The 144,179-nt window shown below is 40.6% G+C and overlaps 2 protein-coding genes across 3 annotated transcripts; both read left to right on the top strand.

Annotated features, from left to right (window-relative positions):
- The first annotated feature begins 34,281 nt into the window (after positions 1-34,281).
- MUC2 (mucin 2, oligomeric mucus/gel-forming) lies at positions 34,282-91,070 on the top strand. Its single transcript, XM_063398212.1, has 58 exons — positions 34,282-34,387; positions 35,926-36,190; positions 38,657-38,771; positions 38,910-39,000; positions 39,380-39,489; positions 39,711-39,927; positions 40,364-40,489; positions 41,140-41,257; positions 41,585-41,723; positions 42,238-42,348; positions 43,348-43,417; positions 43,769-43,906; positions 44,443-44,607; positions 45,177-45,271; positions 46,169-46,295; positions 46,940-47,195; positions 48,086-48,138; positions 48,410-48,519; positions 48,953-49,104; positions 49,545-49,683; positions 50,238-50,348; positions 50,643-50,822; positions 51,770-52,009; positions 53,254-53,410; positions 54,785-54,913; positions 56,703-56,853; positions 57,559-57,602; positions 58,176-58,379; positions 58,734-58,763; positions 59,121-59,555; positions 60,147-60,317; positions 60,837-61,196; positions 62,348-62,945; positions 67,930-68,105; positions 69,257-69,883; positions 70,536-70,739; positions 71,689-71,826; positions 73,286-73,471; positions 74,542-74,718; positions 75,786-75,941; positions 77,053-78,533; positions 79,703-79,877; positions 80,431-80,678; positions 81,832-82,015; positions 82,136-82,340; positions 82,978-83,156; positions 83,794-83,863; positions 84,171-84,271; positions 84,431-84,462; positions 84,636-84,810; positions 85,430-85,534; positions 86,129-86,169; positions 86,799-86,921; positions 87,366-87,464; positions 88,213-88,341; positions 89,022-89,061; positions 89,323-89,452; positions 90,565-91,070. Exons 1-58 carry the CDS (start codon positions 34,318-34,320, stop codon positions 90,818-90,820), a joined length of 10,914 nt encoding a protein of 3,637 aa, XP_063254282.1. The 5' UTR covers positions 34,282-34,317; the 3' UTR covers positions 90,821-91,070.
- Positions 91,071-99,587: 8,517 nt separating this feature from the next.
- On the top strand, positions 99,588-143,208 carry LOC134551086 (mucin-5B). Of its 2 annotated transcripts, none has more exons than XM_063398210.1 (47): positions 99,588-99,751; positions 101,381-101,636; positions 103,043-103,157; positions 104,474-104,561; positions 105,445-105,578; positions 105,996-106,221; positions 107,027-107,152; positions 107,868-107,985; positions 109,175-109,313; positions 109,895-109,996; positions 110,211-110,280; positions 110,520-110,657; positions 111,232-111,396; positions 112,240-112,334; positions 113,851-113,977; positions 116,947-117,199; positions 118,222-118,274; positions 118,659-118,759; positions 119,061-119,212; positions 120,941-121,079; positions 121,792-121,902; positions 122,336-122,515; positions 122,908-123,144; positions 124,014-124,170; positions 124,385-124,513; positions 126,426-126,510; positions 126,713-126,750; positions 127,792-127,947; positions 129,112-129,204; positions 129,836-130,077; positions 130,594-130,771; positions 131,062-131,312; positions 131,735-131,918; positions 132,435-132,627; positions 133,286-133,464; positions 134,831-134,900; positions 135,054-135,175; positions 135,553-135,584; positions 136,031-136,208; positions 136,785-136,889; positions 137,524-137,564; positions 138,108-138,230; positions 139,132-139,227; positions 140,459-140,587; positions 141,474-141,513; positions 142,186-142,309; positions 142,843-143,208. In XM_063398210.1, exons 1-47 carry the CDS (start codon positions 99,670-99,672, stop codon positions 143,015-143,017), a joined length of 6,327 nt encoding a protein of 2,108 aa, XP_063254280.1. In that variant the 5' UTR covers positions 99,588-99,669; the 3' UTR covers positions 143,018-143,208. The 2 variants fall into 2 exon arrangements, with proteins under 2 accessions (XP_063254280.1, XP_063254279.1); XM_063398209.1 differs by having other exon boundaries at positions 133,286-133,473.
- Positions 143,209-144,179: the final 971 nt, after the last annotated feature.

Raw genomic sequence — 144,179 nt, 5'->3', positions numbered from 1 at the left:
TTCTAGGCCATAAGCAGGAAATTAAACAAAAGGATTTTTTAAAAAAAACTTTTAAAACAATATTTAGGAGAAAACATGCCTGTTTGTTTTTTAATTTTTCTTGACTATTGTTTCAAATCTAAGAGAGTCAACGGGGACTTTGGTGTCTCTGAAAACCAGGATTCTGAGTAGGTCAATAATCTCCAGAACAATAATTTTTATATCAAGAAATCCAGTAAAATTTAAAATGTTTACTCTTAACTGATTTTCCAGGACTTTAACTACGTAATCAACAGATAGAGTATGTTTACATATTGGTAGCAGCCAGTGAGTCACTATTTAGTATTTACATTCAGCGATGATGTTGATACCAGATTGTGATATCTCTGCAAGTTCCATATGGGCTTTTTTTTGCACTGTTGGTCTAACACACAAGTACTTACAAGTACTTGTACTTACGGTATCTAAAGGGTATTTCTATGGATTTTGTTTGAAGGACAAAATTGAACTATCTGAAGCGAAGCATATGTGGCGAAAATGGTTGCATGACATCTTTTGGCAGTATTTCTTTGTGGCAAATGCTGAAATTATTGGAGACTTTTTCAGAGCAAAGGGCTGCCTGTCTGAAATAAGAACTTGTGGCGAGTTGACCTTGGATGGATGTCAGGTGCTCTATCACTCCCCTCCTCAGCTGGACAGGGTAGAGAATATATAGCTAAAGGCTTGTGGGTTGAGATAAGGGTGAGGAGAGATCAATCACCAGTTGCTGTCACAGGCAAAACAGACTTGAGTTGGATCTGTTACTGAAGATTTACCCACTGGTAAATCAGTGCTGGCTACTCCTGATTGAACTTCCTTGTCCTTCATGTCCCTTAAAATGTATTCCAGGATTGGGTGCTCCATCACCTTCCCAGGTATTGAGGTGAGGCTGACCAGCCTCTACTTTCCTGTGACCTTCCCTTAGAGGAAGTATCAGGATCTCACCTTGTCTATCAATTGTTCCAAATAATTTGAACCAAATTTTTGCAAAGAAATCCTGCTAGCTGTCAGTTTGATACTGGAAAATCCTAAAAACCTTTCTGCGGCTTAGCAGACTATTTTGCTTTGTTAAGTATTGCTTAAAATACCAGCATCTCCAAAATCCAAAAAATTTCTGGTATTATTTGGAGTTGCTCTGAATTGTTTGCATGCCTCCTGTCAATTATCTCTGTATTCTCCAGTAAGTATAACAAAAGCAGTTCCTTAAATAGAATCACTACACTTAGTTAGTAACCATTAGTTATTCAAAGAGCCAAAGCTAATTGCTTTGTATTCTAGTGATCTTTCCTTCCTGCTGTCTGAGGACACGACTTCTGGCCAAGATCCCAGCAATCCTCCCCCAGATGTCTCCTCTCCTCATTGCTTTCCTGTGCCAGGGCCTCCCTTAGTGCTGGACCATGCTCTCTGCTACTGCCTGCTGTGTAATCTCCAGGCAGAAAGACTGGAATCATGGGGAGGTGATGAGGAGAAATGTTGGTGTCTCTGGCCCAAGGAAGAGAGAATCTTTCAAGGCACTCTGAAATGGTAAACAGCATTCTGTAGAAGGTTCAGACCTAAAGGTCTCCTACAGACCCTAGGTGGATTCTATTACCGAAATCATGGGATGCAGAGGCTGTTTCTCTTTTAAGGTGAGCTTTTCCTGCAAGGCCTAAAATGCAATTACTAATTTGCAAGATCTGGTTTCTCTGCCTTTCCCTGAGTTGCAGAGCAAGGTGACTTCTGCATTAGGGTAGGGAGCTGTCGTTCAATCTCTACTATTCCCCACTTCCATTATTAATGCCTACTACTGTTGGAACTGGTGCTTTATACTTTCTAAAAAGGGTGTGGTAAACAGTGTTCTGCCAGGCAGGAAGAAAATTATTTATGCCAATGCAAAGATGAGGATAACTGTGAGAGATAGTGATAGCATTGGAATGTGATCTGCCTTTACTGACTGTTTGGCTGGCAAGGGCTTATAGCCAGACCTGTCTCTCAGGGTACCCTTAGCAGCCATTCACCAGCACAAACTGACACATCCTTTGTACCAGAAAATTAGATGTGGGTTTATGGTTGTTTATTCACCTTCAGAATCTGTCAGTCTGACAGTGACTGCTTTATCAATGCCAAAGATAAACCTTCCTCAAGAAGCAATGTTGTCTGAGTGCTCTGCCGCTGTCACCTCCTCCGTGTGGCTGTGTAGGCCTTTGTGCAGGCTGAGCGGGTACCACAGAACTGCAGCCATTTCTCCTGAGGAAAACTTTGTGCCCCTAGAAGGTAACATCTTCCTCTGTAGAGGAAGTAACAACTTTGAGGCAGTGCTGGCCAGGTTGAGCTTTGGTGCCTTTGATTATAAGGAGGATGGCAGCCATTCTGAACAACATTTAGGAATGTTTATCATGTTTCTTTGGGGGTAGTTTATAACAAAAGATTGGCATCATGAGAGCAGTACACAATTTATAAACGCCTACAGTATATGAGGGCAAGGGGGAAAGGAACTGATTTGGTGTGCACTGCCCTGTCTGAAAAGCATCTCCATTGAGGAGTATGTAATACTGTGCACTTGTTTCCCCTCTGTGAAAGGAAACTCCTAAAACTGCAGGTATAGGAAGTCTGATTTGACGAACAAGGAGATAATTTAGAAAGAATATCCTTGCATTAAGCATAGCAAGTACATAAAATATAAAAGGGCAAGATGTATTTTTACTCTTCTGGTCTATTTGCTACTAGATAAATAGGTATTGAAATGGTACTAGTGACTCTTCAGATTCACTTTAGCTTGTGTGTTTGGGGGTCTCCATTTCTGCTTGAGAGGCTTGGACAGGTCTCTCCCTTCCCAAGCAGCCTATGAGAGGGATATCTCTCCATGGCATGATATTTCATATGAAAATGCTACCTGCAGAAAATCAAACTGGAAATTGTGGATGATCTCCCTAATACCTAATCATAGAAATCTATTTGAGCAGGAGTAAAAAGATTTGGTAAATGGTGTAATAGCATATAATAGATAAGTGGTGTAACAGCAAAATTGACTCTTGCCTGTCCATGGACAAAAGTCTCTGGGCTTCCCTCAGTGCGTGACCGGAAATCCGCTATATCATACAGAGAATCCGTGTGCCTTGGCAGTTCTGCAGTTTAAACTTGATTGCCCACCCAGAACTCCCTATTGTAATCCTCAAGGAGACTTGGCTGCTTCTGCATGCACTCCACTGTCCCTTAATTGATTAATATTGCTTCATTTATAAAGTTCCACCAGCAAGAGGTGACATTTGTATGGTTGCATTTGGATGGTGTTTGATATATTGCTGAGTACAGAATGGCTGTCAGATTTGACAGCACAGTAACAGCACTGCCCATATTTTATATGCAATTGTGCAAAGTGGTTTGGGCATTTCTGAGTTTGAAAGCCAAAAAATTCTTCTTTGATCTGCACAGAAATTAATTATTTAGAAAAAAAGGTTCATAGGTTTTCGCTTTTGGCTTTACATAGAACAGGAAAAAATTGGACCTGACATACACAGGCAAACTCTACTGCTCGATAAGAATCATTCCCTGGATTTACACAGGTGCCACACACTAACATTCATCTGTTTGTAAACATACATCTATTAATATTGATATATATATTTGTTGCTTTAAGAACTGCACAAACATGACTGGTACAGTCCTGATAAGTAGTAAGCAAGAGGTTTTGTGTGTGGTATTGGCAGGAGAAGGTGTGTCTAGTGATAGGTGCTTGGATTTTTCTGAATGCCTGTTTATACATGAGCAAAGAGGATATTTGTAGAAATCTCTGCGCAAAATAATTGAGTTTGCCTAATGTAATTTAAAAGTATCTATCGTTAATCATGTGGAAAAGGAAATAAATAGCTGTGAGGGAGAGGAAATAAATTCTCTTTTATTTTTGCTTTATTTTTAAGAAAAGCAAATACAGAATTTCAGTGAAAGACTTTATTTTCCTTTTTTTTTTTTTAAAGATGTTTTGATCTTTAGTGTGATCTTTAATTATGATTTTACCAAAAGCCTTCAAATTATCCTCATGTTTCTTTATCTGGCATTTTTAAAACAAAGCTTAGGAGCAATGAATCAAGGCCTGGTTTACATCCAAATTCAAGTCACTATCTCTTTGCTATTGGACTTTTGGACCCAGACACAACTTCCAAAGGAGGATGCAGCTTCCAAAGTGTGAGGCAGCCTGGAGTGGCTGGGCTGGGCCTGGAGCACTTGGTGCTCTCGTCTGCCCAGAGCTGTGAAATCACTGGTGAGCTGTGCCTCCAAGAGACACAGCCGTGGGAGGAGGTCTCCAGGCTGTGAGGAATCTGAAATGATGAGGAAGCCATCAAATGGCAATTCTCTGAGAGCCCAGCCAAAACACTGCCAGGGCAAGGGCGACCTGAGAGGTATCAGGCATGGCTGAAGGACAGGGGGGCATGATGAAGTCTTTGGGGATGGAGGTGATGTTCAGCTTGGTTCTGTCACTGAAGGAAGGGTCCAAGGATCCCTCAGGTAGTTTCCTGTTCTGTGCACTCAGCATTCCTGGGCAATGCACTCCCCAGTGTCTGAAGGCCTGGACACTGGGGAATGCAGTGTGGGGAAAAGCACAATTAACAGTCCTAGTCACAGAGCTGTCACCTCACGGGGGTCATGAAGGCGGGGTGGGATATAGGTCACACCGTTGGAGCACACCGGAGGAGGGACTCACCAAGGCAAAATCCAGCTGCTGATGCACACAATCATCTTTTACAAATCCAATACCTTCTTGAACTGAATATAATCCAGTGTGATTTCCCACTGCTGTAAAAAGAGAACTAAGGTTATAGCAAAGCTGAGAAAATCGCGGTCATAAAGGAGGAAGTAGCAAGTTTAAGAAGCAAAGGATCCAAATTTGCCAAAGGTATTGGTAAGAGAATGACCTTACTTAAAAAACTTATTCCTCTGTTGACATACTGGATATTTCTATTTTTGAAATGTTTAGCAAGCATCTTTAAAATCCTGTAGTGAATGAGACAAGTAATTGTAAAAAGTAATGAGAACTCTTCCAACCACACTGAAAAAAACTCAGTAAATAACAAGCCAAAATTATATGCCACCACAAATACAAGATGCTGAGGTTAGAATGCCAATAAACAATAAGACAAATACTTCAGAATGTAAGTATAGATTGTGCACTTTGATATTTAGTAATGCTAAAAATATACACAGGATTGGGATGCCTATTTCCCTACCAAACTCTGCTTTAATTTAAAATAAATATCTTTATATTTTTTAATCATAAAAACAATAGTGTTATATTTATTGAGGGTCTGCCTGTTCATAAATTAAAGGGTTTAATACATGACTGCATGAAGTATGTCAGCTAGAAATACTGCTTGGGTTTGTTTTTTTTAAAATATGCTAGTAGTCACATGGGTAAGTAATTTCTATTTGACATTTCAAGAGCTTAAGAACAGCACTGGGTATCTGGAGCTGATAGTGAGACAGGGTTTCAACCTCTTCTGTGTTTGTGTATGTTGCTTTAACAGATAGTAAACATTCAGTAATCTTGGAATGCAATGTGATAAGATTCCTTAATTTTCCCTCACCAACCAGGCCATCTAGCCCTCACAATCTGATTTAATGTAGAGAAAAAATAAAAGGGAAAATAAAAGAACTGGATTTGTTTTTATAGTGACAAAGTTTTATGGATAAACTCTTGCTGTGTGTAGAGTTTGAGTGAGCATACTTAATGTGGGACACTTTTGTGGAAAAAGGGAATGGGCTCTCCCCTGCCAAGCAGTGCAGCAGAACAACAAATAACCTGCTCTTTTATCAGGGCTGGGAATGCAGGAGAAGGCATTCACAGCAAGGAACTCCCAAACTCACGTTATTGAGCAGTCTTACTGCACCTAGAAGACAGATCACAGATGGGTGTTAACACTTTTCCCAGTCTGTTGCATGAGCATGGAATAAATGGGGGATGTTTAGTTTGATTCAACCAAGATACTCTGCATTTTTAACACATTTTGTAAAGGTAGTTTACAGCATCTGGAAAATGTAGACTGTAGATTTCTGTCAGTAAGAACTATGCTACTGCCTATTGACTAGAAACCATTTTGATGCTAACTTCAGCTCAGCTAAACAAGATTTTAACTCCAAATAATAGAAATAAGAATATTCTGTCATGCCTATCTGTTGCTTCATAAGGTCAGTAATCCACATCATGTCTTGTTTTCTGTGTGATAGAAATTTAGGAATAATGAAAAGAATGCAGGAACAGCCAGAAAAGAGAATTTTCTCCAGTCGCTATAACTACCCCAATAGATGAGAAGAATGGCTATTCATAGTGTCGAGCAATACCAGGCAATCTGTTCTGGGGCATGGAATAACTCTGTTGTTTTTTTTTACTGATGGGAACATTTGTCATTTGCAATTGCCAGACTGTACATATGTTGGCATTAGATAAATTCTCAGTATGCTTCTTGAATATTTTCTGCCTACCAAATGATTTGTGGCTGAAAACAAATCTGAGGAACTCCTGTCTTCTCTAATAAGCTATCAGACAGTTCTGTTCCCTCCTCAGTCTGTGGGAGTACAAACCCATGTCTCTTATGGTTCACCAGGGTGCACTGATCACCATTAAACTGCCTCCTAGTCTGTGCAGAAATGCTCCTTTTTACAGTCTTATCGGTGCTGTGACACAGTGCAGCAAGATTCATGGAAGGGAAATAAAGCAAATGAGAAGGATCACGGCCCTCTAGCTTCTGGGATAGGGCATTCATCTGGGAGGTTGAAATATATCTGTTATATATTTCTGCAAAAACTCTATCTCAGTTATTTTATGTTATGCTGTCACTTAAACCCAGGAGTAATTCTGGAATTACCTGTATTACACTGTCACCATCATTATGATTTCACGCATACTTGGGTGCACTTTAAAAAGGATTTAATTGTCTGTCCTAGTGGACTTAGCATAGCACCAAACTAGGGAGGTTCATTAGCAGGGTTCAAGGGAGGTTCATGGCTGTAATGCTGTGTTCATTACAGAGCTTTGCCAAAACAGAAGACTAAATGCTTACAGATCTCAATGCTAAAATCCTGAAGCCAATTGCTTGAAAGATGTGTTTACACCCATTTTTGCTCTACAATGAACTAACCTAAATGGAGGCAGTGTTTACTTCTATGTGCATTTTCCCCCCAAATCTGAACCTCAGGAAACTGAAATGTCAGGTTACATTTTAAGAAATGGCTTGTGTAATCAAGTAAGTGCAGTTTTGTGTCATGGCAGATTTTTCTGGCTGACAAAAAGAAAGGGAAAACTGATTCCAGATACTTGTGTATAATGCATCATCTTGTTCTGTGTTTCTTAAATAGTCCTGGTATCTGTGATTTCCACCTGTTACATGCCAGGGAAAGCAGCACATGCAAAAGTGTGGTGGAAAATTGTGTTGTTTTCTTTCCATCTTCATTCAAGATCAGCTGTGTGGCTGCCTTCTGCACTGACTCTCTGAGCCAGTTTTGTGTGCTCACATTGCTTCTAATTTTCTCATGGGTATTAATTATAACTTCATTGGCTGGAAGTAGTGTTCCTGCCCTTTTGGAATTGTCATTGTGTTGCTGTCATGATTCCAGAGAGCAAACACTGTGCTTGCTTCCCTCTGGGAGTAGCAGTTCTTTCCTGTTTTGGAGCAAAGTCAGTCTCACCTTTAACCACTCTGGTAGCATCACAAGATTTTCACAACCAGGATTATTAGCTTTTAAAGTTTGATGGCTCCCTTTTTTTATTTGCCTCTCCAAGGAAACAGTTATTCTGTATTTCTGCCTGCTGTGACAGGTAGAAGGAGAAATTTAAAGTCTTCCAGTCGTCATGATCCTTCCATAAATCTAGGGCAAAAATGCACTGGATTGCCTAAAATACTGCAGTTTAAAGAAAACAAATTAGCTCATGAATTCTCAGTGAAGACCAGGGAGGTGTCTCATGACACTGAATATGAAGGCTAAATCATTATATGGGGAAGTGTCTGCAAAGACTAATTTTGGATCAGTAATAGGCCATATTTGAACCCTCTCTGTTACTAGTAGTTTCAGAGAACTCTGCACACACCAGCTTTCCCTCCTGGTAGTGCCCATGAGTAACTTCGTGAGAGAGGCTGGTCGCTGGGGTTGCAACAGGCTCCCGGCAGTTCTGTCTGTGCTGTAAGGACTGCGAACAATGCCAGGGGAGAGAATTGGTTAATAAGTTACAGTGCCCTCAGGTTGGTTTATTGTGAGTGACCTGGATCATGGTGCGTGCTTTACAATGCATGAAGTAGTTCTCAGTGTCTTGTTCAGAGTGCCCACTTTGAAGTGTGGTAGAATATATGCAGTGAAAAGCCAATGGGAAACCAGCAGCTCACATAGAAGAGCACATTAATGCAGAAAAGTAAATAGCAAACTTTCAGAGGTCACAGACTGGTCTATTGCCTTTTTTTTTTTTTTTTTTCCTGTATTCTGGAATTTGGACAGCACAGTTGGCTGACAGAGGGTCTAATTAGAGGTCACACAGGGCATGAGACTGGCAACTGTCACCCTCCTGTGGGAACAAGTTTGGGTCTGTATTCTTTGGGCTTGCCTAGGAATAAAGGGAGCAAACATGATAATGAAGAGAGACTGGTATTAGTGTTTGCAGACTTTGTGTCCTTTCCCCCCTTTCTTTGGTCAATGAATTCCTACATTTCCTGTGCAATATCTTTATTTTTTCAGCCCCACTGTAGGTTGCCAGTGAATTTTGAGAAAATACTACTGCTTGATGTTTATTCAAATAGCTTCATCTTTGAAACACAGTATAAAGGCCGTCTGCTGCTTGCAAATTCTCACAAGGCTGGGGCGACAAATGGTGTTAGTTTTGCTGCAGCAGAAAATGGAGAAGTGACTCATCCATGATTGCAAAGTTTTTTGGCATTACTGCTAGAGAGAGGGAGCTCTGTACTAAACTGTCTCTGGAAATGGTTCCTAGCAAAGGAATTTCCCTTTTCTTCAGAAAAATGGAGGTATTCGATCAGAGTCGCTTAGAATAACCTTTTCAAACTCCTCCTCTTCTGACTAGTCAGCTTTATCCCCAGACATAGCCAAACCTCTGCTGTGACAGAGACCTCTGTCTATGGTGATGCTTTTGCTATTTGTCTTCTTCCAGTCAGCCTTTTTATCCATCTTCCTTCGCTCCATGTGCTCACTTTCTTCATATCTATTGACAGAAATGTCCAAAGCAAAGTAGGTAGTGCCAGCACTGAGTCCTGAAGTGCATGAGGTGACACTGCTGTGTTCTTGGAGACTGGGTGCCAAGCTGAGAAGGACAACTTCCTTCTTAGTTTTACAGTGTAGAAATAAGATCATAGTTTTAGCAATTCAGGGCATTTGCCAACATCAGCTGATCTTTGAAAATTATGTTCCCAGGCAATGCAATATAAAACAGATCAGCATAAAATAACAGATAAATTGTAGGATTTGCTGTATAAATTACAATACTGTATAAATCACTGTGTTTTACCTGCCCTTTCCATCATTCAGCTACCGCAGCTTCAATTTATCCTGCCATCTAGGATGGAATATGTACTTTGGCAATGGCGTGGGGGGGAGAAGTGAGAGCGCCATGGAGAAGTCGTGACTGAAAAGCTGCGTGTGGAGCGGTCCCTGGCGCAGCGCGGCTGGAAGCGGCTGCTGCAGCAGAGCCGCTGCCGCAGTGAGTCAGGAGCCGAGCACAGCCCGTCCCGCTGAATCACCGTGGCCACGGGCTACGCCTGCAGATCGCTGCGCTCAGCGCCGCCGCTGAGGGACTTCCAGTTCCTGTTCAGCAGAACTGGAAGCCCCAGCTCCCGTCCCCACCTGCACAGCGGGTCCTCTCCGTTCGCCGGGAGAAACCAGGGTTGGCTGCGGGAGGGCTCGGACTGGGAGCCTGGGAGGTCTCTGCAGCCGGGAGTCCGAGGAGCTGCAGATCTCCCCTTCTGGTGTGAGGAGACAGATGGAACTGATTGCTCAAGCACCTTTGGCTTGGGATGATCTTTAAACATCACAAATAACACGTCTTCTCTCTGAGTAGTAAACTCGTGTCCCAGTATAATGGGAAGAAAAAAAAATAGCCTGATAGGGTTCCATCTTCTGGGGTGTTATGTTCTTCAGTCAGGCTAATTCTCTGCATATGACTGCACATTTCATGTTATTGCAAGAACTGTTTTGTATTGTTGCTTAAATAGCTTCTACACTTCATACTAGGTCTAACTGCACTTCAGTGGTGGATAAATAATAACTTTAGAAGGCAAGAATTATTCCTGATAGTTATCCTGATATGCCAAAGTGAAAGTAGCGATTGTAGTACTATTGGACAAATTCCAGATATATGGATAAAAGTATGTAAATGGGTTTTGTTGAACACCTCTGCAGCAATATGTGTGCATATACATATACATGCACACTTTTAAAGGAAACAAAAAGGTAGTTAAGAATCTAATCTTAAAAAAAGTATGATTTCCCTGGTATTAGCCTCATTTATTGGCCTCACCCAATGTTGAGACATAGTAAACAAAAAGCTTCATTGCAGCTGTGTGCATCCAGCTGTGGAATCACAGCACTTCAGCTGCAACGCATGAATGTGACTTTTTCTGTATTGTACAGTTGGGAAATTATTTCAGTGCTGAAAAACAGAGCTCTCTGTTAGTTTGTATCAGATCAAATCAGATCCAATACAAGCATTATTACAAAATACTTTTCTGAAGAGTGTGACATAAAATCATAGTTCTCCCACATCCTTATTGCTGGCTTACTAGTTTGCCTTTATTCTGACTTTCTGAGAATTTTTAAGGCCGAGACCTTAGCACCTCTTCACCAAGTATTTGAACAATTTCAGAACAGTGTTGATAATCAGTCATTTTAGGATGGCTTTGAATATTTTTACAGGCTTGGTTCCAGTATTTTTTCTCGTCAGTCTATGACAGAGAAAAATTAAACATAAGGTAGTAAAAGGGGTGTTAATCTCCACTGGATTCTGTACTTGGAAATGGAGGAGACTAAGAAGTAGAAATGTGTGTTTGGTATTTAAACAATGCTGTGGAACAGCTCTTGGGCAATATTGTGAGGCTACACCCCTAGCAAGACATCAGTTGTTCCCAGTGTTTGGCTTGGTAAAGCTGTGTTGTCGTTACTGAGATGTATGATAAAGCATTGAAACTCTAAGGATATCAGGAAAAAATGTCAGCTGATGGTCTGTAGATGTGGGAGTTGCTGAAAATAAATAAAGCAGTTGAGGCACTGGATTTTAAAATCTAGATGCAAAATCTGTGGAAATAGGAGCAGGAAAAAAAGGGGCCTTTATTTTTTTTCAGTGGATGCTAACTCGCAGATAATTTGTTTCCCCCTAACAACTGGTTACAAGGATAATAGTATATTTTTTACTCTTTCTCTGTCATTATGGGGAATCTGTTCCAGTGCCTAACTACCCTCTGGGTGATAATGTCCATCCAATCTGAGTATCCCTTCACACAGTTTCATATCATTATGTATTATCTGGGGTTGTAGGTATGTTTAATAGGATTATTCGTTAATTTTTGCATCAATTGCCATTTGTTTGCGGAAATGGAAGAATTGTTTACAAGTATTGTGATTCAGGGCTTGACTCCGTTTGCACAGGGGAATTTAAAGAAAAAAGTATTCAAAGTACTTTCTGTATGCAAAAGCATTATGAATAATTTTTCAGTGTCTATCAATATATAGGGCATCTGAATTAGATGCAGATCTCTTTCTGTACATTCTCTCTATGAATCTTTTTCACAGACATCAGCTTCCAGATCTGTAGTGTGCCATTACAGAGGGTTTCAGTATTTTCTCTCTCTTTTTCTCAGCTGCCTGGTGTGGTCAGAGGGTTACTTCTATCTGCCGCTGTCCACTGGAACATAAACATGGCACCCTAGGCAAAGCATTCTATTTTTATGCGAAAATAAAAGAGCTAAAATATCTACACAGTGGCCACAGCTTTTGTTGATGACACAGATCTTTTCCCTTGATCCCTTTCCCTAATGAGAAGTCATGTTGCCATCTGCTGGCAGAGGACGAGGACAGGCTGCTTCTGGTGCTTTCTTGACAGCTGATGTGTTCCCTTGATGAGTTACAAATCCTTTCTTCCCCCCGTGTTTGATTCATCGATCTTGGCCATATCTTTACCACACCGAGGCAATTATTTCTGTGTGAGATCCATGAGTTATTTATGAAGGTTTGAATCAGAAAACCATCTACATAGAAAGTTTTCTTTCAAGTATCCATTTGCCTTGTCTTAATAAAGGAGTTTAATAAAACATTAATGATGTGATCCTCATTATGATTTAATAAATCGGTAAAACAGTGTTAATGCAGTTTTTTTCCTATGAAACAGGGAATAAATTTATGCCTTTGCTGTAAACCAGGAGGTCCTTCTCGTTGCACCTTCATAATAAAAACTATTTTCAGGTTCTCTAATCTCAGTCAGAGGTCCCAACAGTAAGCCCAACGGGAAGAGGCAGCTGGTCCCTCAGACCCTGCTCATCTTTCTTTTAATGCCTAGTTCATGAATGAATGTTGTCAAATACTGTCTAGGAGTGTTGGGACTATGTTGCTGCTTTGCAAGGATGGAGGTACCAGAACAAGATACTGATTCAGTGCCAGTTGACACATTCTTCTGTGCTCTTGAAATGTGTGCTCCTTAGATACCCCTGACCTGGGGCATTGTCTAGAAAGATACAGAAAAAACCACTAATGGCTCTCTGACACTTTCAATGGTCTGATGCCATATCTGGCAGATTATTCCTAGGACTTCTCTAAGTTTAGCTTGGAAGAGCAATTCATATTCTCAGTTTGAGGGAAATTTGTGAACAAGTGAGACTGGCTTCACTTGTTCACAAGACTCAGTTTTTAAATCTTTTCTCTCAAGCCACTATCCCTTTGTAAAGTAACTTTAATTCATTTCTTGGATCAGTTTTATAACCCCATTTTGCTTGTTTCCTCAGATATTCAGTGTTAACTCAGTGCAACTCCTGGAAATGCAGGAAAAGTAAAAAAAAAAAAACAAACAAACAAAAAAAAAACAAAAAACAAAAAAAAACAAAAAACACAAAAAAAAAAACCACAAAAAAAAAAACCACAAAAAAAAAACACAAAAAAAACCCAACAACAACAACAACAAAAAAACAAAACAAAAAAAACACCCACAAAAAACAAACAAACAAACCCCAAAAAACCCACACCAAACAAAACAACCCCTCCCCAACAAAAACACACATAACCCCCCAACCCAACAACTCCAAACCAAAACAACAACAAAAAAGGCAAAAACCCCAACCAGTCCTCAAACCTCCGCCTCCAACTGTGAATGCACCAGAGAACTGTTTCATCTGAGAACATCTGAAATTCTGTTCACAGATGACTAGCAGATGCTGAGAAACATTAAAAGGAAAATGTATAATACCTGTATTCAAAATAAAAGGATAAATTAGATCAAACAGCCTTTTCTCCTTATCTGAAACACATTTTGCTTTAATACAGTGCTATTTGGCTTTGTTGCTTTTTGTCTTCTGAACACAAAATAGTGATACTCTTCTTCCTCTTTTCTTGCGACTGTTGATCCTGAGGAGACAGATGGAGAAAATTTTCTGGTTTGACCTTGCTTAATTTTGCAGACTTCATGTATGTTGCAGGATGCTGATGGTTAAAAGCCCAGGACTTTTGAAGGCTGTGGGAATGCTTTTTCATGAGTAACCACAGAGGGGCTCTGAAGGGTGTGTGATATTACACTGTTCTCTCAGAAAGAGAGAACGTATCAGTATTTCTGATGTTGATCATCTTCACCAACTGCTCGATGAAAGAAGGCGCATTTTGGTTGGAAATGGAATATTTTAAATTTCTTCCCTGCACAAACAAATGCTGTGTCTGATGCCCGGACATCAGTTAAGTGTTGGATATCAAATGCTGTGCCCTTGAGGAAGCTGTAGCTTTTCATTAATGTACAAATCTCATCCATACAATAAGATGGTGAATGTAAATAGCACAGGTGTCCAGAGAGAAATCATTCTGACTTCCAGGGTTTTGTCAATTAAAGGCCAAATTGTAGTATGTTCTACTTAAGTTCAAGGAAGGATGAGGACGGAAACTTGGCAAGAATTTGCAAAGAACTCTCACTAGTTTAGGCCTGTTATAAATGCATATTATAAAGTTGGCTTTTTGCAAATATTAAAATAAATGCTATATGTATAACGTGGGAAGGTTTTCTTTTATTTTGTTTTATTTTCTGATATCAACAGGGCTTAGAAATGGTGATGTGATGAATGTATATATTTTAGGATGTAGTATAATATTAAATAGAAACAATGTGATACAAGATGCTTTTAGTAACCAAACCAGAAGAATAAGGAAAGATAATCAAGAAATTCCTCACATTCCTGAAATATCTGGATGAAGATAACAAGGACAGACCCCCAAGGTTCCAACGTAAGAATTTATTGATCCTGTTATCAGCAGAATGGGACATGAGACGACCAAAAGGCGCCACCAAGAACTTTATCTACAAGGAGTAATAAAATGTTAATTTGGTGAAATAGGGCAGGTTGAGGGGGGCAAAACCAAGAGAATATCCAAACTCAAGAGGAGTGTTTGAATAATGCATTAGGGTCTTTTTGAATATGTAACAAACTGGTATATTTAAAGGAGTCTTTTTCTGAGTTAAGGCATATTCTTGGCTGAATGCCAAGTCGCTCAGCCATATTTTGCTTTTCTGTCTTGTAATTGTCTTTTTATGAAACTTTTTAAATTTTACCAAGAAAGTGGACCTCATTTTTCACAGGTCTGTACTGATGGCAGTGTGGACAGATCTCGAGAGATGTCAGATCGCAGCTGTTGTGTGACATTGTTTGAACTGAAAGCTTTCCTCCTTCTTGTCTCCCAGGGAAGCAACCGACTGGTGTTGCTGCACATGACAGAGCATATCTGATGTGCTTCTAATGAACAGACTGGTTTTTAGGCAGGTGTATATTGCAGAGAAAGTATTTGTCAAACCTCCTGCAGAAGAAAAGAAGATTAATGCAGAAAACGAAAGCTAATCCTCTCTGCCCCACATGGTTGAAACTGGATCAGAATTTCCATTGCTTCTTCATATGCTCAGTTTTGTAACAGCAGGAGGGGAAAGAGGAAGAGGAGATTCTTTGGATGTAATCGAGGGACAAAGCTGTCTCCCTCCATTTCATCCATAGGCCCTGCAGGAAGGTGGATGGTCTTGGAGGGTGGAGGACCAGAATAGGAGCATGCATTGAAGCAGGAAGCTAAAGAATATATAGTTAATTTGGGGGGATGAAGGAGTGGGGTAAAGTGAGCAGAAAAGTAAGGAACTGGGAGTTGAGAGGGAAGGGACTGGGAGGTGAGAGAGAGGGGACTAACAGGAACTTGGATGCCCTGAATTCTAGGGTAGACTTTTTTGTAACCTAGGCGCTTCCTTTAAGCTGATTTTATTTGCTCTGTTATTAAATTACAAATCCCCTTATTTCTCTGTGTTTTGGAGAGTCTTTTGTTCTGTCATGTCAAGTTTGAGTACTTGGGACTTGAGCAAATTAAAGACAGACTAAAAGAGATATTAAAATCCCTATCCATGAACGTTCTGTGATTTGGGTTTTCAGTACATCAACTGACAATACCCTGTACCTCTGTGAAGTGACACTGCAAATGGAATCCTTGCATACTGCAAGGATATACATATGTACATACTGGCATCTATGCCAATACTCCTATTTTCTGCTGCAGCCTGAGAAGGTTTAAACAAAAGCCTGAGAGCATCTTCACTACCAAAATTGTGGAAATATAGTGGTGGAAATCCCTCCATTCCTGCTGAGGCTGAATAATGGTGAGACAGTCAGCAAGTTAACCAGAGGGAGCTCTAATAGGAAATAGGGATTCCAGTTAGCTTAAAAGTGAGAAACCGTGACCACAAGGTTGATATTGTTTATTGCATTTAATGCCTTCTGATTATTGTGACTGTGAACCCATCAACATTGTGATTGATTAAAACTGATCTGAAATAACTTTCTGAGTTTCTGTGCAAATAACTTGCAATGCATTTCTTAAAAATATTAAATCTCTGTTTACCATTAAATTTTCAAATGGTCAACTGTCTTTCACCAGAGTGGGACTTCAACAGAGCCACAGCTGTGGAACAGTTAATTTTATTTTACTCTGTCCCTTTTTCGTGGATATTTAATTACATTGCATGCAAACACTCAGGATTTGAATTCTGTGTTATGCTATCTCAAGCCAAGTTCTACTGAAGAATGATTTGAAATGGACACAAACTATTCTGATTTTTTTTAAAGTGGTGAAACAAAATGGTAGAATTACTGTATGGCTTGTCAAGAAAATCTGTTGTTACCCAAAAAAGTTACTACCCCAAATGCCAAATCCTCTTTTTGTATAAAATGCTAGAAGTTTCAAAATATGCTGTATTTTTGTTATGGAGATTTCTACCACAGCTCCTCACATGGCCTTAGATTTCCAGTTTTCTTCTCTTGCTATGTTCATCCTGAATTTTCTATGGAATTTCTCAGCTGTCAGTCTTGGCCACAAGAGCTAAACTAACCAAAACACAGCAGTCACTCCAAATTTGGGTAAGTTGGTTTGTTCTAAAAAGGTAAGATTTTTGCTCAGTTATTTGTAATGTACAAAGTACTTTTTTACACAGTGGTGATAGTTGCCATAAATAAACAAATTCCCATTTATAATGAAAATGTTACCCCTGTGTGAATGCCATTGACTTTAACATTGAATTAAAAAATCTTTTGAGTTGAAGAACATAATTGAAGGAGAGGTTATTCAGTGCTTAGCACAACAGGTTCATATGTGGGTGGACTCTTCTATGCTACTGCTACAGAATGGGAGACCTGGACCTTTGAATGTCCTTTGAAGGAAAATAAATATACTTAGGAATTAAAGTGAGATAAATTTAAGTTCATTACACTATTGAACCAAACAATACTGTTTGGGCTTCTTTTTTTTTTCCCCTTCATGTTTAAAAATTCTGCTTGTAGCCCCACAGTCAATCCAGAAACTTTAATAGTCACTTCATTTTGGTGTGATGATTGTAGCAAAATATCCTGTGCAACAGAATAAGTGGCATTTTACCTACAGTCAGAGTCAAAATTCATTGATCTGCTCTGCTGCATACAAACCCGACAAATTACCGTGTGTGAGCACTGTCTTTAAGTTACATGAAGAGGCTTCTTTTCTTAGGAGATGGTTAGTAGAATCATATAGTCATGGAGTTTTAAGAAGAGCATTTCTTTAAAAACCGGAACTTCCTTTCCTTGAACCAGGAACTTGCCATAAGTCAAGTCACAAACGTAAAGATGGGTGCAAACTCCACACATAGGCACTCTCATGATTGTTATTTTTTTATCAGCTGTGGCAAGCAGCTGTTGTTAATTCTTCAGCTCCTCCTGGAACGTGTATTGTTTGTTCCTTTTGGAAACTGGGCGGAGATTAAATAATGAATGTCTTTACTAGGTGTTTATCTTGGGCCAGGCAGCTCTTTAATGACTGCTGTTCTTTCTCTGTTGTAAAAAGAGTTTTCATTTTCAGAATCTCAGGATTACAGCATCTGCAGCATCTGGAGAATTTAAAACTACTTCAGAATATTCCACCTCTCTTCACTGTTGTTCCCAAAAGCTAGTCTGAGTTTTCAGTACCAAAGTGATCCAATTTTAGAGATGCTTTCCTGCACAGATCCAGTAAATGAAAAATAAGCGTGTCCAGTATACTGAAAATATGTATCTGTGTTGTGATGAATAAAATATCATTCGCTTGAGCTGCATGCTCAAGCAGCTTATTATAATGCAGTTCCAAAAGGCAGAACTCCTTTGTTTAGGCTAGAGTTACAGTGTTTGGTGAGATAGTTTTACAAGCAGCAGGCTGTATTTGTGAGATTAAAAAAACACTCAGTGAACAGAGCTGGTCATTTTCTAGTTCTCGCTGTTCTGAAAATAAGCATGTGCACCGAAACATGGTGTGGCATATGCATTTTCTGTTTGAAAAATTACTTAGTATTTAAGGAGTAGAATAAACGTTGATGCTTGGGGCTATAAAGCATTTAATATGACCACATAGTTGATGCTGTCAGTGCCTGTTTGTGCTGCAACACTCTATCTCATCTCAGCTTTGCTGATGCAGAATGAAAAACATTTTTTTAAGAAAAAAAATATAAATTATTGATGCATTTGATTATGATTTGAGTCAGATGAATCCCTGCTTATATACACTAGAAAAAACAAAGTACTTTCATATGCATACTGCTAAAGCTGTAGTGATTTAACCTCAGTACCATTTATCTCAGTCGATTTTCAATTTCTGGCCAAGATATAGAAAAGATCTAAATACCATTAAAAATTAAGAAAATTAATGGTCTAAACGGTATAGTACTATGCAAATCATGACACCTCTTTCAGTCTCATGCTTTTGCTTCTTATGTGTTTATATTTTAGTCTCTATCCCTTCTCAGTGTTTTACCCTTTTTCCAAGCATTCTTGCTTTTGTCTGATCACTCAGAAAGCTGCAGTTATTTGTGAAGGTTTCTTTCAAATTGGGTGTGTGATGAATTAACTGTGACTTTAAGATGGCATGTAAGAGGAAAAGACTAAGCTGTAATGACATGCTCTTATTTATTATCTCTTAAACTTTGCCCCCACTCAATTATTGCTTTAAAAATTGAGATCCGAACAAAGTGCTAGAAGGCACTTGGTATTAATGGTACCAAAAGGGTAAGTCTGTGTGTCATATATGTTTGGGGTTTTTTTTCTGATAATAGTAATTATCCTGTTGTAGTTCATTCATTATCATATTTCTTCTTCCCTTTGATGGGGACTATTAGATTGTCCCTGATAATCTGCTGCAGTGCAGGTGTTAACAATATATGTTATTTGCTACTGTCAAAATGTGTGTGTTTATTACACCCTAAAGATGACCATGCATTTAAGAAATGCATAACTATTCATTGTATCACCATGAGTAACTCATGAATAAGGAAAAAATTAGATGTGTAGATTTTTACCAAGGGAAATTTAACACTTTATATAGCCAAAACATATAGATGTCAAGAAATGGAATACAAATTTTCTCTGGAGTTCAAAAATAAGAGAAGGTGACTATGCAGTGGAAGTGCCTGCAAATGCCATCATTGAGTAACTCATACCTAGATTTAAGAAAATAAAACATATACTTCAGAAAGCAACAATGTTTGAAAAAAGCAGCGATGATAAAAAGAACTGTGTGCTTTACAGCACACATAAATTACAAAATAGCTTTCAATCACATTTGTCTGTATTCTTTGATGGGAAATACCAATATGTGCTTAATTGATCAAATATAGGTTTATAGTCAGTCTTTCTTAATGTGGCTTTTATTTGTCAGAGAGTCTTTTTCTTCCTAACTGTTTGAAGTAACTCTTATGTAAGAAGGATCTAGCACCAGTGTCTATAAAATGATTGTGTACATAAGCAGTCTAGTTTGTAAAAAAGATGCATTTCAATAAAGTAGGTAAATAGAGGTGAGAGGACAAGTCTTGTCTAAGATATGAACCCTGTAAAAGAAGGCCACCAAGTACCTGTATCTTACATAACATCTCACTACAAAGGTGGAAGAGACAGGAATAAGCAGTCAAGCCTTCAGAGAGAGAGGATTAGTGTTTGAATTGTGGAGCTAACTGGGGCTTTTATTTGCCAAGTCCAATCCTGGAAGAAAGTGCTGAATATTGATGTATTTTTTGCTTTCTACAAAATACATTGGTTTTCTTTAAATATGAAGGAAAAATTCAGATAATTTTTTTTTGTCTGCACTGAGCAGTGTGTACAACTGAGCAGAAATCACTGTGCTAACAGAAATCACTGTAGTAGCTATAGACTCAAAATGCCATCCTACTTTAGGGAAGATGTTGGTTACATGTTAAGAGGAGGTCAGTGCACTTTTGATTATTCATGCAACATAGGAAAAGTTGGAAGTGGAGGAAGTAGTCAGGAAAAGAAGAGAAAGAAGACATGGCTATGAGAACAGAGTATGTGTCTGCTTAGCAGTATCCATGCACAACAGTTAAATGTCCTAAAGAACTGGTTCTTTATTTTCTCACTTTTTGTGGGATTGCATTTTATGGAAATGGTTTGCTCTAGCTCACCCCTGGAAAAGTGTAAATTTAAACTACAACAACTTTTATTTTTTTCAAAGATCCTGAAATGGAGTCTTGAAAACACACACCTGGGAAGAAAAACCACCCCCACCCCCAAAATGCAAAAACCTTTTAAGGTAATTTGAAAAAAGTGATTTGCTGACTAGACATTCTTTCTGGAAAGTATTCCCCTTGTCTGTGAGTTCTCAAGCCTGTCAGACAACTGTGGGACTGGACTGCAGTCACCCGATAGCAGCCTTCCAGTGGGTAAAGGGACCTTGGAAGAAGACTGGAGTGGGACTTTTCACAAGGGCTTGTAGTGATAGAAGAAGGGGGAATTGCCTTAAGCTGAAGGAGGGTAGATTTAAATTAGATAACAGACAAGAATTTTTTACTGTGGGGATAGTGTTGCCAAGACACATTGTGGACTTCCCATCCCTGGAGGTGTTCAAGGCCAGGCTGGATGGGGCTCTAAATAACCTTGTCTAGTAAAAGGTATTCCTGCCATGGCAGGGGTCTTAGAAGTATATGGTCTTTGAACTCCCTTCCAACCCACCCATTCTGTGAGTCCATGATTTGCCCGAGCACGTGTTTGTGTTCAGCACCATGGCCAGGGCAAAAGGTAGGGGATATGTAACAAGACAACAGGAATGTATAAATAATTGTAATAATAAGTAACCTTTCCCTGGATATATTGCTGGTTGTATATTCAGCAGATGATCAGTACCATATGATTAGCGAGATTTACCAGGCATAAAACTGCTTGATTTCCTCCTTCTCCTGATAGTCAGTCATTAACTGTATGTTTGTTTCTCCTGTAAGTCAGAGCTGACACTAAGTAAGGTAAATCGCACCATATTTATAAACTCTTAATCAGAAGTGAAAGACAATAATGCCCAAAAGGAACTATGGCTGTGTCCCCTTCAATAGTGCCTTACTTAGCTTCCTCTTGAGCGCCTCAAGTAAGGGGTTTAAGTGTTTATGCTAGGAAGCATATGCCAAGTATGAGAAAAACACAGTAAGCACAAGAAACTCAAAACTGAATCTGAAGATGAGGTTTAGCTTTAGGTAGTGAATAAATAATATTTAGGATGTGCACAATTATGCTTCTCTTTCTGCCTCTGCGTCAATTATAAAAATGATCTTCATAACTCAGGCCCTTCCCCACCCTACCCAGTCATTTAGTTATCGGAGGCATATCCCCTGCAAGAAAACATTTGTGATAAAACTATATGTGGAATCTTTTGAAAAAAGAGAGAGATTCTTATTTACAAAACTTCTAAATTAGTTAATTTTATTGTCTTCATTCCTTCTCTTCTGAATTTCACTCAGCTGCCCTTTCACACCCACATTTTGCAAGCATTGAGCTTGGGTTGCCAAGTTTTACCAGGTTTGTCTAGGATTGTTGGTGTGCAAAGTAGAGAACAAGAGACATTGCTGTCAATATCCATTGCATTTATTATTTTTTCTTGATTGATGATGACAAACTACTTTGTACAGATCTATATACCCTTTTGTAGTCTCTGGCTATTAAGACATGATCATTTGCCTCAGAATATGGCTTATTTCAGCTTTCTGAAATCTTAGATCTGTTTACTGCTTATTGTCTGTTTTCCCCTACTTAAGTTATATGTCTTTAGTCTGTTTTCTTGGTGAACTAATGGAAAAGGAAAGGAATATGTGACATGGTGCTACTTGTTTCCATCCTAATCTCAGGACGTAGGTCTTCCACTGTAAAGTCATCTGTGCTGTGGTCTTAGCAGAGTGCAGGCCTTTTTTTTTCTGGATGCAAACAACACAATTCCACTTTATCCTTGGTAACAGTGTCTTGGAAACAGTGTTCTTAATCATAATTTTGGGCTGTTATTTTGATCCCGTTCTTGCACTTCTTCCAGTGCTTACACACATACAGATTCTTTTTCATATACATTCGCATTCCTACCACCATCATCTAGTTCTGGGTCTAGTTCTGAAAATCATTGCTCTTTGATGGTGTAACCCACACTCAGTGGCAGTTCATATATAACATACTTAGCAGTGGAAAAAGTAGTGTAGGGAAATACAGACAGCCACAGTCACCCATAGTGTTCATAGCTATTGGTATTCAATCGATGAGAGACATCTAAAGACCTCCAAGGTCCTTATGAGTGGTTAACAGAACTAGAACTTTACAGGTGAGCATTCTGACCTTTTATAGTAAGAAAATATGCTTCTTGGAGTGGAATGACCAGAATAAGAATTTTGTGGTTTTGTTTTTTTTTTTTTTAAATGTGATCCCTTCATGAATGCAATAAAGATTATTACAGTGTTACTTTGTGCTTTGTCCTCTGTGCCTGTAACCATACCACTGTATGAACATTTTGAATGTCATTGGTCACTTAGATGGTATTATTTGGTACTTGTCACACTGGTTTCAAGATAGTTTTCCTGACAGCTGATAAATATCATTGTGCCCTTTATGTGTCTATAGGAAGGAAGACAGTCTACAAGAAGGAAGGATGGGAAGATGATGTGGACAGAGTGGAATTCTTTTAAATTCACACTTTATACAGGTAGTCATTGAATTTTATCTACTGTTTTTTATCCTCTCAGCATTGTAGGCTAGTTCTGCAGTTGTCTTTCAGTTTAGTTTTGGCTCTCCTGGATATTCCTGGATCCTAACAAATAGTGTAGCTTCACAGTTCACTGCTCTTAAACCTTGAAAGAGCTCATCAGTTACTTCTATCTGTTGTGACAGCTGATTTTCATACAGCTTGTTTTAATACCTAGAAGATTTGATGATCCAGGAGGTGACTACCCATGGGAGCTTGCCTTCCAACTATGGTTGAAGTGTAGCAGTTTTGTACTTGAGCTTGTTTAGAATATTTAAGGAGTGCCATCCAATCCTGGAAGTTTGTTTACTCTTCAGTTTATCAATTTATTCTAAAATCTCCTTTTTCTTTATTTTGCACTAATATGTTATTTTTTTCTCTGTTACTGTTATGCTTGGCCATGCTGGTTTGTTCTCATTCCTAGTCCCTTTAGGCCTGTTTTGGTTTGTACTATTCACCTATTTGAGCCTTTAATATGGTGCCTGTAAACAGCTGCGGGCTCACTCCTTATTTTGATTGATTGATTCATGGACATTTCCCATTTTTAAAGTTAAATATTAATCTGCTATTAATGGCTTTATTACTCCCACAGGTGTTGAATTATAAACGTTAAAGCATTATTAAAGCATCTCATATCTCCATTCCTAGATATAGCAGACAAATCTCCACAAAAACACATTGCAGACCCAGCTCTGTGCTTCATACTCAGATTTTCAACATTGTAGTTCTCGTAGTCTCTGCCTTATTGAAAATCTTTTTCTTAGCTAATGTCCACGGACAAGAAAAACAAAACAAAACAATCGCCCCAAACAATCCCAACCCCTAGAAATTAAAGAAAAATAAGTTGTCACGGCTATAAATGTATTGGTGTAGAATTTGAGACTCTACCCAGCAAGAAAATCAACTTCAAAAAAAATGTTGATAATGTGGCTAAAATTTCCTCCTTGACCCTGCTGTTTCAGTAGCTGAAGAATTTATGTGCCACAAGGATAAGCCTTTAACTTGTAACAGAAAGCTGTGTCAACTTCCTGAAGTTGGTGTGTAACATATGAATAGAGGTGCTGGGCCTGTAGGTGCTCTAAGGTCTAATTATCCTTTCTAACATTGTGTGTCTGTGAGGTATTACAGAGGAGGCTGTAAACTCAGTCATGAAGCTGGGGAGTTATAGAGAGATCAGGCTCTGTCTCACAGAACTATGTTTGTGACTAGCAATGCTCATGATCTTGTGAATCTTTTCATTAGGTTTTTCACAGACTCAGGATAAAGGTTCCCAGGAAATTCTGCTGGTTTGGGCTGGGATAGACTGAAGTTTCTTCTTAGCAGCTGGTATGGGGCTGTGTTTAGGATCTGTGCTGAACACAGGTGATAACACAGGGATGTTTTAGTTATCCCTGAGCAGGGGTTACACTGAGTCCAGGTCTTTTCTTCTCCTCACCTCATCAGCATGGAGGCTGGGGTGTCCAAGGAGTTGTGAGGGCAGATAGCCAGGATAGCTGATCCCAGCTGATCAAAGGGACATTCCAGACTATGACTTCATGCTCAGCAATGTAAAGGGGGAGAAGAAGAAAGGGAGGGACACATTTAAAATGAGGGCATTTTGTCTTGCCAGGTAACTATTGCAGGTAATGTAGTCCTGCTTTTGTGTTGGTTCATGGCATTTTAAGGTACTGAATTTTTTTTCATTTTATATTTTTTAAATAGCTTTTGGTTTTTTACTCTTTTGCAAATTTTACTCATGGTATTTAGTAATTTTTGTATTGACACAGCTCCCGACAGGAAGTAGTTTTTGTGAGATGCATTTGATTACTGCATGGGGTAATAATAAATGAGAGTGTGTATGGTGGCAATGAAAGATACAAAGTGTTTTTTTGTTTTTGTTTTTTTTAATCCAAATGACAGTATTTAGGCAATTCTTGTTCTGACATACAAGTCTTGGATTGAATGCAAATATCCGGCACGGATTGTGTAGAGAGTTAGAAACTGAAGTCTTCTATTCTTTTCATTTAACTATGTATTCTTGTCACTATTTTGCTCTCTTCCAGCTAATCAAACCAGAAAGCTTTTTCCTAAGTCTCATGTACACTGTGCATGTACTCTCACCTAACTCATGCTCATGACTCAGTAGCATACACTAATCTTCTGTTCACATCAGACTCCTTTTATATTTTTTACATTTACTTTGTGAAATGGGAGTTGCCAGGTTGTATGGGAGTTTCTCAGTAATCACACAAAGAGGATACACCTCCTTAGTCAATTAGAGAATTTATTATGAGGGTAAATGCCTTAAGTTAAGCATCAATCACTTCCAAGTTCATCCAGGTGCGCTTTGTTTGCTGGCCTACTTTAATATTATTTATATAGTTGGAGTCAAGATAACATACAGGATTGTATAAATACTGTTTAGTTTCATAAACCCAAATTCTTTTAGTTCAAAATTACTGAATTATTGCCCGCACCTTTCATGAAAATGTCATCTAGTCATCCCAATATAGGATGAGGGGAATTGCTCTTTTCAAGTGCACTTTCCTCTCAGTTAAAAATTATTCCTTTTGTGTTTGCAGTTTATCTTGGCTCAGTTCCACATACTAGCTTACATGAGAGAGACCTAAAAAGTCCAGGGTCATGACATGAACATGGCATTTTCAACCAAAGAGGCATATTTTTCTAGGACAGCTACAATGTAGCTCCTATTAAAACTCAGATAATCCATGCTTTGTAACCTGTTTTTCCATACATATTCTGCGTGTTTGACATAGGTTTGTGCATAATAAATACTGTCATTTATGTAAGTAGTAGCAGAATAAAATCTAGGATAACATAAGTAAATCCAGGAATTTTTGCTTTGATTTGGATTACTCAGTCTGAAACATCCCTGTGATAACAAAGCAAAACAAAAAAATACCAAATTTAGGGAATGAAATTAAAGAGTTGAACAGGCTTTTCTTTGACATAGCAATATCACCATTAATTTCTTGAAAAGAAAGGGATAAGTCCACTCCCAAATGCATGTAACATTGACAGAAAACAATTTTTCAGGTGAAGCCTAGAATTATGATTTACATTTTATTTTATTATAGTACTCCTATTTAAGAGCTCATGTACATCTCAGTCTTTCAATTTCTGTAATATCCTAAGCCATGTTGAGCACTTCATAATAAATCTTAATTAAAGTCTGACCATTGTTTAATAATTTTTGTTGTTTTAAGCACCTTTTCTGAATGATGGGTGATTTACAGAAGAATTTGATTTACTTGTCACAGTGCTTGGATTCAATACTTTCAGAGTAAATTGCATTGGTAGTTTTCTGACAATCATGTTCAGTCTGGCCTAAAATACCAGAAAAAGATCTTTTATTAATAATATGGCCCTCTGAGATGGGGAAGAGATATTTCTGTAATAATTTATGTACATGTGTGTGGTACAGGGTAAGATTTTGGCAGCAGGGGAGCTGCAGGAGGGCCTCTGTAGGAGGAGACTTGGACAGCCCTGTGCCAGACACAGACAATTCCAGCTGGATCCAGACCAAGCACAGCACACAGCTGAGCCCTTCAACCACACAGGTGGCTTGGAAATACATTTATGTGTCTGGAAGTATATTTAAGAAAGGCTGGAAATACATTTAAGAAAGGTTAAAATGCTGTGTAGCAATTAGAGAGGAGGGAGAAGTGTTCTGTTGGGAGGGAGTGAGAGAGCTGCTGGCTGAGGGTTTGCAGTCAGCCACGCTGAACTCACCACAACCAGAAAAATGAAGATTCTTTGTGTCTAATTACAGATTTGCCAGACTACAGCAACACTTAATGCAACATTGGTGAAGCACTGTTCTAAACTGGAAACTTTACTCTAGTCTCTGTCTTGGGAAAGTATAGATAAGATATCATTTATCTCATGGACTTTCTTTAGATTTAACATTTTTATTAAGCTATTTGCTTTCAGCAAACATCTCTTACAGAGTTTTTATGAAATACTTTTCCTCTATAATGTTTCTAACCTACGTAAGCATTGCCAGACAAATAACTGTTCCTCAGACTGGGCAGAGAAAGGGGATTGTACTCTGTTATCCATGTTCTTCATGCTCATTCACATCAGCAATATTCTCTTGTGTTAAATTCAGCTAAGTTTTACTTTGCAGGTCAAGATAGGAATTCAGCTTTATGTTTTTATAATATTTTTCTTTCCTTAATCTGAGAAACCTCTTTAAAGGTAGATAGCCTTAAAAATTTTGGGCTTATATCCATACCAAAGTTTCTATTCCCATGAGCTATATCAAATGTTTGAATTAAATGTGATCATGTCTCTCCTCCCTTTTCTCATCTGTAATTCCCTCTAATTTCTGCATCGTAGAGTCATGCTCATTCCTGCTTACCTGGCCTTTGGAAAAGTTAAAAAAGGAAAGTACTCTGCAAAACTGAAGTGTTTCAAAATTAGGAGAGAGCCTTAGAGCCCAGGGATTCAGGTATTAAAACAGAGTTATCAGTCATAAGGGACCTACATCAAACATCAGGTCCAACTGCATTCTCAGAGGAAATGATAGAATCATGGAATGGTTTGAGTAGGAAGGGACGTTAGAGATCATTTGCTTACAACCCCCTTACCATGGGCAGGGACAACTCCCACTAGACCAGCTTGCTCAAAGGTTGCCATTTAACCTGGCTTTGAACATGTACAGAGCTGGGGCATCTATAGCTTATTGGGGCAACCTGCCCCAGTTTCTCACCCAGTTTCTTACACCCCTTGAAGTAATGAATTCCTTTTTAATATCTAATCTAAATCTACCCTCCAGCTTAAAGTCGTTTTTCCTATCACTTTTTCCTATCACTACATGCCCTTGTAAAAAGTCACTCTCCAGCTTTCTTGTAGGTCCCTTTTCAGTATTGGAAGGTGCTTTAAGCTCTCTCCAGAGTCTTCTCCCAGCTGCTTTTTTTTTTTTTTTTTTTTTTTTTTTTTTTTTTTTTTCTTTTAAAGATTTTCTTTTTGCCTGGTGCAGGCATCTCCTTGTTCAGAATGCTGGATGTGTTATACCTATTGGGACAGGAGTTTCGTGGAGGTGCATATATCAAAAAACTGTGAGATATTCTGATTCTCTGGGTAACAGTTCTTTTGAACATTAATTTGAAGTTATAATCAGATTTTTTATTCCAAACACTTCTTATCCAGCCCTTACAATATTTGAATGTAGGTAGACCCAGTAGATGTATTGGACTGAATGGATGGACTGTCAGTTTTACAGTGGCATTTTACAGTGCAGATAATTGACTTCTGAGAACTGACATTTGAAAAAGCAGCAACTGAAAAGGAGGAGGATGAAGGAATGCTCAAAAGTATTTTTTAGTTTTGCTTTCCTTTTCTCCCCTTTCAAAAGACACCTTGAGAGTAATCTGATTCAATTTTTGAAAGTGCATCGAAAATAAACAAATAGTGCAAAATATCACGGAAATGTGTAAAAGAAAATTTTTCTCAGGTTGTCTAATTCATCAGCTCACAAAATGTTCTTCTATATACATTGTTATATTCACAATGTTGCTCTGATAAAATGCTGTATTGACAATATTGTCTTTTTGATGACTCAAATGTTAGTTATAAAGTAATGTGGTTAGGAAATGTGCTTGGCAGCTGGAAGCCTTGGATACGAGTCAGATGTATTCATGTTTGACGCAGTTATTCCTTGTCCTACAATACGGAAGGCACTATTAACTACGTAACTGCTGACTTATATAACAGAAAAAAAGTTAAACTTTACCATAACTGTGGCAAGTTTGCTATTCTTTTGCAAGCACAGCAGGATTGTAGTATTTGGTGGGAAGAAGAGGAAGACTAAAGATTCTTAGCAATTCGTAGTTCAAATGAACTCAACTTTTCATAATGTCCTGTGGAACCATCATCATAACTTTACCAAAACTCAGAATATTGTTTATCTCTGCTATTTGATATTAAATCTTAAACTTATGAAAATCTGTCCCTTCAGTAGAACTGTTGACTATGGGCCATAAACTAAGGTATTCCATTAAGAGTTGGGGAAATATGGGAAAAGTTTAGTCTAGCAGCCAAGTGACTAGGCTGGCCATGCGGAAAAATAGAAGAATATACGGTGTTGAGAAGTAATATTTGAAGTGTCTTTCATAAATTCCTGTTTTGACAACTGAAAAATAACTCATAGCAAATGTTGACATGGAGGCACTGTTGATATGCTGGTGCAAAAAGGAAAGAGAGACCGAAGGGTTTGGTCTCCGATTTTTTGTGACAGTAAATCTGATTTTCTGTACAGAAGTATTAAGTAAATGCAAATTTACTTCAGTTCCGCCTTCAGTGTCAATAGGAATTTTGAGACAAGGAGGTGGTAGAAAGTATTAGTAGAGGAAATCTGCAATTAAAACAAGTACACTCACTTCATTTCTTGTTCAAATTCTCTAATGTCTCTAAACCTGAGCTCCATTGAGAGAGCACAGGTTTAGGTACTCACATTTTTTCTGGAATATTTTCAAGCATCTAAGGGAATTGTATTTTCAGAAAAAATCCTCTCCAGGGGACAGAGGGAAAAAAACCCCCACATTTTGCCAATATTTTTTCCCCTGCTTTTTCCACAGACAAAATATTTAGAAAATCCCACCTCCTGGGGTAAAAGTATTGGAGTATGGTATGTGTATTACCAGGGTAAGGTGTGTGAAGTGTAATTCCCTTGATGCCTTTTCCATTCCATCTCTTCTTGGCTCAGTCCATTTCTTTGTAGTAAGTCCCACAGATGCTTGAGCAAAAGAGAGCTGCTCTAATATTATTTTAAATTGTCAAATATTTTGTTTCTGTGCATTGATGTAGAAGCTGCTGTGCAGAGGCTTTTTGCAGACTAAATTTTTCTAGAAGCTAAATGTTGATAGGAAAGCTTACTAATTGAAGGTATTTCCTACATCCCTTCCTAATCCTCAGTAATTGTGTGTCACATTTATCCTCACTTGTAGCTAACTGGAAGAGAAGGAAATGTTTTGCAGCTTTAATCTCAGAGGATGAGCTTCTGACTTCCAAAGAAGAGAGTACTATGAGTGGAAAATGGATGCTATTCTTAAAATTTCTATGCCAACCACTTAAGGAAGGGCATGTGAGAACATTACACTGCAGCAAGCATCAGCAGATACCTTACAATATTGTATTTGTTGGAATGAAAAGTAATGCCCCTAGCCCATAACCCAAAGGCTGCCCAAGGTTACAGTGATGAAATTGATTCTGTATCAGTTTTACATCCATCTAAATGTTGGCTCCTTTTGTGTTGATAATTTTGGATTAATCTGTTGACAATGTGCATGTCAAAATGAAATTCACCCCCATTACTTCTGTCATTGCTTTAACACTTTCATGCACTCTTCAACCTTCTGCTGCTTGTCTCTGTTGCTTGTTAAGTTTTTGTCAAGATGTGCTATAGAAGGTTTAAATGCCTCAGTCAAGGAAATACAGTGATTGTGTATGATACATCTCTGAATTCATAACTTGACTAGATTTTACCAGATCCATTTTAGAATGTCTGCCAAGGGAGTTCCAGCAACTCAGTTCAGACAATCTCTGTGCTTGAAACAAAAGGAGTGATGTGTATATTGTGCAGTTCTATGGTCATGTGTAAGGCTGTGTGTGCTCTGGTGAAATTCTGTCAGGTAGAAGAGTAGCAGAATAAAATCCTATGGCCACTTCTGCAGAACGACATTACTGATAGAACATTGCTGCTTGGTTTGGCAGCCTGTGATCAGCAAGTCAGGACTACAAAAGCAGATATGGAAAAGACCTCAGTCACCAAGTGTAATTGTACCTTTTGAGGTATTTGTGCTGTGGTCACCCTGTGATTGCTGTGGCAAGACTGCAATTAGATTTCCTCTTGGTATGTTAACTAATAGAAGCAGACCCCACATTCTTGAAAAACTGTTTATTCTTCCTAAAACAATAACCCCAGTCAAGTCTCAGCTGAATTTTATCTTAAAGTTATACAAATTATAATATAGGCCCTTTTCTTCTGCAGTGTGATTCAGAATGAAGATAATCTTCCATGTTCATTCTCTTTTTAACAGCAAGTATATTGCCAAATAAATTTACCCTGTAACTAAATGAACATTAAAGGTTAGCTATGCTGATGGAACGATTGGAAATAGTCCCATAAAAGTTTAAGGGCAGGGAAACAATGCATTGACATAGCTATGACTCAAACCACATCTTTTATCTCCGCTTCTGCATCTGCTGCCATAACAAACACACTTGCCATGCAACCAACTTTTCTTTTTTTGTGCTTTGGATTTTAGCAGTGATTTTTGTAGCGCTGGTGTTGGGGGTCCTAGGTCAGAAATAGAGTGAAAGCTTGTGTGAAGTTTTATTGCTATTGATGGGCTTGAGGAACTTTTAAAAAACCATCTCTGTTAATACTCAGCTGTGGAACCTAAATATGAAAGTCCTGCTTCTCGTCACTAGTTCTGCTGCCGCTTGCTCAGTGACAACATACAGAATTATAAGTAATATCTTTGGTAATAAAAGCACCTGAGCACCTGACATTGGAAAGAGAAAAGTCAACTTCTGATTAAGATGAGTAGAGGCAGGAATGGCACCAAGTTCCACAGAGTGGTCAACTCAGGTATAGATAACTTATGTAAGCTTAGGGCAAAGATGATAAAGTGGAATTAATTTTGTTGCAAAATGACTGGTTACTTCAGGTTGTCAAACAATTCATGGTAAATAAATTAATGCATACATACAGATGTTATTTGCACATTACCAGTAAGGTTCTTCCGGGTTAAAATATGTAGTGCAAAAACCTTTAAGGTAGCTGAGCAAGAAATAAACCAGGCTATGATGTCTACCTCCAAGACTGATTATTTCTGAAAGACATATAAAACAGACGGTAGACAGGATCATTACCCTTCTGTCAATAAGGAAACAGAGACAGTATAGTTTAGGACAACTTCTAATGCTAGCAAAAGTAAAAATCCCTAGGACTTCTGGAGATAAGGATCTATATTTGTTTCTCTTCAGATCATCACAGCTCAAGTGTGAATTCTGTGAATTCTCTTACATTCTGTGAATGTAAGAGTGGTCTCAGTGCTTAAAGACATGTTGATGTCCCATATTCTCCAGTTTGGGATGTCACAGCAAGCCATATATATGTCAGAAGAAGGGACAATGGGAAGTTGTTGGTCGCTCTGAGAAGCAAAGACTGCAGAAGGAAAATCATCCTAGGTAACTTCGTAGCTCAAGAAGGAATCATACTCCCTGTACTGCAGGACAGAGCTGGAGCAGAGTAAATCAGTCTCTAAAATTTAGAGGTGCTTAGCTAAAAAAAGCTCTTCTCCTACACAGAATATATTAAAATTATAAAAATACCAGCATATTGAACTGAGGGGTGGTGCAACTGTAGCTGAAGGATGATTGCCTTTCTCAGTCCCAAGAAATGAATGAGACTGGTTCCCTCAAGATCTAGAAGTTTTGTGTCAAAGAAACTTGAAAGGAAAATATGGAAGTTTCCAACTTTCCCCTGTCAGCATACACATCCAATATAATCTAAAAAGGGATCAGATTTGCTGTGTACATGGAGTTGCAGTTTGCCAAGACTGTATAGGAATTAAGTCATAGAAACCTTTTTTCTTCTGAGGTAATAGTTCTAGCTAAGAGACCACCTAGAAAAACACAGGGAGGAAACGAAAACCTCAAAATACAGCACTTTGGCAATCTCCTGAGTATTTTTAGAAAACACTTCCGCTAAGAGTTTTGGTAGCGTAAAACATGATTGGCGTAAATGCCAAGCTGGGACATGTCTCTGAGGTATCACAAGAAGTTAAGTCTGGTAAAGTAACCACTGAGGAAAGATCTTTGTAGACTGTGTGTTTTCTTTGTTTTCTATGAATGGTTGGTTCTAACAGAGTTATTACTGGGTTTTTATTTTTCAATAAGGAAAATAAAGTTGTATTCTTCCAGTGATAGATTCATAGGGAGAAAAGGGCTGCTACTTAATTTCAATCAGAATTATTGAGTGATACACTATGTAAGGGTAAGAGAAGTGCAAATTTGTATTCTCAAATAGAGAAAGGAGAAAAATCTAAAACCTTTTGAGATGTTTGAGGAAAAACAGGAAGATGTTCAGATAGAGTCTAGGCTATAGTTGAGATAAAATTATTAAATAAAATAGCAGCTAAAGAATATGCTTTTATCATAAGAGGATGTTTCTAGTTGACTAGAGCAGTCAAAAGGGCTAAGTAAAAAGCTTCCTTGATGTTTTGAAAAATATAGAAGTTCTACTTGTAATATGATGAATGAAAATAAGAAACACTTTAAAGGATCAAGAGGATTACAGATTTCTGGTCACTGCATTGAAATGCATTGAAAATTTTTTGATGAGGAAATGTAGAGACTGGCCTGGGAGCTTTAGGAAGTAAATCCTGTTAGTGCTATGAAGCAGATATGTTACAAGATGTCTTGAAGGAAGTTTGCTTTACCTCAAGGAACTTGAGGGAGGAAGGAAGGAAGGAATTGTGCTTTGTCTTCTGAAGAGAGATGCAGAAAGACCTTCTCAAAGGAACTTTTCAGCACAAAATAATGTGCCTGTGGAAATCTTGTATTTCTGAAGCAGCATTCTGAGCTGGTTCCTGATTCTGTTTTCTGCTTTCTTTCTTCGTCTCTCAAGGACCCTCCCATCGTTCTCTGCACAAAAGAAAGCTGACCCTATAGCTTTTGTAGGACCTGATAGCAGACTGTACATTTATTATTTATGTAGAAAGTAAGCCAGAACGAGCAAGAATGTTTAGGGGGATTGAAGACAGTAATGTTTTCCCATTTTCCCTTCTTTTTTTACTTTTTCTCTAAAGCTTAATATTATGTGAAAATCTCTACAACTTTGATGGACATTCTTGCACCAAGGTTTGAAAAAGCACCTCTTTTACTGTAAAATCCTTGAACTTACACTGTGTTACCCAGTCTCAAATATTTTTTTGGATAAAATATGCTGTAGGGACAGTATTTTGGTTTAGATGTTTCCAGGGGCTTTAAAAATTAAAGAAATCCAATAATTGCATGCAAAACAATTTTACAACACATGATGTGCCATTTTATTTGTAAGGGCTACTGTTAATTACAAAGAGCTTCATAAGCATCACTAATTTTTACAGAAATCATTCTATATGATGATGAAAAATGAAAAATTCTTTGATTTTGAAGCCTTTATTTTGAGGTCTCACCTTAAAATTTCTTCAAGAGATTTCTTTGTTCAGCCACCCCAAAATTCATTATTTGTTATGGGAGTTGCAAAAGGTTAAATTTGCCGTGAGTATTTGAAGGATTTAAAAGCATAGCATCCTGTAGATGAAACAGAGCAATAAAAAATTACATGATTACTGAATCAATATTATACCATTTCCTGTATGCTGAATTCCTTCATTTATGGTGAAAAAATGATTGTCTGTTTACTTCTTATCTTCTGCAAATATCACACCTGTTTTTTCAGCCCTCCTCTTGTCTCCTTGCTTTGAATCTCCTCCCCTGTGATGGAATCAATTGCCTCAGTGGGTATTATAAAAAGCCAAGTATCCAGTGGAGTTCCCATTCACCACCTTAGCCACCATGGGGCTAAGAGCAGCCAGCCTCTTCCTCCTCTGGCTGGCTCTTTCCTCTGCTAATGAAATAAAAAAAGGTAAGCTTTAGAGATGCTGTGGCGTTTTAGGATGCCTTAAATTGTTTAAGCTTTCAAATACTGAGGCTGCATTGTGTGCAGTATTGATAGATACTGCTTTGGAGAGACTAGTGCCTATATCTACTGATGTATGGATTTCTATGGATTTCTAGTTTGATGTGCTTGGAAAATACTTTCAATATTGCTTTTTTTTCCATGCATCGTGTCTTTACTAAGTATGGCAACGACTTAGCAGAAAGGAACTGTAGAACTTTGAGAGCTTCACTATTGAAGCAATGAAGGAAGTGGATGACTGTGTCTTCTGTTACTTTGGAACAACATAAATTTTTCTTCACAGATGAATGTAATAACATTGGGAAAAGCTAATTTTGTCATTTAGGACACTTTTAACCCTTTTGCAAAAGCTCTAACTTACTGTATTTGCTATCAAATTTGAAGCAAATACAAATTGGAATGGAGGTCCAAATTGGAGTGGAGCACTCATACTGAAAACTGCTTTTTAGAGGAATAGATGATTAATTACATCCAGTGATCAGGTTTGGGCTGTTGAGCTTGGTCTGCTATGCCTTGAATTCAGCGATGGGAGGAAAGCTTTACCTTGCATTTGGTCTTCCAGCTGTGAGCTCTAGGAGGTTCTCTGTGCAGCTTTCTGGGGAGGAAAGTGTTCCAGCTTGTCTGGATGTATCTGGTATGATTGATACCATCAAAATACAGTAACCTAGAGGTTTTCTTAGCAGTTTTCTCACATTAAATGCTGCAAGAAAGTCTTGTGAAGATTAGAGATATGTCAAGATTGCCAAGGATGCTCAGCTGTTATGTTTCGACCCTAATCTACAGTATCTGGAGATTTATCAGATATTGTGTTAATTTGTATTATTTGTTGGTATAGATGGCAGGTCATCTTCATGTTTTGCTATTGCAAAGACTTCTTTTATTCCCTCCTACCATGCCTATTTTCTGACCTATCTTCTGAAATATTTTTGGCTTGCAGTAGTCGAAATCACTACTGCTTTTAGGAAAATAAACAGTTCCCTGAAATCTCCTGTTGTGCACAAGCCCTTTCATAACCTTTAAACTATTTGCTTTCCAGAGTAGGTAGTACTTTCTTGGTTTTCTACTTGTTTTGTTTCTAGTACCTGTTGCACCAGGGAAGAAGATTGTTCTTGGAAAAATTTAATATTGATAAAAACAATACTGTGATTCAGAATAAAACCATATGCTTGGCACAGAAGCCAAGCTAGTGGTCAGTGTTAAATTTTCTCACCTCATGCAGGTTAGTTCCATCACCTTAGTGAGGATTATACGGTATACCCTGGTCTCTGAATTGTTTATTAATATCTTATTCTCCTTTAGAGATTTTCATATATTCTGCTGACCTGGCAGATACTTGGCCAGGCTTGAAATCTATGGAATCTGTGGAATCACTGTGCACATAATTGCAAGTAGCTCCTACTGCAAAATGGAACACTTACATTTTTTCTCACTAGAGCGTTTCTTGCACTTCTTTTCATCTCTATTTCTTTTTCATGACTTAACAGGAAGGACGAGAAGCCATGGCCACTATGTCTGCAGCACTTGGGGAAACAACCATTTCAAAACTTTTGATGGAGACGTCTACCAATTCCCTGGCCTTTGCGAGTATAATTTTGTTTCTGACTGCCGAGAGGCTTACAAGGAATTCTCTGTCCACATCCAGCGTACTCTCAACAGCAATGGCCATCCTGAGATCCAGTATATTCTGATGAAAATCAAGGATATAATGGTCTACCTCAAACCAAACCTGGTTGTGGTGGATGGGCGGATGTAAGTTCCTTTACTATAATGGTATTTGGAGAAACGTGCTGGGAAGATGAAAGCAGGATTGAACTGATTCTTTACACAACTGTCTGTGTACCATTACAGAAACTGCTGCAAAGCATTTCCACACAGACAGACTAACAAACAAACAAACAAGCCTTTTGAAATTCAGCATTCAAATTGCTTGGGGGAGGGGTTTTAGTATTAATTATCATTTCTCCTCTGGCACAAAGGACTATTTAAATGCAAGTCAGGAATATGTTTGAGTGAATTGTTCTTCCAGTTTTGCAGAAAACAGTGCAAGAGCCAGATCTTTCACTGTCCTAAAATGACATAGCTTAATTTGTTTAATGGCATTATCTTGAGTTTGCCTTAGCAGATGGTCTAGCAAATCCTTGAAAAGAAAATGCATTTCTCTGGGGTCTTTTCCTCTTATTTTCTGACAGAAGAGAGGTAGTTTTTTCTGATCTTCATAAATAATTCTTTAAGATCTGATGGCTATTCCTCAAGGAAGTTTAACAGATACAACACAGGTCAAAATTTACACTAATTTATCTGTGGCGATATGTACTTTTTCAGACTCAGCAGTGTTCTTTTTCTTCTCCTATAACATGATTACACAACAAACTCGTCTGACACCATTGCTGATGCTAAGTAGTCTCTTAACCCAGTCTTTCCTATCATTAGCTTATCCTTGTAGTGTGTGCATTTATACTCTGAAGCAAGTGAAGCAACTCATGAGTTAATTAGTATGTTTTAGCATAATTGAAAAAAAAAGAGAACTTTTTAATTGTCATTGCAGACCTTGGTTTTGCCCAGAATTCAGCTTTTGCTCTAAAGTTTGGAAGCCACTGCAATGAAAATATGTTCAAAGTTTGAAAGTAGCATTCAGTTTTCCAAAGATCATACTAGAATGCATAACAAAATGACAAAAAGTTATAAAAAATGCATTCTTACCTCAAATTGAACAAGCTCTTTATTGTGTACTCAAATCTTAAAAAGAAATCCATGAAGAACAAGTTAGAAGTCCTTTTAAAACTGTTTCTCTTAAACTGAGCCATTTTTGTCTTAGATAGACTTTATTGTCATAAAACAACAGATCCCTGCCAAACAGGTTTTTGCTCTTGGAGAATTTGGGGTTTTTTTGTAGAACTTAATTTTCCATATTGATCCTGAAATGATAAATGATCAATTGTCATGTAAAATAGCATTTTTCAGTGCTGAAGTGAAAACTGTAAAGTAGGAAAGTGTATGGATTAGCCTTCAGGTACCTGATCCACTGATTGAATGTCCTGCTATTAGAAAAAAGATAAATATTTCGTGCTGTGATAGCTAAAAGCTGAAAAGATGTCCAACATTTTATGCTCCCCTTCAAGAAACAAAATCTCTCAAGACTTCATTGTTTATTGATGAATAATGCAGTCAAAAGCAGAAATAATGATCTCTGAGTTTGCACCTAGATTTGTAAGCCATTTGGGCATGTTAAGAAATGCTTGAAGTAGGTAGCTGTAAAAAAGTCCAGTGACAGAAAATCAGGAGATAAAGCTCTAGTTAAAATGTGTGCATACACATGCATGAATCCTAATGGATAGCAATTACATTAATAAATCTGTAGAAAATTAACCAGTTATTTTGACTGGATTTCAGTTTACATTACTTCTGTTTGAACAGACTCGAGGCCTCTAGAGGACTAGATTTTATAAGATGAGACTGTCTGCCACAATCCTTTTATTGCTGAATGAAATTCAGCAGTTCAATTTACTTGTAAGACAGACACAAATTGTTATCACGCACAAATGTCTATGCTCAGCCCTCTGCAAAATGTCTTCTGTCACCATTAACAAGCTCAGTCCTGTCCACTTAAAACTAAATAACTAACCACTGAAAAAACTACTGAATTCCTCTTAGCATGCTTCTTTCTTTGCAAAATTTTGTTGAATTACAAAAGTTCCTGTAACTGCCTGTGCATTCTGAACTCTCTCTTAAGGAGGCAGTTCCTTGCAATGGAACATTAATTCTCTCTGAAATGGCTATGAGATGTTTTGGTAAAGAAACACTGTAAATTATGTTGTAGCTCCTTTAAATGATGTAAATTATTAGAGCATGTTTGAATATCCTCTGTTAATACCACAATGATGGATTAATTTGAAGACATCTGACATTTTGGCTTTTTCTTTGATTAATTTGAAGACACCTGACATTTTGGAAATTTTTAAGTTAAAGACCCCAAAGTGTTGGGTAGGCTTTTCCTCTGAAATTGCTTTGCCTTTTACATGAGGTTTTGCAATGAGTTATTGTCCCAAGTGTCAGAGAGAGAAGACGTTATGCCTCATTAAAACAAATCATCCTGTGCAGTTAGGATGAGGGAGTCAGACTAGTTTCTGTATTCCTTGGGGTATTTGGCTTATTACAGACATTCATGTCGGCCCTTATGTTTCCTAGCTAACGCAAAGTCTGTGATTTTCTTCCTAGTGTGAAGACACCTTATTACTCCTCTGGTGTCCTCATTGAGAGCAATGAAATTTACACCAAGATTTATGCCAAATTAGGCATGGTTCTGATGTGGAACCAGCAGGATGCCCTGATGGTATGTATGATCAAAATATTTTTAGGTGGTATTTCCTGGGTTTCCTGGGATATTTCTCTATCTCAGTAGGGAAAAAAAAAGGGAAAAAAGGAAGAAAAAAAAATTCTTTTATGTTTTTCCTTTTTCTTTGTTATTTAGGTGGAGCTGGACAACAAATTTAATAACCATACCTGTGGTCTCTGTGGGGATTACAATGGAATCCAAATTTACAATGAGTTCATCAACGGAGGTGCGTCATCCCACCATACTGACAGTTGTCACCGAAGATAGGCTGACAAGCCCTGTGCATGAAACATCACAGGAGAGCAAATTTCACTTGAGAGGTTTCTGTGATTGCCCCAGACCAAACATTAAGTTCCAGTGCTGCATTCCTGGTCTAAGTTTATTCTATTCCAGATTAATCTTTTTGTTCTTTACTAGTCTTCTTTTCCTGTTTCCCCTTCACATTTTTAAGCACAGTTAGACATCATTCAGAGGAGGTACCTGTGTCTAACAGGGATATTCGATACCACAGTAACTGTTTCCCTTGATCCGTAGAGTTCCATGAATCAGGTGCTCCTTGTTGTCAATTTTTGGGGCTCAGCAAATTCTCTATTTTTTTCTCATAGATGCAAGCTACAACTCAATTACATATGGGAATATGCAGAAGATCAGCAAACCCAATTCCAAATGTGAAGATCCAGATGAAACTCAGGCTCTTCCAAGCTGTAATGAGCATGTAAGTATTTCTTGTGGTGAACTTCATTTACATGAGCACATGGAAACATCCTCTATCTACAGGGAGTTAGTTGCAAGGAGCTGGAAGGATTGTCCCTTCCAAGATAAATGGTTACTTTTTCCTAGCTGGGCAAAAGACAACAGTATTTTTTGCAAGATAAGAAATGTCCAGAAGCTCAGATGCTTGCAAATCTCTTAAACATTATTCCTCTTCCTCCTCAGCGTGACGAGTGTCAGAAGCTGCTGACTTCTCCTGCATTTGCTGATTGTCGGCTACGTCTGAATTTGGAGATGTACATCCAAGCCTGCATGCAGGACAAGTGTGCCTGTAATGGGAAGGAGGACTCCTTCTGCCTCTGCAGCACCATCTCCGAGTACTCCCGCCAGTGTTCGCACGCCGGCGGCCACCCAGGGGAATGGAGGACACAGAACTTTTGCCGTAAGCAGCTACACAGATTTTACAAAGATCCAAATGCTTCATGCCTGTAGCACCATGAAATTTAAATTCATTACTTCTTTACAAAACTGGTGGCATGTATTGCAAATTTCATACCGGTACTGCTAAAATTTATGTTCTCCCTGTTTTCTTCCTCTATTACTTTTGCTATTAAGAAACATTTTCCAGCAAATTCTGTTCCCATTTTAAAAACCTGAGATTTGATGTTGCAGGAGATGGCAATAATTTGATCTGTTTGAAACCAAAAGAAGTAAATGTAAAAAACCAGGGAAAGCAGTACAGAATTAGATGAAAGTGGTTTGCCACGTGGAGTCTGGCTTGAGACACCACTGACTTTAAGGGAGTAGGGTGTATGATCTGTGGTTTCTCAGGAATGAAGGACTTAACACTCAAATAACTCCTGGTGTCATTCTTTCAGACAAGAGCTGTCCAGCTACCATGGTTTACAGAGAAAGCAGCTCACCCTGCATGGATACTTGCTCACACTTGGAGATCAGCAGCCTTTGTGAGGAGCACTACATGGATGGCTGTTTCTGCCCTGAAGGCAAGTGTTATTCTAGCTGTTACATCTGGGACAAAGGAAGTCATACTAAAATACTACATGGAGTCAAATTCTATCTTAGAAACAAATAGTGCTACTCATTATTTTCCCCCCTAGAGGAACATAACTATAAAATTTTCCAAGGAGATAATAATTGATTAATGAATCCATTGTTTTATAACTCAAACGTATTAACACAGTGACAGGTAATAAACTTGCTTTTTAATTCAACAAGTGGGTTTTGATACTATATAGTAAATCATGCTTTTTAGGTTAAATAGTTCTGAAACAATGGACATCATTTGCCCAGAGAGTGGCAGTGAGAGACAGTGAGTCAAATTGCTGTCAACCTTAGAAGATCACAGTGATAGTCTTCACAATCAAAAACACTAAAAATCTAAACATGTGACTTTCTGAGATTGTTCTTATATGCTTGCAATAACCTTTTTATCTGTGTATAGTTATATAAATGAACACACTTGGGTTTTCAAAGCTGAATAAAAATGCTTTCCATCTGTCTTATATTACAAAAAATAGAGACAGTATTCTTCACCGTTTAGATCAAGTTAGCCTGTGTGGCAAATTATAGTTTTTCCTCTGTGGAAATTGTTTATTTGAAAAAGAGCTGGAATAGTTAATGTTGTGTTTTATAGGAACTGTGTATGATGATATCAGTGAGAAAGGCTGCATCCCTGTTAGCCAGTGCCACTGCAAACTCGGTGGAAAGTCGTATGCACCTGGAGAAAGCATTTCCAAAGAATGTGAAGAATGGTAAGGATTCTGGTTGTTGTACACCTTTCTGTGAATGATTGTAAATGGGTCTGCATTTTTCAAATTTCCACTTGGAGACATCTCATACGAGATGTCCTGAAAGCACTCTGAATTTAATATTTATGTTGCATGTCTATAGACAAAACTTCTGAAAAGTTTTCTTGATTCTATGGCATATGTCAGAGGGAAAATCTCAATGAAACAGTCAAGGATACATTTAAAAACACCTGGGGATAGCTTGCTGGTTGCCAGATACACAGATACTTTCAGTGCTCTCAGCTCCTGCAGTAACTACAAGCATTTTGTGTATCATTTGTCTGTTTATAGCACCTGTAATTCAGGCAGATGGACCTGCAAAGATTTACCCTGTCCAGGCACATGCTCAGTGGAGGGAGGTTCCCATATTACCACCTTTGATGGGAAGAAATACACCTTCCATGGAGACTGCTACTATGTTTTGGCCAAGGTACTGTGGGGCTGTTCTCTTTTAGAGTAAAACTGTCTGCGGGCTGATGTGTATCAGCTGGGAGTTACTGTTCTGTTCCACTTCCATAGGTAGAGGGAAGCAGAAATGCTGAAAGTTGTACTAGAAAATTCGGGATTTATCAGTAATAGCCTAAGGGGAAGCTGGGGATTTATTGCAATGGGTGATTAACTCAGTGAGATAAAAGACTGCCTATGCTGTCATTATCCAGTGGAGTCCTTTGTATTTAAGAAATCAAAAGGTCTCAGGATTAGAAGTTCTTGGCCACTTGTGTAATAGCTATTTCTAAGTCTGAGTGTCAAAGTCAGGTAGGGAAAAGAGGTAGGCAGCGGTTTCATTCATCCCTAAAATTCTGGTGTCCATTATTCTAGAGGATGAGGAAAATCTTTTTGAGCTAGGAAAGTTATTGCAACTGATGAATTTAGTCTTTGTTGGGGAAATAATCTCATGAGATTTTTAATTTGACTAATGGACATTTCTTTCCCTGTGATTGTAGGGTACTGCAAATGAGAGTTATGCTCTCCTGGCACAGCTGGCTCCCTGTGGCTCCACAGACAAACAGACCTGCTTGAAGGCTGTTGTGCTATTGGTGGATAACAAAAAGAATGTAAGTACTGTTCTGTGGGTTCTGCTAGATATGCTGAAAATTAGCATATTTCCCTTAATGTGGGTGAATACTTTTTTCTTCTGGAGTCATTATTGTGGATAGATAAGGAACCTTAGATAGGCTGACAAACAGCTCAGGTTTCTGCCTCAAGAATTCAAAATGGACCTAAACTGAAGAATAGATGAGATTCAAAACAACTGACATTTCCCCCTCTTATTTCCTCTGCTCTGTGCAATATGACTATTCTCACAGGATTCCAGGTGTCTGGAAGCAAGAGTAGCATTCTTCTCCCTCTCATAGATTTTTCCTTGATTCAGATATAATTTTATAGATGTAATTGAGTCTTTTTCAGAATAAATCCTGTCTTTGAATGGTGATACAATCCAGCCTTCTCAAATATTCACTTTAGTATTCTCTGTGTTTATGAGAATATATAGGCTATCTCTGTACATAATTTACATACATATACACATGATTTTCCTCACATATTTATGGACTTCCATGTCCTTGCCAGCATGACTAGAACATAAGAAAACCAAATCAAAACCCAATAATTTTATGTTTCTGTATGTATAGAGTAGCTTTTTTGAGGAAGTTTAATATAATGCTTTCTTCCCATGTCAGAATCATATTAACCATCACACAGAAGCTGTAGCACATCCTTTAATAAGGAATGGAACTTGTGACAGATCTTGAAGACCTAATATTTTCTTCCACTTACTGAAACCAAAGTGCCCAATATAAATGAGTTTTGAATTGCATTGTTGCTATGAATTCTTGTAGGCAGAGGTAGGAGAAACACTGAATAGCAAGACAAAATCTTACAGGTACCCTATAGGGCTGCTGCCAATTCAATTTTCAGACAGATTTTTCCTTTCAAAAATTTGGAGTTCTAGACAGAGCCTAAACGTGTAAAATGTCCTTCCTGTTAGTTTTCTTTGTATTAGTTAGTTTTCCTCAGTCCCTGGAACCTCACTGATTCCATTTGCTGTTACACAGGTGGTGGTTCTCAGATCAGACGGCAGCGTGCTCCTGAATGAGATGACAGTGAATGTGCCTCATGTGTCAGGTAAGGGACACAGCCTTGCATGTCAAGTGTCACACACCTGACTTCTCATGTATTTTTATAGAGGCAAAAGTGGAAGAGAGGTATTTAGCACTTTCCAAACCTGGCTGTATGGTGTGGGCATGCCCATTTGGTTCTGATCCCAGACACCAGTCTTTGTATGTAATCAACTTGTTAAGTTTGTGAGGACCAGCATCATATCCCATTGGCTGGTGATTTTTAAAGGAAAGAAAATATTAATTTGATCCTGATCTCAGAGATTTCATGCTGGGTGGTACATGAGAAGCTAATAAGTGTTTCTTTTGCAGCCTGTGTGTGTCTGTTTACTACAACAGTTTATGTTTTGTTTTTCAGCCAGCTTCTCAGTATTCAAGCCATCTTCCAACTACATTGTTGTTCAAACTTCTTTTGGGCTTCAGATGCAGGTCCAGATGTTTCACGTCATGCAGCTGTTTGTGACTGTGGATCAGTCACTTAAAGGAAAACTTCAAGGCAAGTGTCTATGCTAATGGGAAGCAAAGCCATGCTGTTTCACAGATGAATAGTCATGTATTTTTTATATGAGCGATAACTCATGCTACTTGTTGATTCAAGGGGAGAAAATGGAAGGAAAATAAGCTCAAGCACACTAGAAATGTATTTTTATTTTTTGATATTGACATGACCCATCACTCTGGTGCCAGTACACAGGTGTTTCTTAGAATATTCCTTACTTTTGTATTCAGTTTAATTTTTAACTATCCACAAAACCAGGGTTTTAGTGTATTTTGTGGTTTCAATATCATCAGAAAGCATAAAAAATATGGGCTAGGGTTGTAATCTCTAGAAGCACAGATACCTTCATGATTACTATTCTTCAAGATGTTGAAAATTTAAAATATGGCTTCCAAAACTTCAGAATTTATAGTATGCATTAAATTGATGTGGAATAATCAGCTGTTTCTAATGTTTGAGATCAGCTGTCCCTTTCCTTTGACCTTTCAGTATAAGTAATGCTTATGTGAAATTTTTACCTTGTTCTCAAATAGGTCTTTGTGGAAACTTCAACGGAATGGAAGGAGATGACTTTAGAACAACCAGTGGGCTGATTGAGGCTACGGGATCTGCCTTTGCTAACACGTGGAAAGCTCAGTCCACCTGCACAGACCAGGCAGAAAAGCTGGAAGACCCCTGCAGTCTCAGCATTGAAAGCGGTAAGCACATTGATAAGTCAGATGTTGGCTTCTGCCAGGATGAGCAGTGGCTGCTGAGTGTTACTGCAGCAGGTGTGTAAGAGTTGTAGTGGGGCATTGAAGATTTTTTACAGGACTGCAAAATTAATTATTAATAGCTGTAAGTACATATACATACTGCATCAAACTGAAGTGAAAATTTAAGGGGTGATTGTACAAGAATCCTTAGGTGGAGGAATGGGAAAAACAGTCATTAATTTGTATTACCTGCAAAGACAGCTTGTATCTCCTAATATTAGCTATCCTTATGTTTAACTTAGCTTTATGGTTCCCCAAATGGAAAGAGCTGTCACAATGCCATGTGTACAAGTTGAAAAGTACGGTGCAATTTTTGATTTTAAGATTGCATGTCTCTGAATGGAGGACTAGAAATATGTGTATGGTGATTGCATGTAGTTTCTCCCCTCCCCAAAATACACACAGTTCTCTGATTTGTATTGCTGCACTGCAATTGTGTGTCAGCATAACTAGACATGGCACAAGGAAGATAAGGAAATGTGATGAATTTCTCTATTTTCTTTTTTTTGCAGCAAATTACGCTGAGCATTGGTGTTCTTTGCTGAGAAACCCAAAGGGTCCTTTTGCAAGATGTCACCTAGCTGTTGACCCTTCAGAATACTATAAGGTATTGTAATTTTGCACTCTTTCATTTCTTTCATTTCTAACCATTATTTCAGATGGTTAACTGCTGACATTTATCATTGTTTGAACATGTGAAACATCAGTGAGTAGCTTGTCCGTAGGAGATGCTGATTCAAGCAGCACAGCACCCAAAGTATCTCATATGATGAGATCCTTATGGGCTGCTGCTGAATATAAATGTACATTTTTTTCTTTTGCTTTCTTATGTTTTGTGTTTCGTGTACATTTTTATTGGCTTGGATATTTGTTCTGAAAAAAATATTCAAGAGTTGCAGATGTGGACAGTTCAAGCCTACCCTTAAACATTAATTTCTATAAAGTTGGGGGGAAATTCCAACCATATATTGGTTAGAATGTAACACCAAGTAATTTTCATGCCAGAATCTCCATGAATTCTTTTCCCCTGTGTTCATCTCGGTTGAGCAGTAAGTGAGGCTTATCTGAGGAAAAGAAATTCCAAAATCACAGCTTATGCTTGGAAGTCAGTATGAGCTCAAATGTTGTAAAGGTCTTTATAGACCTGGTTAATATTTTGCCTTTATTATTATAGTTTTTATGGATCTCTGCATTTCTAATTAGTAACTGAGAACGAATGGTATCAATGTCCTTTGAAAAAGATGTTCTTAGGAGGATGTCTACTTTTTAAAGGTTCAAGAGGCTTGGCTTAGGTTAGAGTAAGCATCCAAATGTTTTCATTGTGTACAAAATAAAGCAGCACTTCAACTCTCTGGTCTTTGTCCATTCCTTCCATTGTTCTCTGGTCATGGGAATTAATAAAACAACATCAGGAAAAGCAGATAGTACAATTTGTAACAATCAAGTTGCAATTGCCCATTGATTTCATGGGGACTTGTTGACCCTTTTGTTCTTTTTTTTTCAGAAATGTAAATATGACACTTGCCTCTGTGAAGACAATGAAGAATGTTTGTGTGCTGCCCTGTCCTCTTACTCAAGAGCCTGTGCTTTCAAAGGGATCATACTGGGAGGCTGGAGAAAGACTGTCTGCAGTAAGTAGTGGAACAGTAATCTCTACGGAAATAATTAACTGTGACAAATAATCACACTCTCTCTGAATTTAGTTGTCAGTGATCTCACTGTTAGGGACTTGGAATATCTTAGAAATGTCTAATTGACCTAAAAGAGACAATGCTGATAATGTTTACTAATTCATGTTATATTCTTCAGATGTCATTTGAAATTTTTATACTTAAAAGTAGAGCAATATTTTTAACTTTCTGTCTCCAGTCTAACTAATATTATTCCATTTACTAATGGAATCCCTGCCATCAGGGCTTTTACCATGCTTTTATTTATCAATGTCTTTGTTTCTGATCATGCTTGCTTTTCATCAACAGTTCAGTATGCTTGAGACTAGGAGTTTATTGTATTGTGCTCTCTATCTGATTATCAGTATGTGAAACAAATAGGGGTATGAAAGCAGAAATGATTAGTAGCAGTTAAAAATAAGTCTTCAGCTGGTAAAGTTAGGTTAGTGTTTCTTGTGACTTCTGATATTTTTGTACTTTGATAAGATCCAAGTGAATGTTTTTATCACTATATTTGGCACAGCCAAAGAAACCAAAATGAAAATGTCAAGGCTCAGTTGTCCATCCTGCATCCCTTATTTATCAGTTTGTTTTTTCCCATCCAGGCAGTGAAGCGTCTTCTTGCCCAGGAAATCAAGTCTTCCTTTACAATCTTACAATGTGCCAGCAAACCTGCCGTTCCTTTGCTGATGGGGAAAAGTATTGCTTGCAAGACTTTGCTCCCGTGGATGGCTGTGGCTGCCCACCCAATACATACTTGGATAACCAGGATAACTGTGTGCCCATCTCGCAGTGCCCCTGTTATTACAAGGGATCATACCTGGAACCTGGGCAATATTTCACAAAAGATGGAGAACGCTGGTATGTTTTATTTTGGCTTCTTGTTTGTGGGGAAAGCCCTTTAAAAATTGCTTATCAGGTGTGAGGTGCTTAGGTTTTTTGGTACTTTAATGAGTATTTGTAATGCATTTCACAACATCATGCTGAGCAAAGCATTATCCTGTTGCAATGCAATTTATCAATAATTGAGAAGTGCAGCTTGCTTTGGAGGTGTGAGTAGTGGCCTTCACAGATAAATGTTATTCAGAAGATGCAGTGTTAATGAGGCTTTGTGAATCAGAGGGATCAAAGGAACATAAAGGATGTGTTGTTTGCTTTTCTAGCAGACACAAACTGCTTGTGTTTTCCACTGGAGGAAGGTCCCCTTGATATGTATTTACTGTAGCATAGGCATTTGAAAACAACATTCTTGGTTCTGTTCTATTTTGCTATGATCTCTGGCAATGGTTTGCTGCCTGAGTCATCAGTGCAAACTGTGAAATGCATTATCTCATCAAGCAGAAGAAGCATATAGGTCAACAAATTTGCAGTGTATAAACTGAATGGGCATGAAAATACACTGTGTATCCAAATGGAGGCTTTGATTTAAATTACCATTATTATCTTTGTCATTATTATCTAATTCCTGAGTTGTCATAAAACATAGTATTAAAGATTAGTAGAGTAGCTGTCATTCCTTAAAACATAACCTTTCTGTGCATTATGTCTACAATCTTGCTACACTTTTTCTCCAACAAAAAAATTAATGAGTGTGATTCAATAGAACTGACCTTGAAATTTCAGTAGAAATTATACAGGACATCTTTAATAAATAGTCTCAAATTTATATAAACAAATCCTTAGACTTAAATTGAAGCTATCGAGCTTGCTTTCTTTTTTTTTTTTAATTTCCACTTACTTCACTTTTCCAGTGTCTGCCGAAATGCAAAGATCCAGTGCACTTCAGTGAAAATAAGAATGAGAAGTAAGTGACATTCTATAAACTAAACAAGAATAAAATCTGTAACCAACCTCCCAATTCAAACCTACTTCCCTTTTGAATTTTCCATTTACTTGTTTTGTGTAGTTTTTTCTCTTTATGTTAAACAATAACACATTTTCACTTTGTTCTCTCTTCACTGAACCTATTTTTTTCATAAGGATAGACTGAGATTTCTGTCTCAGAAACTACCACCTTTCACTCACATTTCCTTTGCCTTTTCTTGATTCATCTAAACCAACAATGTACCTTTCAGGTGAAAAAGAATGTTCTTCTAACAAGACATACTTTGACTGCAATGCATCCTCGAAGTGGACTTCACAAACACCTCTGCAACTTAGCTGTCATACTCCTCAAACTGATCATGTATGTATTCAACTTTTCTTTTTGTCTTGCTTTCTTTATTCTATATTCTTTACATGACATGGTGCTTGCTACACAGCAAATACAGTTGTAACTAACAGTTTATTCTCTTTGGTTTAATCTACCCTTTTTTTCCCCCCATGATATGAACCTGTTGCCATTTTCACGATGATTCCACTTACGGTTTCCCTCTCCTCTTTCTTTTTTACTGTGTCTTCAGTAGAGTTGTAATTTCCAAGTGAAAAAGAATTTGGGTTCTTAGACAATCAAAAAAGAAAAGAAAAACATTAGAAACCTAGAAAAAAAGAACATTATAAAACTAATCAATATTAGACTGTGTGGTTGTAAATGCAGTTTTTAAAGAGTGCTTGTGAAGAAGTGGAATTAAGATGCAGTGCTTTGTCATTAGGTAACCATTTCTCTTTACATTCCTTAGTTCCAGACAGAGTGTGTCTCCGGCTGTGTGTGTCCTGAAGGTCTATTTGATGATGGCAGAGGGGGCTGTGTTGAACAAAAAGATTGCCCATGCATTCATAACAATGAGTTATATTCTTCTGGAGACAAGATAAAAGTGGACTGCAACACCTGGTGGGTTTGAAGTGAATTCTCTCTTCTAGAATATATACTATGCAGTGTATTCATAGTCATGTCTAGGCGTATGTACTACAGTAGCTGCAAAAGCTGGAAGTGTCATCCTTAATTTTCAAGCATACTTATTGCTATCTCAGAAAAATACAGGTTCTGCTGAAAGTATGGGGGTAGTAGTTACCTCTGTTTTCAGTAGGCATCTCTTTTTGGGAAAACTCACTCATTTTTTAAAAATAAATGCTTTCAGATGTAAAGATTGTAGCTCAATACAGTAAAAATCATGTTATAGGCTTAAAAACAGGCTAAACAACTGAAGTTGAAGCTTAGATATTTTGCATACTATCACATTATATCAGGCAGCGGCTTGGTTTGTTCTGCAGTTTCTCAAACGGCACACTCTTGGTAAGATCTGAAAATTCAACTTCTCTGTTCTCTTCTAGCACCTGCCAGAAAGGGGTTTGGAAATGCACTGATGATGTGTGCTATGGGACTTGTATGATCTATGGAAGTGGCCATTATAACACCTTTGATGGGAAATTCTATGACTTTGATGGGAGCTGTGAATATGTGGCTACTCAGGTAATGCTCATCAAGAAGGCTGAAAAGGAATTTGATTGCTGTGAAAATCTACTTTCCTCTTTGGTTTTGACATTTCTTATTGCCTGCCATCATTGTTCCCAAGCTTTCACACATTCTGCCAGGATAAATTGTGTGTTTTCAGTGCAGGCAAGCTGTGTGAATGTGGCTTTTTTTTTTTTTTTCCAGATACAGATATAATAAATTACATGTAACAGAACTGTGTTACAGTGAGAGCTAACTATCATTTGTGAAATATATCCAAATTTAAAGCTTAGAAACTTGAAACTTATATTTAAAGATATATTCCTCACTTTGTTTTATTGTCCCACTCTTTTTCCCGGGCTTAGACTATGTTTACTGTTCATATGTATGCATAGAAGCATGCATATATGGCTGTGCATCTGTAAAAAAAGTGTGTGTAGGATCTCACATTTGAAGGAACAGTAACTATTTATATATTGTGAAGATTTAAATTATTGCAATTATTATGAGATTGAACTACAATGAAATAGTCAACCTGATTTTCTCATATTCTTTTTTTTCTTTTTCAATAGGACTTCTGTGGTGACAAAAATTCCAGCGGCTCATTCAGTATCATCACGGAGAACGTCCCTTGTGGAACTACAGGAGTCACCTGCTCAAAGGCCATCAAAATGTTCCTAGGGGTGAGTGATGATAGTCAGTAACCAGGTGTTACCAAAAATGTAGTGCTCCAAAGTCATGCCTCTAAAAGCACCTGTAACAAGCATTAGAGGCCCTATCAAATTATTCTGTAAAGGTGTAGGTTCTCAGGTATTGAAAACTCTCTCAAACACAAGTGCTACCCCACTCCCTGCCATCTTGGAACTCATCCCAGAGTTTGAGTTATTGGTTTCAGAATGAGTTCCATTGTTACAAGCGTCTAATATTTTAACTCATCATAGAACTTGGTGCTACAATACTTCTCTTTTATCTTTCAGAAAACCGAACTGAAATTGGAGAACAAGGGGTCCAAAGAAATTCAGCGAGATGTTGGTGATGATGTGCAGTATTGGAACAGGACAGTCGGCCTGTACCTGGTTATTGAGGCTAGCAATGGTGTGATGCTGATCTGGGACAAGCAGACCACTGTTTTCATCAAGCTGAGCCCTGCTTACAAAGTTAGTGCCTGTCTGTCTTTTTCTGAAGTGGTATTGTGAATAGACAAGGAATAATAAGTGTTCTTTTCTTCTGACTCCATGTCTGATTCCTATATCCTCTGTGCACTGATGATTAGCTTGCATTATTAGCATCACAGCTTGCAGAAGTGCTTCTGGGGTTTCTTACAGTCTGTCACAATGCATTGCACAGAATGCATATGATGCCATTCCAATAGAGATAACCATTTCAGGCAATATTCTTGACTTTGTGAGTGTTGACAGCCAATCATTCAGAATAATTTAGGGGATGTGGACTGACTGCACATGTGCTTGGAATCCTACATGCAATCTCAGCCCTGTGTTAAAACCAAACTCCCTATGCAATGTACGGCCATGGTTCTGGTTCCTGAAATTCAGCATGTGACATACCTTTTCTTGAGGGGACTGGTGGGCCTAAAATAACACCACCAAAAATTCACCATTGAGAGCAGATTGATACATTTTATTTCAAGAAAAATGGGTGCCTGTCATTTCTTTTCCATGAATTAAGAAAAGGTGCTCATTGTCTTAGAAACTGTTAACAGAAACAGCTTTGAGCAGAAATTAATTATCTCAGGCTTATATTAATAGATGAGTTAGGATAAATTGAGAAGAATGGAGGATAAATAATTCTCAGCTGTAAGAGGCTTGGGCACCTTTTAATGTTTTAAGTTGGATATGGAGACAGAGATATAGAAATACTCTAGATATATTGATTTCAAGGACAGTAGACATGGCAGCTGAATAATTTGCTAAGGACAGACAAATAAAGATGTATTTTCTGTACAAATGATTTGACAGTAAAGATGAAAGTCATCCTTTACACAGACAGTCATTTGTCGTTTTTCATGTCAGTGTTTTGCTATTACTTTACCAGAGCCTGTTTCTCACTTCCATGATATATTTAAAAACTCAAATTTCTTTTCCAGGGCAAAGTGTGTGGTCTGTGTGGCAACTTTGATGACAAGGCAAACAATGACTTTACAACAAGGAGTGGACTGCAGGAGACTAATCCTCTGATTTTTGGAAATTCCTGGAAACAATCTCCCATGTGCCCAGATGTCTTACAAGAGATCAAGCCCTGTGATCTGAAACCACACCGGAAGTCCTGGGCAGAGAAAGAATGCAGCATCATCCAGAGCGAAGTCTTCAAAATTTGTCACTCCAAGGTTTGTAGAAGACAGTAGGTGATGGGACAGCACAGTGCATTTCTGATAATGCTGAACCAAAAAGATCATCAGAAATGAATGAAGAGATCGTTAAATAGAGTGCTCTTCAACTGAGTCTTCAGTACAGCTACAGGTGTCAGCACATTTCACTTGGCCTTAGTCAAAGTAGTATCTGTGGCAATGGGACTGTATCAGAGGTGGTGGCAGCCCCAGCTGTACAAACCCATATTGATTATCACAGTTGCACTGCTACTGTTCTGCAAGTTAGCTTCAGAAATGTATCCTGAACAGGTCTGTGTTTGCTGCAGTTGTACCATCTCTTGTTGAGAGACATTCTGTATTACAAGTGCTGAAGGACCTTACAATCATCAGACCCATCTCCTGATGGAAATTCATACTAAACATGAAAGGTGGCTGTTGAAGAGGCTATTACTTCTTGTAGTATTCAATCCACAAAAGGATTTTCTTAGACACCCCTGACGTCACATAGTTTAGACTGATAGCTGCTGGTAGTGTGCCTCCAAATTGCCACAGCAAACACTGTGACAGCCCACACCTTCCAGAGTACAGTGCCCAAAGATCACTCCTTTTTTTCTCATCTCTTTGCTGAGGTATGGTAATATGAACAACAGTTTGTTCTTAACTCACAGTGGAAAAGTCACAAACAATTATTAATTTAATTAATTATATATTTCCACACACACTAATTTACTATATGTTTCTACATTTTACTTCAGCAGAAAAAATCCAGTCTAAGTTTCTCCTCTTGCAGTCTCAAACAAACAAACAAAAAAAAATTCCCAGCTTTTTTTGATGTGACATTGGATAAATTCCAGGAACTGACAGGCACAAAATTATATGCTTCATATTTGCTGTGAATGCAGCCTTTCTGACATTGTTCACCATTTGGTTGGCAAAGCTTGCTGGAAGATAAGGCTTCACTGGCATCAAGTTAATGTGGTTTTGGGAGCACTAAAAATGGAACTCTATTAGAAAATGTGAGCACTGCCAAGGACCCTGTTTCTTCAGTCATAGCAACTTATGAAGGAGCTATATTATTTTAAGTCTATTATTCTCTAAAATATATTGAGCAGCTTCAAGCCTGTAAATGTCTGTGATTTGGTAACTCTTAGACACAGTCTCATTCCTTCACAGCTCAATTCTCATATATCAAGAGTTCTCCAATGTATTCATTTGAAAATGAATTTGGAGATGAACTGGGGCATTGTTTCTTTCCCTGACAGGTGAACCCAGTTCCTTTCTATGAAGCTTGTGTTCATGATGCCTGCTCTTGTGACACCGGTGGAGACTGCGAGTGCTTCTGCTCTGCAGTTGCAGCATACGCCCAAGAGTGCATCAAGGCTGAGGCCTGTGTCTTCTGGAGAACTCCTGACATCTGCCGTGAGTAACAGATAAACACAACTGTATCTTTCTAGCTGCTGTCAGAAAGCCAGTCAAATAAATCATCAGGACTGTCACTGCAAGGTCATGGTGGCTACTTGGTGACATCTTTCTCAGCATATTAGGGAACAAACAGGGCTAGTAAATTTGTGTATTTCAGCTGCCTTTTGTTCAGCCTGGCTCTCTTCTCTTCTCTTCTCTTCTCTTCTCTTCTCTTCTCTTCTCTTCTCTTCTCTTCTCTTCTCTCTTCTCTTCTCTTCTCTTCTCTTCTCTTCTCTTCTCTTCTCTTCTCTTCTCTTCTCTTCTCTTCTCTTCTCTTCTCTTCTCTTCTCTTCTCTTCTCTTCTCTTCTCTTCTCTTCTCTTCTCTTCTCTTCTCTTCTCTTCTCTTCTCTTCTCTTCTCTTCTCTTCTCTTCTCTTCTCTTCTCTTCTCTTCTCTTCTCTTCTCTTCTCTTCTCTTTCTCTTCTCTTCTCTTCTCTTCTCTTCTCTTCTCTTCTCTTCTCTTCTCTTCTCTTCTCTTCTCTTCTCTTCTCTTCTCTTCTCTTCTCTTCTCTTCTCTTCTCTCTCTTCTCTTTCTTCAGATTACTCAGTATTTGATTTTAGCAAAAAGTATACAGAACTACCATCATTTAGCACCAAACCTGATCAGTTTTATGTATATTAAGCAGTGTCCATTAGTGGTGCTAGTACTCATACCAGCACACCATCAATTAATGTAAAATAGTATTTAAATTAATATTACCCAAAAAATGCTCAAATCAAAATTTTGAGATTCTAAGTAGCAGAAATATATAAGTTTTTTAATTTAAAAAATTCATTCAGATTCAGAATTTGGACTTATTGGAGCTTTTAAGTGTAAGAAGCAGTGAAACAAAAAATTCTAAGTTTCATTCAGCCCTGATATATAAGTTAATAAAAGCTCCTTCCTCTGTCTCTAGTCATCTAAGCTGAATTTAAGTTGTATTCATAATGGCTTATATGCTTCCTCTTGGACTTTCAGTCCTTTTGGACTTTCAGCAAGATAGAGCTATTTTGTGTAAAATGGAAAAAGTTTTAGGAGTTTGCTAGTAGTTCAAAAGAAAAATACTCTCAGAAATATACCTTTAAACTAAAATAATTTTTAAAAAATATTTTTTCTTTGTGATTTGAAGAATTTTTACCCAGTGGCTTGAATATTTAAAATTTAATTCTCAGGCATGAGTGTTTTGATGTATCCTAAGTTTAAGCAGAGTAACAGAAAGTCCAGGTCTTGTACCTCAAGAGAAATTTGGCTAGCTTAACTTGTAGATTGATGTATGTTGTACCTTTAAAGGCCTGCTCAGAACTGCATTCTGGCAACCTTGTTTTTAATCAGCTTCTCTCTTTTCTTATCAGCGATATTCTGTGACTACTACAACCCTCGCAACGAGTGTGACTGGCACTACGAGCCTTGTGGCAGTAGTATCACAACCTGCAAGATGATCAATAATGTCAGCACCAACTTTACAGTGCCACTACTGGAAGGTAATAAATTCCTTGCCATTCTATATTTTGTTTTGTATAACGTTGTTCTGATATCTTTTAATACTTACTAGACTAGTCAGATATAATACTTACAGACTAGTCAGTCAACTTGATGAGATGTTCCTAAATCTACTATGTTGAGTTCACCTCCAGTCTTACATAAATACTTCCTATAATGTAATTTATTAGTTATTAACATCAATGGGTGATAGTTACATTGCTGTCAGCCACAAAACGAGGTGTCTACCTGAAACATGCATTATTATTGCATCATGGTTATTTTGAATCCCGTGTGAAAGTATTTCAAAAGCAGGAAAATCTTTGATAGGGCAAAGAAGCAAGTCACTGTTAATTGGGTGTTTTTAACCTTATCATTTTTTATATACCAGATCATCTTGCCTTTACTAGATTAGTGTGCAACATTCTCCTACATTTACACTAGAGAACATCTTTCATAGCAGACATACTGATGCTGCTATATTTTGGATTCTTAACTGAGATTCTGTTTCCTTTGTAGATGAGATAGTAGGTGGCAGTCCTTGGGGTTGATAATGGAACAGGAATTTCACATTTAAAGGACTGCAATGATCCAAGAATGTAAAAGACTTTACAAGTATCTTCTGGTTTACCACATGGTAAAGCTGGAGGAAGAAAACTGTGTTTCTAGCCATAAAGTCTTTTTGGTGTGGACTGGAAGCACTTATCTCCAGTTTAGGGATTGGCAAGAAAGGCCTTGAGCTTGACTTTGCTTTGAACTGCTAGTAGAAAAATCAAAAGAAAAAATCAAACAAACCAAAACTGAAGAGAAACAAAACAAAACAAAATACCATGAAAAAACCCTACTTAAAAAATCAACAAAAATCCCCAACCAAAATATTTTTGAAAACCCAACAAACCTCTGTGTTTTAAAATAAATTGTCTTATATTATTAGAAAGATTTGGGAAGTGTCAGAAGGCAGATTACTATATATCCAATTATCTTTCTGAATTATTTTTGTTGTTTAATTTCAAAAGAAATATAGAGCACACCTATTTTTGTTAGGACATCGTAAGTACAGTCTGGCAGTGTAAAGTGACTTCTAAGTACATGGTGCTTCAGTTTAAAGGTTATTTAGAAGTCCAGTACAGTATAAAGAGGATTTTGTGTCATTAATAATTGGACTTAGTAAGAGGTTATGTAGAGGAAGGAGATACACTAATAACAGAATAATATTAGTAAGTGTATTTACATGAAAAATAGAATGAGAATTGACAGTCAGTTAATCCCTTGCAGTGAAGTTCAGATCATTGCTCGAGGTAAGGAAAAACACAGATAAATTATCTGTTTGAGGTAGATATACCTGGTGTATTCAAAACATATCAACAAGGTCTAATGTTTCAAGAAATGTAGAGAAAAATCTGTTTGTTAATAAATCCGCTTCTGTATTCCTCAGAAAGTATTATTGATATAGTGATCTATACAAAAATTGGGATGTTTCTTTGTCTGAAAATTACTAGCTGCCCATAGAAATGAGTATAAATTAGGGGTTTCTCTAAGGCATTGAACCAAGAAAAAGAAACTTCACTGGTTTTCATAAAAAACCTCTTAATCCTCCTCACCCCAATGAGAACTGTTGAAGTCTTTTGGAAAGACTAATTCTCCACAGTTTGGTTTGAATGGGAAGTTTTAGGTTTCTTTCACTATGCTTGATTCAGTGAGAATAATTTAGCTTCAGAAGGTAACATATCACTGAATTAACCTTTTGTACTTTTTCTTCATCCTGTATTCTGTTCTACCTGTCATCAATAGGTTGCTACCCCAGATGCCCTAAGGACAGGCCTATTTATAATGAAGAGACAAAGGAATGTGTGACAGAAGATCAATGTGGATGTTACCTGGAGGATGGAACCCATGTACCCCCTGGGCAAGAAATACCCACAGAAGAAAACTGTACAATATGGTATATAAAAATTACTTGCAGTAATTCAGGAAATAATTTGTTTATGCTGAGTCCCTCATTTACTTTACTGGGCCTCAAACAGAGATGCAGCTTCAGCTGATGAGCTGATATATTCTTGCATTTCATAATTTTCCAAACCCATAATAATCCAGATTTCAGGATGGTAGCATTATTATAATAAGTATATTAGCAAATTCACTAATTATACCTGTCAACTGTCATAAATTATATAATGAAACATGGGTGAATTTCTAAAACAACCTCTCAATTCTTATGACTCTTTGGAAAGGAGAGGGGCTACTCTGCCTTGCATTCTCACTTAAAACTGTGACTTCAAAATCACTGTGATCTGAAATACTCTTGCCCTGAAAGAGATAATTGAGTCCCAACTGTTTGCTTAGAGGGTTAGGAATGACAGCACTTTCACCTCTGGTTCTACATGGTGACCAGAGAATGACCTGATCTAGCTGTAAGTTCACTCTGCAAAACAGTTGTTATTGCAGTATTGCAACTTGCAATTGTACTGAAAGTGGTGACTTAATTTGAAAGAAAAATGGTAGGCAATACTGGAAAATATACCCAGAAAAATATCTAGTAGTGTGAATGAAGATCAAGTGACAAATATCTGCTTCTGTGCTCTTGACTTTGCTAACAGGTGTCATAAAACATCAGCAACATTTTAATTTCTGAAAAATTTTCTTTTAGTGTCTGTGTCCCATCAGGATCCATACAGTGTAAACCAGTACCAGGTAAATAACATTTGGGTTTTTCTGGAAACAAAAACAAACAAACAAACAAAAGCACAGAACTGCTCTGTCTGACTCTACAAAAAACTTAGCATTGATCTAGAATAATTCTTTCCAGTGCTAGTGAAAGTTGCTACTAAAGAAATTGTGGCAGCACTTTTGTTGAACCTTGCTGTTAGTACTTCTAGTTCAACCTTTTTGTCATGCCCCTTCAGTCTTTCTCCCCATATCCCATATCCAAACTAATGGATTTCACTACAAGTTCGCACTTCCTGAACATGTAGTTATTAATGGAAAAGTGTCAGATAGTAAATTGCAATTATTATTTCTCTCAGCACATTTATAACCTGGTTTCAAAGTCTGTACCACCAGGCATTTTATTCTGGACTTGATTAAATATGTTCTAATATTGCTTTAAATGTAAAGATAAATGAGCACAATATAGTAGATCTAAGCTCTAGGTACAGCTCTGAAAAACAGGCATGACTCATGTAAATGCTCTCTTGTCCTTAAGTGTTTTTCCTCTGCCTCTTACATGGTAGTAGAAAAATTGCACAGTAAAGCTCTTTCTTCCAGGGTGTCCTTGTGTCATCAATGGAACAAGCTATGAAGTGGGTTCTACTGTGGCACAAGTACAGGATGGCGAAATATGTATAACATACATTTGTGCAGAAAATGGTTCCGTAGTTCCTGGTGAAATCTATCCTTGTCCAACATCTTCACCTACAACAACTTCAACCTCCTTCCCTTCCAGTACTCTCACCACCACTACCACCACCGGTAAATAATGAACACAGATGTGATCTAAAAATTGCTTTCTTTAAGGAAAATATATTAAATTTTCTGTTAAATGTAGAATGTACAATTATATGGGATTATAGTTGACAAAGACAGAGCAATATTTATGGACTGTATTATCACACCACACTAAGAAAGTCTTTTAGCATTTTGAGTTGATTTATTTCTCATGAAAGAAACTGTAAGTATATATGTACAGTGTGCCTTCCTATTTCTGAAAAAAATGTTAGCTTTTCAATATCCTAATGCAATAGTAGAAATAATGTTAGAAGTGTCAGAAAAAAAAATACTATTATATTTCTTTTGAAATGATAATCTCTTGTTGTTCTATTTCAGTTTCCACTACAAGCCGTCCAGAAACTACAAGTAAGTTATAAATACAAAACAAGGTTGTTAAAAATGTCAAAGGAATATTTAAAGGAAGAGTAAATTAAAGATAGTCAATACAGAAAAATATATTTTAAACAAAAATTTTGTTTTATAATTTCAAAAGTGCCATTAGTATAGAGAGAAGAAGGACCTTTAAAGGCTTTCGTTTGGTGATTTTATTTTGATGCAAAGCTTTCAGTTTAAAGACCTGGTAATACCGAACCAATTTTACAACTCTTTTGTTTGGTAAGATGACAAATTGCAATGCAGTCCTCTAGTCCTTAGTGGAAGAAAATAAAAAATGGATCTTAGGATGTTCGCTGTAAAGCCTGAAATTTCTGTCCTTTTTTGCAGCTCCATGCTTTGGACTAATCTGTGATTGGACTGAATGGTTTGATGTTAGTAAACCTGATGAAGGTAGTGGTGACTATGAAACATATGATGAAATAAGAAAACATGGATACAAAATATGTACAGCTCCTGAAAAAATTGAATGCAGGGCTAAGGATCAACCTGATGCAACCTTAGAAGAACTTGGTCAGAAAGTAGAGTGTGATGTTAAATATGGGCTAATCTGTAAAAATGATGAGCAAGATGTAACTATGTGGCCGCTTTGCTATAATTATGAAATCAGAGTAAACTGTTGTGAGTGGCAAGAAATTCCTTGTGAGCCCGGATTTACACCAACTCCAACTTCAACCACCACCAAGACAACAATACCCAGCACCACTACAACCAGGACTTCAACAGAAATTACCACCACGCCCAAGCCCGTCCATTCCACAACAAGTGAGTATACACTATTAGTCCCCACTCCAGTAACTTCAACATCTACAGGTATTTAACAGAAAAATACTCTGTGATCTTAGTTCGCCTTTGGAGAAATAGAGCTATTGGCTACTAAAGGCAGGTCACAATCATAGAAAACATTGATCTGCATGGAAGTCTTCCTTAGGAAGGTTTGACTTTCAAGTGTCTGCTGGAGACAATATTCCCAGAAGGACCTGCTGTGTGAGAAAAGAGTAGGCCATGGTTCAAACTCCTGTTGCTGGAGGCATTTTCTGGGTGGGGCTGTGCAGGCTTCCTTCTCCAGGCTGACATGGTCTTTCTGAATTTGTGAGAAGTACTTTCTAGCACCATACCTAATCTTTTCACTAGGAAAGGAGGGCCCATGACCATCTCTTTGCAGGGATGTCAAGGAGTCTTCTTTCTGGGGTCAGAAAGAGGAGGCTGGTGCTAGGGACCTTTGCTGTGCTAAGGGTGGGCTGACCTCTCTAGGTATGTGGCAGCTGCCTCATGCACAGCCTCTGTTCAGTTCACATTGGGTCCCACTCATGCATTTGTGCCTTTGTCTGTTTTCTCTGTCCCTGCTGTTTCTAGCACCTCCACCCACACCAAGCACACCAAAATCGACGACTCCCTCAACACGAGAGACTCCCACCAGCACCCCGACAACAGCCACTGTTATTGTTGGATCACCAACACCCACCCCAACTACTTCAAGCACATCCTCACCAGCACCAACATACACCACCACCCTACCTACTCCAGGTACTTTCTCTGGACTGTTCTCTGATATGTTCCTTTGCTGTGGGAGAAATGAAGGTGCCTTAGTGTCTCCTTTAGTGTGTCTCCATGGGGTTGCAGATACGAGGAATTACTGTTACTCCAGGACTTTGTGAGGTGTTCAGAAAATGAGGTGGAGATAGAAAGCCCCAGCCAAATTAAAAGCATTATTCCGTCTCATTGCTTCTGTACTGGTAGGCCTCTGATTTGGTGAGAAACACCTTCCAGCAATATCTCCTGTCTCATAGTTAGGAGGGGAGGGCCATCACCCTTTCTGTGAATGTATGTCAAGGAGTCTTCACTCTGAGGCCAGAAAGGAATGGCTGGTGCTAGGGACCTTTGTGCTCAGGATGGGCTGACCCTTTTAGGTATCGGGCAGCTGCTTCATGCACAGTTCAGTTGAACTGTGAATAGATGAGCTGCCTCAACGGTTCAGTTCACATTGGGTCCCACTCATGCATTTGTGCCTTTGTCTGTTGTCTCTGTCCCTGCTGTTTCTAACAGGCACAACAAGCACAACTCCAAGCACAACATCCCGTACAACGGAATCGCCAACCACTTCCACATCACCGGAGACTCCCACCACCACTCCCACCACCACTCCTACCACCACTCCTACCACCACCACCACCACTCCGACCACCACTCCCACCACCACTCCCACCACCACTCCCACCACCACTCCGACCACCACTCCTACCACCACTCCGACCACCACCACCACCACCACTCCCACCACCACTCCCACCACCACTCCCACCACTCCTCCCACCACCACTCCCACCACCACCACCACCACTCCTACCACCACCACCGGACCTACGACGACAACAACTCGACCACCGATTGTGCCAACTCCTGAATGTATGTTCCAAAATCAAATAATTCCTGCTGAAAGCCCTCTGCATCTGACTACAGTACCAACAAATAATTCCCTGGCCCTGTTGTCATTTCTGGCCTTGCTGTGGGAGTAGTGAAGTTCCCTGAGCCCCTCTATTTGTAGATCTGGATGGGATCAGGGATGGGTGTAACTTCTGGGCATCCCAGGAAAAGTCCTGTGCCCAAAATGGTCTTTGGGCTGGCTGTTAAAAGGAGCAAGAATATAGAGATCCTTGCCCATGCTGACTCAACAGTGGTCCAAGGAGGTATTTTGTGCTTGTGCCCAGTTTAGACAGCTACTGAAGTGATGGGAATATTGCTTTTGCTGCTTATAGGGCCATGTGCTTCAGCTGTCCAGAATATAGACACTGGACCCAAGATGTGCAGTTGGAGTGAGGCTAAAGTTTGTGGCCGTGGCTCTGTTTGGGCACAGCTGTGCAGACCTTCTTCCCTTTCTCTTCTGATTTGTCTGTGTGGCTATTGCTGTTACTTAGCAGCTGTTTGGGCTGTATTAAGCTTCCGTGGCTTTTGATGGTAGAGTTTGGGGAATGGATTTAGAGTGCAGATTGCCCCCTCTGACAGACACAAGCTCTAGGCAGCTGCATTCTCCCAGCGTTCCTGTTGGTGCTTGTCTCCAGCGATCTGTGCTGCTGGGAGGCAGCTGAGGCTTTGTCAGCAGTGTATGTGCTGTGCCTGCTTTCCCAGTGGATGAGTGCCTTTCCAGTGGTTGGTTTCTCCGTGGGAGGGTGTGGTGGCTTGCATGGCCCAGGAAGCTGAGAGAGTGGCAGGAGTCTCTGCTTAGTCCTGCTCTGCCTCATGTGTGCATCTTATGTGAGTGTTTTTTGCACACGAGAGTCTATATAGAGCAATGTGAGCCAGCTGTGGGGGCACACACATAACTCACCAGTGCCCGTGTCCTGATTTGGGCCTGGAGCGGTTTGTGGGGCCAAGGAGGGGAGGCCTGGCCACACCGCTGAGCTTTCTTGTGGCCAGTGTTGGCTGAGTGCAGCAGCATCCTGATGGGCACTGCTGAGTGCAGGGGATGCGCAGAGCACCACCTGTGCGTGAGCTGGTGCCCTGCATTGTTGTCTCTGTCCTGTCTGTTTCTAATTGTCCGTTTTGTTGGTGCCTCCCAGCTTGTGAGTGCGTCTGGACGGACTGGATTGATGTGACCTACCCAGATGGTTCTGACAGGAACAGTGGTGACTACGAAACCTTTGAGAACATCTGGAAGAACAACCCCTCCTGGGAGTGTGCAAAAGTTGAGAATATTTCGTGCCGAGCAGAGAAATTCCCTAACACTTCCATTGCAGATTTAGGGCAGAAGGTGCAATGTGATGTTAACGTAGGGCTCATCTGTAACAATAAAGATCAGCAGCTAGGAGGGATAATACCAATGCCAGTCTGCCTCAACTACGAGATCAGTGTCTGCTGCACGCCCAACAAACCAGAGTGTCTTCCATCTCCAAGCACCACGAGCACCACAGCTTCCACAGCTTCATCCACAACGAGCAGTGTGACCCCTCCAATATCAACAACCGCTCCAACGCCAACAGAAGGGGAGACTTCCAGCAGTACCACCCCTACCCCCACCACCACCACCACCACCACCACCACCACGATGCCACCCAGCACCACCACCAGCAGCAGCAGCACCTCACAGACGACAACTACTCCTCCTGTCTCAACAACACCCATTTCAACTACTTCAAGCACATCCATGCCCACGCCAACATATACCACCACCACACCAAGTCCAGGTGCTTCTCTGATCTGTGCTCTTGTGTGTTTCCTTGCTGTGGGAAATTGAAGGTGTGAGCCCCTCCATTTGTGCCTCTGTGTGGGATCTGAGATTGGACTGTTTGCTGTGTATCTCCTGAAGTGGCCTTTGCCCGAAGGCCTCCCTTGGGCTAGTTGTTTCAGAAGGAGCAAGGATACAGGGCTCTATGTCCTCCTGTCCTGTGGAGATATTGATCCTCTTGGTACTGTGCAGACATCCTTCCCTGACCACAGATTCCCATCTCAGCTCTTACTCCATGAGTTAGTGAGGTGTTCAGGTAATGAGGCAGAGATAGAAATCCCCCAGTAGATGAAAAGCATTACTCCTCCTCCTCTCTTCCCTACTGGTAGATCTGTCTGATTTTGGGAGACGCACCTTCCAGCACTATCCCCAGTATCTTCACAAGGCGTGGAGGGCTGTCACCCTGTGTGTGTGCATGGATGTCAGGGATTCTGCTTTCTGGGGCCAGAAGGGAAGGGCTGGTGCTGGGTACCTTTGCTGTGCAAGGGGTGGACTGATCTCTTTAGCTCTGTGGCAGCTGCCTCACGTGCAGCTTCTGTTGAGTTCACATTGGGTCCCACTGATGCCTTTGTGCCTTTGTCTGTTTTCTCTGTCCCTGCTGTTTCTAACAGCCCCACCTACGCAGACACCAAGCACAGCATCCACTACACCAGAACCATCAACCACTCCCTCGACACCAGAGACTCCCACCAGCACTGCCAGCACCACGATCCCCTCCAGCTCCACCACCACCATGGGCACCCCCAGCACGACAACTGTTACTGGACCATCAACACCCATTTCCACTACTCCAAGCACATCCACACCCACACCAACGTACACCACCACCCTATCAACTCCAGGTACTTCTACATTTTGTGCTCTTACATGTTCCCCTGCTGTTAGAGTAGTGAAGGTCTGTAAGCACCTCTTTTTGCCTCTGTATGGAATCAGGGATGGGCATAATTCCCAGGTATTCTAGGAAATGGCCGGTTCCAAATCTGGTGTTTTGGGCTGGTTGTTTCATAAGAAGCGAGAATTCAGGGGTCATGGGGAGAAGGTCTTGGCTTCCCTGACTCAACAGGGTTCCAAGTAGTCATTTCACACTGGTGCCCAGCTTAGAAAGATGCTGAACTGATGAGAAATATTGCTTTTGCTGTTTTTGGACCTCGTCCTTCTGTTGGCCAGAATGGCATCACTGGAGCTGTGGAGTTCAATTGGAGTGGGACTTGGTCTAGTGGCAGTGGCATATATCAGGCTCTGTTTGGACACAGCTGTGCCAAGTTTTTTTCCTTTCGCCTTTTCCCTTGTCCTGTCAGTGCTAACAGATGTTGTAACAGATGTTGGAAGGAAGGATTCCCCAGCCAGGCTTTTGGGAACAATTTCTCTCTGCAGACTGCCTCTTGCTGTGATCTGTGGCCTTTGATGAGATTCACTAGTGCCCAGGGAAGTCGTTCATCGGGCCTTCATTGCACGACAGGGATATCACATGACAATCAGGCAGGAATATATTCACAGAATCAGTTAGGTTGGAAAAGATCTCTGAGATCATCATGTCCAACACCACTATGTCAATGAGATCATGGCACTAACTGTCACTTCCACTTTTGTCTTAAAGGCCAAGAAACACTGTGGCTCTGCCACCTCCTTGGGCGGTCCATTGCAGTGTCTAATAATTTGTTTTCTGGAGAAATTCCTCCTAATATCCAACTTAAACCTCCCCTGGCACAACTTGAGACTATGTCCTCCTGTCCCATCCTGTTAGTGCTCTCATTCCTGGGCATGCTTCCTTGCCTCACCAGAGCTTCCCGTCTCAGCTCTAACCACAGGATTTAGTCAGGGGTTCTATGTAATGAGGCAGAGATAGAAAGTCCTAGCCAGATCAAAAGTATTGCTCCTCCTCATCTCTTACCTGTTGGTAGGTTTCTCTGATTTGGTGAGAAGCTCCTTCCAGCACTATCCCCAGTATCTTCACTAGGCAAAGAGGGACATGACCCTGTCTGTGCATGGATTTCACAGTCTTTTTTCTGGGGCCAGAAAGGAAGGGCTGGTGCTGGGACTTTTGCTGTGCTAAGGTGGGCTGGCCTCTCTAGCTCTGTGGCAGCTGCCTCATATGCAGCTCCTTTTCAGTTAACATTGAGTCCCACTGATGCCTTTGTGCCTTTGTCTGTTTCCTCTGTCCCTGCTGTTTCTAACAGGCACAACTCCATCCACACCGAGCACACCAAAATCGACAACCATTCCCTCACCACCAGAGACTCGCACCACCACCACCAGCCCTCCAAGCACAACAACCACTGTTCCTGGATCAACAACAACCATCTCAACTCCTGAAAGTATGTTTCCGAAAGCAATAGTTCCCACCAAAACCCCTCTGCCCCCAGGAACAGAACTGACAAAAAATTGTCTGGTTCTGTTGTCATTTCTGCCGTTGCTATGGGAGTAGTGAAGGTCCATGAACAGCTCCATATGTGTCTGTAGATGGGATCAGGGATGGTGTAACTCCTGGGCATCCCAGGAAAATCTGTGGCCAAATCTGGCCCTTGGGCTGGCTATTTCATAAGAAACAAGGATTTAGGCGTTCTTGGGGGAAGGCCTTGCCTATCCTGATTCAACAGTGCTCCAAGGAGGTATTTCATGCTATTGCCCATCTTAGGCTGACACTGAACCTATGGGTTATATTGCTTTTGCAGCTGTTGGACCATGTCCTTCAGCTGGCCAGAATGTAGTTGCTGGACACGTGGAGTGCAATTGCAGTGGGACTTGGTCTTGTAGCAGTGGCATTTCAAGCTGTGTTTGGGCTCAGCCCTTTCTCCTTCTCCTCTGCCCTCTCAGTGTTAGTGGTTGTCAGCTGTTAGACATGTAAGAAGGCAGGATTCTCTTGCCAGCCTCTGAGGGAACAGTTTCACTCTGGACACTGCCCATTGCTGTGAACTTTTGGTCTTTGGCTGACACTTCACCTGGTGAGATCCACTAGTGCCCAGGGAAGCCCTGCATCTGGCTGACATTGAAATATGGGGGAACCACATGCCAATCAGGCAGGAACGTATTCCTAGGCATGCTTTCTTCCCTGACTCCAGCTTCCACTCATATCCCCTATTCCATGAATTAGTGAGGTGTTCAAGTAATGAGGCAGAGATAGAAAGCTCCAGCTAGATCCAAAACATTGCTCCTCCTCATCTCTTACCTATTGGTAGGTCTCTCTGATTTTGGGAGAAGCACATTCCAGTACCATCCCTAATCTCTTCACCAGGAGAGGAGGGCCATGACCCTCTCTGTGCATGGATGTCAAGGAGTCTTCTTTCTGGGGACAGAAAGGAAGGGCTAGTTCTGGAAACCTTTGCTGTGCTAAGGGTGGGCTGACCTCTCTAGCTCTGTGGCAGCTGCCTCATGTGCAGCTTCCATTGAGTTCCTGTTGGGTCCCACTCATGGCTTTGTGCCTTTGCCTGTTTTCTCTGTCCCTGCTGTTTCTAACAGCCCCACCTACAAAGAGACCAAGCACACCAGAAATGCCTACTACTGCCCCACCAACAGGACCTGGAACTCTCTCCAGCACTGCCAGCACCACAATGCCCCCCAGCACCACCACCAGCTTCAGCACCCCTAACACAACACCGACTGTTACTGGCTCGTCAACAACCTCCTCAACTTCTTCAAGCACATCCACACCCATAACAGAATATACAACCACCCTGCCAGCTCCAGGTACTTCTGTCTTGTCTGATCTTGTGTCCCCTTTCTTTGGGAGTAATGAAGATCTGTTAGCACCTCCATTTGTGCCTCAGTATGGAATTGGGGATGGGTGTAACTGCTGTGCATCCCATGAAATGTCCTTTGCCCAAAGCTGGAACTTGGGCTTGCTGTTTCAGAAGTGATGACAATTCAGGGGTCCTTGTGAGAAGCTCTTAGCTTCCATTACTCAACAAACATCTAAGAAGGTATTTCATGCTTAGAGAGATGCTAAATTGATGGGAAATCTTATATTCTTGTTGTACATTGTCCTTCGATTGTCAATAATGTAGTCACTGGACTTAAGATGTGACATTGCAGTGGGAATCACTCTTGTGGCACTGTAATTTCAGGTGCTTTCTGGGAAAAATTTTGCAGACTTCCTTCACTGTCTTCTCCTTTGCAATGTCAGTGTTAGTGGATGCCAATGTTTATAGATGCAGGAAGCAAGGATTTTTGTGACAGACTTTAGGGAACAGTTTAACTCTGCAGACTGTCACTTCCTCTGAAGTGTGGTCTTTGGCTGATGAGATTCACTAATCTTCTGGGAAACCCTTCAGAGAGCTGGCATTGAATCAGTAGAACTCTTATGACAATGAGGCAGGAATATATTCCTGTGTGTGCTTCGTTCTCCAACCACACATTCCCCTCTCTGCTCTTGACCCAGGATTTAGTGAGGTGTTAAGGTATTGAGGCAGAGATAGAATGCCCCAGCCAAATCCAAAGCATTACTGCTCCTCATCCCTAACTTGGACTTTCTGATTTTGTGAGAAGCATTTTCCAGAACCATTCCCAGTCTCTTCCAAGGAAAGGAGGGACATGACCATCTCTGTGCATGGAAGTCAAGAATATAGCATTCTGGGGCCAGAAAGGGGAGGCTGGTGATAGGGATCTGTGTTGTGCTAAGGACAGGCTGCCCCTCTAGGTATGGGGCAGCTGCCTTGTGCACAACTTCAGTTCACATTGGGTCCCACTCATGCATTTGTGCCTTTGTCTGTTGTCTCTGTCCCTGCTGTTTCTAACAGGCACAACAAGCACAACTCCAAGCACAACATCCCGTACAACGGAATCGCCAACCACTTCCACATCACCGGAGACTCCCACCACCACTCCCACCACCACTCCTACCACCACCACCACTCCCACCACCCCTCCGACCACCACTCCCACCACCACTCCGACCACCACTCCCACCACTCCTCCCACCACCACTCCCACCACCACCACCACCACTCCCACCACTCCTCCCACCACCACTCCCACCACCACCACCACCACTCCCACCACTCCTCCCACCACCACTCCCACCACCACCACCACTCCCACCACCACCACCGGACCTACGACAACAACAACTCGACCACCGATTGTGCCAACTCCTGAACGTATGTTCCAAAATCAAATAATTCCTGCTGAAAGCCCTCTGCATCGGACTACAGTACCAACAAATAATTCCCTGGCCCTGTTGTCATTTCTGGCCTTGCTGTGGGAGTAGTGAAGTTCCCTGAGCCCCTCCATTTGTAGATCTGGATGGGATCAGGGATGGGTGTAACTTCTGGGCATCCCAGGAAAAGTCCTGTGCCCAAAATGGTCTTTGGGCTGGCTGTTAAAAGGAGCAAGAATACAGAGATCCTTGCCCATGCTGACTCAACAGTGGTCCAAGGAGGTATTTTGTGCTTGTGCCCAGTTTAGACAGCTACTGAAGTGATGGGAATATTGCTTTTGCTGCTTATAGGGCCATGTGCTTCAGCTGTCCAGAATATAGACACTGGACCCAAGATGTGCAGTTGGAGTGAGGCTAAAGTTTGTGGCCGTGGCTCTGTTTGGGCACAGCTGTGCAGACCTTCTTCCCTTTCTCTTCTGATTTGTCTGTGTGGCTATTGCTGTTACTTAGCAGCTGTTTGGGCTGTATTAAGCTTCCGTGGCTTTTGATGGTAGAGTTTGGGGAATGGATTTAGAGTGCAGATTGCCCCCTCTGACAGACACAAGCTCTAGGCAGCTGCATTCTCCCAGCGTTCCTGTTGGTGCTTGTCTCCAGCGATCTGTGCTGCTGGGAGGCAGCTGAGGCTTTGTCAGCAGTGTATGTGCTGTGCCTGCTTTCCCAGTGGATGAGTGCCTTTCCAGTGGTTGGTTTCTCCGTGGGAGGGTGTGGTGGCTTGCATGGCCCAGGAAGCTGAGAGAGTGGCAGGAGTCTCTGCTTAGTCCTGCTCTGCCTCATGTGTGCATCTTATGTGAGTGTTTTTTGCACACGAGAGTCTATATAGAGCAATGTGAGCCAGCTGTGGGGGCACACACATAACTCACCAGTGCCCGTGTCCTGATTTGGGCCTGGAGCGGTTTGTGGGGCCAAGGAGGGGAGGCCTGGCCACACCGCTGAGCTTTCTTGTGGCCAGTGTTGGCTGAGTGCAGCAGCATCCTGATGGGCACTGCTGAGTGCAGGGGATGCGCAGAGCACCACCTGTGCGTGAGCTGGTGCCCTGCATTGTTGTCTCTGTCCTGTCTGTTTCTAATTGTCCGTTTTGTTGGTGCCTCCCAGCTTGTGAGTGCGTCTGGACGGACTGGATCGATGTGACCTACCCAGATGGTTCTGACAGGAACAGTGGTGACTACGAAACCTTTGAGAACATCTGGAAGAACAACCCCTCCTGGGAGTGTGCAAAAGTTGAGAATATTTCGTGCCGAGCAGAGAAATTCCCTAACACTTCCATTGCAGATTTAGGGCAGAAGGTGCAATGTGATGTTAACGTAGGGCTCATCTGTAACAATAAAGATCAGCAGCTAGGAGGGATAATACCAATGCCAGTCTGCCTCAACTACGAGATCAGTGTCTGCTGCACGCCCAACAAACCAGAGTGTCTTCCATCTCCAAGCACCACGAGCACCACAGCTTCCACAGCTTCATCCACAACGAGCAGTGTGACCCCTCCAATATCAACAACCGCTCCAACGCCAACAGAAGGGGAGACTTCCAGCAGTACCACCCCTACCCCCACCACCACCACCACCACCACCACCACCACCACGATGCCACCCAGCACCACCACCAGCGGCAGCAGCACCTCACAGACGACAACTACTCCTCCTGTCTCAACAACACCCATTTCAACTACTTCAAGCACATCCATGCCCACGCCAACATATACCACCACCACACCAAGTCCAGGTGCTTCTCTGATCTGTGCTCTTGTGTGTTTCCTTGCTGTGGGAAATTGAAGGTGTGAGCCCCTCCATTTGTGCCTCTGTGTGGGATCTGAGATTGGACTGTTTGCTGTGTATCTCCTGAAGTGGCCTTTGCCCGAAGGCCTCCCTTGGGCTAGTTGTTTCAGAAGGAGCAAGGATACAGGGCTCTATGTCCTCCTGTCCTGTGGAGATATTGATCCTCTTGGTACTGTGCAGACATCCTTCCCTGACCACAGATTCCCATCTCAGCTCTTACTCCATGAGTTAGTGAGGTGTTCAGGTAATGAGGCAGAGATAGAAATCCCCCAGTAGATGAAAAGCATTACTCCTCCTCCTCTCTTCCCTACTGGTAGATCTGTCTGATTTTGGGAGACGCACCTTCCAGCACTATCCCCAGTATCTTCACAAGGCGTGGAGGGCTGTCACCCTGTGTGTGTGCATGGATGTCAGGGATTCTGCTTTCTGGGGCCAGAAGGGAAGGGCTGGTGCTGGGTGCCTTTGCTGTGCAAGGGGTGGACTGATCTCTTTAGCTCTGTGGCAGCTGCCTCACGTGCAGCTTCTGTTGAGTTCACATTGGGTCCCACTGATGCCTTTGTGCTTTTGTCTGTTTTCTCTGTCCCTGCTGTTTCTAACAGGCACAACCCCATCCACACCAAGCATACCACCCACTACATCAGAACTGCCAACCAAGTCACCGGAGACTCCCAGCACCACCACCACCACCACCACCACCTCTCCGAGCACAACAACCACTGTTACTGGATCACCAACACCCACCTCAACTACTTCAGGCACATCCTCCCCCTCACCAACATACACCACCACCCTATCAACTCCAGGTACTTCTAAGTTTTGTAGTCTCATATGTTCTTTTCCTTTGAGGGTACTGAGGGTCTGTCAACACCTAATTTTTTACCTTGTATGGCATCATGAATGGGTTTAACTTCTGGAGAGCCCCTGAAACAGCCTATCCCCATAGCTGCCCCTTTAGTCTGTTTCAGAAGGGACAAGGACCCAGTAGCTTTTTGCTGCTGTTGGACTTTGTCTTTCAGCTGGCCAGTGTGGCATCACTAGATACATGGGTTGTAATGGAGTTAGGCTTGATTTTGTGACACTTGCATTTCAAGCTGTCTTTAGGCACAGATGTGTAGACCTTCTTCCCTCTCTTCTGCTCCTTTGCCATGTCAATAGTAATGCTTCTCAGCTATTATAGATGTAGGAAGGAAGCATTCCTCTGCCAGGGTTTTGGTTTTGGTTTCACTTTGCAGACTTTCTATGAACTGTGGTCTTTGCCTGACAAGAGTCACTAGTACTCTGGTAACTCCTCACGTCAGAAAACCACATGCCAATCAGCCAGGAACATATTCCTGTGCATGCTTCATTCCCTGATCACAGCTTCCCCTCTCAGCTCTCACCCCAGGATTTAGTGGGGTGTACTAGATAATGAAGCAGAGATAGGAAGCCCCAGCAAGATCAAAAACATTGCTCCTTCTCATCTGTTACCTATTGCTAAGTCTTTCTGATTTTGTACAAAGCACCTTCCAGCACTACACCCAGTCTCTTTGCGAGGAGAGGAGGCCCATGACTTTGTGTGTGCACAAATTTCAAGGAGTTTGCTTTCTGGGGCCAGAAAGGACTGGCTCATGCTAGGGATCTTTGCTGTGCTAGGTGTGGCTGACCTTTCTAGGTCTGCGGCAGCTGCTTCATGTGCAGCTTCTGTTTAGTTCCTATTAAGTCCCACTGATGCCTTTGTGTCTCTGTTTTCTCTGTCCCTGCTGTTTCTAACAGGCACAACTCCATCCACACCAAGCACACCAAAATCGACAACCACTTCCTCACCACCAGAGACTCGCACCACCACCACCAGCCCTCCGAGCACAACAACCACTGTTCCTGGATCAACAACAACCATCTCAACTCCTGAAAGTATGTTCCCAATGCTAGTAATTCGCATAAAAACCCCTCGGCCTCTAACCACAGAACCAACAAAAAATTCTCTGGTTCTTTCATCCTTTTTGGTCTTGCAGTGGGAGTAATGAGGGTCTGTGAGTACATCCATTTGTGGGGCTGTGTGGGATCAAGGATGTGTGTAACTTTTGGGACTTCCAGGAAATGAGTTGTGCCCAAAGTTCATTTGGGCTGTTTCAAAAGTGATGAGGATGCAGGAATCCTGGGACAGACAAGAAGGTCTTGTCTTTCTTGATGTAACAGTGCTCTGAGGAGGTATCTCATCTTGCTGCCCAGCTAAGACAGATGCTGAACTGATGTGAAATATTGCTTTTGCAGCTGTTGGACTGTGTCCTTCATCTGAGCAGTCATGGAATACATGATGGGCAGTTGGACAGTGACTTTGGGTTTTGGCACTGACATTTTAGGCACTGTTTTAGGCTGTATAGACTTTTTCCCCTGTCTCCTCCTTCTTGGCCATGTCTGTGCTGATGCTTGTCAGTGGTTACAGATGTAGGAAGGATTCCCCTGCCATGCTTTTGAGTACATACTACCTCTTGCAGTGAACTGTGATCTTCAGCTGACAAGATCCACTACTACTCTGTGATGTACTTTATCAGGGTGACATTGGGAAAATCACATGACTATCAGGCAGAAACATATTCTGGTCCATGATCTGTTCCTGGACCACAGATTCCCCTCACCTTTTACTCCATGAATCAGCGAGGTGTTTAGGTAATGAGGCAGAGATAGAAAGCTCCAACTAGATTCAAAGCATTACTCCTCCTCATCTCTTCCCTACTGGTAAGCCTCTCTGATTTTGTGAGAAACACCTTCCAGCACCAGCCTCACTCTTTTCAATAGGAAAGGAGGGCCATGACTGTCATTATTGAACATGAACAAAAGACGAAAGACTCCAAATATTTCAGAGGGCAAAAAGCATAAAAAAACTTTAATTGTTTATTTTATAAGGTTTCCGATACAGACTTAACACGTTTGTTGAACAGGACTGACACCTCCCCAATCCCACTGGTCAAACTAGAGAAACATGTTGTTTCAAAATGTTTTTCTCTGAGAACCAGAAAAGCAACATGCCACCTGGAGAAAGATTGTTTTGGGAAAGGATAGTTGTTTTGCCAAGATTGTTTTGGGAAGAAGCTTTCCTAAGAAACTTTTCCCTTGGGAGAGGAGTTAGCAGCTACCAGCAGGCTAAAATCTCTAAGGCCCAAAATTATCAGGCCCATACCATGACCACCTCTGTCCATGGATATCAAGGACTTTTTTTTCTGGCTGAGAAAATAAGGGCTGGTGCTAGGAACCTTTGCAATGCTGAGGGTGGGCTGACCTCTCCAGCTCTGTGGCCTGTTCAATTCACATTGGATCCCACTCATGGCTTTGTGCCTTTGTCTGTTTTCTCTGTCCCTGCTGTTTCTAACAGCCCCACCTACGCAGACACCGAGCACACCAAAATCAACAACGACTCCCTCGACACCAGAGACTCCCACCACCACAACCAGCACCCCGACAACAGCCACTGTTATTGTTGGATCACCAACACCCACCCCAACTACTTCAAGCACATCCTCACCAACACCAACATACACCACCACCCTACCTACTCCAGGTACTTTTATGTTTTGTGCACTACTGTGCTGCCTTCCTGTGGTTGTAATGATGGTCTATAAGCACCACCATTTGAGGCTCTCTATGGGATTCAGGATGAGGGGTTAACTACTGGGCATTCCAGGAAATGTCTTGTGCCCAAAGCTGGTCTTTCGGGCTGGCTGGTTTCAGAAGAAAGAAGGATTCAGGGGTCACGAGGAGAAGGCCTTGGCATCTTTCATTCAACAGTCTCTGAGGAGGTTTTTCATCCTAGTGCACAGCTTAGACAGATGCTGAACTGGCGGGAGATCTTGCTTTGCTACTGTTGGACCTCGTTCTTCAGCTGGGCAGAATGTAGCCGCTGGATCCATGGTGTGCAGTTGGAATGGAGTATTAGTTAGTGATACTGGCATTCTAGACAGTCTTTGGGAAAAGCTTTGTAGACATTCTTCCCTTTCTCTCCTACTCCTTTGCCTTGTCTATGCTAATGGTTTTCAGAGGTTATAAATATTGTGAGAAAGGATTCCCCTAACATGCTTTTGGGAGAAGTTTCACTCTGCATACTGCATCGTGCTGTCAATTGTGGCTTTTGGGTGACCAGATCCACTAGTATGCTGGGGTGTCCTTTATCAGGGTGACATTGGGAAAATACCATGACTATCAGGTACCTACTCTAGTGCATGCTTCATTCCTGGACTGCATATTCCACTCTCAGCTCTTGCTCCAGGATTTAGTGAGGTGTTCTAGGTAATGACTCAGAGATAAAAAGCCTCAGTGAGATCCAAAGAACTACTCCTCCTCATCTCTTATCTATTGGTAGGTCTCTCTGATTTGGTGAGAAGCACCTTCTAGCACCATCCCCAGTCTCTTCACCTGGCAAAGAGGGCCATGACCATATCTTCATGGATGTCAAGGAGTCTCCTTTCTGGGGCCAGAAAGGAAGGGTTGGTGCTAGGAACCTTTGCAGTGCTGAGGGTGGGCAGACCTCTCTAGCTCTGTGGCCTCATGTACAGCTTCTGTTCAGTTCACATTGGGTCCCACTCATGCATTTGTGCCTTTGTCTGTTTTCTCTGTCCCTGCTGTTTCTAACAGTCCCACCTACGCAGACACCGAGCACACCAAAATCAACAACGACTCCCTCAACACCAGAGACTCCCACCAGCACCCCGACAACAGCCACTGTTATTGTTGGATCACCAACACCCACCCCAACTACTTCAAGCACATCCTCACCAGCACCAACATACACCACCACCCTACCTACTCCAGGTACTTCTCTGGCCTGTGCTGTTGTTTGTTCCCTTCCTGTGGTTGCCCTAAGGTACATGAGCACCTCAAATTGGGCCTCTCAGTAGTATCAGGGGTGCGTGTAACTGCAGAGCATCCCTGGAACAGCCTTTGCTTAAAACTTGCCTTTCATCTGGCTATTTAAAAGGAACAAGGTTTTGGGGTTCTGGGGTAAAGGTCTGGTCTTCCCTCACTTAAAAAAGACTCAGAGATGTTTCATGCTGATGCTCAGCTTACACAGATCTTGAACTGATGAGAAATCCTGTCTTTTTTGCTTCTGGACCTCTTCCCTCAGCTGGCCAGAATATATTCACTGGACGTACATGCAATTGTGCCATGGCTTTGGTTTTTTGGTACTGGCATTTTAGGCACTGATTTGGCATAACTGTGTAGATCTTCCCTCTCCCCTGTTCCTTTTCCCTGTCAGTGCTAATGCTTATCAGCTGTTCTAGATGTAGGTAGGATGGATATGCTTTTGGGAACAGTTTCACTCTGCAGACTGTGACTTTCTTTGAATAGTGGTCTTTGGCTGATGAGATCCACTAGTACTCTGGGAAGCCATTTCTCAGAGTGACATTGGGAAAACCACATGCCAATCAGGCAGGAACATATTCCTGTGAATGCCTCCTTCCCTGATCACAGCTTCCCATCCCAATTTTTACCCCACGATTTAGCAAGGTGTTCGAGATAATGACACAGAGATAGAAAGCTCCAGCAAGATCAAAAACATTGCTCCTTCTCATCTCTTACCTACTGGTAGATCTCTCTGATTTGATGAGAAGCACCTTCCAGTACCATCTCTTTGCTTAGAGGGAAGGGCCATGACCCTGTGTGCATAGATTTCAAATATTGTACTTTTTGGGGCCAGAAAGGAAGGGCTGGTGCTAGGGTAGGCTGACCTCTCTAGCTCTGTGGCAGCTGCCTCATGTGCAACTTCTGTTCAGTTGACACTGAGTCCCACTGATGCCTTTGTGCCTGTTTTCTCTGTCTGTGCTGTTTCTAACTGATGCCTTTGTGTTTGTTTTCTCCGTCCCTGCTGTTTCTAACAGGCACAACTCCATCCACACCAAGCACACCAAAGTCAACAACCACTCCCTCGCCACCAGAGCCTCACACCACCACCACCAGCCCTCCGAGCACAACCACCAGTGTTCCTGAAAATGTTTTCACCAGAACCCCGACGCCTCCAGTCACGGGAGCATTAAGTAATTCCCAGGGTTTCATGTCCTTTGCTGGTTTTAGAAAGCAGGGTTTATTGGCAGCTTAATATACTTTAGTATACTTTAGTACTATACGAAAGTATAGTACTATACTATAAAGTCCTTTAGTTTCTATACTCTGCACTAATGTAGTTGATTATATTTTAAAAACATCTCAGCTAACCTATCAGCAGCAATGTCACAGCCCCTACTGATCCAGTTCATCTGCCTCTGTTAAAGGGCATGAAGTACATAAAGGAGTTTGCCTGTCCTCACCTAAATGTGAATTAATTTTCATTGAAGGACTGTCCTTGTGGGCTGCCTGAGCAGAACCAGTGTATCTTAATTCCTTTAGCATCATTACTGCACTCTTACTATGTACACAGTGCTTCCCTCTCTACTATGTGTCACTTATATCATGCTATAAAAGCACAAATAGATGGCTCTGAGGCTGGCGTGTGAGCATCATCAACACTTTTTAGCATTGTAATCAAAAACTATTTTAAAAGAGTCTCCATTAGCAACTATAATGAAAACTGGCCACATGAAAAACCAGAAAAGTGTATTTGGGGTTCATAGCATCCCAAAATAGCTTGTGTGTGAGTAGTCTTAAAGGCTTGGGCATTAGAAATGGAACACAGACTGCTCCAGCAACTGCTCAGTTTCTGTAAAATCAAATGACTGTGAGCATAATCAATGGTGGTGTGAATGTGCCACATGAAGCAGCATAGGGAATAATGATCTTTCCACAGAATATAGTATGACAGCACTACAGTATTAACCAGAGTTCACTGATCTACTCAGTGGATTCCCCTGGGTCTAGGACTGCTGAACTGTTCTCTGCTATATAAAGTTTTAAAACTGCAGAAGATGTTCCCTCTGACACTGATTGTTGATAAAGTGTTTATATCAATGTCTCCTATGCAAGATGTAGGAGATTTTGCTAATAATCCCTCAGTGATGCAAAAACCATTAATAAAGAAATTTCTGCTTTATTTCTATCTAAAGACCCTATGACTAGGTTTGTTAACTACATATGCTTAGTAGAAAATGACATGACATTAGGAAGAAAATGCGATTTCCCTACTTAAAATACTGTTTTTTCTGTATCTTAAAGAGACACCTGAACCAGAGGTGCCCACAAGCACTCCAGTTACTCCTTCAGCTACCCCACTGCCAACAACAAGAACAACAGTAATAAGTACAGTGTCTACTCCCAGCACCACTAGTCAACAGTCAACATCACCAGTATCAACAAGCCCAGTGACAGCTACCACCTCTGAAGTCACTACAACAGGATCAACCACCAAGATCACCACTTCAGCCCCCACACCCTCAAGATCCACCAGCACCACACCAGTAACAGGAACACCTGTCCCTGAAACCACCACCACCAGGACCCCAAGCCCTCCAACAGGATCATCTACCACCACTTCCAGCCCTGGCACCACCACAACCTCGGGACCAAGCAGCCCTTCGGGAACACCACCATCAACATCAACAACCCCATTCACTGGAACAGCATCAACCACCAAGATCACCACTTCAGGCCCCACACCCTCAAGTTCCACCACCACCACACCAGTAACAGGAACACCTGTCCCTGAAACCACCACCACCAGGACCCCAAGCCCTCCAACAGGATCATCTACCACCACTTCCAGCCCTGGCACCACCACAACCTCAGGACCAAGCAGCCCTTCGGGAACACCACCATCAACATCAACAACCCCATTCAGTGGAACAGCATCAACCACCAAGATCACCACTTCAGGCCCCACACCCTCAAGTTCCACCAGCACCACACCAGTAACAGGAACACCTGTCCCTGAAACCACCACCACCAGGACCCCAAGCCCTCCAACAGGATCATCTACCACCACTTCCAGCCCTGGCACCACTACAACCTCAGGACCAAGCAGCCCTTCAGGAACACCACCATCAACATCAACAACCCCATTCACTGGAACAGCATCAACCACCAAGATCACCACTTCAGGCCCCACACCCTCAAGTTCCACCAGCACCACACCAGTAACAGGAACACCTGTCCCTGAAACCACCACCACCAGGACCCCAAGCCCTCCAACAGGATCATCTACCACCACTTCCAGCCCTGGCACCACCACAACCTCGGGACCGAGCAGCCCTTCGGGAACACCACCATCAACATCAACAACCACTTCAGGTCCCACAACCTCAGTGTCCACTCGCTCCACCACCACAGTAGGAACAGAAATAAGTACCCCAACGACAACCTCTGCAACTGTTACTACTCCAACAACATCACCTGCATCAACCAGCCCTGTGTCAACCACCACCTCTGGTACTACTCCAACAGAGAGCTTTACCACTACTTTAGGAACCACCTCTAGTATTGTCACAATCAATGCAACCACCACCTCCACCACCTTCAAAACCCCTCGTCCTGGCTCAACCACTTCATCTGGGCCTACTGCAACATCAACTGCAGTCACCACTATAGGAAGTTCTACACACAGTGCAACTCCTCCAGTTAATGGCTCAAGTTCAACTACAGGTCTAATACCTACCACTCCTAAAAAAACTTGTACTATCTTCCCTAATGAATCTTATGAGGTGAGTAGATTTCATGCTTTCATTGTGCTTCGGATGGAGACTAGACACATAGCTTTATTGTTAGTAACATGGAGAGCAGGCAATAAACTGGATAGGAAAGGAAGTATCAGTCTGTTCTATTTCTTTAGTTTTCTTGGGCATCAGCAGGACTTCCAATGATATTTGGATTGATAGCTTATATATTGCTATTAGCTCTTCAAGGATAATTTTTAAAAAGTTTTCTGTAAGGACCTGGATCGCATTCTGTTTGTTTTTGTTGCAGAATAGCTCTGATGAAGAGGAAACCAAGAGCTAAATGGTGCTAAGCTATCTTTTCTATTTCTGCTTTTGAATAAGTCCAAAGTGGGTAAATGTAATTTGTGTGTTTACATTGCAGCCCAACAAAATTACACAGGGCTGAATTTGTGTGAGTTTGGGATGAGTCATATTTGTTCTCAGAGTGGTTTCAGGAGAGGACTGTGAAACAGATCAATGCATTCAAATGCTTGTGAAATTTGACTCAGAGTTCTTTTTTTTTTTTTTTTCTGTTTTTTGAACCCTCCACCTCTGACACAGATAAGTTAGTGTCTTGTACATTTTTAAAGCCTCCTCATAGTTTAGATGCCTACCAACTTGCTCAGTAGATCTGCAGGAATAAAAATTATACATGGCTGAAAAAGAAGATAGAAAAAAACCTCATGCAATCCCAATGCATAGAATCACCTTGGACATTTTTCCCCAAACAGTTGGTGTTCATTGTAGCTTCAGCTATTAATCTGTTCCAGGCATCCATGGAAGGGAACTGATCATATATTGGCCTTTCATATTGATCAGTGTCTTTCACTGTTCTTTGGAGAGGGTGTTAGGGTGATGAGATTAGATGAAACACCTCACTTTTAGATAGCTGAAACTAGAAAAAGTGATTCTCATTTCAGTTTACTGGCTTGGCTTTTGAAAGTAATGCTTTTCACTTTGCAGCTCTCAGTTGTTCTAGTTTATCTTACAGACCTAGATAGTGCTGAATGATGCACTTCCATCTTATTTTCAGATTTCTGGTGGGGGAAAAATTGTCAATAAATATATGGCTTTTTAGAAACCTGCAGAAGATATTCAGGCATAACTGTTGTCAGTCTCACTGCTTCCTAAGATTTGTCTCCGTTTCCCCTCTCCCTGTCTCTTTTCAAACACAGCAAGGTGAATCATGGTGGCTCTGTAACTGCACTAAGGTGATATGTATAGAAGACAACATTGTCCAGGTGATTCCAGTAATCTGCAATCCGCCTCCGAAACCAACGTGTGCCAATGGACTGTCTCCTGTGCCAGTCATTGATGAGGATGGATGCTGTTGGCACTGGGAGTGTGATTGTAAGTACATATTTTGTTCAATATTTAATCTCCTGAGGAAACAGTACTATTGTCAAGACCAAGAATATTTATCAGGGAACAGGTATCGTGAAAGGCTGTGCGACAGTCTTCTGGTGTTGCTTAGAGTGCTCTGTTGATTCTTTTTAGCTAATTGAGGGATTTGCTTAAGTTGCCATTTTCTCTGCGTAACTGTTGTATTAGTAGAGTAAATTCGTCTCCCAAAGTAGGATTTAAATGTCCAGATGCAGACATCTATAGGCTAGAAGCCTAGATATATGTTACTTGTTCAGACTACTGGTAAAGATATATCTGTGGTACAGTTAATCCTATTCTTAGTTGTCTGTCATTAATGTTAGATGAACTGTGCATTGAAAGTGCCTGGTTTTTATTGATGACTTCTAGCTAATGAGCTCATGCATTGACATATACACTTCATAAAATTGAAAATGCCCCAAGTTCACTGAGATGTTTCTCATATCTACAGATTTTGCTTGTAGTCTGATATGATTTTATATGTTGCCACAAGAGCCTAACTTAGCTGTATGTTTTTTAGGCTACTGCACTGGCTGGGGAGATCCACATTACATGACTTTCGATGGATTGTACTACAGCTACCAAGGGAATTGCACATATGTCCTTGTGGAAGAGATCAATAAGAAGGTTGACAACTTCGGTGTCTACATCGATAACTACCACTGTGATGCACGGGATGTAGTGTCCTGTCCCCGAACGCTCATCCTGAGACATGAGACTCAGGAAGTGAGGCTAACAACAGCACAACCAAATACTCTACAAGTAGAGGTACTAAAGAATGCTACCATTGATTTCTTGATTCAGATATTAATACTGCATCAACAGGATAATTGTATTCATATTCCCAATGTTTGGGAAAAAATTCTTCTGTGTTTTAGACTCAGTAATAGTTCAAAATATAAAACTGGACTGCTTCAAAGGACTTCAAAGGACTACTTCAAAGCATTTTTTTACTCTGAATGTGGGGATGATAAATTCTACAACTTCTTGTCTTTTTAATCTCAAATCTTTGCAGATCTCTCCTAAATACAAAGTGTGGACTAAATTGCTAAGGGTTAAGGATATAAAATCAGTTAATTTATAATTAACATTAATGTAACAAAAGAAAACAATATGGAATGGGAGGAGATCATGTAAGGTAGACATAACAATAAAGTGCTGGCCTGAAGCATTTTTTAGAAGTACCATTAGTAGCTTTGACTTGTGTGATCTTTTTAACTTTTCATAATAGGGCACTTATGTGTTTATTCCATTGATAAATGTGATGTCACAGTTTTTGCGTTTCAAAATTAGTGAGACATGTTTGGGGCTTTTTGTAGCTTTTTACTGTTTGTTTGGGGTTTTTTTGTACATTATTGTGTGAGAATATTACAAGTTAGGTTGCAACATATTGTTGACAATTTACAATATTTAGACCTCTTTTTTTTTCTCTAAACCAAAGAAATCTCCAGTTGCTGAGTGAAGGTAGTAGTGTCAGTTTCTCAAGTATATCATGGCTACTACATTTAAATAAATAATACAGTTTTAGTCTTATTTCCATTATTTAATTTTCCTATAAGCATGTGTCCTTTATGCCAAGAAACCTAAAACTTTATACCATATGAATTTAGGAGAATTTTATATTTCACTTTCATGAGGAGTCCTTGATGCCACAGTTACTTTAATAACTCTGTTGAGTGTTAGGATTTAGCTGGTTCAAACCTTGAATTTATAGCCTCATTTGTCTGAGGTTGATGGGCTTTTTGTGGCTCAGTGAAGTAAGTTTGACTTTCCAGTAACAAAGGAAACACAGGAACATTTGTTACATATTAAAAGGATATTATTTACCTTTACATTCTCTCTGCAAAGCAAAGGAACAGTCAATTGTTTTGAAAAATCAAACTAAATTTATGCCTCTTTTCTGTTTTCCTTTGTTTATTAGGTGACAGTAAACAACCAGCCCGTGGCTTTGCCTTACAAGAAGTTTGGCGTGAGCATCTATGAGTCAGGCATAAATCGAGTTGTGGAAATTCCTGAGCTGAAAATGAATCTGAGCTACAATGGCTTGTCCTTTTCCATCAGACTGCCCTACAGCCTGTTTGGCAACAACACCCAGGGACAGTGTGGTAAGGCTTCTCTTCCAATTCAGCGCTCTCAGAAAACCACAATGACAGCCCTGCTGCAAAGATGAATGGAACTTCCTAGCAAATCTGTGAGTGAATTCTTTCTCCCCTTACCACCCTTAGGTACTTGCAACAACAACACGGCAGATGACTGCATGCTGCCAAATGGAAACATTGCAGAAAACTGTGAAACCATGGCAGATCACTGGCAAGTTGTTGATCCTTCCAAACCACAGTGCTCTCCAGGCCTAGTTCCTACAGGTTCACCTAGCACAACACCAACACAGCCTTGCAAAGAATCTTCCATCTGTGAGCTTCTTTTGGGAAGGTAAAATTCCTCTTGGTTTTACAAGCCCTTGGTCTTTGATTTAAATGGAAATTTTTTGGATTAATTTACCAATGGAAAGTGTTGCTCACTATTGCTCCTTTTCTTGTACCTTTATGGTTTGTTTCTACTCCTTTCACTTTTTCTGGTTATTTTTTGCTGACAGTTTCTTTCAACCCTCTGGCTGCCACATTAACCTTTGTTGATGTTCCCACATTCTTCTACACTCTCTGCCCTCCCCTGTCCCATTTTCTTGCCTTTTCCCAAATTTACTTAGCAGAAAACAGAGTCAAACTGAAAACAGAGATCTTAAATTTTAGAACACCATGTTAGAACTAAAAAAGAAAAAAAATCAAAATTACTTTAAAGAGATAGCGCATGGTTGCACCCAATAATATACAGCTCCTGGACTCAAAATGTCAGAGTCTAAGTGTTTTGTAGGTGAGGGAATAATATTTTAAGATATGTTGGAAAGTTATTATCTGGATAAGTGCTCTTAGCACAAATCTCTCATCAGCAGTCCCCATCCACAGCTCCTTCATCTCCCATGTCCACTGTTGCCACATCATAACATGTTAGGCACATTGAAAAATGTATGGATCATTCAGTAACTAATAATGATAAATATTTCTGTTTCTAGTGTGTTCAAGCCATGCCATGCATTTGTCCAGCCTGAGAAGTACTATGCAGCCTGTGTTTTTGATAGCTGTGTGCTTCCCAACCTAGACCTGGAATGCTCAAGTCTGCAGATCTACGCTGCCACCTGTGCTGACCAGGGTGTGTGCATTGACTGGAGAAAACACACCAACGGTGTATGCTGTAAGTATCTGGCCATTCATTTTGAATTATTAAGGAAGATTATGTGGAACTTTTTCAGCAGTAATGTCATACTGCTTTCAGAATAATGAAGACACCAATAAATCACAGCAGCTGCTCTACTTAAGTAATTTTGCAGGTAACACTTTTAACAATGGAAATGATAAATGGGCCTGCAAAAATGTACATGTATTGATTGTGCCAGAAACATCCCCTATCAGTACATACTTTTTTGTACGCAGGCCGTTCTCTGCTTTGCAGGCATCAGCAGATCACTCTCTATTCAGTGACATGTACATTCGTTTTCACCTGTAGTAAGAGCACAGAGGGAAGGATGACACTCTCCTTTGAGAATTTATGCAAAAGAGGCTGAAATTATGTAAAAAAAAATTAATCAAGATGTAGACTCTTGGCTTTATTGCCTTAGTGTAAAGTACAGTATTGTATCTCTATGGCTAAATTGCACAAAATTATTCCATTTAGAGACATGAGTCTATCTGAGATTTTTCCTCTTTGCTTCTCAAGATTGTCACAGATACATAGGAAAACAAGTAAACAGTGTTTAAGTTCTTGGCATAAGGTCACGAGGCTTTTATATGACGTTGCTGAGCTCTTCCTCTTTTTTGTACTTCCATTCCAGCTCATGAATGTCCTCCAGGTAAAGAATACAGAGCATGTGGTCCTATTAAAGAGATGACCTGCAAATCAAGGTAAAAAATTCCTTCACAGTTTGTTATAGTTTGTACAACTATTCAGTTGTATCTAATGCACAGGTGCATGAGCAAAATCAACCTCCTCTCATGTCTTAAACTGACTGTCAAATTTATTAGCACTATTCTGTTGACCCTAAATCTGTGTGCCTGAACTGTTTCTGTTTCTGTTGTTTAGCTGTATCAATGCCCAATCACAGATGTGCAGATCATTTCCCAGTGTATTTTCAGTAAAAGCTCATTTATCATAATCCTCCGTATGTGCCTACAACACTAATGGTGTTCCTCTGAACATTTTGTCTCACAGAGGACAGAATGACACATCAACTAAACAAGTGGAAGGCTGTTTCTGTCCTAATGGAACCATGCTGTATGACTCTGGTGTGGATGTCTGCGTGAAAACCTGTGGTGAGTTTTACTGCCTCACTTAGATGCATGTTTGTTTCCTTTTTGTTTCTTTCTGTGTATGCAACGTAGATTTGACTGTATGCATTGCTCATTCGATGTGTAGTAGAGATGCCTCCTGTTATATGACTGGTAATGGAAATTTATTTTGGTATTTTCCAGGCTGTGTTGGAGTGGATATGATACCAAGAGAGGTATGATGCTGTATGCTTTTGGATTTCAAGTAAAGTTTGGGTGGGGAGAGGAGAGTGGTCTCCACTTGTACAATCTTGTTTTGTCATCTCCAAAATTTGTATTGCTGGTTTTACTTCTTTTCCTTTTAATTGGTTACTATGCAATCACTCATTTTATTGTTTTTCAATGACAGTTTGGAGAAAAGTTTACAGTGGACTGTCAGGACTGTATTTGCCTGGAAGGTGAACATGGCATTGTATGTGAACCTCATGTATGTGATCCAAAGAAAGTCACTTGTGATGGAGAAGGCTTCTATGAGGTCACTGAAGTCAATCCTCAAGACTCCTGCTGCCCTCTTTTCACTTGCAGTGAGTTTATACTTTTGTTTGTAGTCTTTCTATATCTCTAGGAAATAGAGAGGAAAAGAGACTGAACTACCTTGGTACCAGAGATCTATAGTAGGGAGTCACAAAATAGTGTCTTTCCTCATGCTTTTTAAAATCAACTTGTCCAGTGCTAGGGAAAATACATTGTAATATTGCAGTGATTCAATATAACTGAATTTACAGTTATGGGACTCAACATAACTCAAGCTATAGTTCTTGCATTCAGGGCCACATTTTACTTAAGCAAAATGCTTATGGAGATTATGGAATTCTCTGTGCATTTTCATTTTCCAGCAGTTGCCTAAAATCCTGGAAAGAGTAAGAGTTGTTCCCTACTTCTTTGCAAAGAGTGGTGATTCTTTATTAACACAGGATAATTGCAGAGTAGAAAAAAAATCATAAACTAATACAGTACCCCGTTTCCATTGCCTGGATTTATTAAGAAAAATGTGTTCCATATTGTTTCTTTGAAAAGAATCTGGACTGTTTCCTAGCAATGGAAAGTTCATCCTAAGTGCTTTGATAGTTGCTTATTTCTAGTAGCTGTGATTTAGTGTACTTTCTGTCTTATTCTTTTTTTTTTTTTTTTTTTCTCCCTCAGAGTGCAATACAAGCTTGTGCACAGCTAAAGCCCCCAAATGCTCACTGGGATTTGAAGTTCATTCTTATATTCCCAGTGGTCAGTGCTGTCCTGCATACCAATGTGGTAAGTCCCTTGGAAATATATTGCAGTGATTAGCCTTACAGTTTTATTTATTACATAATTTAACGTTACACTTAATAAGACTGTATGCAATAGCCTGTTGAAAGAGGTGTTAAACACAGTCAGATTCTACAAATTCACTACTATTAAAATTGGTTATTAGTGCTATAGTTATGAAACTAGGAAATCAGATATAGCTCAAGTGACTCAAGTTCAATTTCCTGCTTATAAATACATGTAAGAGCAGCTACAGAATTAACTGGGATGATGGTCTCAGCTTAATCTAACAAAAAGGCCCCAGAATCATCCCCAGTAGAAGACAGATTTACAGTTCTTGGTAACTGAAACAAGGAAGTACTTGTACTTGTTAAGTGGACGTTCTTGGCTCTGAACTGGACTGTGTATTTTGGGACAAATCTTTTTCCCTTTTTGCACATGCAGTATTAGTTTTTATACATGTCCTATCTGCTACCAGAATTGGGGAATAACCACATGAATTGTGATTCATTGTGGAAGAAATGAGTTTGATTAGAGTGGGGTGAAGACATTTTTTATTCTTTTTCCTATCTAAACATCTAACTCCTTGTTTATTAACAGTTCCCAAGGGCGTTTGCGTACACGGGAATGCTGAGTTCTTGGTAAGTTCCTGTTTCAACAGTCTTCTAAAAATGCTTAAAAGACCAGTTAGGATACTTGATCAAAAAAGCTATGAAGAGGTTTATCCAGTACAACAAATACTTTAAAAAAATTCAAATCTCTGTCAGGAGTTTATCAATTTCACAAAGCCTAAATCTTTTCTGAAAAGTTTCCTTGTAGGAAAGAAGTTGAAGAGCTGCATGTATGTCAGTATCATGCAGGAATTTGGGTTAAGTGTGCTGACATTTGAAAAAGTCAGTCCACATTTACTATCAGCACATTATTGCTGTTCTAAGACTCTGTTTTCAAAAATTAAAAGACATGTAATTAAGTAGTATTCTAACCAAATCTAGATTTCTAATAAATTCTCTTGGGTCTAGTAATTGTACCTATTCTTTTAATATCAGAGTTTGTCATTGCTATACAGTACTTCTATAAAGACACATGTTAAATTATATTCAGTATTTAAAATGTTGTCTTCATAAATGGCTAACCACATAGCTATCCAGTGGTCTTTACACTTTTTCCATTTCCATTGGCTTCATTTACAGATTTTTAAATAATAAATAAATGTCTGCTAAACATGTAATATCTCATTAATATGTGATTTTGTTTTGCTTAAAATTTGTAGCCCAACTCCTCAGTCTTTGTTGACAAGTGTCAGAATTGTGTCTGCACAAATGATGTGAACGTCAGCACTCAACTGAACATCATCTCCTGTGAACGTGTCCCCTGCAACACATACTGTCAACCAGTAAGTGGCAAACTTAAAGAAACAAAAGACTCCAAAATACTCATATATCTGAATACCAGTTTGATCAATGAGTGATATTAGGCAAAGGACAGGGAGTTGAAGCCTAGAGATCAACTCCAGCATGGATACCAACTGTTCTCTGAGCAATCTACTGCCTGAGATTGACTGTGCAACTGTCAGCATTCAGTTCACTCTGGCAGAAATATCTGGGAAATTTCTGTAGACCACCTTGTGAAGTGATATTTTAGTTATTATGCATATTTATTTTAGTGCTTTAATTTATTCCATTTATAACCTGCTTCTATTACTTGTCTTCTGTTGGGTTGAAACACAAAAAGGCACAAATCCAGAGTGCACTTCAGAGTGTAATCAATTTGTATGTTTTCATTTATTTCTCAAAAATTCATCTATCATAGTGCTATTGTTTTTAATTTTAATTTCTAGGGATATGAAATTAAACCAGTGAAAGGTGAATGCTGTGGAAAATGTGTGCAGACCAAGTGTATCATACACACAGCAGACAATTCTGAACTCATCTTGAGTGTAAGTATACTCTATGTCTTCGTTTTCCACCAATTCTGTAAAGTTCCCAGTTCGAGAAAGGGAACATCTCCTTGCCAGAGACAAGGCTTTAGTATAAGTTTGCACCTGAAAGAGCAAGATCTCATCTAAAGCAAAACCTACCTACAATTTTTTGACCTGAAGGTAGGTCTCATGAAATAAAATTCTCTGTAAGGCCCTTCCTGGAATGAGAAATCCAATACTATTGGAAGGGGTTTTCTTCCAGTGTCTGGAAGCTTGGGCTTTTCTATGTTATTTGATTTCTGTATGCTGAAAAACGCTATTAAAGCCTGCATATGTAAAAATTCTATTGCCCTAGTAGGATGAAGGTTTAGGGGTTTTCTTAATTAAAACAGTCTAATAGAAATGTATTAGTCTAATATATTAATAGTATATATATAATAGTCTATATACATTAGTAGTCTAATATATAATAGTCTAAATAAAACAGTCTAGCTTTTTGAAGGCAAAATCCATTTGCATGGATGATTTTGTTGAAGTACTCTGTACTTTAGAGACATTTTTCTTTCTGAAGAAAAATACCAGGTAAAACTGAAATTCTCTCCATGTATGGCATATTGCAATGCATGTCACGATCTGTATCCCAGATGGCTGTTCACCTAAAAATAATGGACTGGGAAACAAGATGAAAGTCATTATCAGAGGGCAAGAAAATTTCAGTCTGAACCCCCTTCAGCTTTCCTTATTACATTTTGCATTTCACTTGCAGCCTGGAGACATTAAAAATGATCCTCACAACAACTGCACCATTTATAGCTGTGTAGATGTCCACAACCAGCTTATTGCTTCCACATCTGAGATTACCTGTCCAGCATTCAATGAGGAGAGCTGCAAACCTGTGAGTAAAAATGGAAATTTTACCCTCTATTCCATACATAGATATCTTCAGTTTAGTTTAGCCATCTACCTAACAACAAAAGTAAAATTTAGCTCTGATGGCCTTTTGTTATAACTTCTCAGTCCTAAGGACAGAAGGTCCAGATGCATCCATGCACAACCCTATAGAGTGTATAAAATAGGATAGCTGGGTGAGAATTCAGTGTTTATAACTGGTAGCTGTCTCTCAGTAGCCAAAATACTGGTCACCACCAAGATACTGAATCTTTACTGACTGCTTTGTTTGGGGTTCTGTCTCAGCAAGAACCAGCAGAGTATCTGCTTGAATATTACATAAACACAATCTGTTCAGTCAGTAGGCTGCCAGTAACACCATGTATAGTCCCCATTCAAATGCAGAGGACTCTGAGAAACCATTTGTTGGAATTGCTCCTGAGGAGTAAATTGATGTTACCTGTAGACTTCCTTCAAAGAATTGTTTTTGTTTTCACAAGCCTTTGTAAATTGATAGATTTCAAGTCAGGAAGAGGCTATCATCTTTGCTTATTTAGATCAATGTTACAGTTCTACTGGTTATTTCCAGCCACTGAAGAATTGCTTTCCTCAGTTTTTGGCCTTAATGCCTATTTAATATAGAAAAATAATATAATGTAAACTTTTTCTGTTTCTTTTTTCTTTTAGGGAACTATTTCATTCTTACCTAATGGTTGTTGCAGAACCTGTAAGTATGCCAGTGTATGTGAATCAACAATACAGAGAATGAATTGTCTTCTTAAATCAGCCCATTTTCCAGATAGATTTGTATTTGACTAGATACTTTTATATTTATATTTGTCATTCCAAGCCTTCGCTGTTTGGTCTCTCTGGAGAAGTTTAGGCTGAAGCAGAAAGACCACTTGAGGCAATTCTTTGAGAGCACTAGGGAAGGCCAGGGATGTCTGGATCTGTTTCACTACGAGTATTTCCTGCTCTTTCCCTGTAGGTGCCCCTGTGGACAGCCGCACACCGTGCTCTGTGCGCCACAGAAAAGACTTTATTGTCTACAACGGCTGCCGCTCCGTGGACAGAATTGACTTGACTGAATGTGAAGGAACATGTGGAACCTTCTCGCTGTAAGTAAACTCACCAGACAATGAGACTTAGGTCCTGGTAGAACTGAGCTTGTTTATATAAAAGGAACAATACATAGTAGACTACACAATGGTAGAAGACCTGGAACTATCTGCTTCCTAAGTCATGGACATAAAATCATGGAATCTGTGACTGACCGGTTCATTTGTCATAATACAAAGCAGAAAAGTGTATTAAATTGTCTTGGGGTCCAGACAGTTCTGATAAGACCTATTCATCTACTAAGAGCTGGCTTTGTGTCAGACCACCTAGGCTAGACTTCGCCACAGAAGAACATGGATTATTTCCTCTAAGGAGAATGAGCCCAGAGAGCAGCCAGAATGACAACTGGAAATGGAAAAGCTGCTTCTCAATAGTAAACACCTAAAGTGAAAGAAAGTGAAATACACATACATCTTTTAAAGGAAGATTCAAATATGCACAATTTTTATACAGTGAAGAAATGAGAAAACAAATGCTTTAGATGTGGTGTTAGTAGAGTAACTTGACTGTACATTTTTCTCTGAAATGAGAGACTATATTAAAAAGTGACTATAAGGAAGTGATTAGCAGGACACCTGATAGTGAGCTACTAAAACGCTAGAAAAATAAGTCTAACTCTCCAAAGAAACTTACTGCCTATCACTGAGTCTGCCATGGTGCACCTTACATGGATGAAAACTGATCTTTAGTATCACATGGAACTCTGAGAAGCCAGAGAGTTTATCAGTATTTTAAAATTCTTGATCATCTTAGGGTCTTGCTGTGGTTGCTTTGACCAAATACCGAAGAAAAAGGCCGCTCTTGTCCCAGTTTATAGCCTGATATTGACAGATTCTTCAGGCTAGGAATGGTGCTTAGGAAGCTGGTGAACACAAGTCTGCAAAAAATACTTTGCTGTGAGATGGGAACAGAAAGAGCTGCTGCTTCCTCTTCATATAAACACTGCCCTAATTGGGTTATGCATTTTATAATCACTGTTCTGTCAGATGAGCTCAGCACTTCCATTAGCCACAACTCAAGCTCTTCTCACAGGAGTTCTGTACCTGGTTTCACCCTTTCCTGTGCCTTGGCTCCTGGCACAGACTAACATTGCCATTTTGCATGTTAACAGATACTCTGCTGAGGCCAATTCTATGGACCACAGCTGCTCCTGCTGCAGAGAAACAAGGACCACTGAGAAGCACGTGGTTCTGAAATGCCCCGGTGGGCACTCCGTGTCACACAAGTACATCTACGTGGAGAGCTGCAGCTGTCAAGACACTGAGTGCAGCAGGCCACAGTCCAGAGAGCTGCAGAACAATGAAGAAAATGACAAGGCGAGTGCGCTGAACCGGATCAAGAGAGCCATCAGCTTAACATCAAACTGAAGGCAAAAAACCCCTGGCATCATTAACTAAAAGGACTGTGAACCATTTTTAACTTCCTTGACTACTTTTGAACTTTACTTTTTCCAGTAACTGCATCCTGTTTGTTCTCTAATTAATTTGAACAGTACCCTATTTATTTGTGCACAAAATGAGAACACAAATTTGTATTCTTACAAGTGCACAGCCTCTTGGGTCCTTCTCAAATCTCCTTATTTTTCTCTGAATGATTAAAAGCACATCTCAAAAAGCATGGCTTTTGTACTTATTCTTATACAGTCTTGATGACTTCGAGGTTGAAGAGAGAAGAAAAGTTCTTTTTCAAGTTATAGGAAGTCAAGTGATTTCCTAAATTTTTGGGGTATCTAGTCCTGGCTCCTTAAAAGCTGATCAGATTGTGCTGTTCAGAAGACCTGATCTATTAGGTGGGAGAGAAGATGATGCTGTCTGCCAGGACAAAGGCAAAGATGAATAATGATCAGGAAACTATTCAGATGACTTGGAGAAACTTCTAGTTCAGCACCAGAATTTACTTTAGCAGGGTTCTGAATGTTAGAACTGTCTGAGTTCATTGCAATTGCATATTTTCACATAACAAAAGTAGTCCCTCAGCTATTTGAAGTTCACTCACAGTGCTTTCAGGATGTATGGTTACTACTGTAGTAAGAGCTCTCCAAATTCCAACATTTGCAAAACAGATGCCCACCCTTAAGCTAGTAGTCCTAGGCTTCCTCTGCAGAAAATGGAAAACAATAGACATTTTTGATACTAATTTCTCTCACAACAAAGGACATATGTAAAGGAGTGCCTGTTTATCTTATTGTAAGGGGAGCTGAAGCCAGTAACTGGAAGATGTTCATTTTTCTTGAATCATCTTAGAGTACAATGAGGGTAAACCACACCTGTTGTAGTGAAAAAAAAAAAAGCAGATAGGATTTCTGCCTTTTTATAAGACTGATAAGGATATGTAGAAAATGAAACTCCACATTTTATTCAGCATTGCAATACTATGATTGGAAAACATATGTCTCTGGAGTTGGAGAGGTAGCTGATCTAACAAGAAGGAAGTTTTGTCAGTTTACAGAAAAACTGCAGAATTAATGAAGCTCAGTTTATGCTTTAGTACAGGTTTCTAAGGATTTCTATCTCTACATTTATTGTAAGATGCAACTGAGAGTTTTCTCTCAGGACACTTACAAAGTCACTCTCCTCTGTGGATTCTTTGTTATCCAACAATTTCTGTGCTGGCACTAGAACCATATGTTTCCTTGAGCTTTTTGCAAAAACTGCTTTTCTCAAAATCTGTTGACATTTAGCTGTCTTTGAGATTTTCATTTTTGCAGTTAAATTTGGCTGAAGTCAGCAAATAAATTCCAGAGACAGATACAAGGTGTGATCAAATCTGCCTTGTTTCCTATGAAAAGGAGATAAAATATTACTAGTCAGAAGTGGCATTTTGCTGCACACTGTATTTACACTGAAATATAAAATCTTCCTTGCTTCATTTATTTTTCATTTAGTCTGTAGGCTTTGCACAGGCTCTTTCTGTCCCTACTAGTGATGGGCAAACTACTTCTTAATGAGGAATTCTAAAGATCCTGGATAAAAGTCAGTAAGGCTGCAGATTTTGGCTTCACCACTGCAGGGCACTCTATGGCTGAGAATATAAAGTCACCAAAAAAGCAAGCTGCCTTGAAAGGGAGTTTTTATTTCATCACATTGAGGGTTTTATCTATGAGAAGAATGAATGCTGATCTCTCCCCACAGACATTTATATGTTCTTAGTAAGCACTGGAAAAACAATTGTTCTGACAGGAATTTACATGCAAGGTGTTGGGTGCTCACAGTGCTCTGGGTTATGGCAGCCCTGTCCATTGTGGTGCTGGGTCAGTGCTGCCCATGAGCAGGTTCACAAGCAAACACTGTCAGAGAATTCTTACTTACAAATGCATGGCAGTTCCAGGTCACACTGCACGTGTTAAACCTCCACCCCCTTCTGCACTCATTGTCACTTTAGAGCTTTGTGGTTCTGTTTGCACCTGCATTTCCAGTGCAACTGGGTGACAGAGTTGAACAGATTAAACTTTCTCCAGTGGAGAAATCCACCAATAGTGTTTGGGAGAGAAAGGAAAGAAAGAAAGAAACCTTAACTGTGTATCCCTACGAAGAGTAGTAGTGGCAGTGAGCAGCACTGTTGGTCCCTTCCACAGCCCTCTTGGAAGTAAATTGAGATCTATATTATCTGATCTCAGGAAGCATTTTGTTTCTTAAGCAAGAGCTGTTGGGTCTCCAGGCCACAAGAAGAGATTCTTCTGGAAAACCCAGGAAAAAAACTGAGGAAATGTCTCATCACCCTCTCTGAAAGGGTGATACCAGCCCATTAGGGACTCAGGAGATTGTGGAACCTTCTGATCCCATTGTCTTCTAGGCAGGACCTACTAAAAAGGACCATGACAGCTTCATGACTGCTGGAAAAGAGTGGGCTTGAATCTCTCTGACTCAAAGAATGACTCCATTCTCCAGGAATTGCCTTGTCTTCTGGAGTCTAGCAAAAAGGGAGCAGTAGCAAGAGCCCATGTCTTGTCTCCATGCCTGAGCCCTGTGTTCATCTCCTGCAGACTTTCTATCTAGCCTCCCATTTTCATTGGTGGTGAGGGGTTTCTGCTTTGTTTTGTTCCTTTTTCTTCCTCTCCCAGTACCTAAGTTTCAGTCTTGTCTTGAAAAATGGAGAAGCCTTCTTGGGAGGCAAGTAGGACTTCCAGCCACACAGCCTTTGAAGGCACCAAACCCCAAGGTCCCAGCTCCTGCTGTCCAGGATCTCATGGGTTTCATTCCCACAGGTAGTCTTCTCATCCAATATAGTTTGAATGTCAAACAATTTCCTTAGAGTTATCTGGAGATGCACTGGAAACTCAGTGTTGTTCATAAGGCTCTTCAGCAACACAGTGAGAATTTCCATTAGCAGTTAAAAAGGAGTTCACAGAAAATTTGCTGATAAAGAGAGCACAGATGTTTTATGAAGCATTTCTGGTGGATAAGTGTTTTGAGAACACCAGAGACAGAAAGGAAAATGCTTGTTAGCAATATGGAAAAATCACTTCTGCAATCTGAGGTGAGGCAGATGGGATTCAGAAAGGGGAAAAAAACCACATGCAAACCAAGAGTTCTTCCCAAAATAATAAAAGGTAGGGCCTTCTGATCTAATAATTACCTTGTTTTCTAATCTAACTATGTTCTTTAATAGTATTATTTTGTGCTGTGGGAAGGGTCGGATAAAATTTTCAGTGTGTTTACCATTTGAGTGTACTCTGCTAAACCACACTTCACTGAACTAAGCACATGCAACTCGGCACATAAGCCCCAGTGAAAGGACTTTAGCAAAGGCAAAGCCCTAAGTAAATAATCGTGCAGTTACTGTGCTTGTTATACACTGTTGCACTTGTCTGGAAAAGCAAACTCAGATACTGGGAAAAGACAGAAATAGACTTGCAAACTCTGAGATCATAGGAAAGAACATTCTTTTAGTTTTAGGTCTGACAAAAAATGAAATACATTTAAATAACTGCAACACTGATATACAATTTCTGAATTTTCACCTCCCAGCAGAAGCTTTGAGGGATATTTTAGGGTAGAACAAGTTCTTAAAGTTGAGCAGCCCTCTTCCAGGGCCAAATTTCCAAAATTAACTGACTCTTTTCAGGCTACCACAAACATCTGTGTTCTGGCAACCTCCCAGACTAAGGTCCAAAGAGGTCCAAGCAGGCTACCTAAGCCATATTTCCATCACTAACACAGAAAATTCTGTAAGTTCTTTTTCAGCATCATGTTTCTAAAATCTGTTCTGTACAAACTGAATTCCCTTTAATATTCCAGTTTTTCAGCACTCTTACATGAAATGCTTGAATTCTTTTCAAAAACTAATCTCTAGAACAATAAAAAACACCACTGTGATGTTTTCATTACCCCACGACTTTAAGAAAACTCAAACAGAGAGAAAGTATGGCAGAGCTGGCACTGAGAAGGAGTACCTGTGCTCCATGCAGCTTTCTTTTTAGCAGTAACAAAAGGCAACATGAACAGTGATCAAGTAATGTAGCTTTACAGAGTGCCTGTGACCTGACACAGCAATTAAATTTCAATAGTCTGTCAGTTGGACTAGTAGCTGAGCACTTCTTGCCCTTTTTTGCAGAATCTATGGGATCTGTATGATCATTCTTCCCTTTAAATGTACAGGGAGTCTGAGCAAATTGTAAGGGCAGGTAGTCCTTGGGCAGCTAATTCTACCTTCCACACAAAAACCCTAGGCCAAGGTTGCTTAGATTCCCACCTTAACTTGTTTTCTGCCCCATCTCTTAGCCTTTCTTTTGGCTTGCAGTGGTGGACATGGTCACTGGGTATGTAATTTCATGTGATTTCAAGGTTATAGAGACTTCAGTATTAAACATGCAGTAGCCTCGTCTGAATTACCTTGGCACCCATGAAGTAAGAAATTGCTTTTTTAAAAGAGGTAGAATCTGCTCTAGCCTAAACCCCATAAAAGTTCTAATTACTAAAGCAGAAAATTCATATGCTTCCCTTTGTTTTGCTACCCCATATTTTTCCATCAGGAAGGTTGTTTAAAGAAAAACCTTTCACATAGAAAATCTCAAGGGCCCAGCCTCCTGATGAGATGACTTTCTGTGCAGGGAGTCTCTCTTACGTGAGGAAGTGCCAATAGGTCAAGGAGACCTGTGTGCACGAACACCAATCAGCCGTGTCATTACTCCGTGTACGTGGGTTTTGAAAGATCTACATCTTCTTAAAGAAAAGGAGAAAAGAGCAGCTGGACTCAGTCCTTGCAAATAGGAATAACTAATGTCCTTGATTTGTTCACAAAAAGTCAAGGAGCCCTATGGCAAGATGAGAGGTTAAGGAGCTTTGTGTCCATTCTAGAGGCAAAATACAAGAAAACATCCAACCACCTACAACCAAAACTGAAATACTGAAGACTTTCATCATGTATTTTAATGGACAATTAATGACAGATATCCATTCCCTCCTTTCCCACTGCCTGCTACAGATCACCTTATACTTAATGACCTCTGTTTCAAACTGTGTGGTAGACACAAATCTGATAGATCAAATAAATCTTTAACGTAGCTTTCCTAAATTCTATGATATCAAGGATTAAAGGATGAAAAGGATTAAAAAAGAATAATCCATGTTTTTCTTGAATTCTACTGGCAATTTAGAATGTACAAATGATTGTTATAACTACCAGTTATGTAAAATATTTTGCCAAAATCACTTTGTATTTTTTATCATATGGATTATTGGCACAACTGCCTGGCACCAAATGAAATGTTTTCCTAGCTAGCATTGCTTTATGAATGGAGCACACATAATTTCTCTGGAGTTATTTTCTAGGCGGTGCTTGTAAAACACCGTCTTATAGTGGATACTCATTTCAAGAAGCAGTACCAGTTTTGCCTGAAATGACCTGGATTGTTAGAGGATTTCCCAGCTCAACCTCCTGGTGTTGGACTGACTCAGGATGGCCATAACTCTTTACAGCACATATGGAATCACCTTTTGACTGAAGGATATGATACAAATGCAACTGCCAGACTTCAGTACAGTGGCTGGCTATGAAGGGCATTAATCCACCAGATACCTCCTATTTGAGAGTGTCTTTTACCAAGTTTGTAGCAAAAATATATTTTTGTGAGTCACTGGTGTATCACATTAGCTTCATGATGGCTTATCTTCAGTGAGTCAGTGGTGATAAAGAAGCTGAGTTAATATTTACCTATTGTATTTACTAAAATCACATACCCTTTAATGGTAAATGATCCATGAAATGGGCTGTAAAGGGGCCAAGAGGAATTGTTCTTTTTGCTAATACAGCTGCAGGAGAGGGAAGGCCTCTTATCCTGCAGGGTCCAATAAAGGGAAGAGTTATTATCCCAGTTTGTCATTGCAGGGGGAATAGTTATAACTTGCATGCCAATAGCAATGATTCAGTGCTAAGTGATCAGCACATTCTGTAAGCTCCCTGTCAGTCTGCATTTCCTTCTGAAAAGCTTCCATGTATTTCTCCTGAAAACCTCAGTGTTTCCATGCTTGAATATAAAAACTTCATTTGAATGTAAATATCCTTCCCTGTCAGTAGCCCTGAAATCATTGCAGAGGATTGAAGCAACCAGTGATTTCTAAGTAGTGTAGGCTGCAGTATCTGTGGAGAAGTCAGAAGCAGCAGCTCTAGTTAGTCATTGGCAGAAATTCTACTCCCCAAGAAATGGCAAAGGAATGATACAAATGACAGAGAAGACAAGCAGAGGTAAGAAAATGGCTAGGTACAGTGCAAGAGGACTGGGTTTCCCATTTCTCTGAGTAGAATTTTGCTCTTACTTTCCTCAGGGGAGGATCCCAGATGACTGATACTGCTGTCTCTGCTGTCTAGAGCATAAGTGGATGTTGGTTCAATGAATACTTTGTTTTATTCTGTCTGTTTCTTGAACAGTTTTAACATGTACTGGTTCATGTTCTTCCCAGGCCCCTAAGTGCTAAGTGGGGCTTACAGGGGGATGTCATGCCTTAGCTCATTCCTCCTGCGCATCCTCACATTACTTGAATCGCCCCACATGCAGAACACAAAGGGCAGCTGCTTTTGTGCAGCTCAGTGGGAATAAAGGAATTTTTTCCCAGAGTCAGGAATCATACTCCTAGAGTCTGATTCTTCCTTCTACTCTCCTATGAAGATGAATGAAATAGGTACTTTGATTTCTTGGGTGGGAATGGGAAAGGAAGAGGACAGTGGTTGAAGAGACATGGACTTTTATCTCAGCAGAGTTCTTCAATTGGATTTTGACACTAGCATTGATTTTGGAAAATTAATGTATTTCAGTTATCCACCTTTACCCTCAACTAAGCACTGTTTGTCTGTATCTGTGGTCTACTGACCTACATGCTTTTCCTCCTGGTCTTCACAGCCCTTCCCTACACCTGCCATTAGCCCTGTTCTGTGACCTGAACAAGAACTCAGTATGAAAATAACCAGGAGAACCTGTTGAATTTGAGTATTGATATTTCACTGTATTCAATTTCAGATCATCCTCATATTTCCAATGTCATATTCTCATGGTTAAGTTTTTCTCCTAGATATTCTTCTAGCTTACTTTGTACCTATTTGGATAGAGATCTGGAGGGAAGATGTGTGGTGATGAAAAGGACAAGCAGCAGCCGTCCATGACTTCCATCACCAGTGCCATAAAATCTGTTGGTTCTGTATTCCAGCCAAAATGGCAGTGCTTCAAGAACTACCTTCCAGTAGCGCCCTGCCTCAAGTGAGACTGACAATGGAATTAATGGGACACGGGCAGTGGCAAAGGGGTAACATGAACTCATGTTTCATGTCCTGCACAATGCTCGTGCACACTGGTGCAGAGTTTTCATTGGAGCAAGGGCAGCAGCAAATCTTCACCTGGCAGATGCTGTCACCTGCAGTTCTGCAAAGCACTTTGTGCCTGTGTAGAGCAGCAGCTGGTGGGAGCAGTGGGCCAGCTTTGGGACACTCTGCTTTGGCAATAGCACAAAGCCTGGTAAAGCAGTGAGCAAGACCCCGTTCCCAAGGCCCAGCTTGCTGCCTGCCAACCAGATACAAGGCATTCAAATTCCTATTCCTCAATGGGCGCATGGGCAGGCTTGACCTGAGGCCTTACAGGAAGGGGCAAAACTATTTCCACCTTAAACTGTATTTGTGCCCACTTAACTACTGACAATCACTCAGGTTTTACTGTTTTCCCAAAGGGGATGGAGCAGCTGGAAGCGTGGTAATGTCTGTTATCCACATTTGGTTTGCTGGGACTAGGTGAGGGGCTTCCTCTCTTGTCAGGAGCAGTTCTCCCATAGCACAGATGAGGAAAAGAAATGCAAGTTTGTGTCAACAAAGTAAGTAAATCTCTAGAAGGGACTCTAAAATTACTGATATCAGAATATCTGACAGGATGTCCTGCAAGGCACTGTAAAGATTATGACTGAGCTCGCTGGATTTTTTATGGGTATGTGGTAGGGTATTAAAGTACTTTGAGAGCACCAAGGGACCCTTTTGCAGCAGCGTAATTGAGGTGGTGAAGGAATGAACTGTGGTCTACATTATGATGGGACTTGGGCACTGCTACCTTATGATGTTCGGAGAATCCACCACCTCTGTGTGCATAAAGAATAAATTACATCCCATTTGTGCAGCTGAAGTGAGAATTTTGGCACTTTTGGTTTTGTTTCTGGTCTATTGAAGCAGTAGATCTAGCCTTTTTTTGTAAGATATTTTGGATACACTTCTTACAGGACAATGCCCTCCTGCCAAAAGCTTTTGCTCTAAATAAACCATACATTATGCCTGACCTGATAACACTTTTCTCTCTATTTAGAAGTCACCATTAAAGCTGATAGAAGCAACGAACACATTTTCTTGCATTGGGGGACTCTGCTGATATGCAAGACAGGGTAAAGCTCTGAAAGAGGTCAGTCATTGCTTGTAACTAATCAGATGTTACAAAAAATAAAAATTCTTGCTGCCAAAGAAATAGCAACTGTAGGAGGACGGTGAGGGGACTCTTTTCAAAGGAGGAAATTAGAAACAGACAGCTCTCTTCCCCATAAAGCAACTGGATACCTGTCCTGTCTGAAAGAGAGGAGGTTTCTGGGTGCTAATAATGAATGACTGAAAGAAAATTTAATGAAGCTCCACCTTTCAGGGACCCTGCCATCAATGCTTTGTTCTTATGCCAAACTCCTGGACTATAAAAATCTGCCTATAAGCCAAGAAAAAGCACTTCCCTGAAAGGATTTTCAAGTTACGACTTCATGGCAAGATGGAAATAAAAAACGGGAGATCATTCTGGATCTTCTGCCTAATTTGGAGTTTTTGCAAGGGCAAAGAACCAGTTCAGATAGGTAAGAAAAGAATCTAATTCTTGCATTACTTGCTTTCATATGGCTCTCCATAGATGAGAAATACAGTTGACAAATGAAAATGTGTAATATATTCATTTAAGAGCTGTAGACATGCCAGATACTGTTAAACATTGTACATTTTTTCCTTATTGTCACCTCTTTAAGTATTTTACTTTTATTTCTTTCATTACTAGGTAGTGTATCAACTGTTTTATGTCCTAAGTGACTAATCTTAAAGAGGAGACCCTCTAAATGCAGTTTGCACCAAAAAAAAACAAAACAAAAAAATGGTGACACCCTTTTCAACACATTTCACACATATTCTTCATAGAAGAAGTACTTACCATATCACCAGCTAGGCTTGATTGACCAGTATGAAATGCTGCATTAGCAGGAATCACATTTTTTGTGGTCTGCTGAACTGCTACCTCCTGGTTTGATTTTTAATGTCTTACACTTTTCCCAACTGCTTAATACACAGCTGATGTACCAGTTATTGCTGCCTTAGTAATTCCAGCAATTTCACTTCTAGTATAGCCAAACTTTCTCACTTGGCCTCGCTACTGTGTAGAAAAGTGCTGAATTGCCTTACTCTGGTGCTGCAACCATCTATGACAGCAGCAGTCCCTTTAAAAAGCTGTTTCTTCAAGGACTTACTGGGCACTTGAGTTGGGCTGCACATTTATAACATAAGGATCTTAATTTCTCAGTTCTTCCCTGCTGATTCTTAGGCAGAAATATTTAATAATATTTTTGAGTTCACTGAGTAAGTGAGTGTTTTTGATTTGATCTGTGGTGGATGTTGCTATGTTGATATTCCTAAACATGCTACCTGAACAACACAAAGAAATGTGCCCATTTCATTGGTCATTCTTTCAGAAGAAATGTTGAAAGTATTTTGCAGCAAGCATATATAATTTAATTCAAGGGGATTCATGTTTACTTTGTGAAACTCAGTGGTGTGAAAACTGTTTTCTGGAGTAATGTCTTATATACACTTAGAGTATGTATCTATACCTTTGACAGAGGTATAACTTAGAGGTCCAAAACATGAGTTTTGGTTGAGAAGGAAAACCAAATATCTCTCAGCCAACAGCTGAAGCTGGCAGCAGCCTCAACCACTGAGATCAGCAGCAGCCACTTTGCTGTAAATTCATGCCACCTGTGACATTTCCTGGAAAGCACCCAATACAAAGTCTTGCCTGAGTTAAATGAGATTTAGACAAACCAGAATGGGATTCCTCTCACTTCACGTTAGATATCTACAGTGTAAATATGTCTACAGCATAAATATAGGCACAGCCTTTCTAGACAATGGAGAGATGCTTGTGGTTTTCAGCATCTTCTTGCTAGGCACATATGTAAGATGAGAAAGCGGAACCTCTTCTGCTTCTCTGTTAACTTCAAAGGAGACTGGTCTAATGTGCTCACATTGCAGGTATCTCTGCACTTCAAAAGTCATGAACTTCAAAAGTCCAGTGAGACGAAACTGCTTCCCACAGGCTAGTATCTTCCAGGAGTTATCATTTTTGCCTTTGAAAATCTCCCCTTTAATGTTTTCCAACAAAAAAGGGCAAGCATCTCATATTGGGTGAATTTCTAAGCTCCTCTGCTATGATTTTTCTTTAGTCCAGGTCTCTACAGTCAGTAAGAGTGAATGTGCCACCTGGGGCAATTTCCACTTCCATACATTTGACCATGTAAAGTTTACTTTTCCCGGAACCTGCACATACGTCTTTGCTTCGCACTGCAATGACAGCTACCAGGACTTCAACATTCAGATCAGGCGCAGTGCCAGGAACAGCTTCCTGATCTACTTCACTGTCACCATCGATGGCGTGGTCCTGGAGGTGAAGGAGACGGGGATCACAGTGAACGGGAAGAAGTGAGTAAAGACTGCACTGTTGCTCTGTGCTGCATTTTTATTGCTGTGTGTTAGATGGTCTGCCTGGAAAGCACTGGCTGTGTGTGAGATGTCCACAGCCTTTTGAACAAGGTATTGTGAAAAATACCCCCTATAGTGGTTGAGAAGGCAAGAAGCATTTCAACTAAACTACATATCCCAGGAATCAACACCAACAAGTTAAGCAGAGAACAATGTGTATGTTAGAAAAACAGAAAGTATTTTAAGGTTTCCTTAATGTTGCTTTGATTTGAGAGGGAGGGATGGAGGAAAGTACATAACCCCCAAACTTTATTTATAAAAAGTTTAGGTTTTGTAGAAGCTCGGTGGCTTTTCTTTTTCTCAAAATGTCATTTCTGTGGCTAACCCTACTGTTTTATGTTGCTGTTCAGGAACAGATGGCTCTTTTAGGAATAGTTTTCTGCTTCCAGATAGATTAGTCTAGAAAATTCCACTGTTTTGCAGATCACAACTTGCCCAGGGATCTTCTTATAAGAAAAGGCAGAATTTTTAGACATCAAAATCCACACCTTTAATTGCAATTCAAAAATGAAGCACAAAGGAAACTGCAAAGAGGGGGGCAAAAAAATCCATAAGTAAAAATCATACACTACAATAGCTGGAAATCGGGCACAATGTTAAGGGCAGTCCTCATGAGAAGTGCAGAATTCTGCTCCTAACATATAATTATGAAGGGCCTAGGCAACTTTTGACTCTAGGAAAACCCCTCACAATCTTGTTGGAGAGAAAATTGTAAGCATATGGGCTGTCTTGACAGCCTTCTAGAAACAACTAAATATAGAATAGCACCACCCTGTTGGAATTATAGCACCGAAGGCCATATGTGTCTCCTAAACAAAAGGGGCAAGAAATCTCCTATCTTCTAGCCATTTTCTGAACTTCTAAGTTTTTAGGCTGTTTGAATATGAACAGTAATTGTCTTGGTAAGATGGAAAAGTAATATAGGCCTGAGTTTCTTGAGTACATGAGTAACAGAACAGAATTGCTTGTGAATCCCAAATATCAAGGAGGTCCTGGAAGGATGATGATACCTGCAGTGTCCTCATGTGGAGGGCCATTTTCCCAATATTGTCATCTTGCTCTTTATAAACTTTTGGGTTAAGTCCTTGGGTTTGGGTGCTTTCTATCAGTTGAGTGGCTGATGTAGTATTGATACAAGACTAAAATGCATTGTGTTGTGTATTAAGGTTGGTAAAAGGTCACAGTGGACAATGTAATGCATTGTGTGGATGAAATCTGACCTTGCAAAGACTGTTCCCATGTCTTATTTAGTTCCTTTTAACTCTAGTTTTCCTGCCTATATGTCCATAAGGATTTCATCAGTCCTTTTTTTTGCTGCAATCTGTTTTTTTCCCTCAAATTTCCAGGATTGACATGCCTTTCAGCTTGAAGAGCATTCTGATTGAGGACACCTGTACTTACTTCCAAGTCACTTCCAAGCTGGGCCTGACACTCAAGTGGAACTGGGCTGACACTCTCCTAGTATGAGCAGTCAGTTGTTTTCCTGCTGGTGAACCTCATGAGTAATGAAAAGCAGGGCTGGATGCAGGCACTGTGTTGATAGATGAAATTATGGGAGGGAGGCATCACTCTGTCTGTAAGCTGATAGAAAATACCAAACTGGGCAATAGTTCCTCAGGGCATGGGCATGGAGGCACAGCCCCGTGGTATTTCCAGCTCATTTTATGTGACAAAAGGGTTAACCCTGGATATAATACATCTGTAGTTAGTTCCATGCTCCATGGGGTACTGCAGCAACACAGCCCTTCAGCTCTGCCTTGCTACTCTGTCTCAAGCACGTCTTGTGTGGGAAACTAATCTGTGTGACCACCTCAGACCTGAGCCTCTTCCACTCCAAAGCCACGCTGTGTGGGAATTCTTCTCCAGACATCTACCCTGCAATGTCCTCTTCTGCAACAGTGCATTCACATTTTTGTGTGTGAATGCTTATCCTTCACAGTCAGGGACTGAGATTAACTAAATGGAAGTTGTGTGTCATGTTTTGCCATTCAGAGAGATAGAGAGAGGGTAAAAGGTGAATAGAGAGAAAAAATATCAGGAAGTAATCAAGTAATATTAAAATTCTGATTTATTGAAGTATTTGCTTTCCCCCTTCCCGTGTACAAATTAATACCTAGGGTTAAAGGCAGTATCTGTACATTACTGTAGAGTGGACACAATAGTAGGAAAAGCACTGCCTTTTTTTGCGTGGCACCAGTACTGTTCCTCAAGCATAGAGGAGTGATAAAGTGCAATAGTTTTATCCATCAAGGCAATAGCATGCTAACCTGGCTGTTTATTTCCACTAAGTATAGGCAAAACAAGTAATGCTGGGCAGACCCATGCCTAGAAGTGCTATAAAATTTTCCATCACCCTATGGACTAGAAAACCCATTCTATATGGCTAAACCAGATGATGCTGCTTTACAGCATCAAGCATTAGAACACAGTTATCTGATCTGCCCAGAGAGGAGCTGTGGTACCTTGCAGGATGTACCAAATGTCTGTATACCAGTGTCTCTCTACTGGGACACACTGGTACAGGGATCAGTCTGGTATTCAGCATGCTTCAGTTACCTCTTCAGTGGGTGGGAGTGACAATTGCTGAAGGATTCTCTTCCCATTTGAATTCAGTCTGTCTGCAGATAAATTTTATGAGAGATTTGTACCAGAACAGAGATTGCTACAAACTGGGAATGAGCATTTCTGCCATTGCACTTTTCTGTTGTGAATCACTTTGCAACAAGTGCTGCTGATATGGGGAAAAGCCTCTGAACTCTGTGTTTCCTCTTTTTTAGCTGGACCTGGAAGAAACATATAAAGAGAAAATATGTGGTCTGTGTGGGAACTATGATGGCAACGAGAAGAATGATTTGATTTTGGATGGTAGGTCATAAATACAGCATATTCCATCCAGAATAGACCTCCTTATACCTGACATGAAACTTGGTGTCTGTTTCCTCTGAGCAGGCTTTCAGATTTCCTGACAGGCACATGGACATTTCCATATACAGGAGATGTATCTTTAGAGGTTCTGAGATAATTTGGGATTTTCTGCTCTTTTCATATTTGTAAGAGTCTCCAACCTCTTTGACCAAAATTAATTGCTTGGCTGTCATGCAGCAACATTGCCAGGTTCCCCACTGACAATAACATACTGTAAGGAAATGCATGAGTGCATTTTCTGTTCTTCTATTTTAATCATTGTATGGGTGATTATTTTTGCCTCTATAATGAAATGAAGAGAAAACACAAAGTGTGTTTGAAGAAACTGTGGTGCCATCCACTGACACCTTCAGATACTGCAAATAGCTCAGCCTATAAACCTGCAGCAGGTTGTATGGATGGAAAGAAACCTTCATCTTGGGATATCAGCTGCAGGATCTGGATCCAAAGTTATAACAGCATCCCTTTATGTAATACCAGTATGACTGTTATACGTGTGAACAGAAAAGATCAAACACACCCAAAACAAAGAGAAGTCTTTGGAAATTATCAGAAGTAACAGCAAATTCAAGAGTCTCACATGATTTTAAATGCCCAGGCTGACAGTAGCCCTTGATACAACTGTGCCAGACTCCTGACTCTAGCCCAACAGAAGGTTGTATCAGGCTGTCATCCTCTATAAAATATGGGTGCTGGTTAAATTTGGGCATCTCAGGAAGCGCATACTGCCTTTGAGCCCAAAGACTAAGTGCACTTTTATAGCCCATTAATTGAACTAAAGAATTGCGGGAAGTTACTGAAATGCATCTGGGGATTTTTGCAGGGTATAAAATGCATCCGAGACAGTTTGGGAACTTCCATAAAGTAGAGGATCCATCACAAAAGTGTGCTGATGTGAGCCCAGATGACCACACTGGAAGACATCCCAGGAGGAAAGACAATAGGTGCAGTACATATGTAAGTGTGTGGGACCAAGAAGTACAAACCCTCCCGACCTACAGTGTTGAAGAGATGTTGAAACAAATCTTAATTACAGAGCATGCACTAAACTGAATTTTTCAGAACTCTAAACATGAATTCAAGCAAAATTATGATCTTATAGCTGAAAGAATAGCCTATTATGGTGTTAAAGAAATAGATATTAGGAAAATGTCCTATTGAATGACAGCTTCCACTCCAAGGCAAAAGAACATTGTGGCAGAAAGTTAGACTGGATAGTCTCCTGAGATCCCTTGCAACTTGAATTATTCTGTGACCCTGGAATTGTGTCACCAAAACTTGGGATGTATATTCAAAATCCTAAAAGGTGGTAAAATGTCAAGTATTGCTTTTTTTTTTTTTTTTTTTTTTTTTTTTTTTTTTTTTTTTTTATAGAAAAAAGGATGCAAGAAACTTATGTCCCGTTTTGGAAACTGCCCCAGAGTGGTTGCCTTTGATGACTACATAGAGACCTGTGCTGAGGATATGTGCCACTGTGCAGTTAATTCTTCTCACTCTGATTTGGTTTCCAGCTGCATATGCAGCACTTTAAACCAGTACTCTCGAGACTGTGTCCTGAGGAAGGGAGACCCTGGGGAATGGAGGACCAAAGAACTCTGCTGTAAGTAGCTACTGCTCTGGAGATTTATTTCAGGTTAGACATTTACACAAGTATTCTGATCCCAGCAGAGCAAAGCTATGAGCTTTGGTAACTACCTTGAATCAGTCTGTGAAAGTACTTAGATACAAACATTGTTAATGGAAAGGATTCTACAAATTTAACTTGATTTTGCATCTTAAATTAGAACTACACCTTGGTATTGCCTAGCTCCTTCTTACAATTAGGTTTCCTCAAGTTCTTTTTTATTTTTTTTTAATTTTACTATGCGCGGTTAACTCACAAAGAGCCTTATTTCAACATGGTGACAATTAGACAGAACTAGTTACTGAGAAGAGCAATATGTTTGTACTTATCTTACCCTGTTTTCATGCTCAGTAGTCCAGTTACTGAGCAGGAAATCTCTTTAAGTCCAGGGGAAAGGCTGCAGGTAGTTCACCCAAACTGCTGGTGTGGATTGGGACAGCAAACTAATGCCAGAAGAACTGATGCTTCAGGCAAAAATAAACTGTTATGACTCCCCAAATGATTCTGGTGTTCTTTGCTTGTATTGTGAGTTCAGCCAACCTTGAGCTAGTAATGTGAAATAGCTCATATTTCCCAGCAGCACAGTTTTGTCCAAAAGATAAAGTAAAAGTGGCCATAAAACATTCCTTTAAGAGGTTAAACAAACATACATATCTGGACAGAAGGTCTTGCAAACAAGATATGGAGGAAAGGAGGAAGAAGGGGTTGGGTAGAGACACAACGATTTGAGAGATCTTATAAATTCATCAGTAACATACTCCATTTTGGTTTCGTCTTGCAGATCAGGAATGCCCAAACAACATGGAGTACATGGAATGTGGAAATTCCTGTGCTGACACATGTGCAGATCCAGAAAGGAGCAAGATTTGTAAAGCCCCATGTACGGATGGCTGTTTCTGTCCTCCTGGTAAGCAGCTCACTTCTGCCAATGAACACACACATCAAGGGACAAAAAGGAAGATTGTTCCCTCCTTTACCGTTTCACACAACAAATAAACTGCTGCTTCTAGCATAATTTACCAACTTTCTTCTTGGAAGAGCCAGATTTCTAAAGATATGAGATCCTGACACCAGAGAAGGGAGGCAAAGACTTCTAAGAAGTAGACAGGGGAAAAATGGTGCAGATATGAAAGAGAAAAGGTGTTCTGTAGACAGTAAGAATGCAGGTGAAAATGTCTCATGAGATGCCTCCCTGCTATGGCACTAATTCTTGCTGTAGCTTATGTGACACAAAACGTAAATGCATTTCCAGGTATGTGCATGTGTAAATTTGCACATGAAATAGTCTAACATGAGGCTCTGATTTCTTAGTTAGAGTCACTATTAGAAAAGGATGGAAACTGGCTCACACCCTTATAACCTGGCACTTCATAATCCTGCTCAGTGAAAAATTTTGTAACAGGGAATGTTCTTTGAGTTTTGCATTGCTTTCATTTGAGCTCTAGCAGGAAATATTTCCCATCCATTAACATCTGAAAGGGCCTGGTGTGATGTTTTCCTTTAAAAGTATCCCATTCATTTTAAGAAATGCTGAATACAGAGTTTTTTCTGTACTCTAGTCTCCTTGATGGTGTTTCCCAGACTCACCAAAGGAATATTAACTAGCCATTGTGTCTGAACAGGAACTATCCTTGATGACCTCAGCAGCAAGAAGTGCATCCCCAGAGACAGCTGCCCCTGTACATTTCAAGGCAAAGTCTACTCATCTGGAGGAACTTACTCCACTCCCTGCCAGAACTGGTACTGTTGTGGTCTTGATTGCACTAATAAGGCAGAAGTATATATTGCAAAACACTGACAAGTTGCATTCTGTACTTTCCCCTTTTTTTTTTCTTTTTAAATCTTTTCCTGTCATTTGTCTTAATTCAAAACCTTGCTGTGAATTTCAATGGTGTTTGAAAGCTTAGAGGTATTCCTCAACCACATAGAGTTATTACCCACCCTGACTTGAAATTGCTTGTGAAAACTGAGATCAAGATTTCAAGAATGTAGGAAAATGAGACTCCATACTGATTAATTCAGAGACTTTGGCCACTAGAGTGAGGTGAGAAGTCATACCATGTATTAACATGGGGCACTTCCAAAAACATCTGGATCTCCACAAGGTCAGATTCACTTTGAAGGCCCAATCTCAGAAGTCCTGATGGTTGAGAATGAATTGATTTAGAAAAATGCCTGGCAGCTTGAACCCATCTCCATTCTGGACTAGTGAAAGGTGATATGATCTTAGGTATATTACTCTCAAGCCAGTTTTATTTCTTGCTCTATATGTGTTATCTAGGCTCCTGTGACACTACATCATTTTTTGACAATAGGTTAAAGCTTTACTATAGGGAGGAATGAAATGAAGTGTGGTGCATGGCCAAACACGCTGCAAGCCCCTTTGGATTAATATATCCTGCATTTTGAGAAAATGCTCTTCAGATTCCAGAAATTTTGAATAATTGAACTTCATGGGCTTTGGGTGGTTCCCATCTTGCCACATCCTCATTTACTCATCTCAAAGCCCAAGCATACGTGGCTGGACTGTTTCCTTCTTGTGTGCACAGGTGTGAGAGTTGCTCATTATCTCAGGTCCTCCACAATTAGCTGCTGAAACATCACATCAGTGACTTGCTGAACAGTTGCATCAGTAGCACAAGATGTTGCAAGATCCTGCTTGAAGGGGTTCTTTCTTTCTTTAAAAAGTCAACTAAACAATTTAGGCCCAGAAAACCATTTCTTGCTTTCCCATCTCAGTGTGTCTCTGAGGGAGCCAACCTAAAGCCCACTGCAGTTAACTCTCACTGAGAGGAGTTCAACCCTCAAACTTTAAGGGCCTAATATAAAGGCTTCTACCCACAGGATCCTAATAAGAAACCAAGATAATTAGCTAAAAATATAAAGAAGCTGTGTTTATTCTAACAGCTGCTTTTTGGGTTTTGCACAGTACTTGCAAAGGAGGCCACTGGAGCTGCATCTCTCTGCCCTGCTCTGGAAGTTGCCACATAGATGGAGGATTCCATATAACAACATTTGATAATAAGAGGTTCAATTTTCATGGCAACTGTCATTATGTCTTAGCTAAGGTATGAGCAATTTCTCTTTTCATTCCTAAATCTCCTGAGTAGCACAAGGCATTAAACTGTGCTGGAGCTTTATATGACTTAATTTAATTAAATGGCACCAATCCAGCAAAGCACTTCAACACACGTTCAGTCTTAAACCCCGTAAATTTTTGAATTTACAATGGATTGCATGTCAATTGCTGATGCTTAGCTTCAAAGTTTTGCAGCTTCAACATACTTGTATACTTTTAATTAAATAATTTCTTAATGGATGTATTAGTGTTGATTCAAGCATTGCTTTTGAAGTTTTCTTCATGTGTGACTGTAAGAAGGAAGTGGATGTGCCAAAATTTCTGCAAAAAAGGTTGAATTATCCGTGAATGCCTTCACATGAGACCCGCACAGGCTGATAGCAAGGAAAAAGAGTGCAGAGAGTTAGTGAAATTATTGATTTCAGCAATGAAATAGTTTGCAGTTAGATATCCAATACTCCAGTTCTTCATTACTCCTTTTTAGCCTTTCAGTGACACTTTTTTCTCTTCAAGCTCCCAGCCTGTAACATGCTTACAATGTCTGCACATATCTGTCTCATGTCTTCTCAGAACACTGATGACACAGTTGTGGTGATCGGGGAGATCATTCAGTGTGGGACTTCAAGGACAATGACTTGCCTAAAGAATGTATTGGTCACACTAGGAAGAACTGTGAGTAACTGTCTTAATTAGAGATACATAGAAAGTGACTTCTCTTTTCCTTCCATTTTTGTATGGTGTCTGGACACTGAGCTACACTGACCCCAGAAGGGAAGAGGTTTTGAAGACACTGCTCCTCAATGCTTAATGAAGCTTGTTAGGTTGCTCTTGTCTGTCTCATGTCGTATGCACTCACTACCATGGGATTTTTTCCTTTTCCCTGCAGACTATAAAAGTATGTTCCTGTGGAAATATCTACATGAACAATTTCATTGTGAAGCTGCCTGTAAGAAAAGGTAAATCCCCTTCTTCACTTGTTTTACAGAATAACCTACATCTGTTTGCAGAGGGATTCCTGCTCCTTTCTCTGAAGAGAACACAATCCTACTCTCTGTTAGGTGGATACTAGGTCTGGCATTCCTTGGGAATCCCTGTTACTGCATGCACTGGCAAATGGAAGTTCCTGTTTACTCAGCTTCGTAAAGATTTGCAAGTGCATAAAACATTTTTTTTTCTTTTTCTCTTTCTTCTTTAGATGGCATCACCATCTTCAGACAATCTACATTTTTCATCAAAATCTTGAGCTCAGCTGGAGTGCAGATCCGAGTACAAATGAAACCTGTAATGCAGCTCTCCATAACAGTCGATCATTCTTTTCAGAATCGCACATCTGGTAGGACACACAAGGCTAAACCCTTCAATGTGCTGAAGAAAATCTCTGTGCTGTTTAGTGTGTGCAAATCTTTTAGACTCCATCTGTTTAAACAGGCCTTCATCAGAGACTTGTGCAGTGCAGACTATGTTCTTGGTTTTGCCACCAGTCTCCTGTTTACACCATTTAACATTTTTGTGCTTCTGTTTCCTGTCTGTGCAATGGGATTACGCCCTGTTCCTCTGACCTGTTTTGTTTTTCTTTTGCTATTTCCTTTATTTATAAGCCTTTGGGGAAGATGTTCTCTGCCAGTGTTTACTGAAGCACATTTAAGCAGTTCCAATTCCTGTGCTATCACTAAGTGCTACTGTAATGCAGGAAAATAATAAATACACTCTAAACAGAGTCCTATCTGATTTGTGGGAACATCAGGACGTCTCTGAAGGAAAATGGGTTTCTCTCAGGCTAGGTCCATTACAGAGCTAAGAGTGTTCGTCTAGAAGCCATTCCTTTTGTCATGCATCTAGTGATTTCTGATTTCTTCTTTTCTTTTGCCTTTTTTTTTTTTTTTTTTTTTTTCCTCCTCCCACACAAGGTCTTTGTGGCAATTTCAATAACATCCAGACTGATGACTTCAGAACAGTCACTGGAGCTGTGGAAGATTCAGCTTCTGCTTTTGGTAACTCATGGAAAACCAGAGCCAGCTGTTTTGATGTTGAGGACAGCTTTGAAGATCCTTGTTCAAACAGTGTGGATAAAGGTACCAGGCTTTTCATCCCTGGCTTATCAGTGCAAAATAATTTTCACATGATGGATAATCAAAAAAGCTTTAGAAATCTCATAAACATCAAAACCCTCTGCCTTTGAGGCTATTACTAGAGAAAAAAATATTGTGTTTTGAAGGTCTTTAAGAGGATAGCTTTGCTTTCAAAACAAAAAGACAGCACTACTGGAGAAAGGGCCAACACATTCACTGATGACTTGAAAAGCGCACACAGCACCAGTGACAGCAATTTGTGTTTAAGGCAGAGCACAGTTGGTTGCCAATATTTGGGCAAGTTCTTCATCCAGTCTAGGTTGTTACAGCTGTGCTGAAGTCCAGAGGACGAGGTTATCAACAGTGCTGAGTTAAGCAAGCACTGCACTGTACTAGGTGTCCTGTCTGATATTTCACTCTGGATTTGGATATATACATTATTTGGACTGACGTCTCCTAGGTACTGCCACATGTAATTAAAGCTGCAGCTCATAGCCACACTCCTCAAAGATTACTACATGATATTATTGCTTGACTACAAGGAATTATCTGGCTGTAAAGAAGTAAGAAAGCTTGATGAAAAACAATGAAAAGGGGGAGGTTCTTTATATATTCTGCATATCCAGCTGCAGTAATAATGTTAATACTTGGAAGGTGAAACCTTTCTTTTAGGAAATCCATCCAACTATGCTTATCCCTTTAATAAGTTAATGACTTGTATTTCCATCCAGAATTATCTAAACACTTCAGGACATTCTAGTTCAATGGGATACCTGATAAGAATATTGATTCAGACACTAATGTAGTTTAAGTGACTATGGACAATGGTATTTTTTCCCACTTCAGAAAAATTTGCCCAGCACTGGTGTGCTCTCCTGTCCAATACAAGCAGTGTGTTTGCTGCCTGCCATTCTGTTGTAGACCCTTCTGTGTACATCAAGGTAAGACACTGATCCAAATGGATGGTTTAATCTCATCCAGAGACTGACCCCCCATGAAGGTGGTTTGGCCTAGGGAAGTCAAATAGGCTACAGTAGTGACTGGTCACAAAGAAGTTCACTGATGATAATTAGAAAAATTACAAAATGAGAGTTTGTGCAAGATGAGCCTTTTTGGCTACAGCCCCATAAATAATTGGTTGGCATCACTGGCTTCTGTTGCATGACCCAGAAGCAAAATGAAAAAATACCAGTGCAAGATTTCAAAGTTTCAAAGAGTGAAAACTGTTCACTCTTTGACTAGCAGAATCAGTGTTTCTGCATGGAATTGAACTGGGAGTTTCAAGAGCCCCATGGATTCCCTCTGGCTTCATTCAAAATTCACATCTAGGGAGAGAATATGTATTTACATAGTTTATACGTCATTTATTACCTTTGAATCTTGTTAGTGTCCTTGTGTTTTGAATGCATGAAGCTCCCCATATGTTCTCCTCGTGTAAAGCTTTATAATGCTGCTGAAAAAGCTGTCTGAGCTAGAGAGTTGCCTCATTTATGTGGATGGTAAAGAAATTCCTGCAAAACCACAGAAACTTCCTGCAGGATGTGTGTTCGTGTGATACAAATCACTGAGAAAATACCTGAGACTGAAATTTTGCCTAGAATGTAATGTCTTCAGGTACCTTTACAAATATGGCTTATGTGTTACCTCTCCCAGAAGAAAATACATATACTTCATGTATATACTTCTATAGAGAGAGAGAATTCGTGTAAACTATAAATAGAATAGGATTTTGCAATTTTCAGTTAAGGAGAAGTAATAACCAGTTTCTTATAGATATGTCTGTTACTCCTGCTGATCTCATCAGATTTTAAACCATGATTTGTGAAAGCCTTTTCCACAACATCAGTAATGGCAGGATAAGTCAGTGTCTATGCAGTATGATCCTACTGCTCTAGAGTGACTAGCTGTATTTGTGTTCTTTTGTACAGCCCACACAGTTAAAAGAACTCAAGCTTTAAATTCCAGCTATACTTACATAACTAGTTCTTAAAATGTCATTACATATGACTGACTCTCCATAAGCCATCTTCTGTCATGCACCTGTCATGTCATTGGGGCATCTCATCTGCTTACTAGATAGGTACACAAAGTGCCAGGCATCACTGTGCAGTATTTTCAGATGATTTATTTTGACAGGTCCTAGACTGTACATCCTCATGGGAGGCTGGTATAGACACTTCTTAGCTTTTAAAGAACTATAGATGCCTCTCTGTTTTTAATATTCATCTGTTAATGAGTGTTAGACATCATTGCAGTTTCTGTAACTGATCTGCTATTTCTCAGGTTTGCATAGTATTTCATTAGTATACATTTTCTCTTAGAGATATTAAGTTTCATTGGTAATAATACTTTTTAAAAAAGATATTGGTTGACTGCTTTTTGAATTGCTACATGTTTTAGTGTTTTTTCTATGAGCTACACATAATAATACCCATGTCCTTTTCTTCTGTCCTTTAGAAATGCATGTATGACACCTGTAATGCTGAGAAGAGTGAAGTTGCACTGTGCAGTGTGCTCTCTACTTACTCCAGAGACTGTGCTTCAGCAGGCGTGTCCCTGCAGGGCTGGAGGCAGGGTGTCTGTGGTATGTGAACTGAAATTCCTTGGGCAGGGATAAGGGAACAGCTTCAGGACATCCCCATTTGTGGCAGTCAGTGTCTTTTGTCTTTAGTCATTGAATTAGACAGCCTTTGAAAAACAGAATAACCATTTATTCTATAAAATTCAGTTTGTGACTGCTTCATGCTCTCACAATGCACATTCCTTGTGTTAAATCTTTGGTGAATTCAGTACTCTGAGAAGCAAAATAGTACAAGGCATATTGTTCAAATCAAAACAGAAGTTAGAATTAGTTTCAGTTTAGGTTTCGTTAAAGACTAGGTTACTTTTGAACACATGGGTTACCTTTTCTGCATTAGATTCAGTCCTCTTGTTCCAGACAATACAAATGACATCACTCTCATTAACCACATTTTTCCATGTTACCGTAAAATCATATTTTTTTTAATAAATATATATTGGTGATATCTGAGAATATGAAAACCTTTAAAGGCATTTTCAGCTCAGGATTACCTAAAAAATGAACAAAAATTTCTTGGACATACACATTGTCACCAAATCCTGAGTTCAGAATCCACATGTGTACGTATTTTCCTTTGGCACTTCCAGAATTTATTACAGAATGGCATAAGATCTGAGAATAAAACTCACAGTCTTGGATTCTGAATTTTGCTTCAACATTCCCCTGTTGTCATTGATGGTCGAATAGTTCAAGTGAGATTTGCTTCTGTCGACATGAAAATGGATGTATGGGTTTCCTGACTACTTGCACATCTGAACAGACAACATAACAATGATTATGCTTTTGGAGCTTGATGCAACTATGATCTATTTAATTGCTGAGTTAGGGGGCAGCTGGGATACTTAATAGAGGCAAATAATGTAACTGGTGTGACGCATTGTCATAGGCATTTAACACCGCGATAAGAACCATTTCACAAACCTGTGCTGAAATAATTCAAAGGAACACACTGTAGTCCACAGTAAATTGTCCTAGAATCCTGCAGAGTTATGCACTAGACACAGACACTGTTTATTGAAAGCTTTGTTCCCAACATAGAATTACTGACATTTTTTATTGCAAATCAAGACCAGTTCGCACATGGGTTTGGCTGAAATCTGTGTTCTTAAGGCACAGTAGGTAATATTGACTCAAACAGTACAATAACCTTGAGAAAAAATGCTAATGGTTTAATCAGAACAATCACTTTATGCCTTATTCAAAAAAAAATAATCTTTTGGGAACATGGCTGTGATAAGAGTAAGGTTGTTCATGACTCACTGTTCATGAGTGAAAGACTAAATGGGCCACAGCCTTCACTCTGTGTTCTGTCCCATTGCAGGGGTTAGAAAAACTGTTACAGCTTCTGAAGCTGCATCCACTCTGCCAAGCTGCAGGCAGCATCCAAGGCAGGTTGAATCCCAAGCAGATGCCTGCATGGCAGTCAGCAGTGTGTGAAACAAGCAAATCCTGCTAGTCAAACCCTGTGTGTGCCTGTTACACACTCTTTAGCAGAAGCACGAGCCATTACTGGAGTTGCTGGTTGCCCAGCAGATCACTGGGGTGAGCAGTCTTGGCACTGCTTTTCCAGTGCTCCCTGTGCAAGGTAGCTTGAAGGTATCTTTGGTATGCTCATGTTCTCTGCACTCATGCCTCTGGCTGTGATTTGTCATCTTAGATGTGTGTCACTCCTGTGACCATGAGCACCATCATCAAATAACCTCTCTCTTACCAGTCTCACTTTAACGAATGTGATCTTATTCCTCTGGGAAAATTTAAAGGGAGAAAGTAAACACATTATTTTATTGTATTAGTAGCTAACGATTGGGACAGATGTAAATTCATACTCAACATCCTTGTTAATATCTTTTTTATTTGGCCTATTTTGACTTACAAATACCACTTGCTGTATCTTCAAAGAACAAAAAGTAGGAGAATATGGCTTGCCTGACTTGTACACGTCCGGGATGTTGTGTTTGCTCCAGCTAGGACCAGAAAACCAACTGGTTTATGGTGATAGAGGTGCTGGTTTTGAATGTGTACACAAGCCTAGCACACTAACTAATCAAAAAAGTGTGCCGTGGTCATGGACTGGAAAACCATACAGAGCTTTATTTGAACATGGAACCTATTGCTGATAAGTTCTTAGCATTGCTGCAAAGCCGATTAGTACAGGCACCCACGATCACCACCCCTGTACCTTCTAGTCCATCCGTGTGTATCTGAAAAACAGCTGCGGGGTTAAATCTGCAGAATAGGAAAGAGGCCCAAGATGACTAGATCTCCAGTTCTCACTGAATTTCAAAGAAATCTGGATGCCAGACTTTCTTGAAAAATGTAGTCTTAATGTGGGTGATCTTTCCTGACAAAATTTAATGTCATCCTTATGGGTCATTACTGCAGATTTCATGGCACAGCTTTTCACTGTCAGCCTGTGAAAATTAAGCAGCTTTTTACTGTCTTACAGGGTTAGTTGAGCTCTTTAGATTTTGGTATTTACCTGTTTGGATCACCCAGAGATCTTAGAAACTGTTGTTTCTCATTTCCCCAGAGGATGACAAGACATCTGTGAGAACTGAAACATGCTTTTCTTGTTAGCATCAATCAATTGGCAGAGTTCCTTGTCACTGCCATTTAATGTCAAAATTTGTCTCTTACAAAATATGATAATTTCTTAAGTTATTACCAGCCAAATAAATCATTAGTAAAGGTCAGAAAATAAAATTTTAACATATCAGAAGTTACTAGTTTCAGTTCTTGGCATAAGATAGGAAATTTTGGAAATTACAAAAATATACACCCTGCTGAGTGTTTTAGTGTTCAGTGTCGTATCGTTCAGGCTGTGCAATTAGATTCTCCCAGAACCCTGGGAGACAAGGTCTGGTAGTTTGATAAAAGCACATTTATGGCTACCTGTGCAGAAAGGCATGCTAGAGTCATGAGAGACGATTGCACAAAGAAGGCCATACATCCCTTTTATTTCTCTTGCAAAGATCCCTCTGAGGAGTGTCCTGAGACTATGGTTTATAACTATAGTGTGAAGTACTGCAACCAGTCGTGCCGCTCGCTCGATGAGCCCGACCCGCTGTGCAAGGTCCGCGTCGCGCCCATGGAGGGCTGCGCTTGCCCTGAAGGCACCTACCTAAACGACGAGGAGCAATGTGTGGCTCCAGATGACTGCCCCTGCTACTACAAAGGCAAGATTGTTCAGCCTGGCAACTCCTTCCAAGAGGATAAACTCATGTGGTGAGTTCTCTGATGATGCAAAGGCTGCTCTGTGCCTGGGGACCTCAGGGCTCACGGGGGAAGTCTCTGCTCCAACCATGAATGGCATCATTTTACAGTTAGGAATAATGGCAAATTTTTTCTGGATTGTATCTTCCCCTTGGCAGGAAGTGCAGCCACAGCAAATGTTAAGATCCTATATTCCTGCTAGCAGCAAACAAGAACCTGAAAACGTTTTAAGTAGAACAGTATTTGTAATCTAGATCTTGCAGAGTTCATTGTTGTGTAAGAAATATCCACAAACAGTGGGAGCAAGTTTTCTAGAAGACAGAAGGTTTGAAGGAGTTTCAGACTTTGAAATGAAAAAACAAAGTGAAAACCACCACACCACCCTGCAGACTGTTTAAAAATAAAAATGGTCCATGAAAAAACCCACCCAATTATCAGTTTTTAAACTGATTTTTTTAAAAAAGAGAGAAAGAGAAACTGGGGGGGGGGGGGGGAGGGGGGGTATGGAGGGGAGGATACTAAAAATAGTGTAATTAATTTTTATCTGCACTGAAAAACAATTGTCATTGTTCTTATTTTCAACTACCTTAGGGCAGCAATGGAAACAACTGCCACGGGAAAGTTTTTTATTATCTTTAGATGCTTATGTGTTGTCTCTCTAGCTGTCTTCCAGCTGATGATTCTAGACTATTTTGTAATCACATATTCATTTAGTAATTTAAGAGATCTCTTATTTAAGAAAGTATTAGTTTTATCTCATGGACTGGAAAATGGGTACTTAGGAAAAACGTGATTTAGAGAAAACACACAATAAACCAGTGGCAGGTGAAGGAGGAGTATTTTAAGAGCTGGGTCTTTTAATCTTCCTTCTGGGGATGGTAATTCCTGTCTGTGAAACTGATAGCTGTAACAAATATTCATTTTGATAGGAATTTGTTATTCATGTGACAAGTGAAGCTTTGCAGTGCCTTTCTCCCTAGTGAGAGAGAAAAGTGCAAAGACCTGATGTGTTTTGTTTTATGGAATCTCTTTAGCAAATGCATTCAAGGAAGATTAGACTGCATTGGAGAAACTGTCTTGGTAAAAGGTGAGATTTTGTTAAATAATGGCATTATGGTGTCAGGCAGTATTTATAAAGTTTTTCTGTGTTATCTCTGACTTTCTCTAACATCTTAGTATTCTGCACATTTTTTCATTCTCCCTGAAATGTGTTAGTTATTGATAACATTTGTCTTTGTAAAATGTCACCAGATTTACTAGACTCTTTAGATGATGAGGATATTTCCCAAAGCTTAGAAGTTATCTGCCTGCTTCTCGTTTCACTGTTATTGGGCAGAGGCAAAACTATTAGAAACTTTAAATGATAGACACCTGCTGCCCTCTGAAATCCTCTGGCTGGTTTTGCAATTGCTGATGGCATCCTTTTTGCTCTCTCTAAATTACCTTCCTGGCATGTTTTCTCCCACTGCAGATTGCCCAGCTCCTATGTATTACTTCAACTGCAGCTCTGCAGGTCCTGGAGCAACTGGATCAGAGTGTCAGAAAAGCTGCAAGACGCAGGACATGCACTGTGTAAGGAGCTCACCTCCCAGCAGGGGCACAGCACAGCGTGGCTGTGCATGTGGGACTGTCCTTATCAAGACTGATGGGAACAGTGCTGTGCTGGGCACACACCAACTGCAGCACTGACAACACAGCAGCTGCAGCTAACAATGTACCTGTGATGTTTGTAGCATGATTTCCTCTAGCTTGCAATTAAGGAGTTTAAAATAAAATCCAAAACTTTGGCATCCAGAGCTAGCACACTTCTGCTGGTTTCCTGTTCTTTCTGTGCACTAACAAGTTGTCTTCTCCCATACCTTCTAACGTGCAGTATGTCACAGAATGTGTTTCTGGCTGCATGTGTCCCGATGGACTGGTATTGGATGGCAGTGGAGGATGTATTCCCAAGGATCAGTGCCCGTGTGTTCATGGAGGACACTTCTATAAACCTGGGGAAACCATCAAAGTGGACTGCAACACATGGTATGTTATCCATGGGAGTCTTGTTTTACAGCAAGGTTTGTGAGAATCTGCCATGGGCAGAGTGTGCTTTGAAGCATTCCTCTTCATGAGAGCCATTGGGCTGCTAGTGAAAATAAAAGGGAAGTATTTCTCTGCATCATGCTGCATGAACCTGCACTTGGGGAGAACAAGCACCAGTATCTTCTGTCAAACAATTTCCATCCTTTTCTGTTTCCCACCAGTTTTCCCCACCAACCTTACCCTGGTTGGTGTGTGGTTGCTCATTCAATGAGGGGGAATTGACACAACTGTGTGTGCTGGGCACACTGAACCCTGGAAAATGACTGAATTTAGTCAAAGAGGAATTGCAATGGTCCTCTCTTGAGACTTGCAGTGCTTCCAGATGCATAGTTCTCAAGATAAATTAATGCTCTAGTTGCTCAAATTTCTGGTGCCATTGATTTCACTGTTATTACTGATCATGGTGGGTAAAATGCTTTGACTCTTTATCCACTACTTGGCAAGGATGAGACTGTATAGTTCTACCAAACGGATGCACAGAAATTACGAGCTAGAAACACTTTGGTCTAATCACCATTGGTACAGGCAGTCAAGTTTAACATGTGAACTCAAAAACTGATAAGCTGTTGTTGCTATCACAGAGTCATTAAGACATTTTATTGCTGTGAGGGCTTAGTTTTCTAATGAGAAGAGGACACACATGGGAAAGAAAATTCAGTCTCTGTGTCAGGGCTATAACAACTAAATTTTCTGTCTACAGTCCTCTTGAACTAGAGTTGAGGTTTGTCAAGGTGTGGTGGGTTGGCTATGGCTGGACATTAGGTGGCCACCTAGCTGCTCTATCACTACCCTCCTCAGCAGGACAGGGCTGGGGAGAAAATAAGATGGAAAAAACTCATGGGTCAAAATAAAGATGGTTTAATAAAGCAAAGGCAAAGGCTGTGTGCAGAGGAAAAGGGAAAAAAAATATTTATCCCCTACTTCCCATCAGCAGGTGATGTCCAGCCCACTTTCCACAGAGTAGGCCTTCAGAAACCAAACATCAAAACATACACCACTCTGTTCCCACCACATTCTCCCATTCTCTTAGCTTTTATTGCTGAGCAGACATCACGTGGTTTGGAATATCCCTTTGGCCAGTTCAGGACAGCTGTCCTGTCTCTGTCCCCTCCCAAAACCTTATCCATGCCCCAGCCTACTGGTGAGGGGGAGAATGCTCAGGAGACAGGACTGATGCTGTGGGACTGCTGCTCAGCCGTAGCCAAAACACTGGGCTGTTACCAACACCTTTGTAGCTGCCAATGCAAAGCACAGCACTATGAGGGCTGCTGAGGGGAAAAAAAATTCTCTCTATCTCACCCAGACCCAAGGAAAGACAGAGATAATATTTGTTCACACCGCTGTAACAGAACTACAACATGATCCCTCACAGATTAAAATTCAGAAATGGTTGAAATACTCAGTTTTTCACCTTGAATTTGTCTCCTAAACTCCTACTCTGCTGCCAGGACTCAATTATTTAAAATATATTTCAAGGAAATAATAGAATAAATGTGTCTGGGTAGAAACATGAACTTTCTGATTGATATGGCATCTCATGGCATGATCTTAGAACAGTTGAGAGGGCACTGCAAACAACAAACATTTTAATTATTCTGCCCATGTTTGGGGTTAAAGGAAGCCCACGTTTCATGCAAACATTATTATTCTTTGCATTTTGCCTCCCAGCACCTGCAACAAAAGGCAGTGGAACTGCACGGACAATCCCTGCAAGGGAACCTGCACTGTGTACGGAAATGGGCATTACATGAGCTTTGATGGGGAGGAGTTTGATTTCCTGGGAGACTGTGACTATATCCTAGCTCAGGTATCAATTTATTTTCAATTCCCCATCCCTATGCTTTTCACAGCTCGCAGCTCTAGGCTTCAGTCTGGGTAATTAAAAGGCATTCCCATGCAAAATAGCCAAACTGGTGAGCAGAGCCTACTCCCCTTCTCTTGCACCTGGAGCTTATAGAGTGAGATTTTCCACGTAAAACAAAGCAAATTGACTCAGAAGTGACACAAGAGGGCACTGTGTGATCCCAAATAATTAACTGCTTCGTATGACTGCACTTTCCTGACAGCATTACAGCATTTTCAAGGGAAAGGAATAGGTGTGGTGTTGAAAAGTGTTTCCATCAGCCATCCAAGACTGACAGTATTTTTGTTGTGACAGAAGCACGCAGAGGTTAACCTGTGAGCCTCATATATGATAATTGCATGTAATGGGATAGCACTCAGTGAGACATTTTGTCATCCCCACATTACAGTTGGTTTTGCTAATCTTAAGAAAATATATTTTTACCTTTTTGGCGTGTTCTATGACAAGTTCATTTTCTCCCTTAGTTTTTCTTTTTGAAAATCCTGGTCAAATATGCATGTGCCACCAGATCATCTTCCACCAGAGTCTTCCTAAATTCTATAGGTTTAGTGAACAAAGTCAGATCAGAGTGTCATTCATTTAGAGTTCCTGAAAATGCTTGTGACTGGTCTAGTTGCCTGACAAGATCTAATAGATTGTTATCTGTTTTTCTGAGGATTTTTGCCCTAACAACGTGGATGCTGGCACCTTCCGGATTGTGATTCAGAACAACGCCTGTGGGAAGTCACGCTCCATCTGCTCCCTAAAGATCACACTGATTTTTGAGGTTTGTCTAGAACTAGTTATAACCAAGGAGCTGTAGTCTTGATTTTGTAGTAATCACTGTATCATTCTCTTATATTCCATCTCAGTTGCTGCTAAACAGTACCTATGGAAGTCAAACAGCCAGCAAGCTAAGGCAGGGAAGTTGGGAAAGGTTGAGGTATTTGATGTTAACAGGGATTGAACACTTCTGTGGATGAGGGGAAAGATGCAAGGAGTCAACAACTCTCTATGTATGTGCATTTGTGTGTGTGTGTGTGTGTTTGCATTTGTGACAGTAGGCTCTGTGCATCTGTGACTGTGGCTCACCTATCTACCAAGACAGATTGTGAAGACAACAGAAAAATAAGACAAGGAATGAGAGGCAGAGTGCCAGTGCTGTTGCACTAAGTTTTCTATTTGATTTCCTCCCATGCAATGTATCTGTTCCTTTGCAGAGCAGCGAAATAAGGCTCTTGGAAGGAAGAATTCAGGAGATAGCCACTGATCCAGGAGCTGAGAAAAATTACAAAGTGGATCTCAGAGGAGGTTATATTGTAATTGAAACAAATCAAGGGATGAACTTCATGTGGGACCAAAAGACTACTGTTGTTGTTCACGTGGCACCATCTTTCCAGGTAAGTAGGGGGTGGACTGGGAATTATGATTTCAAACTCAGTTATGCATCCAGAACTGGAGCCCCAGTTTGAAAAGCAGAGTTTGGAAACAAAGGCTTGGAAAAAGTTTGGTTTAGTGGACAAGGAGAAGCAGCAAGCAGGCCACATCTTTTGTTTCATTGCACTGTTCAGTCAGTATAAACCACGCCAGAATATTTGGGTCTAGAAGTACTGGTGACACATTAGGGGTGTTTCTGTCACTTGAAGTCCAACTATTTCTAAGCCATTTTTTGCTGCCTGTTTAGAAACTTGCACCTATTTTGCCTCTAGAGGTTCTATAGTTTATTTCTGTCGAAGAGTGGGCTGCACTTAAAATAACCAAAGCATTTACTGTGCCTACACAAATTGCACAGGGAAAAGTCTGTGGTCTTTGTGGGGATTTTGATGGCCGCTCAAGGAATGACTTCACAACCAGGGGGCAGTCCATGGAGATGAGCATCCAGGAGTTTGGGAATAGCTGGAAAATAACAAGCACCTGCTCAAATATAAACATGACAGACCTGTGTGCGGATCAGCCTTTCAAGTCTGCCCTGGGACAGAAGCACTGCAGCATCATTAAGAGTGACATCTTTGAAGCCTGTCACAGCAAGGTAATCCTGTTCTCTCATCCTCAATAGTTTCACTCGATATTTATTGCTGTTTTGTAGCACATTTGCAGCATATTTTTAGTACTGAAGCTACTACACAGAAGTGCAAGGCTACTTCTTTCACAACCTCACTTCACAGCTATGCCAGTTAAATCCTGTTGCACAGTACTGAGGAAACAGCAGTCCCTGTTTTGAACAACTGAATATAAAGAGGAAAATAGTGGGCCACCAGAAGTAGAAACTATCTGTAACATGTAAAGATAAGTTAGTCTAGGACTGTTTGTATGGTGATCCTTGGGAAGTTCATTCAAGTTATCTAAAGAGACTAATTATTGGGTTTATTTGAGTCACAAATTGATTAATTTAAACAGAAACAAGGCTACTCTTCTTAATTAGAATGTCTATACAAAGCTTCAGTGCACTTTAATAAATGATTTTAAAAACAAACCTGGCTTAATTTCCTTTCTTAGTTTGTGTTGGCAATGGTTAAAAAACAAGGGACATGAAGATTAGTTGAAATAGGATTTCCTTTCATACTCGCTTAATTACTGTCTCTCAGTTGAAGAGTGCACACACTGTGTAGTTGTGCTAAGCCAAAGCAAGGTCGTTCAGTCCTGCAGAAATCTCACTGGGAAGGTATTTTAAGTGTAAGTGGCAACATTACACATATAAGAATAGGAAGACTTAGAGTCCAATTCTACCAGGCAGCTGAAAATAGAAAACTACCTGTTGTAAAATATCATGGCTCCTTCATGAAAATCCCAGTCTCTCACAAACCATCAGTGCATGACAGAAACTCAGAGCCCTTTCCCTCATTAAAACACAGTGCAGCAGATACAGCTGCAGTGACAGCTCTGTTGGTGTTTTGACAGGTGAACCCCATTCCATATTATGAATCTTGTGTGTCTGACTTCTGTGGCTGTGACAGTGTGGGAGACTGTGAGTGCTTTTGTACCTCAGTTGCTGCGTACTCGAGGAGCTGCAGCAGAGCTGGTGTCTGTATCAACTGGAGAACCCCTGCCATTTGCCGTAAGTACTGCACTGAAATGCACACAAAAAGCAGTGCCCCTTGGGCTCAGGCACACAGGGAATACAGAAGAGCAGAACACTTACCTTGGTATGCATGTGTGACTGAAAAAGCTCTTTTTATAATGTTTATCCTATTAACATATATTAAACAAGATTTAAAAATTGTCCCTGCCCAGTGTCTGAGACCTAAATGTTTTTTATTCTTCTGTTCCAGCTGTGTTCTGCGATTATTACAATCCACCTGGCAAACATGAGTGGTTCTATAAACCCTGTGGAGCCCCTTGTCTAAGGACCTGCAGGAACCCACAAGGGAAATGTGGGAACTTGCTGTACAGTTTAGAAGGTAATTCTTCCTTGACTTTAATGCAGTTTATGGGGGTTGCAGCTACTAGTCTGGTTTTACATGTCTGAAGCATCACTGTGACTGAAGGTTATCCCGTCTGTCCCAGAGGCTCATTGACCATGCCTTGCTAATTTCCTGTGTGATGGTGCCTTTCATAGCATCATTTGCCTGCTGCCTTTAAATATCTGGAGAGATAAAACACCATTCAATATAAATTTGCAAAGAATAATTATCTGTTGACAAATGTCACAAACTAAAACTTTGGGGAGGGAGTGTTATAGGTTGATGCAGCTTGTTTTTTAGTTAAAGTAAAAACAATTCCCTGTCGGGACCTGGGGATTGTTTTCAAGACAAGCACCCATCAGATTCTGTTTTTGAATACTGACCTATTGTTGGACTATTGAGGAAGCTAGATGCGACTTTGAGGAATACTCATATACAATTCTGAGTGAGGGCAAGTCTTTTTCTTCCCGATCACTCGAGCAGGGCCGTTCTCCTGGTAGGGCCCAGGCCGGCCCGGCCCCGCTGCTCCCTTCCCCTCGGGGGGATCGGCTCCGGCCTGGCCGTGCCTCTGGGCCCCGGCGGGAGAGCGGCCGGAGGGCTGCAGCCAGCCCGGCCGGGAGGGACGGCAGCAGCTGGGCCCTGGCAACACCTCTGGGCCCCCCCGGGCCGAGCCTGCCCCGACTGCCATGGAGGGATGGGCAAGGACCGCTCCTCCCCTTCCCCCTTCTCCGTGACTGCCGGGCTGAGAGGAAAGGGAGGGGGGAAAGCGCAGCCTCTTCAGAACGGCTGATTACACCATGGCACACCTGGGCAGATTGAACCTCTCCTTGGCAAGATGAAGCTTTCAGAACTCCAGCCCTTTCCCTGAGAGACAGAGAGGAAGGACAGAGTAATTTAACACTAGAGAGACAGCATGATACGAAGTCAGTGAAAGAATGGACAAAGATTATTAGAAAGAAAGATGAAAGAAGTGGACATTTCTGACTAGACTTCTCTAGATGTAAACCATGGAAACTAGACTAACATATCCCTTCAAACCATGAGAAAACCTGCATTTAAGGAGATGTTGTGCAAATTTGTGTGTAGAGTTTGAACAAAGGTGTGTGATGGACTAAGCTACATTGATGTTACCAGATGCTTGAACAGAGATAAAGATAAGTCCATTGTACTGATAAGAAGTAAGAAGATACCTCTGTTCCCCGAAAAGAAGAATCCTTTGTTCCTTTGAGTTGTGCATCTTTAAAAAGTGACACCCTAATATGCAAAAGTTTAGACCCATGACCCATAAGCAGCCTGGGAAACTGCTAATGGGAGGGGCCACAGAAGCAGCTTTCTTTACTGGGCAGCTGTTTTCTGTGGCACTTAAAACCCACAGGAAAACAGTGGAGAAATTCCATGGAGACATCAAGAGAGACTCCTCTCCCAAAGTGGTAGAAGATTATGTTTAAATGGTGAAACTGACTGAAAATCATAGTTTTGTCTCTCTCTATGTTGGTTGTAAGCAAGTGAACACTTTGTGGGGAAGAGAGAAGGGGTTTTAAAAGTTCAAATTTTCTTTTTTAAATTTCGTTTTTAAAATTTTTTTCTTCCTTTAGTGTGTGTTAATAAACCTATCTCTGTAACCTTTAAGTTAGGCCTGTTTTGCCTTTTTCCTCCCAAAAGTCTATCTCACAAAAAGAAAAAGAGTAAACATGAAAAACCATCACAAAATTTGTTGTTTCTGCCCAGTTCTGAATCAAACCAGAACACAGAGGTAAGAAAAGGGCTTGGAAAAGTAATTGGTAGTAAAAAGAACACTCATATTGGAATCACATTCATTTGGGGACCAAATCTGTATTTGGTAGAAGTATTTATGTGTCTTCCTGTACCTATATAACTCAGACTAAGAATACTTTGTATAACTTTCCAGGCTGTTACCCAGACTGCAGTCCTGACAAACCATATTTTGATGAGGAGAGCAGAGAGTGTGTCTCCCTCCCCAACTGCACTTCATGGTAGGTCAGTTGATGGTGAGAAAAATAGAACAGGACTGGAAAGGACAAACTAGGAGACGTTTTGTTAATGTTTACAGGCAGTGGCAATTACCATGAAATCCAGGAGTAGTTGTTTTGTTAAAGTAGGTACAGTTGCAAACATTGGTATTCCATATACTAATTCATTTCAATAAAACAATTCTTTTTTACTCTTTCTCTTCAGCGATCCCAAAGAGAAACTATGTGCTGAAGACTCCAAAGGTAACTTTTCACCACCCTCACAAAACACTGAGTAATGGCAGGACTGAAACAACCCAATATCACATTTTACTGCAAACATACTGGTAATAGGAGGCCAGACAGGTGGTTTAATATGTGGGTGCACAGCAGCACTGATATACTTTGATAAGCAAAATGCAGCCTTTGACCTCAAGAACTGTGTAAAGGATAATCATGGGGAGGAAGGAGACAGGTGTGATATGTAGGATTCATCTTACCCAGGTTAATACCTCTTTTCCACTTTTCCACTTCCTTGGTAGTCAGTAAAGACAGATAGTAGTCTGTAGTAGGCCATTCATGATACCCATTTTAATAAGTACTTTTAGAACAGGGCAAATCTTGTAGAAGTACTGTTTCCTAACCATTCATTTAATAAAATAAATGAAGACAGCTAGCTTATTAGCTACGTGTTTGTGTGCCTAAAGGACACATTTGGTTAAGGTACACTATCAGTTCATTCTCATAGCTGGGAGAAATCGCATCCCAAAACGCAGGGTGACCCAGCAGATAACACATTTGCAGTTTAGCTGATTTTGTTACAGTAACAGATAGACTTCCTTTGGTTCTTACATATACCGTCTCCAAAATCTGGACAGTTCTCATATATTTAAATGAGATCGTGTACCACTGCATGCTCATCATTTGTGGCTGGAGATGGCTGTGCAAGACCTCCTGAGCCAAGATTTTGTCACTCAGAAAGGCAGTAATCTTGGTCACACTCCCTGCCCACAGGGAGTTCTCCTGTGCTCCATGCTGGGTTAGGCCAGTACCAGTTCTGACACTTTCACCAGCCAGTTATTCCTCCATGCAAGCTGACTCTAAGAAACACCAGCAACTAGCAAAATCCAACACACCTTAAATAAATGAGATAGACTCCCCGTGCAGCTTCTCAAGCAGCAACTGACCAAGTTTTTCTGCCAGGTAGCTCATGTTTGATGTTGTGAGCTTCAGAAGGGTAAATGCAGAATTTGGTTGGCTTTTCACTTGTATTTCTATTGCAAGTGTTCTCTTTTGGTGCCTCAGTTTGTCTTTGCTGCTACAATGGGAAGACCTACACGTTAAATGAAACTGTGTACAGCCATGTGTATGGGAGCGAGTGTGGTGAAGCTGTCTGCGGCCCTAATGGACAGATCATTAAAACCCTGACCCCCTGCAGAACTCCATCTACACCAGCACAAGGTACTAGATTGATAAGAGGCTTGGTGGTGATTCTGTAGAAGTCCATAATGGTAATAAGATTTATCTATCTTCCAAAAAGACTCCTTGGAAAAAGCCTGTCTAGGATAAGAGCAGAATTTAAGACTGTTGAAGTTTCAAAACTGAGGGATCAGAGCTTGTGGGTCTTGTGGTAAGGGCCAAAAGTGTAATTTTTATAGATTCTTGCTGACCTTACTGTCAGTGAGGTTAAGAGAGAATAGAAAGATTCAGCGGTTTTTCATTACAACTTTTACAATAAGTTTAAACAGATCACAGTTCACACTCTGATGTTGTCAGTCTCAATATTTCATACTTCTAAATCTTGTTCTTCTCCTTCTTATCACCTATACCACACTACAGTTCTTATTGTACTGTATTCTGCATTGGAATAAGTGAATCTCATACAGGTCACTGGAATATGAAAATAAAACTTCCCAGCAGGTAACTCCTATTCAAAAGGGATTTTCCAGAGTGAATGGAATGTGAAAAAGCAGAAAATAGGAAGCAAAAAGAAGATAAAGAAAAGTGGGAAATTTGCCACGTGATTATGACAAATGAAAAATAAGTGGCTAAATAATATATGTATTATCCAGCAAATTATACAAGCCCATGTGTTTGGTGTTTAGTGAAAATATTAACAAGTGGAATAAGTACAGTGGAGTAATACCTAGAAAAGGAAGAATTATTGAAAGCAGACTATAGATGGCATAGTAAAATGTCTACATGATCTGTTTCTATTTAAACCAACAATTCCTTTGAAAGAAAGCATTAAAAATCCAAACGGAGTGCCACTGGAAATCAGCCCTCCAAAGTCAAGTGAAGCACTACAGGGCTAAAAACATTAAATTGGAAAGAATAAATGACAGAAGAAGGGGCATTTATTGTATTCCATATAGGAAAAAAAATAACTAGAAATGGGAGGTTGTGTGTGTAGTATTACAGCACCATACTGTGTAATAGAGAGTGTTTACAAATACAGAGGATGGTTTCAGTCTGGACATGTACAGAATGTAGTGGGGGTAAAAAAAAAGAGATTTTTTTTTCTTCTTCTTTGTTGTTGTTGTTGTAGAGAATGTAAGAGAAGTCTTAGGGCTTGAAAGTAGAATAGTAGAAGATTTAAATACTAATTGATTTGATTTCCTGCAGAACCACATAGGCAGTATGTTACATCTGCACCTCCCTCATCAGAGGTAGCCACTCCCTGCTTCTGCAATGACAATGGACAATTGATACAAATGGGTGAGAAACCATGCAATTTCTTCTCTGCACCATTGACATGGAAAGATGAACTGATAGATAAAAGTGCTTCAGCAAGTGCTCATTCTGCCTGTCACAGTTAGACATTACCAGAAGTTGTTACATCTTCGAACTGTAGCTAACACCTTCAGAACTACAACTCTCCAATATCCAAAAACTTTGTTCTGGTTTGAATACCCCTGGTGTAAGGAAATCTACAGCAGAGCCCTGAATCCCAAACGGCTGAACATGAGCTTGTAACTCACAGTAATATTCCAGAAGCAGGGGAGGAAAGACTCTTCTTCATCTGTTAGTAGCTCCTGCTTCACTAACCTCCTGGTGTTTGTGAAGAGCAGATGCACTCAGTGATGCACTCGGTATTGTCCCTTCTTGTGCTCATTTTCAATTCCTTTTAATGTACCTAAGAGCAGAATTTCAGATTAGACCTTGTGGCCCTCCCTCAGTCTTTGCCATTTCGATGAGCTGCCGTCCAGTTCAGCCATTGAATCCCAGGAGCTGCAGACAGACAGTGCCCTGAGCATAGCTACTGGGCACAGATAGTTAAATGCAGGACTGACAATGCAGCTGCTCTGTGATCAGGCCTTAGGCTAACACTTGGGTTTTGCCCTTGCAGGAGAAAATGTTTCTCTGCCAGTGAATGCATCAGGTCGTTGTGCTTACTCTGTCTGCAATAAATCCTGTCAGATTGAATTGATTTGGGCAGAGTGCAAAACTGGTCATACTGAGACTCTCGAGGTCTGTGATCCACGTTCTGAAACCTGTCCACCAACACCTGCTCCTGGTGTAACAAACCAAGTTCCTGCTCCCACAAGGACTTCTGTGAGCGATTGTCTTGCACTGATTCCTCCCAGAAAGGTGAGAGACTTTGGATATGTGTTTCATCATTCATCATTCCACCATTCATGCACTGCCTGCAGCCAGGATTTGGTGTTCTCCTCTGATGCTGGTATCCAGCACTACAGCTGGACTGTAGGTGTGGCTGAATGAGATGATTTAGAAGTATGCCAGAAACCCGTACTGAAAGAATAAGAAAGAATAAGTTGAAGATCCTTCTGTTCACCTCAAACACCTAAATGATTTTATGTGAGCAGAACTATCTAAGCTGAACAGACTAGGATGCCACATCTGGCAGTGTCTTACCATTGGAAGTGGTCAGGGCCCTAATATATATACCTAGAAAAGTAGATATTGAGGCTCTCGTGATTCCTATATGGTTCATATTGCCTGGTTTCCAGAGCCAGAGTAGACACCAAATTTTGCCATGCTGGACAATTAACTGAATGGAATGTAGTTGCTGTGTGTGATTTTAAAGATTTTGTGATGGTACTTTATTATTTACCTCTCCTGTTTTTTTCCCCAATTAATCAACAGTTTAATGAAACATGGAATTTTGGAAACTGCCATACTGCCACTTGCCTGGGAGATGGAAACAATATCAAATTGTCTACCATGACTTGCCCACCTCAGCAACTGAAACTCTGTGTCAATGGTTTCCCGTTCACAAAACACTCCGATGAAACCGGCTGCTGTGAAGTCTCCGAGTGTCAGTGTAAGTGGCAGGAGAATTCCTGGAATTTATGTAACGTTCATCTGGGCCTCAAAAAAGAAAAGTCTATTTGATCAATATCTATGTTATGTTCATATCAATTTAGTAGGATACAATGGAAGAGAATCCCACCCAAAATCTTGGCTGTTGGAAAGCAGGTGTCCTTGCCAGAGTAATTTTTCTTTATCAAACTGGATATTTTGTCTCTGACTGGAAGCAAGTAAAAAGGTTAAAACCAGCTTGTACTTACAGATAGCTCAGAAGTCAAATTTGAAGCCTGTTCTGTCTTCTAGGTATTTGCAGTGGATGGGGAAATGAGCATTATGTGACTTTTGATGGAGCATATTACCATTTTAAAGAAAACTGTACCTATGTCCTTGTGAAGTCAATTCATCCTGACTCTCACAACTTCTGGATTCACATAGACAACTACTACTGTGCTGCCACTGGTGGAGCAATTTGTTCAATGTCCCTTATCATTTTTTACTCCAACTCTGTTGTTATTCTGACACAAGCAATGGAACATGGAAAAGAAAGAAACTTGGTAAAGTATTGTGTTTAAATGAATTCTCAAAATTATTTTGCTATAGTTATATTACTATACTGCCAAATGTCCTGTCATGACAAAGGATTAAGGTTGTAAAATATGTAATGGGTAAAAAATGCAATTACTTTGCTTCTTCTCTCTCTCTTTTGGTTTGTGTCAATAAAATTTGTATATTCTAAAAATCTGGGAAATGATCACTTAATTGAAAATTGTGGGGTTTGTCCTGATATGAGTATTCAAATATAAATTACAACATATTAAAAGGAATATTAGACAACTGCTTAAATGACTGCCTTTGACAGACACCATTTGGTGCACCTATGGTGCATTTGTGCTGCTCTGCTTTCCAGTTGCACTAATCATATACCTTACTCAATGAAAGACTGTCCATAAAAGCCTTTTGTTTCTTTTCTTTTTAGATTTTGTTTGATGATAAGAAAGTTGTTCCAGACGTTTTTAAGAACGGTATCAGGATAACCAGTTCTGGCCTTTATGCCATAATTGAAATACCTGAATTAGAGGTTTACATCTCCTATAGTCGACTTGCATTTTACATAAAACTTCCTTTCAGCAAGTTTTATAACAATACTGTGGGACTCTGTGGTGAGTGTCCTCATCAGCTGACAAAAATTAATGCTCTGAATTTCCTCCTTCTATCTCTCATTCCCTTGTGAAATCTCTAAATGCTGCAACTTCACTATTTCTCACAAATGTTAATACATTTGTTTAATAGAAAGATATTGTCAGGAAATAGTTTTAAGTCATATCTTTTCATTCTGTTCAGTCTGTTGGAGCATGGAGATAGAACTTTTCTAGGCGTTTCCTTTTCATCATCTCTACTTCATATAGGGATATAGGAAATGTGGAGAATCCTATGCTATCTCAGTTACTCTGGCCACCAGGAGAAATGTATCAACCAACACATCAATTCTGGTTTTCAGGAGTAGCTGGCAAACTGTTTCTTTGAGCCTTCTCTTCCTAGGAACAGTTTGTGTGACTTTATCCAGGACCCCACATGTCGTTCTCATCACACAAGGAGAACTTCCCCCCAGATTTGCTTTAAAAGCAGCTTCATCAGCATCAACTATCCTTGAACTGTCATTTCTATATTGCTGTCAGGTACCTGTACCAACCAGAAGTCTGATGATGCTATGAAGAGGAATAGTGAGGTTGTCAAGTCCTTCAAAGAAATGGCATTAGATTGGAAGGTCCCATATCCTACCAACAGATACTGTAATCCTGGTGTCTCACAGCCATCGAAGATTGAGTATCATCAGCATTGTGTGCCTTCTAATCTGTGTAAAATCATCTGGTAAGACAACTCCCAAAAGTATCAGAAGAATAAGTCCACCGGGTAATTTCGTTCTTCACTAAATGGCTTGGGTGAACTGATTCTAGGATATGAAGAAAATACAAAGTTTGCATACTTTGTGAAACTGAGCAATGAACTGTGTGTGTTCTTGAGCTTGGCAGATATTTTTCAGCTGTGTCAGCAAAATCAATCCTCTCTTAATAGTGTCAGATGCTTGGCATTCCCTCTGCCTCTCAGTTCTGGAGAGGCCAAGTGGGAACTGGCTATAATTCAGTATCTGAAAGCTCTGAAAGATATGAAAGATATGAAACACAGTCAGAATACAGTAAGCAAATATAAGTGTCTGTTTTTAAAATAATTTCGTGGTTTAAAGCAGGATTTTCAAACATGCTAGCATAAAAACATCAACATATAGACTTATAGCTATGAGCTGTGCAGGAGCCTTTGCAGGTAGCAGTCCAACATAATGTTTCCTTTCAAAGCATTGTAAAGAATGGCAGGTAAAGCTCATTCTTCAGTAAGCTGTGGGGGTGTACAGCCTATGAGAACAATTAGTAGTTGTACCTTCAGGCTTTGCCTGGGGCAGGGGGGATGGTTTGGCTCTGAGTTCAATTCTTCCTTGGAATTAGCCCAAGGGTTTTCTCCTTGCTTTGTGAAGGACCCTGACGGAGTGCCACGGCGTGGTCCCCCCTCAGCCCTACTACGAGGCCTGTGTGGCCAGCGGGTGCTCGGAGGAGCACCCCAGCACGGAGTGCCAGAGCATGCAGACCTACGCGGCGCTGTGCGGGCTCCACGGGGTCTGCGTGGACTGGAGGAGCCGGGCGAGCGGGCAGTGCGGTGAGCCTGGCTATGGGAGTGCACTGAGCCTGGCAATGGGAGTGCAGTGAGCCTGGCAATGGGAGTGCAGTGAGCCTGGCAATGGGAGTGCAGTGAGCCTGGCTATGGGAGTGCAGTGAGCCTGGCAATGGGAGTGCAGTGAGCCTGGCTATGGGACTGTGGTGAGCCTGGCAATGGGAGTGCAGTGAGCCTGGCAATGGGAGTGCAGTGAGCCTGGCAATGGGAGTGCAGTGAGCCTGGCTATGGGAGTGCAGTGAGCCTGGCAATGGGAGTGCAGTGAGCCTGGCAATGGGAGTGCAGTGAGCCTGGCAATGGGAGTGCAGTGAGCCTGGCAATGGGAGTGCAGTGAGCCTGGCAATGGGAGTGCGGTGAGCCTGGCTATGGGACTGTGGTGAGCCTGGCAATGGGATTGCAGTGAGCCTGGCTATGGGAGTGCTGCGAGCCTGGCAATGGGAGTGCAGTGAGCCTGGCTGTGGGAGTGCAGTGAGCCTGGCTATGGGACTGTGGTGAGCCTGGCTATGGGAGTGCAGTGAGCCTGGCTATGGGAGTGCTGCGAGCCTGGCAATGGGAGTGCAGTGAGCCTGGCTATGGGAGTGCAGTGAGCCTGGCAATGGGAGTGCTGCGAGCCTGGCTATGGGACTGTGGTGAGCCTGGCTATGGGAGTGCAGTGAGCCTGGCAATGGGAGTGCAGTGAGCCTGGCAATGGGAGTGCAGTGAGCCTGGCTATGGGACTGTGGTGAGCCTTGCTATGGGAGTGCAGTGAGCCTGGCTATGGGAGTGCAGTGAGCCTGACTATGGGAGTGCAGTGAGCCTGGCAATGGGAGTGCAGTGAGCCTGGCTATGGGAGTGCAGTGAGCCTGGCTATGGGAGTGCAGTGAGCCTGGCTATGGGCAGTGAGTTATGCCTGGAAAACACGTCCTGGGGTGAAGCAAGTCTGGTCTGCTCTCTCTTCCCGTGCTGCTCTGGATCTGAGAAAAAGCAGGAACAAACCCAAGAGGTTGTTCCAGTCCAGACCTGGTGCAAAACAAGGGGGAGCCGGGCCCACAGTGTCTCCAGAGTAGCTCAGCCGCGGAGTTCTGTGTGTTCTCCACAACCTGGGCACTAGATGGCAACACACGGCTTCTCTCTGCGTGCTTTGCCCTGCCCGGGCCATCGCATGAATCTGGGCGAGCCCTGCTGGTCCTGCTGGTCTTGGCGCTTGCAGCTTGCTGGCCCCACCGGCCGCTCCAGCTGGAGCTGCAGGGACCCCCTTGCCGGGCTGTGCGGGCCGGGAAGCTGCTGCCCGGGCTTTGTCCCTTCGTGTCCCTGCTTCGGAGGGTACACGTGGGTGTGCGCTTTTTAATTTGTGTGTTGCAATGCTCCACAGAGGCCAGCTGTCCTCAGGATCAGGTGTACAAGCCATGCGGGGAAGCAAAAAGAAACACTTGCTTCAGCAGGTGGGTCACTTCCTATAGGCGTTTTTCAAGTCAATAATGTGAAAATTGCCGGGGAAGTTTGAAGTTCACATTCCCTTGGGATTTAGGTGTCTTGATTGCCCTGGGCTACATTTTTGCCTCTCATTCATTCTCATTTGTGTTCTGATTGTGCAGAGGAGTCGTTATGGACACCCTTCCCTCCCAAAATAGCACATCAGTGTTTGTTGAAGGATGCTACTGTCCTGATGGAAAAATTCTGCTGAATGATCATGACAGCATTTGTGTGTCTGTTTGTGGTAAGAAATGCTATAAATGGTGCTATGGGAAGTGGGGTTGAGAGCCTGACTAGAAATGCACATTAAAGGGGTTGTTTTGGGTACAGAGGAAATGAGGAGACCTTGTTACTGACCCTTTCTGGTGAGGCTGGAAGCATTCCAGATTGAGAGTTTCTGCCTGCTCTTTCGTGCAGAAGGTGCAGCTTTCAAAAGAACAAAGAGTAGCATGTTTAAGATGTTTTTGTGTTTACAACCTGTGACACTGCACTCTGAATTTCTCTGTCTCTTTGTGGCTGTTTCTCAGATTTCAACACCTTCCTTCTGCTCCTGTTTTTCTGTGTCTGTTTTTTTTTCCCTTATTGAGTTACCTTTAAAGTAACATCTAATTCATTTTATAGGTTGCATTGCACAAGATGGGTCAGTGAAACAGGTAAGAGAAAGGAAAATACTGTCTTCAAAGTTTATCTGTGTTCTGTGACCTTCTGCAAAAATGACTGCATAAGTTGTTTCTTTTAATTCTAAGCTTAAAAAACAGTGAACTGCAATGACAGTGGGGACAAAATCAGATGATTTTATTAACTCCAGAACTTGTTTAATCACTTCAGGTACAGAAAGAGAAAGACCAGTGTGTGGGAATCAGCTTCCTGGTAGAACTATCAGGCTTTCCTCCTGGAAACACATAAACCTGCAAAGGAAGGTGGCAAATAATGGCATTTTATCTTACTGTTCCCTTTTTCTCCCTCTGGGATTTGAGCTGCAATTTTCCTACACAATAAATTAGGTCAACTCAGTCCTACACTGGCTTGCAGCAGGCATTCATTGATATAATGCTTCCAGGTTTTGCTCCCTGAACTGCTATCCCTCTTGTTTTTATAGCCTAGAGAGGCTTGGGAACATGACTGTCAATACTGTACTTGTGATGAAGCGACCTTGAACATCTCTTGCTTCCCCCGCCCTTGTGCTAAATCCCCACCTATCAACTGCACAAAAGAAGGTTTTGTACGCAAAATAAAACCACGCCTGGAAGACCCCTGCTGCACAGAGACAGTCTGTGGTGAGTAGATCCTTCACATGCCATAATATGGTCTTCATCAGTAATCCTACAGTGAGATGTGGTGCAAATAAGCACTCTGGAGTGGTCATTTCTTCCATCTACATGCCAGGAGCTCTTGCTAGCAGAAAAGAACTCCTCTGGTTCATCTTATCCTCTAGATTAGTGCCATGACCTGACAGATATTTATACTGGAAAGTCCCCTGTGGATCACTGGGACCAGCAGGTGCTCCACAGGATCCTTTGGTTCTCATCCTGAGATGAGAGAGTGATCCTTCCACAGAGGGTCACCAAGTAAGGGAGGATGTGTTCATCCTCCAGGCTTCCCTAAGGCTTCCTATGGAGGTTCCTGATATATGTTTGCCCTCAGCTTTGCATTTGCACCCTCCCAGTCCCAAATATCCACCTCAGCACAGGAGTAGCCTGCTCCTGAACCTGGCTATTCCCAGTATCTGCACCAAGATGCAGGACAGATGATCCTGGCAATGATAATAGGATGGTTTTTTTTCAAGCTCTGTCTGCAAGTAACACTGCTAGATGGGATGCTTTGGCTTACTTTGTCTCTGCTGTCTATTGCAGAATGTGATATAAAAACCTGCATTATCAACAAAACAGGATGTGACTTAGGTTTCCAGCCAGTGGTTGCTATGTCTGAGGATGGTTGTTGCCCTATCTTCTCTTGTAGTAAGTACCTCGTTTCTTTAAGGCGTTTTATTTATTCCTTGAAGTGTTTAATTATTCTAAATGAGTTAACATCGTGGCAGGAGCCTATTCCTTTCCCTCTCAGCCTTTACAATTAGGTGTTGTTTTGTTTGTTTGTTTGTTTGTTTGTGTTTTGTTTGTGGTTTTTTGTTTGTTTTTTAATTAGAATAACTGGTTCAGGTTCTCTGTATTCAGGGAGTGTAAGGTATTGACCACGTAGTGAATGATTGTCAAACTGGTTAAGCTCCACTGCCAATTTATATTTCCAGATTCAGACACATAAGCCCTTTAGCTTTGTAGCCAGCATGGTGGTTAACAATAAAGAAAAGGTCAAATAATTTCAAGTATAGGTAAAAAAACCACATGGCAAACAGATTTTACCTTATGGAAGATACCAGAGTATTATCCCCACTTGATGCATAACATCTAAGCAGATGCTACATGTGGGCTTCTGAATACCAACTAGTACCACGTACTAGTTGCTTTTTTTCCCCTCTTGTGTGGGCTATTAAGTTCAGCTCTACCATTTGACTTCTCTAAATCACTCACAATTCAGAGATAAGTACAGTAACTGCATCATTCCTAGCACAACCTTTCAATTTTTTTTTCCTTACAGTACCAAAAGGAGTATGTGTTTCTGAAGGAGTTGAATTCAAGGTAGGTCTTCTTGTAGACACTTCTTCGTATGAGTTAATGTTGCCTGAGTCAGAACTATCTGAAATTCTTGTTTTCAACCTTCATACAGGATTAGAATGGCCTGTAGTTCTTCCCTGCCAGTAGTCTCCCTCCCAACCCCAAGCAATCTGTGATTCTGGGGTAGGTTACTGAATAGGTAATGCTAGAGACCAGTAACTTGCTTACTGAAAGAGATCTTTCCTATTCTTTAAAGTCAATGGGTCAAAATTTTTAAATCTTATTGAATGTTGTAAGAGTATTGCTTGGTCAAACTGACCAAAAATAGATGTTTTTTGAATTTGTGAGAACTCATTTAACATCATTGATACAGTTGGGAGTGGCAGCCTTGTGTTCATTTTGTGATACCATTGGTGAGGTTTTAGAGATCTGGATGTATATTCATTTCAGGAAATTCTTCCAAAAATAAACCTCATAAGTATTAGGTTTTCTGATAGGCCAGAAGGATGTTTATTCCAGAACCTTATGAATTCTTGTCATGGTTTTCTCTCTCCCCTGTATTTCCAGCCAGGGGCAGTGGTGCCTAAGGGCTCTTGTGAGAACTGTGTGTGCATGGATGAGCAGGATCCTGTGACACAGACCAACCGCATCCAGTGCCTCCCAGTGCAATGCCAAACCTCCTGTCAGCAGGTCAGCACCTCCCTGACCACAGTGCCTGTTGAGCTGAAACAGGGACAGTGTAACTGCTTTATCTGTGCAATATAGCAGGATAGACTCCTCTGTTACTTGTTTTATTAAGTCCTTTTAAGGGTGCTGGTTATTTTTGCTCCAGCAAATTTAAGAGGTCACCCTTGGAAAGGTGCCCTGAGGGGAAATGATTGCAAACCTGTTAAAGTCTAACTACTGCAAGATGTTTGTGTCATTCTGTTGGTGTTGTCTATTGTCAGCTCATAAATGAAGACTGTGAGAAACTGCAGTGGTTTATATGTTTCCAGACACTTTCACTTGTGGGCAGGGAATACTCAGTTACTTCTCAGTACTTGTGAGAATCAGCACTCAAGTTGTTCAATCTGTGACAGAGTATAAGCAGGGTGATTGCTTTTGCACTCATGCCCAGATAAGGACAGATGCACCACCAATGTCAAAAATGGACAAAACCTTTCATTACACTTTTTCCTGAAGCCAGCCACACCCACAGCCACCAGAAGACCAATGGACTCCTAAAACACAGGGGAGAAAATCTTCCCATGTCTGGCAGCAATAGTTCTTGTAGATAATTATATCAGACCAAGCAGTGGTGGCAGATTGTGCAAGTAATCATGCGCTAAATTAATTTATTTGACCTCTTTTGCAAGTTAATCAATGACAGGGTCTTCCTGGCAATTGAAGTACCCAGAAGTCAGTAAGGCAGAAAAATTACCAGCTTTGATTGTCAGACTTAATGTGGTTCCAACAAGTTTCAAAAGACAACAAAATTGAAACTGGAAGGTTGGCTCATTTCCTCTGCCATCTTCAGTGTAGCTTTGATCCAAAGATGCTTCAGCAACCAGACATGGGTAAACATGGATAAATGGAACCTTTATTCCCACAGGGTTTTCGCTATGTGGAAGAGGAGGGTCAGTGCTGCAGCCAGTGCCAGCAAGTGGCATGTGTGGCAAATTTTCCATCTGGCAATGTGACCATTGAGGTGAGCATTCTCTTGCTCTGCACACAAGGATGAATTATCAAAAGGACCTCAGCATGTTTTCAAACAGTGTCACAATTTCAAGGCTGGGAGGACCTCAAGGAGATGTAAAAATATCAGTGTTTCCAAAATGAATGTAGATGTTTATATAGCTGTTCCCTGCTGTGTGCATCTCACAGGCACTGCCATGTTGACAGTTATATTCTCTGGCAGGGATGGAAATCATGTTACCTCCACTTCTCTTGACATGAAATAGCAAGAAAGAATTTGGAAGGGATGCTGACATGGTGTAAATACTGCTCTTGCAGAGATGCATGTGCTGGCTTCTCATCACACTGCTCCCATCTGAAGTAGTTTCATTATCTTGCCCTGGAGATACAGGGATACAGTGTGAGCAAGCTGATATAGCTGTGCTGCCACTGGTTCTGAATCTGCTGAGGCAGAAATCAAGTGACACAGCTGCTGTAGTGTTCCATGACTTGGTGACACACAGAGATAATACGTCATGTCTTGCAAATGTAGCGTTTTGTAGGCATGAGCTGAGACTTTAAAGGATGGGCTTGATGATCTTGGAGGCCTTTTCCACCCTTAATGATACTATGATTCCATGATTCTAGCTCTTTGGTTTTATTACAGCCTGCTACTCCTATGTATGGTTAATGATGCTGTTTCAACCAGTGGCTTGTCTTACATGCAATTGCTTCTCTGACAGCTCTTGTGTTCTACATCTTTTCTATTTCATCCTTTTATTCCTTGATAATTTATCTTGCAAGGTAGATTTTTTCTGTTCCAATATATTGTTTTTATCTCTGCATGAGGAGGCTTTGCAGTTATCCATTAATCTCTATTGCAAAGACGTTTTTCTTTTTCACTCCTTCTATCTATTAAGAAAGAAAACTGTTAAAATCCTTTGAAAGCGTAATTTTTCTCTTGTGTATATTTTAGCCCACAACATTAACACACCTACCTCTTGGCATTTCTGTTAATACCTTTATGCTCATTCTGGCATTCTTTCATTCTTTCCCCCTGGGAGGCCACATAGACTGGTAGTGGGTGAGCTTGGGACATAATTAGTAGCTGTGAGTTGCAGACATCTCCGCCCTTCCAGAGTGATATGAGCAACCCAGTCTCTGCCGGTTCATTGACTTTATTACTGTTTCAGTGTTTTAATTTTATTGCTATACTCCATTGGCTTGGTTTTCCCTTTTTTTTTTTTCTTTTATTTTTTCATCAGGTTGGAAAGAGTTATAAAGATCCATATGACAACTGTACTCACTACACATGCACTGAAACAGCAGGCCAGTTCTCCTTGACTAGTACAATAAAGGTCTGCCTACCGTTTGAAGAAGCAAACTGTGTGCCAGTAAGTATTTTACAGCCAGAAAAAGATTTCTGTAATGAACTCTGATGCTGGCCTGGGAGTAATATTTGCTGTTTTGAATGAGTATTTCTTGATCTTTCTCATGTGATCATCCTTGTTTGGAGGAAATGTGCTTTTCCAGCCCTGTGTCCAATGGAAATAAAGCAAAAATATTTGCAAACAAGGCCACACAATTTACATTGTTGTGGGATAAACACTAGAACTTGAAAGAGAAGGGTATTGGAGCAATAGGAAGGAGGGATTTTTCATCACTTGAGAAACGTTAGTATTATAAAATGCAATTGAATAAGTGGTAACTCACCATGGATCCTTGGGGGACAGATGAACAAAGTATCTTCTGATATGTGGTGTACCATGAAGTGAGGGAGTGGAACATGAATGAGCAAGGATAACATTCATACCCAGGCTCTCAGCTATTGGTGGTTTCCAGTAACTTTCAGAAACATTTTGGGACTTCACAGCAGACCAAAGCAGGGACTAGGACAGCCATGTACTCGAATTAGCTCTGGGGTAGGCTCTGCCCAGGTCAGACTGTTCAATTCCAGGGTCAGCTGTCATTCTCTGGGGCTGGGGTTTATATGCCAGTTTCAAAATGACCTAAATAAGGTCAGGCATGTATTACAGGGCATCTAACCTGGCTTGTAAGAGGATATATAGTTCTAGGAAAATTCACTCCCTTCCTTGCTGGATGATTTGTTTTGGTTTGGGTTTGTTAAGCAGCTTTATATATAACTGGTACACAAACAGGTCTGATGAGGAATTTGTGTGGGTTAGAGATGAGGGGCTGTAACTGAACTCTCATCATTGCTACGGTCTGCTTAGCACTACGTGCATCTGAACTGACTGCTTCTGGTTACTTTCAATACAGGGCACAGTTGAGGTGTCTCCAGATGGCTGTTGTAAGACATGTGAGTGCATTAAATCACTGCTTCTCTATTCCAATACTGTTTGGTCCTTCCTTGCTTGTAGCTCTGTTTCTGCATGCACTGAGAGCCTGCACATTCCACAGACTGAAAGATAGTTTTACAGCAGCAGAACTGTTCTGTACCTCACAGCCAAGACTAAAAATCTGCCTCGTTCTTCCAATGGGAACACTATTTTTTTTAATCTCCTTTGCTGTGTTTTTAAATAACTGAAATACTATTAGCTTGAACTATACTCCTGATAAGAAAACTTGTAGAACATATTCTCTGTGTTCTTGCATCTGCAAATTGCATAGAAACGAAGTTTTGGGGTTATTTTTCTGTAGCATCTACTCAGAAATCCTAGGTTGTTATAGAGCCACAAATGTAATTTATAGCAAATTTAGAAAAACCTAAACCCTTCATGTCTCCTTTAGGTCTTGATTCAACAGTATCTTTATATGCTAAAGCTAATCCACAAATAAAAAAGTACATTGACCACTGAAGAATCATTTTTCTGAATTAATGCCTCTTTCACTTGTATTTGTGGTTTTGGTTGTGCATTTGAACTGTGAGAAATGTTACTAGGATGAACTGTCCTTGGTTTACTAGCAGATACCTTTCAAAACATTTGTTCCCCAGTCTGAAGAAGCCTAACAGAAGTGTTCTTCTGCCCAGGTATTGACCTGCCACAGAAATGCAAACGCAACGTGAAGGAGCAGTACATCGTGCATGGCAACTGCAAGTCAGCTGCTCCTGTCCCAGTGCCCTTTTGTGAGGGGATGTGCAGTACCTACTCTGTGTAAGTGGAAGCCTTTCTCTGTCCTCCTCTGTGGCTTGTCTTCCTGGGTTCTTGTCACCAGTGTGCTGCAGCTGCTTGTCCCCTTGCTGCTGTTCGAAAGGACCCGGTTGGGAAACTGGGTGTGCAGAAGAGATCATTAGCAATGGTGTGTTACAGAGTGCCTTGTCTTAGTCAGGAAAATATATCCCTTGGGAAAGACATCAGCTAAATTTATTAAACATGCTCTTAAAACATGTCCTTGTATGGTTTTTAAACAGCTGCTGGAGGTTTTCCTTCCTTTTGTTCTCTGCATGAATCGCTCCTTTCTGACTTGCCTGATGAGCCTAATCCAAAATCCACTGAAGTTACTGGGACTTTCCCCACTGTGTCAAAGGATCTGGCCCTGCATGGCCAATAGCATCCTTAGGAAAGGCTGTCATGAATAAGCAGAAAAATAGATAGGAAATTTTGTTCCTTAGTAGTGTGTGCACTTGGAGTAGCAAATATAGAAGACCACAGGCAGCAGACTGATATGAAAAATCTCATTTCTATAGGTATTCCTTTGAGGCCAGTGACATGGAACACAAATGCACTTGCTGCCATGAAAAAAGAAGTCACAAAGTGAAGGTGGAACTGGTTTGTTCGGACCGTAAAACAGTCCAGTTCACATATGTGTACGTAGATGAATGTGGATGTGTGGAAACAAAATGCCCAAAGAGGATAACATGAGTATTAACTAAAGGAAATACTTTATCTCCCATTTAATCCTTCCCTAGCAAGTGAGTAGTTTAGAAAACAGCTGTGAGTAACCTTCAACTGACCATAGTAGCACTTTTTCTTTCTGGTATTATATGCAGTTATGGAAATCAGCTAAGATTTTACTCTAGATGTTTGTAGAATAAACTGCTATTCAAAGAGAACTTGTTCTCCTGTTTCAGTGATGCTGCTAACGGGGCAAAGTGGCTGATGTCTTTAATCCCACACTGATGTATAAACCAAGGTTATTACAAGACACTCTAGAGACAGCTGATGCCTTTCAAAAGTCCTGCCTGAAGAAGATGCACATTTTTAAACCATAACCACATGTATCACTTCATTTCCCTTAGAAGGGAAACAGCAATCACTTCCACAGCTGCAGTTCAGGCAGAGGCAGGACTTGGTTCAGGGCCACATTTCTGTTTTTCTCCCCAGTGGTCCCAAATCTACTTTGGCTGTGACTGGGTCACTGGAGGAAGTCAAGGTGGTTTTATTCCTTCTTCACAGTGAGCACTATGTCAGGAGTGTAGGAGCATGGATCTTATATATACATTACAAAATGAATATATTTGCATCCTTATTGGGAGTCTCACTGGGGGTTTTTATTATTTGCCAACATCAAGCTCTGATCTGTGTGTCAGTTCAGTCTCACTGTTGAGTCTCACTGCCATGGCTGTGATTTGTGTTACAAATAATTGACTCCCAGCTAGCATGCCCAGTGGTACTGGTGACAGTATTTCATGTGGACAGGGATCAAAATGATCCACTAATATACCTTGAGAGTGCACAAAGAAGGCAGGTGGTTCTGTTATTTGAGCATTATGTTTTTGTGACCTGAAAGAGAACTGAAGACTGTGACTTTCTTAGTGTCCTGCACTCTGCTGTGGAGGCTTTTTGAGAATTGTTTCGCAAGGAATGCTTTTGAACTGACCAAATAGATATGATATGCATTATACTTTAGCTTTCCATTTTTAAATGTTGCAGCTCTTGAGCCCCAAGGAATCTTTAATTTGCTTTTTTTTTCATAATAAATCCTTCCAGCAGATGTCAGGTTTCTTTGATTTGTACTGTTTCATCATGGTATTACTGATATTAAAATTGTGGGGATCCTTGATATTGCTTAATTATAAGTTGT

This window comes from Prinia subflava, chromosome 5, assembly GCF_021018805.1.
Source record: "Prinia subflava isolate CZ2003 ecotype Zambia chromosome 5, Cam_Psub_1.2, whole genome shotgun sequence".
NCBI lineage: Eukaryota > Metazoa > Chordata > Aves > Passeriformes > Cisticolidae > Prinia > Prinia subflava.
Note: the sequence above shows the minus strand (reverse complement) of the source record. Positions and strands in the feature narration are given on the sequence as shown.

Bases quoted from the DNA above. Each gene is read 5' to 3' on its own strand.
- MUC2 (XM_063398212.1), top strand. From the start codon at position 34,318: ATGGGGCTAAGAGCAGCCAGCCTCTTCCTCCTCTGGCTGGCTCTTTCC. The intron at 39,928-40,363 runs GTAAGCAGCTAC...TCATTCTTTCAG, and splicing joins GAGGACACAGAACTTTTGCC to ACAAGAGCTGTCCAGCTACC. The intron at 84,272-84,430 runs GTGAGTTTTACT...GGTATTTTCCAG, and splicing joins TGTCTGCGTGAAAACCTGTG to GCTGTGTTGGAGTGGATATG.
- LOC134551086 (XM_063398209.1), top strand. From the start codon at position 99,670: ATGGAAATAAAAAACGGGAGATCATTCTGGATCTTCTGCCTAATTTGG. The intron at 117,200-118,221 runs GTGAGTTCTCTG...GAATCTCTTTAG, and splicing joins CAAGAGGATAAACTCATGTG to CAAATGCATTCAAGGAAGAT. The intron at 142,310-142,842 runs GTAAGTGGAAGC...TCATTTCTATAG, and splicing joins ATGTGCAGTACCTACTCTGT to GTATTCCTTTGAGGCCAGTG.